The 144,179-nt window shown below is 43.8% G+C and overlaps 2 protein-coding genes and 1 pseudogene across 5 annotated transcripts; 1 reads left to right on the top strand and 2 right to left on the bottom strand.

Annotated features, from left to right (window-relative positions):
• Positions 1 to 978: 978 nt before the first annotated feature.
• LOC147440072 (elongation factor 1-alpha pseudogene) lies at positions 979 to 2,332 on the bottom strand (annotated as a pseudogene).
• A 21,744-nt stretch (positions 2,333 to 24,076) lies between these two features.
• LOC147440071 (uncharacterized) lies at positions 24,077 to 45,228 on the top strand. 2 transcript variants are annotated; one of them, XM_086484471.1, is made up of 5 exons: positions 24,077 to 24,231; positions 24,304 to 24,407; positions 30,405 to 30,459; positions 44,080 to 44,205; positions 44,998 to 45,228. In XM_086484471.1, exons 1-4 carry the CDS (start codon positions 24,161 to 24,163, stop codon positions 44,186 to 44,188), a joined length of 339 nt encoding a protein of 112 aa, XP_086340597.1. In that variant the 5' UTR covers positions 24,077 to 24,160; the 3' UTR covers positions 44,189 to 44,205; positions 44,998 to 45,228. The 2 variants fall into 2 exon arrangements, with proteins under 2 accessions (XP_086340597.1, XP_086340596.1); XM_086484470.1 differs by lacking the exon at positions 44,998 to 45,228 and having other exon boundaries at positions 44,080 to 44,882.
• Positions 45,229 to 75,379: 30,151 nt separating this feature from the next.
• LOC147440070 (Aldolase-type TIM barrel family protein) lies at positions 75,380 to 134,321 on the bottom strand. Of its 3 annotated transcripts, XM_086485747.1 has the most exons (12): positions 134,035 to 134,057; positions 133,456 to 133,593; positions 133,134 to 133,379; positions 107,703 to 107,981; positions 106,986 to 107,162; positions 106,816 to 106,890; positions 106,679 to 106,723; positions 106,421 to 106,585; positions 76,841 to 76,919; positions 76,247 to 76,329; positions 76,001 to 76,069; positions 75,380 to 75,922 (listed from the first exon to the last, which is right to left on the bottom strand). In XM_086485747.1, the coding sequence occupies exons 3-12, from the start codon at positions 133,284 to 133,286 to the stop codon at positions 75,809 to 75,811; spliced, it is 1,239 nt and encodes a 412-aa protein (XP_086341873.1). In that variant the 5' UTR covers positions 133,287 to 133,379; positions 133,456 to 133,593; positions 134,035 to 134,057; the 3' UTR covers positions 75,380 to 75,808. The 3 variants fall into 3 exon arrangements, with proteins under 3 accessions (XP_086341873.1, XP_086341872.1, XP_086341874.1); XM_086485746.1 differs by lacking the exon at positions 133,456 to 133,593 and having other exon boundaries at positions 134,035 to 134,321; XM_086485748.1 differs by lacking the exons at positions 133,134 to 133,379; positions 133,456 to 133,593 and having other exon boundaries at positions 134,035 to 134,321.
• Positions 134,322 to 144,179: the final 9,858 nt, after the last annotated feature.

Raw genomic sequence — 144,179 nt, 5'->3', positions numbered from 1 at the left:
TTATAATCCAATTTTGATGTGTTTTGGTCTTGTCAAGTGCTTGGTATACACAACAAAATCTGCAAAAGTGACTGTAACTCAAGCCAGCAAGCCCACAACCCAGGTGAAGACTCCAGAAGGTGAGTATACGCCCAGGTAAGAGGTTCCTATTGCTAGGAGTGTCAAAATACATCCCGTGAGCATAGAAAAGTGCAATACTGTCCTCCAGACAGTAAGCGCACTTACTATCTCCAGAGAGATACTGGGACCCTGCTTGAGCTAACACCTAAGTGATGTTGTTTTATATGCTTGATTGAGTCTTTTTGCCAAGTTGTGACTAATTTGGTGAGAGTAAGGTGCATTTTACAAGCCAGAAACTGCATTCCAGAGACAAAAATCAAGATTCCATACAAAAATCACCTACAGGAGGGCTAAAACTTGCTAGGACAACCCTAAACATTGCATTAAACATAAGGGAGTGGAAAAATCAAGCAAACTGCATCATTTTGTGAAACTTGCATTACCAAAGCTTGTAGTACTTGAAAGCAAACACTTGTGCAAAAGATTGTGCTATTTGAGCAAGAAGAAAGGGCTCAAGACACCAAAAATTTAATTTCAGTCAACAGTCCACAGAAAAAGGAGTCAAAAAGGGCCACGGGGTTGGTCAAGTGAGCTAACATTCACCATTTGTATTCAAAAGAAATTAATCAATATATAAATAGATTTAAAAATCTGGAAGCTCCTTTCTCCATGTGGCATAGGTTTCTAGTGGCTCCATCGTCTCACTTTTTTAATTGTAGGCATATCACATGCTATTTTTAATGAATGTTCCTCCTCTTGAATGCTTTGTTGTACGTGATATGAGGCATACTATTGCCATTGGAGTTATCAAGGCTATTGAGAAGAAGGATGCTTCAGGTGCAAATGTTACCAAATCTGTTGCTTCTGCTGCGAGGGTGCGGGAAGCTCTCTATTTCAACAATAGGCAAACGTTGCGATCTAGGAGAGAGGGTACTTAGAAAAAGTCTCCACAGACATTGGCTTGATAGGAATCATATCCACAAAACTAGCTTCACCGCTCTTATAAAACTTGGGCTCCTTCTCAAGATCCTTTCATGAGCGCTTATCAATCTTGGTAGTTATCTCATCAAAGTTCACAGCAATGTGAGATGTATGGCAATCAAGAATAGGGGCATAGCCATTGCCAATCTGTTTGGGGTGGTTCATAATAATAACTTGGGAGGTAAATTGGCAGGTTCCTTTGCAAGGTCATTCTTGGAGTCAAAAGCCACATAGCCACATTTGAGATCCTTGACTGCAACATTCTTGACATTGAAACCAACGCTATGTCTTGGTAGAGACTCAAGAAGGGCTTTATGATGCATTTCTACAGACTACACTTAAGTGGTGAGGCCAGCTGGAGTGAATGTAACAACCATTCCAAGCTTGATGACACCAACGGGTACAATTCCAATGTACCACCAATCTTGTAAACATCTTGAAGGGGCAGTCTGAAGTGGAATCTTGGAATGCACTAATTGCAAGATTTTTCCCACACAGAGGCTCTCTAGTCTGTTTTCAACAGATGCAACGCAAGGGTCTCTCTCCAAATGCAATCACCTACACATGCATCTTGAAGGCATGTGGATCTATGCAGATGCTGATATGGGCACAAAAATTCACAATTATATTGTCAGTCAGAGGTTATTGAAAAAAGTGTTGTACTTGGCATGTCTTGGTCAATATATATGCCAAATCTGGTGCGCTTGAGAAGGCATAAAAAGTGCATGAGGAGCTTCCTGTTCGGAATGTCGTCTCTTGGAATGCATTGATTGCGGAATGTGCGCAACAAGAGCATGTCTGGAAAGATCTAGGCCATTTTCAACGGATGCAAAGCAAGTGTATCTGTCCAAATTCAATCACCTATTCTTTTGTCTTGAAGGCTATGCTTACATCTTGAAGGCATGTGCCTCTACACATAGAGGGGCAGGGCCAGAAAGCTCTAGGTTGATTTCAGTAGATGCAAAGCAAGTGTATCTCTCCAAATTCAATCACCTATACTTTTGCCTTGAAGGCTATGCTTACATCTTGAAGGCATGTGGGTCTACGCACTTGCTCAAGGAGCTTCTTGTCCAGAGTGTGGACTCTTGGAATGCACTAATTGCTAGATTTTTTCCATGGTGCATTGTTGCCACTAATACTAAGAGGGCACATTGCTTGATGGGCTTCCTATCCTGACTTTCATTGGTTGGAATGTGTTGTTGGAGAAGGTTGTCGTTCGTGTTGGTGCTTTGCTCGGTATGCATGCCAAATGTGGTTCCCTAACAAAAGCACGAACGTTCTTGATGGGCATCTCTACGATGCCGTCTCTTGAAGTGCGTTAATTTTAGGATATGTCCAACGTGGCTATGGAAAGGAAAATCAAGGCTGTTTTACTAGATGTGAAGGGAAGGCCTTTCTCTAAATGCAACCACGATGCCATCATCTGATCATCCTCCAATTTCATCAGCTCTTTGAAAGCTTTGGCCTTACACAAGACCTTCACACGGATGAGAATCCACGATGAGATTGCAAGATATACCAATGAGAGTAGGCATAAAGTATATCACCAAGCTCATTCACAAAGCTTTAGCCGAGAATATCGTGTTGTTCAGGACAATCGACAAATGAATGTCGAAATAGAAAGTACGTAAAATACTTTGAATTCTTTACTTATTACTAAGAACTTAGTGAAACAAACCCACTAAAAATTGCACATTGTCATGAGAATGGCGCGTTCTCTCATATTATAAAAATTGGAGACGATCGTGCAAACTCCGCCATGCAAGGCGACTTGCATATTTTTTTTTTCAAACATGAAAGGGGGATAACATAAGTGAACATATTTCAAACGATCGTATCATCAATTTATATGAATTCTAACTCTTGTTATGGTTCTTTTGTGAGGTACACTAATCAAAATTGGGGCCTCATGATTGTAACGTTAAAAAATGGTACCAACCAAACAAGGTAAAAATTCACTATGGCCTCCATAAGGTAAAAATTCACTATGGCCTCCATAAGGGTGTGAGAAGAGTTTCATAATAAAGGCTTCTTTAAGAGAGGAAAGAATAAAAAGTGACGCTAGTATTTGAAAACACGTGGTATCAAGATTAAGTTTTCTTTGAACAAGTGTGACAACAATCAATCAATTAATTTACAATACATTACAAAAGCATAGAAAATAATGTTTGGCACAATCCACCCGAGCTTTGTGGGTTTTGAAAAAAAAAAAAAAAAGTGAAAATTCACTATGGCCTCCATAAGGCTATTGAGAAGAGTTTCATCATAATAAAAGTTTCTTTATGAGATGAAAGAATAGAAAGTGACACTAATATTTGAAAACATGGGGCATCACAATAAAAGATTACGCTTTTTACGACAAACAAGTGAAAGGGTCACAGTGGCTTTCTAAAATAAAAGAAAGTGATAAAGTCATTAGGTTGAGTTTAATTGGAATCAGTGTTCGGGAAAGGATTGCCTTAGCTTAGTCTTGAGCCGGTTGGAAATCGAGACTTGCCGGTTGCAAACCATGGTAAAGGCAAGAAAAACGGTGAAATATGTGAGAAAATAGTTCAAAAATCTTGCAAATTTTAAATTTATGCTAGTATTTCCGGTTCGCTCTTTTGTGACGAGAAAACTCGATTGACAACCACTTAATAAAAAAGACTTTCTCGAATATTGACTAGAATTAAATTATTAAGTGCAAGAAAAGTCAAGCCATGTGAAGCTATGAAATAAAAAGAACTCATCTATATATATATATATATATATATATATATATATATGTGTGACTCATCAATATATGTGTGTGTGTGTGTGCACGTGTATTTATAAAATTTACTAAAATTATGCAAGGTGAAGCTTCACTTTAACATTCTAAAACAATAAAATGCAAGAAAAGTCAAGACATATCAGGATGTGAAATGAAAGGTGAAATAAAAAGATTTATTTACTATTTTTATAACTTAAATAACATTTAAGGTAATACTCAATCATCATTGAAAACATTGAAACTATACCTAACCCAACTCTACTCTAAGTGTTACCATATACATGTGGTAGTGATGTGTGTGAACACGCTTAGGACCACCGGGACATTTTTTCCCTCTGTAGGAGGTTTTTTCCCCGTGCATTGTATATACGCCCATCAATCTAGGGCTATCTCTCTTTCCATTGCACATTAAATAAAACACTCTCTATTGTGTGCCTTGAGCTTCTTTTGTCTTTTCCAAGCTGTGTGTGTTTTCCTGCAACCCTAATTCCAACAATTTGTATTAGAGCAGGTTGCATCCTCCCTGGCTTAGTGGCCACCAGCTACAACACACGTCTGCTCACTTTCTGCGATGTCAGTGAGCTTTGGCGAGTGTTCGCAGGTCTTTTTTTTTTTTTTGGGCAAGCTCTTAGAGCTTAGTCTACTCAGATTTCTGATTTGGGCTCATTTCGGTCTCCATTTCCACTACATGTAGTACTGCACAGGCTATTTCATCATTTTGTATAGATTTTTTTTCAGTGATGTTTTTTGCATAACAAATCCCTCACAATCTTCTACGGTTTGTGCTATATAGCATGTGTTGTTCCTGCTTCATTTCTCCTCTTTTTGGGTAGTTTTCACATCAAGTGCAACATTTACCATGGTTGACAACAACACAGATATGTTCAAGATGTTTGTTGCTGAGGACAAATTGGATGGGAAAATTACCCTATGTGGGCTTACATGATGCAACATGTTCTTGTGTCAAAGGGCGTTAGGAATATTGTGCAAGGCATTGATGTACATCCTTGTTTTGAGGATGTAGGCGATGTTAAGGATATTGCAGGTCTTGCTGCAAGGATTGGTGCTGTTAGAGTTGTTTTGCCTACGACAGAACAAGCTCGTTAAGATGTAAAGGATGCACAAGCTCATGCGTCGATTGTGTTGTCTGTGAAGCGCACCATTACTCCTCACATTCGTTCAGCGAAATCTGCAAAACAGGCTTGGGATATTCTGGCTGGTCTTTATGCAAGCCGCAATGAGACAAAAATTACATTGCTGCGTAAAGAGCTGGAGTCGAAGATTATGCATGAGAAAGATAATATGGAAACTTTTCTTGCTAGTGCCAAGGATATCAATGAGCAGCTTATTTTTGCAGGTGAAGTCATTTCAGACAATTCCCTTCTGCAGACTGTTCTAATGCCTTGCTAGACTCTTACCAGACTTTTGCTAGTACTTGGAGACTTACGACCTAAGGAAATCCTGAAGTTATCAAATTTAATGCGTTGTGCACATTGTTGTTGCAAGAGTCACTTTTCAGAAAAAACAGGACTAGACAGCGTGCAGCTGAACAAGCTTTTTTGCTTCTCAAAGAAAGGATGGTAACAGCAATGCATCCACTTCTTATGGTTCTTCTGCGAGTGGAAAACCACCTGTTTCTAATGCTTCTACTCGCAGCAATTCGTCTGGAAATTTTGGTGATAAGGGCAAAAAGAAGATGCATTGCCATTATTGTAAAGCTAATGATCACTTGATCAAACAGTTTCCTAGGTTGAAGGCCAAAGAGGCAAAGAAGAAAGAGGGTGGTTCCACTGCAAATGTTGGTTCCACTACAAATGCAGCTATTGTTGAGTATTCTGTGAAAGGAGAATATGAAGTTGATGTTGATGCAGAATGGGTTTTTAGTGCAGTGTGCCTATAATCCTGATGTACATGATGCATGCAATGTCAGGCATTGGAGATTGACATGTGTGGTATTTTGATAGTGGTGCTACAAAGCACATTAACTCACATCGTGATTTGTTCACCTCTCTCGAGTTTGTCCCTCATGGAAATTCAGTCACTTGTGCGAACAATGCCTCTTATCCGGTTCAGGGAGTTGGAAAGATTGTGCTTATTGTTGCAAACGGAAGTTCTTTGACACTTGTTGATGCACCTGATGTACCTGGGATCAAGAAGAATCTTTTGTTTGTATCTGCACTTGCTAGACTTGGACTTGTAGTCAAATTTGTGGATGACAGATGTACAGTTCATGATTTCAGTTTGAAATTGTTGCATCTGGTCTTTTGTGTCATGGGCTGTATAAGCTCACTTTGTATGACAAGTGTGGACAAAATTTTACAAATCCGGTTGCAAATTCAAGGGCTGTTTCAGATGAAAAACTGTGGCATGCACGTTTTGGGCATCTGAATTTTGCCAGTTTGCTGCGTTTGCAGAAATATGATATGGTTGCTTCTTTGCCGCCTCTTGAAGCACCTATCAAACATGTTTATGAAGGTTGTATTTTGGGTAAAATGCAGCATGCTAAGTTTCCAAAGGATGGGTGAGTTCGTGTTACATGCAGATTGCAACTTGTGCATAGTGATGTTTGTGGGCCTATGCAAACTCTGTCCTTGGGAAATGACTTGTACTTCGTGACTTTCATTAATGACTACTCCAGGCATGCATGGGTACATCCGTTGAAAGCTAAGTCCGACGTGTTCATGTACTTCAAGCAATTTCTTGCTATGGCTGAAATGTCTCAAAATGTACTATGGACACCCTCCGTTCCGATCGGGGGGGGGGGGGGATATATGTCTCATGAATTTAATGCATTTTTGGCTAGTCATGGGATAAAACACCAATGTACAGTGCCATATACGCCTCAACAAAATGGTGTTTCTGAGAAGAAAAAAGGTCTCTTACGAAAATGGCAATATGTATGGTTAAGAGTCAAGCTTTACCACATTCGTTTTGGCTCGAAACTGTCATGTGTACCACTTATGTACTCAACAGGTCTCCTACGAAAGTGTTGCAGTCTATGACTCCATATGAAGCATGGCATGATAGAAAGCCATCTATTGAGCACATGCGTGTTTTTGGCTGTTTGGCTGTTTGGCTCATGGTTTAGTGCCACAAGCACAAAGCAAAAAATTGGATGATATGGCTGCCAAATGTAATTTTGTTGATTATAGTGTTGAAAGCAAAGGTTACAGGTTGTACCATCCGCACACATGTCAGCCTTTGCTGTCATGTACTAAAGACATTAATGTAAGCTCACAGGATATTTATGACACTTTGTTGCCTCTTTTCAATGGTGGAAGTACGAATGTAAATTCCAATGAGGCAAATGTATAGCCTATGGGGGTTTTTGAAAATGTTACAGATCAACCTACTATTGATGCAGATGTACATGATGTACTTGGTGAGAAAAGGACTGAAAATGAGCAGGCTAGAGGTATGCCAAAATGGTCGGTGCACACTTTGTGTGATAGTAAATTGGATGCACCTTTGTCGAGTCGTACTCGTTCAAGTTCTCGCCATGCCTCTTATGCATTAGATTGTTATGCTTTGGCTATGTCTAGCTTACATGATGTTGAGGAACCTCTGTTTTTTGATGAAGCACAGAATTCAAAAAGTTACCATGCAATTAGAATATGATGCACTTATATATAGAAAATGACATATTTGAGGAAGTTTATGTAATGTACCCTCGCAGTTTTGTCAAGAAAGGGCAAGAGGACAAAGTGTGCAGATGTAAGAAGGCTTGGTATGGGTTGAAGCAATTGTTGGAATTAGGGTTGCAAATAAATGCACGCAGCTTGGAGAAGACAAAGGAAGCTCAAGGCACACAATAGAGAGTGTCTTACTTAGTGTGCAATGGAAAGATAGATAGCCCTAGAGCGATGGCCGTATATCCAATGCACGAGGAAAAAAACTCCTAAAGAGGGAAGAAAATGCCCCGGCGGTCCTAGTGTGTTCACACACATCACTACACATGTATATGGTAACAAGTCCCCCCTGGAGTGATGTGGTGAACGAGAGTTGGCACATGAGTAAAGGAAAGTGCCATGCCCTGAGGACATGATCAGTCCACAAAGGGGAGTAAGCCCAAAGCTTTGCGGAAAGCTCTGAGCTTCTCACGAGAAAATTCCTTTGTGAAAAGATCTACAAGGTTGTCCTGTGTTGGCACATAAGCCAAGCTGATCTCTCTTGCTGAGAGCCTCTCTCTGACATAGTGGTAATGCACCTCATTGTGCTTTGTGCGAGCATGAAAAACTGGGTTCCTCGCAGCTGTCAATGCGCTCTGACTGTCAGTGTAGATAGTGTTGGCAGTGTCCTATCCAACACCCAAATCAGGACCATAAGGCATCTGAGCCATATACACTCAACCGTAGCTGTGAAGACTACCATGTACTCAGCCTCACAAGTCGAAGTGGCCACAGTAGGTTGCTTCTTGCTCAACCATGATATACATGAACTACCAAGCATGAAACAAAAACCACTTGTGGACACTCGCATGTCAAAACAACTAGCCCAATCTGAGTCCGAAAAAGCATGTAAGTCTGGCGGCAATGACCCCCCTTGGGATAAAACAAGCGAAGATGTAAAGTGCCACTTAGGTAGCAAAAATCCTCTTGACAGCCTACCAATGCTTAGACCCTGGGCTATGCATAAATTTGCTGACCTGTGAGACTGCAAACTGAATATTTGGCCTCATGTTGCATACATAAATGAGGCATCCAACAACAGTTTGGTAAAGAGTGACATCAGCAGGATCACCAGCGCATGAAGACTCAATTTCAAACATGTATCAATGGGAGTGTCAATAGGTTTGCAATCCTCAAGTCCAAACTTACATAGCAATGTCTCTATGTAACTTTTCTAACACAAGGCAATACCACCATCACACTGCTTAAACTGTATACCCAAGTAATGATGCAACAGTCCCAAATCTTTCATCTTGAAAAGTAGCATTCAAATCAGCCTTAAATTCAGCAATATGTCTCTCATTTGGCCCAGTGATCAACAAATATCTACATAAAGAACCATAATGAAAAGTACATCACCTTCACGCTTTACATACAATGTGCTTTCTGTTGGAATGTTACAAAAGCCTTGTTTGACCAAATGAGTGTCAGCTTTCTCATACCAAGCACGAGGAGATTGCTTCAACCCATACAAAGCCTTGTTACATTTGCACACTTTGTCCTCTTGTCCTTTCTTGACAAAACCACGAGGCTGCGTTACATAAACTTCCTCAAATATGTCACCATTCAAGAAAGCAGTAACAATGTCTGATTAATGTACATCCCAACCATAATAAGCTGCCAATGCACATAGAAAATGCACAGTGGTCATACGACAAGTGGGAGCAAAATTCTCTTCATAATCTATGCCTTTTTGTTGTGCATAACCCTTTGCAACAAGTCGAACCTTATGGCGATCGATCTAACCATCCGGCTCTTGTAAACCCACTTCGTACCAATGGCCTTTGTGCCATCAGGAGGCAAATCACATAAAGTCCATGTGTCATTTTCTATAAGTGCATCATATTCTGATTGCATGGCAGCCATCCAATCTTTTGAATTATGTGCTTCATCAAAAGACAGAGGCTCCTCAACATCATGTAAGCTAGACACAGCCAAAGCATAACAATCTGATGCATAAGAAGCATGGCGAGAGCCTGAACGAGTATGACTAGACAAAGGTGCATCCAAGTTACTGTCACGCAATGTATGCACCAGCCATTTTGGCATACCTCTAGCCTGCTCATTTTCAACCCTTTCCTCATCAAGTACATCATGTACATTTGCATCAGTAATAGGCTGATCTGTAACATTTTTAGAAACCCCCATAGGCTGTACATTTGCCTCATTGAAATTTACATTCAAACTTCCACCACTGAAAAGAGGCAACAAAGTGTCATAAAAATGTGAGCTTACATTATTGTCTCTAGTACATGACATCAAGGGCTGAACAGAATCTTTTACAAACACTACATCCTGTGAAACCAGAATACTCTTTGTTTGTTGATGATACAACCTGTAACCTTTGCTTTCAGTACTATAACCAACAAAAATACATTTGACAGCCTTATCATGCAATTTTTTGTCCGTGTTTGTGGCGCCAAAGCATATGCCAAACAACCAAAAACACACATGTGCTCAATAGAAGGCTTTCTATCATGCCATGCTTCATATGGAGTAATAGACTGCAAAGCTTTTGTAGGACACCTGTTTAGTACATAAGTGGCACACATGATGGCTTCAAGCCAAAAGGAATGCGGTAAAGCTTGAATTTTAACCATACATCATGCCATTTTTGTAAGTGACCTGTTTTTCCTCTCAGCAACACCATTTTGGTGAGGTGTATAAGGCACTGTACATTGGTGGTTTATCCCACGATTAGCCAGAAATGCATTAAATTCATGAGACATATACTCCCCCCCTCGATCGGAATGGAGGGTGCCCATAGTACATTTCAATACATTTTCAGCCATAGCAAGAGATTGTTTGAAGCACATAAAAACTTTGGACTTCGCTTTAAGCGGAAATACCCATGCATGCCTGGAGTAATCATCAATGAAAGTCACGAAGTAAAGGTAATTGCCCAAGGACGGAGTTTGCATGGGCCCACAAATGTCACTATGCACAAGCTGCAACTTGCATGTGGCCCTAACTGAACCATCCTTTGGAAACTTAGAACGCTGCATTTTACCCAAAATACAGCCTTCACAAACATGTTTGACTGGTGCTTCAAGAGACGAGTTTGCATGGGCCCACAAATGTCACTATGCACAAGCTGCAACCTGCATGTGGCCCTAACTAAATCATCCTTTGGAAACTTAGAACGCTGCATTTTACCCAAAATACTTTACAAACATGTTTGACAGGTGCTTCAAGAGGCGGCAAAGAAGCAACCATATCAAATTTCTGCAAATGCAGCAAACTGGCAAAATTCAGATGACCAAAACATGCATGCCAAAGTTTTGCATCTGAAATAGCCCTTGAATCTACAACTGCATTTGCAAAATTTTGTCCACACTTGTCATACAAAGTGAGCTTATACAGCCCACCGCACAAAAGCCGAGATGCAACAATTTCATCACCAAAATAGAGATTATAAACTGTACATCTGTCATCCACAAATTTGGCTACAAGTCCAAGTCTAGCAAGTGCAGATATAGACAAAAGATTCTTCTTGATCCCAGGTACATAAAGTGCATTAACAAGTGTGAAAGAACTGCCATTTGTAGCAGTACTCACAATCTTTCCAACTCCCTGAACTGGATAAGAGGCATTGTTTGCACACGTGACTGAATTCCCATGAGGGACAGACTCGATAGAGGTGAATAATTCACGATGTGAGGTAATATGCTTTGTAGCACCACTGTTGAAATACCACACATGTGAATCTGTAGCAAAAACTGACATGCATGCATCATGGACAACAGGATTGTAAGTGCACTCTCCACTCAAAGCCCATTCTGCATCAACATTAGCATTACAATCTCCTTTTACAGAAGACCCAACAATGATTGCATTTGTAGTGGAACCACCCTCTTTCTTCTTAGCCTCTTTGGCCTTCAACTTAGGACACTGGTTGATCAAGTGATCATTAGCTTTACAATAATAGCAATGCATCTTCTTTTTGACCTTATCACCAGAATTGCCAGACGAAGTGCTGCCAGCAGAAGCATTGGGAACAGAAGTTTTGCCACTCGCAGCAGAACCATAAGAAGTGGCTGCATTGCTGTTACCACCCTTTCTTTGAGAAGCAATAAAAGCCTGTTCAATTGCACGCTGTCTACTTCTGCTTTTTGTGGAAAGTGACTCTTGCAACAGCAATGTGCATAATGCATGAAACTTGACAACTTTAGGATTTCCTTGGGTCATAAGTCTCCAAGTACTAGCAAAAGTCTGGTAAGAATTTGGTAAGTCATCAAGAATAGTCTGCACAAGGAAACCATGTGAAATGACTTCACCTGCAGAAATAAGTTGCTCATTGATATCCTTGACACCAGTAAGAAAAGTGTCCATATCATCTTCCTTATGCATAATCTTCGACTCCAACTCTTTACGCAGCAAAGCAATTTTAGCCTCATTGCGGCTTGCATAAAGACCTGCTATAATATCCCAAGTCTGTTTTGCAGATTTTGCTGAACAAATGTGAGCAACAATGGTGCGCTTCACAGACAACGCAATCAAAGCATGAGCCTACGTATCCTTTACATCCCAACGAGCTTGTTCTGCCGTAGGCAAAACAACTCTATGAAGGGGATCAGGGAGCACCACAGACGGAGAGTGTGAGAGAGAGAAGGAGACACACACGATGTGGGTGGGGAGACTCCAAAGAGTGATCAGCCACCTATACACTTATGCTATGTATAAGGTATACAAGTCAGTGGGCGCCCAGACTCTGGGCGGCCGGGCAAGGCACAGACGCCTATACCCCAACAACCTCCCACTTAAAGGCGACTGTGCCTTTAAGCAAGAGAACCTAGTCTAAAGACTACAAAAGGCGAGAGAAAACCGCTCTCAACCGATGCCCACTAGCTGGCTGTGATCGTGTGCATCCGGCTGTCCTGCTCCCGTGTAAGTCCATACACCACCAGATGTACCGCACACATACTGCAAGTATATACGCAACACCTGCATATCTCCCTCGTGCACTATGCCATCATCAGTCAGCAGACGACTGACAACCCCAACTGCAAATTCTCCTACTGCAGCTGCGATATCTGGTCTCAAGATCAACATCTCATACATGAGACCACCAAATGCCGATGCAATGCTAGCGGGCCCTGCTAGCTCTACGGAGCATGCATCAACATATATATCCCTGGCAATAGGCATCTCTTACTGACAAGGCGCGTCACCCACATGCATCTCCTGATTGTCCTCAAAAGACGCATCAACTTGTCGTGCAACCTCAGAGCAAACCAGCTGCTCTAGGTGTCTGCTGGAAGACATATCCTGCACAACTATATCCCCATGCTCACTGTCGAGCATAGAAAGAAATGACTGCATAATCGCTGACATCTCAGTCTCCTCTGCAATCATCCACTGCAAACATGACCACTCAATCTGCTGTGACTCACTAGAGCTCTCATGCTCTAACTTCGTATGCATAGACTCTTGCACAACGTCCTCCTGTCGTGACTCACTAGAGCAAGACCGCTCTACCTGTCTATCCTGCATAGAAGTATCTCGCACAACTGACTCTCTGCTTTGCTCAGTCACTAGCAAAGCATGCATGTCTGACTCTGCCACCTCTTTGTGTGACTGATCAAGTCGTGCCCCTACTGTGTGCACAACGAGCTCACTACTCTGCACTCCATGCAAAGTACCCTGCAACCCATAAGCAAAAGAGACTCGCCTGCTCTCTCGCTCTCTACCTGGCTGCATGATCACAGAGACAACACCGTCTCTCTCGTGATCCACATGCAATGGGTAACCTCTACCACTCCTGGCACCTCTGGCAATCACTAGCGAACCCAAATGCATCACAAAAGATTGCTTAAGCAGCGATACCCGACATCCACTATCCCGTAACTGTCTGACTGAGATCAAATCCCGTCTCAGATCTGGCACATAACGCACATGACGCAGGGTAAATATCATACCACTGGGCAAGGACAAACATACGTCTCCTGCACCCTCAATGTCATACACAACACCATCAACCATGTGCACACAACCAAGTCTCCCACTAGAAAACGTGCTAAACCACTCACGATGCGACGTGACATGGAAAGTAGCATCTGAATCTAGTAACCAATGTGAATACAATGTGCAATCCGATATGCAATCCGTAGACATAAGATCGTCTGAAGACAAGCTAGATGTAAATGTGACATCGCCGTCACAAGCATACTCAGTAACCACCGTACTGATCTCACTAGCATCTGTCATGCCCAAATCTGCATCACGCATCTGTCGCCTCCGTTGTCTCAAACGCCTGAAACATCGACGCCTAATGTGCCCTCTATGTCCACAATGCCAACATGTCAAGTCTCTATGCCGTCGAGACTTGCGTGTGGGACCAATCTCTCCCATGGACATAGAAGTGGGACTAGACTCCCCTGTAGACATGGATGTCGCGTACATAGCATGTAAAATCTGCCATAAAGCATGAGAAGGCGATTGTGACTTTAAGCAAGAGAACCTAGTCTAAAGACTACAAAAGGCGAGAGAAAACCGCTCTCAATCGATGCCCACTGGCTGGCTGTGATCGTGTGCATCCGGCTGTTCTGCTCCCGTGTAAGTCCATACACGACCAGACGTACCGCACACGTACTGCAAGTATGCACGCAATACCTGCATATCTCCCTCATGCACTATGCCATTAAACAGACTCAACCAGATGCAAATGAATCATAGACATTGCTAACTCATCAAGATCTTGCCAATCATCATCACGCATAGACTTGGGCTTCGCCGATAAACCACACAAGGGTTTATCCTGCCCCAAATCCGCCAATGCAACAAGCATATGCTCCTTCCAAGCAACAAAATCTGCACCATCAAACTGTGTCAGAGCATAACGCTGGAAGTCAAATGAAAAATCAGCCATAATGCTCGCAAAAGAGCAACCAACAATGAGTAGCAAATGTCAACCAAATCAGCCCTAAACTGGCTCGAATCGCATCAACAAAAGTTTGCAAATATGGCTGTAAAATATGGCTGCAAATCAGCCCCAAAATTCAGCTGCATAAACAAGTCACAAACGTGTCCCAGATCAGCCTACAACTAAGCCATACATGGACACCTGCAAAGAGGAAACAATGGCTGAAATTCAGCACCCAAATAAGACCTCAAACCTACCTGTAAACTTGTAAACCTGTAGCTGAAACCTGCTGAAAAACCTCAAGCCATTAGTGCTCGAATCCGGCTACCTAGCTCGTAGCCACACAAGAATACATCACAACATTCTCTTGTGAGTGTGTCAAGATAACTGTACGCCTGTCAAACCGTGAGCTAATCACCAAGCCCACACTGTGCGGTATCGATGCATACACACGCACAAATCTCCCACCTGCAGAGAACACCGCACGCAAATGCTGAGTGCAACCCGCAATCTCTACCTAGATCGCATAAATGATGTGCATAAAAATCCTGGGAAAATTTCGCCAGAGTTTCGTCAGTAAAACGGCCACAAAACCAGTAACCAAACTGACTGCACGCTCAAAACCATGAGCAACCAAAGCGCATGAAACCGCACTCCAAATGCATGCACCAATTTCCACACTTTGCATACATTATTGCAAACACCTGCAAATCTAGTACACAAATATCTGTTCTACCTGTGACTGCCAAAAAACATGCTCAAGGCATACATTGCCGAGCTCAAAATGCAATCACATTAGTCTCCCTGAGCATCAAACCACATAAGGCATACATTGTATCCTCCCACCTGTGAGGAAACTTGCAGCAAATATCACTATCACATCTGAGAGCAAACCATGTGTGGAATCCTCGACACACAATAAACAACTGCTACTGCAGAAAATTCAGCATTCAGAATTTTAAAATTCTGATATGACGAGCGCGTCCGAAGCGTGCCAAAACCCCAAGGTAGACTCCTGGATCACATGTATCCGAGTCCGGGTGTGAAAGCTATGCCAAAAAACCTCCGTTTTGACCCAAAAACGTAGCATAAACTGCCAAAAGAGGGTTGAAAAATGCAGCTCCTCAACCGTAGCTCGAATGAAGTTTTTGATGGCTCGAATGGCTTCGAAAGGTGGGTAAAACGCTAGGACACCTGATGGAAGCACTCTCGAAAAGCTGAATTTTCCGATGCCGAAGTCGAAACCCTGTTTGCACTCTTGAAAGTGCGCGCGCGCGGACGCGATTTCGGGAATGAAACTGGCTCTCCGCTGTTGTCGTGACTGTGCACACACGCGCTCCCTCCGCACCTACGCTCTGATACCAATTGAAGGGGATCGGGGAGCACCACAGACGGAGAGTGTGAGAGAGAGAAGGAGACACACACGATGCGGGTGGGGAGACTCCAAAGAGTGAGCAGCCCCCTATACACTTATGCTATGTATAAGGTATACAAGTCAGTGGGCGCCCAGACTCTGGGCGGCCGAGCAAGGCACAGACGCCTATACCCCAACACTCTAATCGCGTACATCCTCGGAACCAGGACATACATCAATGCCCTGCACAATATTCCAGACGCCCTTTGACACAAGAACATGTTGCATCATGTAAGCCCAGATAGGGTAATTGTCCCCATCCAACCTGTCCTCAGTAGCAAATATCTTGAACACATCTATGTTGTTTCCAGCCATAGTAAATGATGCACCTGATGTAAAAACTACCTGAAAAGAGGAGAAACGGAGCGGGAACAACACGTGCTATATAGCACAAACCATAGAAGACTGTAAGGCACCTATTATGCAGAAAATGACACTAGCAGAAATTCTGCACAAAATGATGAAATTGCCTGTGCAGACCTGCCTGTAGTGGAAATGGAGGCCGAAATGAGCCCGGATCAAAAATCTAAGTAGATTAAGCTCTACCAGCTCACTCGAAATATTCATCGACCTGCGAACGCTCACCAAACATCACTAAAATCGGAGAAAGTGAGCAGGCGCGTGCTGGAGCAGCTGGCGACTAAGCCCGGGAGGATGCAACCTGCTCTGATACCAATTGTTCGAATTAGGGTTACAGAGAAACACACACAGCTTGGAGAAGACGAAGGAAGCTCAAGGACACAATAGAAAGTGTGTTACTTGGTGTGCAATGGAAAGATAGATAGCCCTAGAGTGATTGGCGTATATCCAATGCACGGGGGAAAAAACCTTTTAAAGGAGAAAAAAATGCCCCGGCGGTCCTAGTGTGTTAAACACATCACTACCACATGTATATGGTAATAGCAATATCTTCGTGCTTAGTATAAGAAAGATGACACTCATTTGGTCAAACGAGGCTTTCGTAACAGTGCAACAGAAATCACATTGTATATCAAGCGTGAGGGCGATGTACTTCTCATTGTTGTTCTTTATGTGGATGATTTGCTGATCACTAGTCTCAATGAGGCACATATTGCTAAATTTAAGGCTGATTTGAATGCTACTTTCAAGATGAATGATTTGGGACTGCTGCATCATTACTTGGGCATACAGTTTAAGCAGTGTGATGGTGGTATTGCCTTGTGTCAGAAAAGTTATATAGAGATATTGTTATGTAAGTTTGGACTTGAGGATTGCAAACCTATTGCAACTCCCATGGAAACATGTTTGAAGTTAAGTCTACATGATGATGGTGATCCTGCTGATGTCACTCTTTTCCAAACTGCTGTTGGCTTCCTCATTTATGTATGCAACATGCAACCGCATATTCAGTTTACAGTCTCACAAGTCAACATATTTATGCATAGCCCAGGGTCTAAGCATTGGCAGGTTGTCAAGAGGTTTTTTCGCTACTTGAGTGGCACTTCACATCTTGGCTTGTTTTAACCCAAGGGGGGATCATTGCCACCAAACTTACATGCTTTTTCAGACTCAGATTGGGCTGGTTGTTTTGACACCCGAGTGTCGACAAGTTGTTTTTGTTTCATGCTTGGTAGTTCATGTATATCAAGGTTGAGCAAGAAGCAACTATTGTGGCCACTTCGAGTTGTGAGGCTGAGTATAGGGCAGTCCTCACAGCTACGGTTGGGTGTGTATGGCTCAGACACCTTATGATTGATTTGGATGTTGGACAGAATGTTGGGGTATAAAGCCCAATGTGGTCGCCCAGGTAAGTGGGCGGGCCGCCAGGTATGTACACACATTCTTTTGTAAAAACCTAATAAGAACTCACTATGCTCTACACATTACAGTAGAGCGAGTTCACCATATCGTCGTGCACTTCTTCTCGCACTCTCTCTCGCGTCGCACTTCCGCTCGTACTCCTTCAACTGGTATCAGAGCTCAGATCGAGGCTCAGGGCAGCACTGTAGGAGGCTAGAGTCACCAGCTCAGATTGGAGTGAAATTCAACAGAATTTCATTCTGAGGTCATCTTGGCCACCGTTCGGCTTCGACAAAGGTCTGCGCAGGCCATTTTCGACTACGTGGTCTCGACGGGTGCAGATCCGACTCTGCAAATTTGGGGTTTTCGGCCTATGACTGCAGGTGCTGAGGATATCGACACTCCCAAAGTGTTGATTTGTGGCTGTCTACACATCGAAGGACGGCTCACAGTTCTTGGAGGCATGTCACATACGACACGGGCGCATCTACACACAGACTGTAGGCGACATCCACTAGTTCATCAGGTAGCTTGTGTTTGCTGCTTGATATTCCAGATTTCATCCTGACATTGCAGGTACTTCCACATGGGATGTATTGTCAGAGATGATGTATGTTTGTTGAGGGTTTGCTGGCTGTGAGTCACGCAGCAAACAACCGCCGCAGCGGTTACATCATATAGTGGGAAATTTGTGGATGTATGACTTTGTGGGAAGTCTATGTACTGTCAAATTTACTGCAGCCTTTGTTGAGGGTCGAGTGAGGTTTTATTGAGCTGGGGGATTCTCGAATGTTGAGATCCTTTCGGTGATACAGGTCTTGGAGCGATCCCTCGAGCACCCTTAGATAGGCAGCTAGGATGTATTGACTGTGAGTTAGACAGTTGGGATTGCATCTTTGCTTTACTGCCGTTGAGGCATTGTCACAGTCTATGCTTACAGGACAGTGACAGGACAGTGAGAGACAGTACAGGTGCAGGACAGGTTTACCCGCAGCTTACAGTGTCAGAGAGACAGTGTTTTTTGAGCTGTTTTTTGGTCTGTTTTTAGTACACCATAGCCATTTTACAAAGGAGACTCTGCCAAAATTTCTGCAGAATCTAAAGCTTTCTTGGTTCATTTGACAGGTTGATATTGGTTCAGAGGTCAGTTTACAGGGGAAACTCTGTCGAATTTTTCCCAAGAAAGTAAACTACTGTGAAGCGTAGCTATGGCTGGATCACAGGACACTGCTCTTTACAATATCAAGAAGCTGGATGGAACCAATTTCCCATTGTGGAAGAAGCAGATTTGGCACGTGTTGGTACAAAAGAAGCAGATGAAACCTATAAAGCTCAAGGGGATAAAACCACAAGATATGGACGAAGATGAATGGAGCGAAATGGATGAATTGGCACTTTCTACCATTATGCTGACTTTGGCAAAAAGTGTTTACTTCAATGTAGCAGACGAGATGTCGGCTTATCAAGCATGGTTAAAGCTGAGTGATCTTTATGAGAAGCAGAGTGCAGCTTCACAGGTATACTGGCTTAAGAAGCTTGTTGACTTGAAGATGAAAGAAGGGACACCTATGTCCAATCATCTGAATGAATTCAACATAATCTATAGTCAGTTGTCAGCTCAAGGTGTCAAGTTTGATGAACCTGTTAGAGCTATATTCCTGTTGATCACATTGCCGGAAAGTTGGGACACTTTTCGCATAGCTTTGAGTAATTTTGCACCTCCAGATGGTTTGAACATAGCAGGTGTAGAAAGAAGTCTGCTTACTGAAGAAACCAATACAAAGACAATGGACAAAGGCAAAGGAACAGCCGTAGTTGTCAGGGGAAGGACCAAAGAAAAGTACAAAGGTGGAAAGAGGAATCGGTCTCGTAGCAAGTCCCGCAGTGCTAAAGGCAAGAGTGACATAGAATGCTACCATTGTGGCAAGAAGGGTCACATGAAAAGAGACTGCAGAGAATGGAAAGCAGAAAAAGACAAAGAGAAAGCTGAAGACCATGGTGAGAAGAACAAGTCCTCAATGAAGATTCAAGAAATAAATGTGACAAACACTGTTGCAGAGGATGACAGTCTAGTGGCAGGAGACGTCTACTTCTTGAAGAATACAATGGACTCAGCTCTTCTTACAGCATCTGATGGAAATGCACTGAGTGACTGGATTATAGACTCAGGGGCATCACTTCATGTGTCTCCAAACAAGGAGTGGTTTACCTCTTATGTGACCACTAAAGATCATGTTCGGCTAGGCAATGGGCAGACATGTGAGATCTTAGGTGTTGGAGATGTTCAATTGAAGTTTCAGAATGGCTCTTCTTTTACGCTGAAGAATGTGAGACATGTTCCCGCAATTACAAAGAGCTTGATCAGCACAGGTTTACTTGATGATGCTGGCTACGTCACCACTTTTGGACAGAACATGTGAAAGATATCCAAGGGTTCTATGACAGTAGCACATGGAGTAAAGTCTGGAGGACTTTACATGATTTATGTATCAAATGTCTCTAAAAATGTAATCAATGTAACCGAGCAGCAGAACGTTTCTTTGTGGCATAGCCGGTTAGGACATATGTCCAAGAAGGGAATGGAAATCTTGTCTCGTTCTGGTTATTTGCCTGGCTTTTCATTTAATGATTTTGAATTCTGTGAACATTGTCTATATGGTAAGCAAACACAACAGCCACATAAGCATAGAAGCAGTAGAAGAGATAACCTATCTCTAGGGGGAGCTTCTTACTTTATGACATTTATAGATGATTACTCGAGGAAAGTATGGGTTTACTTTCTCAAGCACAAGGATGAAGCGTTTAGTGTTTTCAAAACGTTTGTGACACTTGTGGAGAATTAGAGTGGCAAGAAGCTTAAATGCTTACGCACTGACAATGGTGGAGAGTATGTTTCAAAGGCCTTTCAGGACTTTTGTGAGTCAAAAGGTATAAAACGTGAACTTACTGCTCCTTACAATCCTCCTCAAAATGGTGTTGCTGAGAGGATGAATAGGACCATACAAGAGAAGGTCAGAAGTATGTTGTCTAATGCACAGTTGCCTAATGGGTTTTGGGCTGAAGCTGTATCAACAGCTGTTCATCTTGTAAATAGATCTCCTAGCAAGGTTTTGTAGAAGGATTCAGTGCCAGAGATGGTATGGTCAGGCAAAATGCCCTCATACAAGCATCTCAGAGTCTTTGGCTGTGAGGCATATACTCACGTTGCAAAGGAATTTAGGAACAAACTTGAGCCAAAGAGTAGAAAGTGCATCTTTCTAGGCTATGGTAATTCTGGTGAGATGGGGTACAGACTTTGGGATCCCGAATCCAGAAAGGTTGTCCGCAGCAATGATGTTCACTTTAATGAATCCAAATATCATTCTAAACCAGAGAGGGTTGAGGAGATTAGAAGAGTTGTCTTCCAAGAAGATGGACCTGCACGTGCAAGACAAAATGTCAGGGCTCAAGAGGAGCAAGGACAGGATAGAGTGGAACCACAGGTTGTGGCTGAGCCTGAGCCACCTATTGTGTGTAGAGCTGGACGTGTCACGCGACCTCCTGATAGGTTTGTTCCATCTATGAATTATGTCATGTTGACTGATTGCAATGAGCCTTCATGTTACAAGGAAGCAGTGCAAATGAAGGACTCCGGGAATTGGCAATTGGCCATGCAGTCAGAGATGACAGCTCTGCATAAAAACCAGACATGGAAGCTAGTTAAATTACCACGGGGCAAAAAGGCTCTACCCTGTAAATGGGTTTACAGGTATAATATCACCGCTCATGATAGTCAGCCAAAGTACAAAGCAAGGCTTGTTCCCAAGGGCTTTAAGCAAGAACAAGGCATTGACTTTGATGAAGTCTTCTCTCCGGTGGTCAAGATGACTACATTGAGATGCTTTCTTGCATTGGTTGCCATATTAGATTTGGTGTTGCACCAAATGGATGTCAAGACAGCGTTCTTGCATGGTGATTTAGATGTGGAAATTTACATGCAGCAGCCAGAAGGGTTTGTTGAGAAAGGCAAGGAAGATTGGGTATGCCAGTTGTTAAAGAGTCTTTATGGCTTAAAACAATCACCGAGGGCATGGTACCATAAATTCCACAAGTTTATGCTTTCTCAAGGCTACAAACGTAGTGAGTTCGATCACTGTCTATATACAAAGAAGGCTAAGGATGGTAGTTGGTTGATCCTTATTTTGTATGTGGATGACATGTTGATTGCTGGCAAGCACTTGGAAGAAATTTCAGCTTTGAAGTCAAAGATGGCAAAATCGTTTGACATGAAAGACATGGGTGAGGCAAGTCATATACTTGGTATGCGCATTGAGAGAGACAGATCAAAGAAGTTGATTTTGTTATCTCAAACAGAGTATATTGACAAGGTTTTGCAACGTTTCAATATGGAGAAGGGAAAGGCACTGAGTGTTCCATTGCCACCATATGTGAAACTTAGAAAACAAGATTGTCCTGTGTCTGAGGAAGAACAGGCTGAAATGGATAAGATTCCTTATGCGTCTGTAGTGGGTAGTTTGATGTATGCAATGATTGCTACTCGCCCAGACATTGCATTTGCAGTGGGAGTAGTAAGTCCATACATGTCAAACCAAGGCAAGAAACATTGGGAGGCAGTGAAAGGAATATTGAGATACCTGAAAGCTACAAAGAGTATGCGTATATGCTATGGGAGTCAGGAGCTAAGTGTAAAGGGTTTTACAGACTCAGATTATGCAGGTGACTTAGACAACCGAAGGTCTACGTCAGGGTATGTCTTTACATTGGCTGGTGGAGCAGTATCATGGCGTTCTAGATTACAAGATTGTGTTACTCAGTCTACTACAGAGGCTGAATATGTTGCATCATTAGAGGCATGCAAAGAATCAATTTGGCTTAATCGACTAGTAACAGATTTGGGAATCAAAGAAGAGATGCCTGTGTTATATTGTGATAGTCAAAGTGCTATACAATTGGCTCGCAATCCAGTTTATCACTCAAAGACAAAGCATGTGGATGTGAAGTATCATTTCATCAGGGAAATGCTCGAGGATAAGCAACTTCAGCTTGTCAAAGTTCACACCACAGAAAATCCTGCTGATCTACTTACAAAAGGACTTCCCTCAGAGAGCTTTGCGCATTTTCGCAAGCAGTTAGGTGTAGGGTAGTACATCACTTCTCTACATCTCTTGTATATTAGCTTGTATAGTAGCTTCTCTCACACTTAAAGTACCACATTGGACTTTAAGTGGGAGGTTGTTGGGGTATAAAGCCCAATGTGGTCGCCCAGGTAAGTGGGCGGGCCGCCAGGTATGTACACATATTCTTTTGTAAAAACCTAATAAGAACTCACTATGCTCTACACATTACAGTAGAGCGAGTTCACGAGTTCACCATATCGTCGTGCTCTTCTTCTCGCACTCTCTCTCGCGTCGCACTTCCGCTCGTACTCCTTCACAGGACACTGTCAACACTATCTACACTGACAGTCAAAGCGCATTGGCAATTGCGAGGAACCCAGTTTTTCAGGTCGCACAAAGCACATTGAGGTACATTACCACTATGTTAGGGAGAGGCTTTCAGGAGGAGTGTGATCAACTTGGCTTATGTGCCAACACAGGACAACCTTGTAGATATTTTCACAAAGGCATTGTCCTGTGAGAAGTTCGAATCTTTCCGCAAAGCTTTAGACTTACTCCCCTTTGTGGATTGATGATGTTCTCAGGGCATGGCACTTCCCTTTACTCATGTGTCAACTCTTGTTCACCGCATCACTCCAGGGGGGATTTGTTACCATATACATGTGGTAGTGATTTGTGTGAACACACTTAGGATCGCCGCGGCATTTTTTCCCTCTTTAAGAGGTTTTCCCCCCGTGCATTGTATATACGCCCATCGCTCTAGGGCTATCTATCTTTCCATTGCCCACTAAATAAAACGCTCTCTATTGTGTGCCTTGAGCTTCCTTCGTCTTCTCCAAGCTGTGTGTGTTTTCCTGCAGCCCTAATTCCAACACTAAGGCTTCTTTTAGAAAGCCAAAAAGTGTGACTATTTAATTTACAATAGATTACAAAAGCATAGAAAATAATGTTTGACACAATACTCAATGCCCTTTTTTAAAGAGAGGTACACAAATGTCAACACTCTCTCATAAGCGCTAAAAAAACCTTAAAAATAAAGTTTATTATCATTAACTTGCCATATGACATTAATCGGCAAGCTTTTTCCAACGGTCCTGATTTGCACCCAAAAATCCACCCTTTACTAAGAACTACTTATGTAGTCCAAAAACAAGATAACAAGCGCTCTCTCATTCTCTTCTCCAAGGATATATTCTCTTGTTGAATCTTAAAATGAAACAACCAGACTTACACAAATGACAAGAATGCATACACTAGAGTGAGATTGAGTCAAATAATTAACACAATCTAAAAGCCAAGGACAAATTTAAACATATCAAAATTGGGACATGTAGATCCTAGCCTACTAAACATAGGCCCATGTAGATCTTAGCATACTAAAACATAGGACCATGTCATCTTGAGGTAACAGATTTATGCTTCTTGTTTTCTGGCACTCATTTCAATTCAAATTTGAATACAAATGAAGCACTCTAGTTATTACAACGGCACCGTATTCAAACTACAGTATATATTATACAGCCGGGGGGGTTTCGATGCTTAGACATGGGCATGGACAAGGAGACCGCGATTACGCCTAGGGCCTCTCATACCAGAACCGCCCGAGCTGCTCCAGAGTAAGCTGATTTCTGTTTTTAGAGAGAGAGAGAGAGAGAGAGAGAGAGAGAGAGAGAGAGAGAGCCCTTCAGGAGTGACGAGGCTCAAGAGATTGCGGCCAAGTACAGACGGTATGAGAAAGAATACCTACGCAGGATCAACCACAAGTACTTCTCAGGATTAATGCTTTCGGGAGGTATGCTCTCTCACAGTGACTGCCAAAAATTATAACGTTTTTCATGTACAAATCAAAGCATTAGAAATTTTGTATCAAGATTTGACGTGACAATACTGCTATCAAATTCCTAGCACCAGAAGATAAAGCAATTACTAGTTAATGGTTGCCAGAAACATCTCTCATGATATATTCGGTGTAAATGAACGCAGTTCAAGGTTTTGCACTCGGTAAATCTTTCTCCCGGATTGCCCAATAGAGTTTAGATTTCCCTTGAACCAAACACAAATAATATTGATTACAATGGCATAAATACAACAAGGCAAAGTGTTTGTTTCCATTGATGAGGATATCCACAAGAAGATTTTGTTTGAGTGTCACAATGTTCAAAGTGTGGGACACCTTGGCATACACTTTACTTTGGCCTTAGTAAGCTGGTATTTCCATTGGCCGCACACATGAAAGCTTTTGTTGAGAAGTATGTGTGAGAATGTGCGCAGTGTTATGTCAATAAGGTTGGACGTCAAAGGCGTGCTAGACTCTTACATCCTCTGCAAATGCGCAATAATAAATGGAGTAGCATTTCTATGGATTGCCTCGGACTCAACGTGGTCATGATGCCTTTTGGGTTGTTGTTGACCGAGTCACAAAACTAGCGTGTTTAATTCCTACTCGCATGACCGTAAAGAGCCAAGAGTTAGCTCAGCTCTTTGTGGAGCATTTATATTAGTTGTATGGTTTGTTCGAAGAAATTGTTAGTGACCGTGATCCTAAGGTAACTGGCAATTTTTGGCAAACGGTATTCCACAAATTTAAACCCGCTTGGGGATCATCCTGAAACCGACGCGGATAAATCGAACACACTAATCAAACCATGGAGGATATGCTACATGCATATGTCTCCCACCGTCAATCTGATTGGAAATGTTATCTTTCACAAATTGAATTCGCTTATAATAGTACTAAGCACTCGGCTATAGGTTATAGTCCATTCATGCTTATGTACGGTTATGAGCTGAAACCATTGATCGCTACTAGACTCAAGGGAGTTAATATGCAATCCGTAGCGGATTTCTTGCACATGGAAAAAATGCTCATGATAGCTAAGGAAAGCATAAAGACCGCCCAAGATCATGCTACCTTTTATGCTAACCAACATCGATAGCCTCGTGATCTCCAAGAGAAGATGTGGGTGTATCTTAAGGTACCGAAGGATTCTGAAGCGATCCATACTGGTCAATGCTTAAAATTTTTCTCACAATATTGTGGGCCATTCCAAATTATCAAGAAGATAGTGATGTCTCCTACAAACTGCACCTACCCTCCAACATTATTGTCTATCTCGTGTTCCACGTTAGCTGCTTGAAGGAGCGGTTGGGAAAGGATGAACAAGTTGTTCCTTTGGAGGCGATCCCGAATTTGGAGGATATTACTCGCTACATTCCACTTGAACCCAAGTTAATTCTTGATGAGAGGGTCTTGAAAGGGTTCTTACCCAGAGTATTTGATGTGGAAGTGTCGATCTACGTTGAGTGCTACTTGAGATTTAGTATGATCGTTGAGGAGTCGTATTCTCAGTTTTATAATCAAGGATATTGCTAAGGACAACAATTAAAAATAAGGGGGGAAGTGTTGGGTCCCTAGACATTAGGATGGGATGTGCGGCCAAGTGTGAACATGACCCTATGGTTAGGGTGGTTCAAAAGTCCTATAAATAGGGTCCTAGGTACATTTGTGAGCCATCTTGTGTGATCGCCACACTTGGACTCTAGTCTTACCCACACACCCGTATCTATATAGGCTTGGTGGTATGGGACACCGACCCTTGTGGTAGAGGCTAGCTCGTTAGGTGCAAGCTCCCAGGCTTGGGGGATCAGGGTGACCTCTATGGCCTGGAGGTGGGTCTGATGTCCGCTCTCTATGCTCGTTTATGCATGAGTATGGCATATGTCATGTCATGTGTTCACGATGGATTTGTTGGCTAGGGACTAACATATCCGATCGGTGGGTGATTATCATATGCAATGTCCTTCCCTTGCACAGAATGTTTGGACTAGACCTTACAGAGTTGGGGGACTTCTCTTTGCCTTCTCGACGATCCTCTCAAAGGGTCGCCTCAACACAACCCAATAGAGGTTCCTTTTTTATCTTACTTCGTAGGGAGAGTGGGATGCTTTTAAATAAGACCAACACATAGAAAGAAGCTCAATATGTGCTTTGTGTGCCGCACCACAAGTAGCATCCGACTGTAATTACGTGCCTGACACAGAGGAGCTTGGCCCACAAAGTTGCTCAAGCACGAATTGCTTATGTTTGCCCTTGCTGCTCATGTTTGCCTTTCATTAGAAAAAACGCTTCAGTCTTTTGAATTAACATCAGTGCTTCTTTGTTAGGTGCAGCGGAATGATTGTTTGCGCTTTGCTCAAGATGAGTGCTCCGAACTGTGCTCAAGGTTCCTTTTAGTTCTTATGGAAGGGAGAGCCTTCCGTTCTTAATGGAAAGTGCTATGATCACAACAAAGTGAATGGACACCGTGCGTGCAAGTGAATGAGACCGAGAGATAGAGAGAGAAGAGAGATACGACACCAGAGACGACGTAAAACCCTCCTCCGAAGGCCCCACTCTCGTTGGCGAGAATGTTTTACTTATTGATTGCACAAAGTGGTACAATGATGATGCAATGGACTGATGCAACCTGGGACTATGTCGGTGACGACGACGGGGATGACGACGACGACTTTAGGGCTGAAATCTGTGGTCTTCTATCTGCTGAAAATCGGGGCTGTTTCGGTGTCTGAAAATGACTGTTTTGGCTGCGTTTGCTGAAAATGGGGGTCTTCTGCAACCAACTAGGGCTGAATCTGCTGCTGTGTTTAATGCTGGAAACGCTGCCTCTTCTGCTACAGATTGGCTGAAAATACAAAACGTTGGCAGATCTGGGTGTTGCTAGCAAAAACGCTAGGCTGTCTGGAAAACTTGGCGATGATGCAAGGCTGAAAAACGGCAGGGATCTGGGGGGTGTTGATGGTATGCAAAAACGCCAGGGCTAGGTGTTGTTGGGGAACAAAACGCTAGGGCTGAGTATCTGTGGCGATCAAGCAAATTTGGAAACGCCAAGTGAGGGAATGTCCGGCGATGAAGGAAAACCAAAAACGCTGGGGGTACTACTGGGGTTCTGCTGAGAAGGTGCCTGTTGAGCATGTGCTCCTACTGCCTCTTCTGCCAGAAAGTGCTAACTTTGGTTTGCTTATATATTTTCTTACCCAAATTGCCCTATCTACTTTTGTTGGAAAGTCACTTAAATTAATAAGTGAAAAATGTCAAAAATAGGTAAAATAGGCTAAATGCATTGGAAAAATCCCCTAACTGATTCTAATGGATTTTGATGGGAATGCTTATGATCATGCTGTGTGCAACCAAAGGATATGCATCTAATCTAAGTGACTGGGCATGCACGGTCTACAAATAGACTCACAAAAGTGCCAGATCACTTCTAATCTAGACTGACTGGACTGACTGAACCCTGATCATGCTGTAGCTTGTCCATGGACACATAGGGTTGGATGTGTCACGTGACATGCTTTACGTTGCAAACCAAAAAACCGAGGTGTTGATCCTCTTCGCATATAATAGTGTTGCCTCGGTGATAAAAATAGCCAGCTTTGCTGTACTAAAGTTGTTGCTTTTCTTATTAATTTATAGCGTTGCCAATTTTCATTGGCTCAAGTCTTCGTGCTATTAGCATTTGCTTAATCGACAGCAAATTAGTTCTGATCTTTTGCAATGCTTTGTCTACTTATAGAGCCACACACTGGGTCGACTTGATTTAGTTTTTCCATCTCCACGAATACCATCGCAATTATGATATGACCTACATACAGTACTTCTTTTTGGTGAGACAAATAGTTAATGTAATCAAGATGTCATCGAGAAATACAACAGTAAATTTATTCCCAAAAAAGAAGGGTCTCAAGAGATCATTCATCATTTGTTAAAAAGAAGCTTGAGTAAAACCTTAAGTGAGATTATAAATCAAACAGATATTGGCTGTAAATCTTTTCAAGAAATTCAACAATGACAACCAACAACATCACCACGAATTGTTTCATACCAAAATGTGGTGTTTCAACATGAAACGCTTCGCCCTCTTGGAAAGAAGATACAAAACACTAGACTGAAAGATCAATATATACAAAAAAGGGTTAATTAAAGATGAAATTATTAAATTACTAATGTTTCACCTAAAGGTCTTAGATGATGTGTTTCACCCGATTCAGGTCTCACGGTGGTGCTGGTGTTTAGGAAAAAGGTAATCTATTGAAAAGTAGCAAGATATCAGGAAAACAAAATGATAAGGGTCAAAACTCATAGCGTATCCTCTTTAGTATACTTTGTGGGGAGGTGAACTCATAGGTTAACTGATAGAAGTTTTAAACTCACATTATATAAGAGTGAGGGGGTGAAGCTGTTCTCTTTGAGCTATTTTTCTCTTGGATTTTATAAGCTTATCTTAGGAATGGCTGACCGTCTATTGCCACTTTGATGGCATGAATGACTACTTATGACAGAGACATACAAAGGGGGCAGATTGTTTAGAAGCAGATCTTTGAAATCAATCATGATTTCTTAAACAAGGGTAGTCTCTTTAGCTACATTATTTGACCTAGGAACAAGAGCTAGTTTAACCATGAATGTGGAAAACACCAATACAAAATCATGTGAAGATATGATGTCTTTGATTCAAAAGCTGAAACAACTCGAAGTGAAAATTCAATATCTACCCCAGGCCTAGGATAACATGTTCTCATGTCAAGGCGGATGATATAGAAATCTAGGCTCTCTTTGTAGTGAACAAGCTCGAGCTTGAGGTTTAGAACCATGTGATTCCACACGTCAAGTTGTTATTGCCTCGCTAGCCATGTACTCATGATCATTGTGCTGCATTGGCAAATGGTTTATTTGAATTTTGGACCAATTTTGCATCAACAAACTCGTGAAACTTTTGTTAGGCCATGTTGTGACCATTGATCGTCTTGCGAAATTGTGGAAGATCATGCTTACCAATTACTTTGGTACTAAAATGTGAATTCATGAACAAACTCAGTACCAAATGCATATTCACATGGCCCAAAGAGCTAGTTGTGCATTTGACAGTGGCACTAGATTCGTCTAATGCAAAAAAATTTAAGGAGACAAAAATCAAGCTGGGAGAATTCATGATCTTACTCTTTGGCGACGAAAAGGTGATTAGGAATGTGTTAGCTCTTCTCTCTAAATGATGAATGTAATGTTTATATTTTAACAAGTCAAGGTCAGATAGACAGTGAATATTGCATGTTGCCAATTTAGTTTTCACTTATTAATATTCTTCTCCTTATGGTGTCATTCTAATCTAAAATATTCTCTTGTTTTAGTTTGTATTTTTGTTTTTTTTTGGTTTATGTTTATCTTTTTTTCATTGTTGCTTTAGTTTGTTGAAGTATGTGTAACATTGGGAAAGTTCAAATAGTGCTGCCCTTACAAATGTATGCCAATATTTATGCATAGCAATTCTCAATAGTAATAAATCTAGTCATCTTTTTGCTTATTGTATGTCCATTGTTATGCATTTGATAAAGATATTTTATTTGTTTAGGTATCAAAAATTAATGTTGTGTTCTCTTAATTTTTATAACTGTCTATTAGCTCCCATTTTGTAAGTCTGGATCTTGCTTTACTTACAAAGATATAGAAATGTTTTGCATGATAATATCCATTGGCTTGAAGCTCACCAATGAGTTGAACATATGTCCATTACTATGCAACTTTAGAGACATTGAAAATTGACCATTGTCTTTTATTTTACTTTCCAACTTGTCATGTTCTTCTTAAGGAAATAACTAGGCCTATTGTCTTGCTTTGAGTTGCTTATGTGGAAAGAGTTCATTTGTGGGAAACGTATTTGTAACAAATATAACTTAGTTTTTGTTATTTCATCGATATTAAGCTGGCATGCTTATTAAAATTTGGTTGATGCAGATTCGGTGTTTGAAACTAGTGTTACAGTTGATGGTTTCGCCTTTAAAGAGAGCAAGTAGGTTCTTTTTCCATTTGAAGAATATAATCAGTCTTAGCTTTGAAGAGACTGAAGCAATTAGGTAGGTTGTGAATGTTTTTCTGGTGACAAGCTTAGGTGGTTCTGTGTGTATCCGTGATGGAAGCAGCATCTTGCTAAATTTGACTGTGGGTAAATCAGTAAGTGTTTTTGAAATTTGTTTGTTAGTTTTGTAGAGGAAGCTGCAAGATCATAAATATTGTTTGGTAGCTTTGCTTGGAGGGAGGTGGACTGTAGACCTAAGACCAAGCGTTTTCTTCTAGGCTTCATGTAGGTTGATGAACAATGAGTGCTTACTACTGTCCATGAGCCACTCATAGTGGATGGGAACTGATGAGGGGAGGGTTAGGCGAGGAAATGAAAAGGGTTTATCGAAGAAGGGGAGGTTTGTAGGAGTAGGGCTCTGCTTATCTTTGACCTTTAGGTCCACATAGATTTATGCTTGTGGAAAATTCATATGCTGACCATGTATGCTCCGTGGGTGAGAAATGTGAGGGGATGCCTCTTGTATATGGTTGTTACACACTTGTCATTTTTTGTTTACTCCTTTTATTAAGGGAGAGATGCTAGATGCTCTCACGGACATTGATCCTGCTCCAAACCGCACTGACGATAGTCTCATTGGCCAGTTTTTCTTGGAGTACTGGGATGTATTGCAAGAGCCTGTGTTGCGTGGATCCATGCTTTATAGACATGCTTTGTTCTGGATCATTTTATTTTGGAGTCAGGACAATATTTTCACTGTCTACTAGGCAGTGGAGTGGGCCACACGGTCAGGAGAGCCTATTGCTATTCTCCTCTTGCTTTTGAGAAGTTATAAAACCGGGTCGATTGGGGATTCCTTGAGGGGATTGCGCAACAGATGATTGTTGGTGTGGCTGCCTGTATTGATCTGTTGCTAGTGTTGTAAGGTGCAGCGGAATGAATGTTTGAACTTTGCTCAAGATGAGTGCTCCGAACTGTGCTCAAGGTTCCTTTTGTTCTTTTGTAAGGGAGAGCCTTCCGTTCCTTTAGTGAGAGAGTGCAATGGACACAAACAAAGTGAATGGACACTGTGCGTGAAAGTGTATGAGACTGAGAGATAGAGAGAGAAGAGAATACGACACCAGACATGTGTAAAACCCTCCTCCAAAGGCCCCACTCTCTATGGCGAGAGGGGTCTACTTATGATTGCACAAATCTCTACAATGCTTGGACTTGTCGACAATGTCAACGACGATGAGGACGACGACGAGACGGCTGAAATCTGAAAACGCTAAGGGCTGAAATCTGCAAATCTTTATCTGTTGAATTCTGACTCTATGTCGGTGACAATGTCGATGACGACGATGCGACGACGACGCGCTGAAAATGTAGATGCTGAAATCTGCGTTTTCCGGGCTGAAACTGTAAACCTTGCGGAAATTGACCGTGTGGCGAGGAACTGCTGTAGGAAGGTGAGGTTTGCGAGGTTCGGGACTTGATCTGCGATGTCTAAAGGCTGAAAACTGAAAACGTTGATGCTTCTTGGTGTTCCATCGCGGTGAATCTGCAAAACGCTGAAGTGTGGTGCTGATGCAAAAACGCTAGGGCTGAGTTCTACTGCTAGGGAAAATCCACTAACGCTAGGGCTGATGTCTTCTTGGTGATGAAGCTTGCTGATGAAAACGCTAGGGCTAGGGTGTCTTGCTTGGAGGAGAAAACGCCACCAAGAGGGTTCTTGTTGAGAAGTTGCCTGTTGAGCTTGTGCTCTTGCTGCCTCTTCTGCCAATTAGTGCTAGCCTAGGTTTGCTTATATGCAAACTTACTCAATTTGCCCTACCTACTTTCCAACAAAAGTCACTTAAAAATAATAAGTGAAAAATGTCAAAAATAGGGAAAATAGGCTAAATGCACTAGAAAATTCCCCTGAAGGATTTGGATGGATTCTGATGGGAATGCTTATGATCATGCTGCGTGCAACCAGAGGATATGCAAAGGGAAAATAGGCTAAATGCACTAGAAAATTCCCCTGAAGGATTTGGATGGATTTTGATGGGAATGCTTATGATCATGCTGTGTGCAACCAGAGGATATGCATCTACACTAAGTGCCTGGGCATGCACGGTTTGCGAACAGACTCACAAAAGTGCCATAACACTTCTAGTCTAGACTGACTGGACTGAACCGAACCCTAGAACACTTCTAATCTAGACTGACTGGATTGAACTGAACCTTGATCATGCTGTAGCTTGGCAACAGACACATATGGTTGGATGTGTCACGTGACATCCTCTCCTTTTCAAAGTGAGGTACTGGTATCAAACTGTATGGCGTCGAGGGAGATCGCCAATAGCATCCGGAATCTTGGAAGGGACTCTTTGACGGTCCACTCTGATGTGTGGGTCGTGCAGTACTTGAACTTCATAAAGGTCTGCAACGCTTGCTTCTCTGGGCCGCGCCGAAAGCGACAGTCTTCTGTGGCTCCTTCGATGCTTCAACTTCGTCTAGAGTCATGCTTCTTCCTTCTTCAAGAATCTCCATGGCTGAAAATTCTTGAAACCATTTCCAACACAAAACCATGAACATACCTATTCCATGTAAAGTGAGTGGAAAAAATCTTGTCTTCCTCAAAGACTGTGTATGCAATGTAGATGAACAAAGAGACGGATTGCCAAGCCATTCATCACACACACGCAAACAATGAGATCGAATCTTGTCTTACTGATCTAAATCAATCAACTATGGCAATTCACAACAGAAATGCTCATGCTTGGTGCTCATACTTTCATGTGCTCTTTCTAATATACTGTCATGCCAAGGAAGAGACATGGAATGTGTCTTCCGTGAATGCATACTTTTCAGCTTTTCATGAACAATCCGCATACATTCGTGCTCATTCATGAGTGAAACGTGCTCAACGTACAATATGTCATGCCTAGGAAAAGGAATCACATAAAGACGCTGATTAAAATACAGGAAACGATCACGAATGAAACATTCGAACAATGTGTGCTGACTAATCATGCGAACACATAATACTTCCTGTGAGGGTTCTTTGGACCTAGGCTTGAGAGCCAAGATCGGTTCTTCTTGAAGGGGTTCTTTGGACCTAGGCTTGAGAGCCAAGATCGATCCTTCGTGATTGATCGAATCTGCAACGAGGTTAGCTTCGCTAGAAAAAGCATCAACTAACACATCATCCTTATGAACAATCACAGCATCTTTATGCAAATCATCATGCTTGTGAGAAATCACATCTTGATCATGCAAATCATCATGGTTATCATTGTCATCCAAATCATCATGCTCATCATTATCATTCAAATCATCATGCAAATCTTGTGTGTCGTGCTTGGGAGAAGAAGGGAGTGAGAGAGGCTCCTTTTCCTGATTCTATGCAAAGTACACCTGCACTTGAGAAAAAAGTCGCCACAACTCTTCCATGTGTTTCCTCGTGAACTTAAGAACCAAAGACCACAAGAACCCACAAGAACCCAAGACTTCAGTGGATGGTCATCACTCGAAGCGGAATGGATACTTCGCTTGGAGGTGATGAGCATGAGAGAGGCGAAGAAGAACCAGGAGATTTTTCCGACTCTCCCCCTTTCCCATCTACGCCAAGGATTGCACTAACTCCTATGGAGGAGTTGGAGCAATTGTTTATGGAAAGAGAGTTAGAACGCGAAGCAAGAAAAGCAGAAAAAAAGGCCTCCGAAGAACGAAGGGCAGCCATAGATCGTGAATACAAAGAAGGAATGGCAGCCATAGAGCGTGAGCACGAGCAAGCACGCTTGGAAGCCAAAGAAAGACTAGCAAAATTTGATCGCGAGAACAACGAAAGACAAGCAGAATATGATCGCGAGAACAAAGCAAGACAAGAGAAGCGCGACCAACTTGGGTTCTTGGGTTCTTGGGGGTCTTGAGTTCTTGAGATTCTTGAGGGTCTTGAGGTTCTTCGTTCGCTTTCAAGCTGTGTTAGAGAAGGATCTTCTCTTCACCCGAGTTCTGCTCTTTTCCGCGGGCGCACCCCTTGGCGGCCTTGCGCTCACACCAAGGTTGCTTTTTCCCACCTCACGTCGATTGGCCGACCGCTAAGTGCACGGTCCGCTCTTAATGAATGAAAAGAGACACAAGAGGAGGTTGGACAAGCCCTTCTTTCCTGGGATTCCTGTCACTCTTTAAAAACACGATTAGGAATCGATACGCCCAAGCGCACTTGGGTTCGTGCGATCGCAACGAGCAAAAAAATTTCTTGTGATTCTTGTGGTTCTTTCCTTGAGTGATACAGAACACTGCCAAAGCTCTGATACCAATGTAAGGTGCAGCGGAATGAATGTTTGAACTTTGCTCAAGATGAGTGCTCCGAACTGTGCTTAAGGTTCCTTTTGTTCTTTTGGAAGGGAGAGCCTTCCGTTCCTTTAGTGAGAGAGTGCAATGGACACAAACAAAGTGAATGGACACTCTGCGTGAAAGTGTATGAGACTGAGAGATAGAGAGAGAAGAGAATACGACACCAGACACGTGTAAAACCCTCCTCCGAAGGCCCCACTCTCTATGGTGAGAGTGGTCTACTTATGATTGCACAAATCTCTACAATGCTTGGATTTGTCGACGATGTCGACGACGACGAGACGGCTGAAATCTGAAAACGCTAAGGGCTGAAATTTGCAAACCTTTATCTGCTGAATTCTGAATCTATGTCGGTGACGATGTCGATGACGACGATGCGACGACGACGCGCTGATGATGCAGATGCTGAAATCTGCATTTTTTCGGGCTGAAACTGTAAACCTTGCGGAAACTGATCGTGCGGTGAGGAACTGTTGCAGGAAGGTGAGATCTGCGAGGTTCGGTACTTGATCTGCGATGTCTAAAGGCTGAAAACTGAAAACGTTGATGCTTCTTGGTGTTCCGTCGTGGTGAATCTGCAAAACACTGAAGTGTGATGCTGATGCAAAAACGCTAGGGCTGAGTTCTACTGCTGGGGAAAATCCACTAACGCTAGGGCTGATGTCTTCTTAGGGATGAAGCTTGCTGATGAAAACCTAGGGCTAGGGTGTCTTGCTTGGAGGAGAAAACGCCACCAAGAGGGTTTTTGTTGAGAAGTTGCCTGTTGAGCTTGTGCTCCTGCTGCCTCTTCTGCCAATTAGTGCTAGCTTAGGTTTGCTTATATACAAACTTACTCAATTTGCCCTACCTACTTTCCAACAAAAGTCACTTAAAAATAATAAGTGAAAAATGTCAAAAATAGGAAAAATAGGCTAAATGCACTAGAAAATTCCCCTGAAGGATTCTGATGGATTCTGATGGGAATGCTTATGATCATGCTGTGTGCAACCAGAGGATATGCATCTACACTAAGTGCCTGGGCATGCATGGTCTGCGAACAGACTCACAAAAGTGCCAGAACACTACTAATCTAGACTGACTAAACTGAACTGAACCCTGATAATGCTGCAGCTTGTCCACGGACACATAGGGTTGGATGTGTCACGTGACAAGTGTAGTTGCCATTGAAGGTTTTGTTTTATGGCATTTTGCACTATCTTGATGTGTGCAACAGGGCTGCCCATTGCTTCCTACTTGTTCTTGTTTTTTTATTGGCAATTTTTACCTTCTTGCGGGGTCAAATTCTGCAGGCCCGTGGGTTAAAGATGCCTCTGCCTTTGGGTGTGGAGCGGGATTTGTTGAATTAGGAGAATGCAGATGATACCTCTCATAGTCGTCGGCATGGACATACAGATGTGTGGTGAGACATGGAGAGGCCACTTGTATCCATGATCTCGCTAAGGCCTCGGTCTCCCGTGGGATCATCCGAGTAGAGCTGGCTGCCCCTCCTCTGGTGGTGGAGGCTCTTAGGAGATCAGTGGCGTTCATGCACAGCTTATGGGAGCTCTTACGAGATCAGTGGAGGCTCTTATGAGGTCATTGGCATTCATACACAGCTTTTGGGAGCTCTTACGAGATCAGTGATGGTTCTTATGAGATCAGTGGCATTCATACACAGCTTATGGGAGCTCCCACGAGATTGTTATGCCCAGCTGGCTCTAGAGCATAGTCCAAGGGAATGGCCATTTCGGCGTCTGTTCCCATTTCTCATTCTGACCCTCGTTCCCTCTAATAATGGTGTGTATATTGTCACAAGGAATGGAAATTTATGCTGTTCGTGTTCCCCGTTCCCGTTCCCATTTTGTGTTCCCTTATGACTATGCTCTAGAGTCCTCATGGCACTTGACAACACAAGGAGATACATCATATGTTTGTGTGCATAGATGGCAGCTTGGTACGTGGTTTCTCTGTGCACAAGCTCCCCCCCTTTCAGTATTCTTTAGATGCACCCCCTCTCTCTCTCTCTCTCTCTCTCACGGAGGGAGGTCACTAAACTAATACGATAGGATTTGTTTTAGTTGGATACCTCAGAGTTACCCGGAACGCGGAACGGGAACGGCGACGGGCCTCCCTGCGGAACGGGGGAACGGGAATGGGCCCGGAACGGGAACGGCGCGGAACGGCAGGCTAAAAAAACACCCAAATATTTTTTTTTTTAGCGTTATGTGGTTGAATACAAGTAGTATTAGAGTCCTTTGACTCTAATACCCACAAAAAACACGATTCGAAGACCATTTAACCTTATTATGACTTGATTGGGATGTGAGGCGCCCAGAGTACATAGCCAGATGAACAACATAGCCAGATGAACAACAATGAGCAAACACAATGCCCATAGTACATACACAATGCTCTCAAATAATTGCAAGAGTAGTAGTCAGAGATAACACTTTGGAATTAATTATGGCTAACATAGTAACAAGCCTCAAGGGCCGCCAGCGGCCAAGGTGCTACAAAAAAACCAAAGGGGGGCAAAGTTCAAACCAGACTTCAGTGACCACAATACCAAAAGACTGAAGGTGACAAATACCATAAAGATGCTAGTAGCTACAAATGGCAAAGAGGGCAAGGCTCAAGCAGCCATACAAAAAGGTGGATAAATGGCAAAGACTCAAGACTCAAGAGCCACTAGCCTGAGAGGCCTCCCAATCCGTAGTAGCCGGCTGTAAATCATGCACATCCTCCCATTCCTCATCATCGAGGTCTAGGTCCGGCTCGATCTCAGCCACAGATGAAGTACCTGGTGTTGGTGGATGTGCATCTCCACTCGCCTGAGAAGCCTCTTGCTCCATCTCCCACTGTGTAAAAGGGTCTGTCTGTTTGTCTGTACTCTTGCAAAGCATTTTCAAATTTGCGCTGACGAAGACAAGATCATTAGCCTTCTCCACTCCAAGCCGATTCCTCTTCTTGGAAGCAATGTGGCTAAAGGTACTCCACAATTGCTCCAAGCATGAGGTACTAACTGACTGGCTGAGAATACGGATCGCCAATCTCTGAAGCTCAGGGCCATCATAGCCATAGTCCTCCCACCAAAGCATTGAACCTATTTTCCTGCGATCAATCTGAGCATCTGGACTGCCAAATGACCCTCGCATCTCTCTGTACTGTCTCAGCTGATCTCTGACAATGCGTCGCCCATCTCTGTCTAGAACCATCTTGTTTAAGATCTCTGTAAATTGGTTCATGACTTCCCTATCTGTCTCTTGCCCTGCACCTTGGAACTCTGGATCCACCATGTACGCTGCCCCGTGTAAAGGAGAGGCATATGAATTCCACCTCGAGCTGCAAAGCGCATGGATCTCCTCATATCGCTCTGCGTTCGGCTCAAGCTGTGCAAGCTGCTCAATCATGCGGTCCATTGCCTCATAAATCTTGTCAATGCAAGGATCCATGCCATCCAGAACTCGAAGCAAATGAACCACCGGTTTTACCTGTGCATCTAGACTCTTGAGCTCCTTCCAGAACTCAAGATCCTCTGCCTTATCCTTGCACAAAATCCTTGCAACTGTCTTTGCATAGGGGGAGGTGGTGAACTCATCACTGATGAAGACCATTTCGGACCGCATTTTGACATTCAGACAGCCTGCGTACAAGAAGAAAGTTGAATGCGAAGCGGGTATCTGAATACTTTAGAAGCACTTTGCCGCCCGACCTCTTGAGGTACTCACTCCGAACCAAGTTGTGATTGTTGATGAAAGTAACCATCTTCACTGCATCAGCAATGACTGGAGCAATCCAGTCTAGCTTGCCGATGTCTTTCAGAAGGTTGTTCAAGCAGTGTGCCATGCAAAAGCACACTGTCACATGCGGATAGTGGCCCTCTATGATAGCTGTTGCTGCCCTGTTTGATGCCTCCCCATCTGTGACAAAGGCCACCACGTGTTGCTCACCGATGGTTTCTATGGCCGCTGTCCACTCTGCAGAGAGGACATCGGCGGACTTGCCACTCTCAGTGGCATCATGAGAGTGCACAAAGTACATCTCTCCACTGGAGTATGCGACGAGACCATGGATAGATCTCTTCCTTGTATCGCTCCACCCGTCAGCAATGAGGGAAACGCCATGTTTTGCCCAAAGACGCTGAATGTTGAGGGTTGCTTGCTCCACGATAGCCTTCTCTCGATCGAGCAAGGTGGTTCGGAGAGCCTCTGAAGATGGCGGCACATAGCCGGTGCCATACTCTCCTATCTGTTGCACCATGACTTTCCAATACTCCGACCTATTTCGATCAAACATAGAAGAGGTTAGTATCAAAAAAGTGGAAACGACGATAACGGAAGAAATGAGAGAGAAGATTGATGAATCATAAAACAATGTACATACCTCGCTGCGACAAATGGGATATGGTCGTGATAGGAGAATCGGGCCACGGCCGCATCCACTCTTCTTCTTCTTTGGGCAAGTGGTAAGGGTCTTTTGACGAAGGACCTTTTGAAAGATGCACCGGACATGAATCAATATTTGCGTCTGGCTTTATGGTTGAATAGAGAGCCCTGAGAGAGAGAAATCAAGAAAGTATGTGCCAAAAAATAGCCTGAATATTTTTATATTTTAGAGGAAACCCAAGTAACTCCTCATACTACAGTCATAAACGTAGAGCTCATTACCTCATTTGTGTTATTCTAAGAAAGAAATATTGCATGAGATAAGTAAGGCCCCTTGACATGTCCATGTGTCAATGAACTAGACTTTTTCTCTTAATCACGGGCAACATAGCTGTCCAAAATGGAGAAGGAAATGGGAGAGCCATCTATTGCAACGGGGCAGGAAACTTTGATAACCAATCTACCAAACTTCAAGCTTCCTCTCCTTCTTAATGTATGTAGCCATGATAAACATATTTTCTAGCACCATAGAGAGAGATAAAAGAGTCCAAATGTAACCTCATCTCAACATTCCCTACTATAAAAGAAGCATTCTGCAATTTTTTTTAAAAACACATGGCACATGCAATTCCTAGCATTGTGAGGTATAGATAGCTAGAGAGAGAGAGAGAGAGAGAGAGAGAGAGAGAGAGAGAGAGGGAGAGTGGTCAAGAAAATTTGTGACAAAAACTAACCCCAAAATTTTCTATTTCGAAGGAAACCCAAGTGATTCCTCATATTAAAGTGGAAAACGTAGAGCTCCTTACCTCATTTACGTTATTCTGAGAAATATTGCATGAGACAAGCAAGACCCATTGAAACTCTTTCTCTTAGCATAGTAGTCAAAAATGGAGAGGGAGCTAGGAGAGCCAATCTATTGCAACGGGGCAAGAAACTCTGATAACCAATCTACCAAACTTTAAGATTCCTCTTCTTCTTCATGCAGGTAGCCATGATAGGCACGTTTGGTAGCACAATAGGAAGACCCCATTATGGGGCAGGTTTTGAATGTCATACGGGCAATGCTAATAGACTTGTCGATGAGTCTTGATACCTAAGCATACTATTTCAATGTGAATTGGGAGAACCAACCTACAATATTTGGAGAAGAAATTGGAAAAGCCAGTCTACCACATTGGGTGAGAAAACCAACAAAACCACTCTTACCACACTTGGGTGGTTCAACCTTTCTCTCCTTCTTCATGCAAGAACCCATGAAAAATCTGTTCTTGATGTCATAGAGAGAACCAATGATAGGAGATGCTAAATAACCTTCAAGAAGTCTCACAACTGAGTCTTCAACTCCAATGGTGTCATTTCATATTCAATTTATCCTATGACGTCTATTAAATTTAATATATCTTACTGATAGAAGAAGTGGGAGGATGCATGAAACGAAAAGCAATAGAAAGGATCTATCAAACAAGCCTTGAACTCATGCGCACTCTTTATTCCGTCCTTGGGTATAATACTCGAATTAATATGATGTGTTGAGGGTATTATATGTTTGCATTTGGAAGTTAGTATAGATAAGGAACTTCCCTACCTTAAGTACACTACTTTAATTAATACTATGATGTATTGAGGATATTTTATGCTTGCATTTGGGAGTAACTAAAATGATAAAACTTATGCACTCATTATGAATTTAGTGTTTTCTCTATTGCTTGACAGAAGCATTTATGAGGACAAGGGACACATGCCTTTGTCTTCCTGAATCTACAAGTCATTCCTCTCATGTGCGTGCACGCCGAAAGGTTGCACGAAATTATCGATTCTGGGGTTGTTCAAGTGTGCGTTTTTCTTTTTCCCAGGGCTGGCTTCTCCCATCCTTTGGCAGGTTGCTGTGCTGAAATTTTCAGGCACCTCTCTTTGTTGGCCCCTTTTGCTGAAACTCTTCACTGGCTGTTTTATACGTAAGGCCAGCAAGGCATTTAAGCTATACATGAAACTCAATTTTAATGATTTAAAGTGGTTGGCCAGCCCCTCTACATTTTTAACCTCATGTGAACTCACGCTTTCAAGAGAAACTCTTTAAATCCAACTCACGTAACACAAAATGAGCACGCAATGTAGACTAGCTAGCGTTGTCACTCTTTGCACACGGTTCTCACTCTTCACACTGTTCTCAGCCAAATCTCTACTCGCGTTGACTCTCTTCCCCTTTCTTGCGTGCAGTGCTACCCAAGCCAATGGAGGACGAAGAGTTCTGGATACCCATTGTGTATCTCTTATATATAGATGAGATTCCTCGTTGAAATCTTGCCTGAGAATTCCCCTATGCATGAAGTGATCATGATTCTAGATTTTCCTACTTAGAGCCGAAAGTGATAATTATCCCAGGACCCAGATCCTTCTACTCTAGAGTTGGTACGTGTTCCAGAGCTGATACCTGTGCTAGAATCACTTGCTCCTGAAGTATAAGCTCTTGCTCCGCTCCTGAAATATTAGTTCTTGAGCTTATTTCGAGAAACAATTACTTTCTCTGAGTAATCAGCATGGCTCACTTGGAGCAGTTGCAGACGCAAACCTCTTCATTGACTTCCCATCCTGCTTCTCGGACGACTCATGCTAGGTCTCTACTATCTTCTTCTGAAGCTTTTGTGGATGAACACGAAGAACCGGACCCAACTATTGAAGTAGACAATCGTGAACTTCAACTTCTCTTTAAAATTTTTAATACTGCACAAAAGAAGAAATTGGATGTTAAACTGCTCGAGCCTTACAATGGTCGATGCGCGACAAGTGCATGATGGATCAGGTTCAAAATGGAAGTCTACTTGTTCAATACAGATTGAGTAGAGAGCAAAATGGTTGCACTTGCTAGTTCTCTGTTGAAAGACACAATATTTCTTTGGTGGCAATGATGGGTTGCTGGTGGCAATTACACACCTTGGGAGAAATTCTGGCACGCTATTCGCAAAGAGTTCGAACCTACTAATGCGGATTTTCATGCTTGGTTCTCTCTCCCCGTCTGAGCCAGACTGGTTCCTTGGCCATGTATATCACAGAGTTTCAGAAATTAACTTTGGAGATAGAGAATCTTAGCCCCTTTGACAAACTACATAGTTTCATAGATGGGGGCTCGAGCCAACCCTGAAGGACGATGCTCACAAGTATAACCCTACCACCTTGGATGTTGAATAGCCTATGTGGAACGTCTTGGCGATAATCGCCACCTTACAAGGAATTTTATTCATGGTGACCAATCTTCAAACAACACTCGCTTTTCACAACACTATCATAGAGAACGCTATAGCCAAAGTCAGTAGTAACAACCTCAATTCAGGCAGCAAGCAATGGTGCCTTACTCAACTTTAAGGTTTTACTCTCAGATCGACATTCTCAAGACAGATCTCCTTTAAATGTTCCACTTGATCGTGGTAAAGAACGTGATTTCCCTCAAAATCGACGTTCCAATACTCAACAAGGCTCTTCGTCAAATACTTCTTCGACTTTAAAAAAAGGATGGATTATGTACAATTTTCGGTGGTGAGTATAGATAGTATAGGTGTCCAAAGAGACCAAATGTGTCTAATTTAAGAAGAAATTCCAACGCAGAAACAACGACATTCCAATACTCAACATAACTCTTCGTCAAATACTTCTTTGACTTAAAAAAAAGAATGGATTATGTAAAATTTTTGGTGGTGAGTATAGATGGTATGAGTGTCCAAAAAGACCAAATGTGTCTAATTTAAGAAGAACTTCCAACGCAGAAACTTCATCAAATTCCAAGCTTCTGCTGAGGATAAAGGAAAATCTCTAGTCAATACAATTTGTGTCGAGATTGAGACTGGCCGATTTGAGGCATCTCAATGGAGGCAGGGTTGAGCGAACTATGTCATAGAGAGCCAAAGATAGAGCTCCATTGTATATGCCACTGTAAAACATTCTATGAGATACGTGGACGCTTTCACAACCTCTCTAGAGAGGGTTTCAGGGCCTCTATATACAGTTATGAGATATCAGGATCAAAGATATCTTGGAATCTTATTTTTTTGGAAATTCAGTGACATTGAGCAGGGTTTCTAGGAGAGAGCGGCTCATAGACTGGGAGACACACTCAGAGACATATGGCAGTGTTCTTTGATCCAGAAATTGAGTAGAGATGAGAGCAGTCAGAGAGGAGGGACAAAGGGGATATCACGAGCAGAGGTATATTGAGTGATCGATAAGCAGAACTGAGGAGATCAAGCTTCAAGGAGGCCAAGGATGAGGGGATGCTCCCATCGCCGGAGGAGGTTGCAGCAGAGGATCAGATCTATATTGGCGAGACATGGGATATGCCTTGTGCAGATTCTCGAGGACATCAACACGAATCATATGTTCCGACTGATGCGAGCCATCTCTGGATTCTGGTACACACATGAAGGGAGAGTGTGCACATAACATCGTGTAACCTCCAAAGCAATTTCATGCAGTGTGAGTGCTCTTCAAGTCATCTTTCTTTTGTGCACCGCTCATTGGGTCAGCTTCTCATCTGCGATGCACACTTGCAATATGATAAGATTCACAGGTGTCTGAGGGCTACGGAGATGGTAAAAGAAAGTTTTATGAGTTTTGCATAAAAAGGAGTAACTTTTCTCACATGTTATGGGCCCTACCAGGAATATCCTTACATGTGCATGGAACTTTATGGTGTATGCACAAGGACAAATGGAAACTTGGCTCAAGAGAGGCTTGGTGCCTGAATTAGTAAAGTCGTCATCGAGGGAAGGATTTAATGCGTTTTCTTGATCTAAGGGTTGCTGTAATTTCGTTGTAATTGGTTATTATTCCACCCCCTTTATATAGAACAACTAGGAGCGTAGGCTTTTACGTCATAAGATCTGTATTGTCTATTCTTGTGATGGATTTTATCTTATTTCGCTTGGGCATTTAGGACTGCACCACTCAAGAAGTTTGTGGAGGGGCCAAGCGTTTCTGAAGATAATGGAAGAGCTGACACTGTGCCAGCGCCATCTAGGAAGAACAGCACCAAAAAGAACTGATCTCGAACTTTGGATTGGTAAATGCTCCATCCTTACCTAATGCCTTGAGCATTGTCCCCTTAAAGATTAGGCTGCCTCCTTTACTATAAACCATCATATTACGCCTTATAGTCTGTGTTGTTCCCTCAGCATACACCAGATGTGTTGTGCTTGGGTAGATCCCATAAGGGGCCTTCCACTACTTCTAGCTAAGCTACTTTACAAGCTGCAGTAAAGTCTGAGAATGCATTTGAGGAAAACTAATGGTAGTGCGGGTGTCTTAAGGATCTGAAGTTCATTATGTAGTCTCTTATAATTCCCTAAGGGGGAAAAGTAGAGCAAAAAAGGTCACCACATGAAGTATACCTTGTTAAAGCTCCTCCACTTCATATCAACTCGCATGTTATGCCTTAGGCTTATTCAAAGAATTATGAAGCTATATCATTTGGGAGGTGTAAAGAAAAAGCAGAAAAGCATATTGAGAAAATATGGTATAATGCTTGCTTTTATTTAGGCATGTCATTGCTTGCCAATTGACTACATATATACAAAAAGCAGTCTAGAGTATACCATAAGGTCAGCACAAACATCATATATTATTGTTGCAGGCTACAATGTGTAACAAGTTTGAAAGTTGGTGGTGCCACTTGGCATTTTTGTGTGATGGGTTGTTTGCCCTTGCTTTGATGTTGTTGCCTTTAATGCTGTTTGCTCTGGTCTTTGATTATACGTGGGAGCAAATTGCTTGATTCACATGTTGCATTGGCTTTTGTTCTAATGGATTAGGTTTTTCTAATATGTTGCATATGGCTTTTGTTCTAATGGATTAGGTTTTTCTAATAGGCGAAGAGCATACATGGTGTATATTGCTAATTGTAGATCCTTGAAAGCCATTAACCCTTGTTTATTGTGTCCATCGTGTATGCCAACACAAGGTTTTTTAAAACTAGAAAAGTTCCATTGATCATCGTGATCGTGTACTTAAGACATGGCCATTTGCGAAATGTTGAGAAAGTTGAAACTGACAATCATTGGTTCAGATCCTACAAGGTTTTCTTACACAATCAAAATGAAATAAGTGCACATCTACTATCTTCTTCTTTTCTTCAAATTCATCGTGGTAATTTCTTTCAAATCCATTAGTAAATTCATGAAATGATTTTAATGCCTAAACTTCGAAACGGACGAATACTTGTCGTATACATATTGATTAGTTCATCAATTTGTTCTTACTAAATTCGAATAAGGCTAATCTATGGGGTTTGGTTTCACCTACTTGGTTGAATTGTATTAAACCTAGAATAAGGTCCATCTGAAATTTGACCTAATTTTCGAAACTAGTTTTAAACAACTTGTAGTGTTAATAATTAGCCGGTACCAAAGTATGGATAAGTGAGGACTTAACCCCCGCCCAACTCAAAGTCAAGAAGCAAGAACTCTCCATGTATGCTTCTAGCAAGAGGTCCAGCCATGTATGTTTTGTCAATCCCATAGGACGTACATACATGGTCATATTTGACCTCCGAGGACATTAAAGAAATCTCTCTCTCTCTCTCTCTCTCTCTCTCTCTCTCTCTCACACACACACACACACACACACACACACACACACACACACATGCGGATAAAACTAGAGGCTCGTTTTCAATTTCTTACCCTTGCAGCCATGTTAACTTAACAAGCTTTGTAGTAGTCTGGTTTATTTTTGTTCAACTATCAAAGCTTTTATGAAATAAAAGAAACCATCCAAATCCCTTGCCCCCTCCCTTCTCTTTCTTTGAGAGTCATTTTTTCTTGCTATCAAGGTGGATACAAACAACTTTAGAGCAAGGTTATGCATCTCTACCACATAGTGGCAAGGTATATCGGGCACATTGATGTATCTGTTAGGAAAATAAGACGTAGCTAAATAGATTTTTGAGTAGATTACTTAATGGAGAGAGAGATTTCACACACAAGAGATTATAGAGTAGAGAGAGAGAGAGAGAGAGAGAGAGAGAGAGAGAGAGTACACCCGATATACGTGGTTCACCCAATGTGAGCTACGTCCACGAGAAAGCAGCCACTCAATAGCTTTAGCACTTCAAAAGAAGAAATAGTTTACAAAGGGATTAAACCTTTGATAGAGCTTCCGCCTTGCTTCACTCTCACCACCTCACATTCACCTTGTTGCATCAACTTCACACTATGAAATGTGTGTAGAAATGGCCTCCTTTTATAGGTCAAAAGGGTTGCCCTCTCTTATGAAAGACAGCCATGTGTAGCCGCCCTTGTGCGAATAAGTCCAAATCGGACCCTCCAATCCGCTCATGTGTGGTTGCCCTTGAGAAGACAAGTCCGCTTTTGAATTCGGCTACCGGTCACCGGTCATTGACTTCCGACCACCGGCCATCGACCAACCGACCGGTTGTTTTCCGACCACTTTCCGGCTACCGTCCGGCCATAATATTCCGACGAAAAAAAGTCTCGGGGGCTTCCGTCCCCGAGGCCTCTAAAGTTGCCCCTGATTTTTGTCCGTGAAAATTTTGGTTTCCGGTGAGTGATTTTCCTTCACCTATGATGGCTTCTCCTCATAATGGGGGCCTTACAAATGTGCACTTTTGCCACAGAAAATTACAAGGGTAAATCAAGCTCCATACTTAACAATCTCCCACTAGGAGACTGATCTCCAAACCAAACTTGTGACTGCTTTCCATTCTGGCTTCTTATCTTGGAATGCCGATTGAAGATGAGCAAAAGCTCAACTTCTCCTTGTTGACCACCTTTGTAAACATGTCTGCAGGATTTTCACTTGTATGCACCTTTCCTAGCTTTAGTTGTCCCTCTTCCAAAAGAGTGCGTATGAAGTGATATCTCATCTCAATGTGCTTTGTCCTTGAATGAAAGGCTGAGTTCTTCGCAAGATGGATAGCGCTTTGGCTATCACTGTACAAAACACAATTGTCTTGTTTGAATCCAAGCTCTTCTAAGAATCTGTGAAGCCATAGAATTTCTTTGCTTGCCTCCGTCATTGCTACATACTCTGCTTCTGTGGTAGAAAGTGAAACCACTTTCTGCAGCTTTGAAGCCCAGCTTACTGCTGTGCCTCCAACCGTGAACACATAGCCAGTAGTGCTCCTTCGAGTATCTTTGTCACCTGCCATATCTGCATCAGCATACCCTTCTAGAAAAATATCAGTTCTTCCAAAATACAAAGCGTTTGTTGTTGTCCCTTTTAGATACCTAAGTATCCACTTCACAGCTTGCCAATGCTCTTTACCTGGGTTGTCCATGAACCTACTCACAACTCCCACTGCATGTGCAATGTCTGGCCTTGTCCAGACCATAGCATACATTAGAGAACCTATCGCTGCAGCATATGGAACTTTAGACATATAGGCTATCTCCTCTTGTGTCTTTGGACACATATCCTTCGTTAGTTTAAAATGACCAGCCAAAGGTGTAGAAACTGGTTTTGCATTTTGCATTGCAAAACTTTCTAATACCTTCTTTATGTAATCTTCTTGAGATAGCTTTATTGTCTTCTTCGTCCTGTCCCTTGATATTTTCATACCAAGTATCCTCTTTGCACCACCTAAATCTTTCATTGAAAAAGATTTGGACAGCTCCTCTTTTAGGTCTTTGATGTCTTGCATGTTAGCACTTGCAATCAACATGTCATCAACATACAACATTAGGATGATGAATTTTCCATCTCTCAAATTTTTCGTGTAGACGCAGTGATCCGAGTTGCATCTTGTGAATCCATGATCCAACATCCATCGATCAAACTTCAAGTACCATTGTCTTGTTAATTGCTTTAAACCATACAAGCTCTTCTTTAATCTGCAAACCATTTTCTCCTTACCTTTTACTTCATACCCCTTTGGTTGAAGTATGTAGATTTCTTCCTCTAAGTCATCGTGAGAGAATGCCGTATTTACATCCATTTGCTTGAGATTTAGATCATGAGCAGCCACAAGGCTTAAGACAAGCCTAAATGAGTTCATTTTTACAACAAGAGAAAATATTTCATTGAAGTCAATACCTTTCTTTTGAGAAAAACCTTTTACCACAAGCATAGACTTGTATCTTTTCTTCCCACCTTCTTCTTCCTTTAGCTTGTACACCCATTTGTTTTGAAGTGCCCGCTTACCTTTAGGCAACTCAACCAACTCCCATGTTTGGTTGCGATGTAGTGAGTTCATCTCCACTTGCATGCTCTTCGTCCATTCTTCTTTGGATTCATGTTGCATAGCTTCTTCATATAATTCCGGCTCTCCAGAATCTGAGATCAAGAGATGGTTGAAGGAAGGAACAACCTCTGGAGGTCTACTTGCTCTTGTAGATCTTCGGGGAATAGGTTGAGGCTCCTCATTTGGTTGACGTTGTTGCACATTGTCACCGTTTGCAGTCCTTGAGTCTTCACCGTCCTCAAGCTCCATGTACTCATCACCTGTTTCTTTTGTTTGTTTTCTTTCCAAGTAATCTTTGTATATATTTTGTTCGTTAAAAATTACATCCCTACTCCTTAAGATTTTACCATCTTCAGGATTCAATAGGCGATACCCAAAGTCTCCTTCTCCATAGCCAATGAAGAAACACTTTTTGGACTTTGCATCTAACTTTGATCTTAGGCTTCTATCTATGTGCATGAAAGCCTCACACCCAAACACTTTGAGAAATACATAATTCACCGGTTTACCTGTCCATGCCTCTTCTGGAACTCCCCCATCCAATGCCGTTGAGGGTGACCGATTGATTAAGTACACAGACGTACTTACAGCTTCCGCCCAAAGCTCAAGCGGTAGGCTTGCATGTAGCCGCATGCTTCGTGCTCGTTCTATGATTGTCCTGTTCATCCTTTCCGAAATCCCATTTTGTTGAGGTGTCCTTGGGGTTGTCCTTTGCCCCCGAACGCCATTGCTAGCACAAAAGCTTTCAAAAGCTTGGCTGCAATATTCGCCTCCATTGTCAGATCTGAGGCATTTAACCTTGGTACCTGTTTCATTCTCCACAAAGGCTTTCCACCTTTGAAATATGGAAAATACATCGGATTTATTCTTCATGACATAAACCCATGTTTTTCTAGTCGCATCGTCTATGAATGTTACATAGTATAATGAGCCACCAAGTGATGGTGTACTTGCAGGACCCCAAACATCAGAATGAACCAACTCAAGTTTTTTATTTTTTCTTTCATTTCCTGATTTTTGAAATTTTACCCTCTTTTGTTTACCATAAACACAATTTTCACAGAACTCTAAGTCCACTTCTTTCAAACCTGGTAGAAGCTTCTTTGTTTGAAGGATTTGCATATCTTTAGCACTCATATGCCCAAGTCGGTAGTGCCACACCGCACTGTCAACTTCTGTAGTTGCTGCACAAGCTGAAGGTTGCGTGCTAACAGTACACAAGTAAAGTGTACCGACTTTTTCACCCTTGGCAACCACCAAAGATCCCTTTGAGATCTTCCACCGTTTGTTTTCGAATGCAATGTTGTGACCTTCATCGTCCAATTGTCTTGTAGAGATCAAATTTTTGCGAAGAGAAGGAACATGCCTAACATCTTTAAGCTTTCATTCATTTCCGTTAGCAGTTTTGACAGAAACTGTACCTTTGCCGACAATCTCACAAGCTTCATCATCTCCCAAGTATACATACCCAAAATTACCTTTGGTGTAGTCTTGGAAATGTTGCTTGTGTGGTGTCGCATGGAATGAAGCCCCGGAATTTACTATCCAGGAATTAGACACATTGTCTAATGAGAGAATTAGAGCATCTTGCTCTACTTTACCTGCCACATTGGCCTCCGATCTTGGCTTGTTGTCTTGAGACTCTGTCTTCTTCTTCTTCTTGGACCAGCAATCCTTCTTGACGTGGCCCTTCTTGCCTCAGTTCCAACATTCAAGAACTGACTTTGTGCGTGACTTGCTCCGCCTTGAGTGATCACGACCCTTTTGGTTTTTGAACCTCTCCTGAAGCCTTCCTCTTGTTTCCACTGATAGTGCAGCACTTGATGATTCTCCTGTGCTTCTCCTTCGCATTTCCTCGCTTAGGAGAACACCCACAACATCATCAAACTTAAGAGTATGTGTGTCAGAGATAGAATTACTTACAGCCATCACAAGGCTGTCCCAACTATCCGGTAGAGATGATCGTATAAGGAGAGCTCGCACTTCGTCATCGAAATTGATTTTCACTGATCGAAGTTGACTTATGTTTGTGTTAAAGTCATTTAGGTGTTCTGCAACTGAACCATTCTCTGCCATCTTTAGATTGAACAAGCGCTTCATAAGAAATACCTTATTGGATGCCGATGGTTTCTCGTAGAAGTCGTCAAGTGACTTCATCAAGTCCTCCGTGGTCTTCATCTTCGAAACATTGAAGGCCACCGTTGACGCCAAGCTTAACCGGATTGTTCCCAGTGCCTTTCGATCAAGGACAATCCATGCTTCATCTGCCATTGTTGCGGGCTTCTTCGCAAGACCGCCTAGTGGCAAATAGAGGTCCTTCTGGTAGAGATAGTCTTCAATCTGCATCTTCCAATGTTGGTAGTTTTTCCCGTTGAACTTCTCAATCTTGAGCTTCCCTTACTCCGCCATAACTCCCACTCAATTCAAGGAATCCTTTCCTTGAGATAATTTAGCTACGAGCAAACCTTGCTCTGATACCAGTTGTTAGGAAAATAAGACGTAGCTAAATAGATTTTTGAGTAGATTACTTAATGGAGAGAGATAGATTTCACACACAAGAGATTATAGAGTAGAGAGAGAGAGAGAGAGAGAGAGAGAGAGAGAGAGTACACACGATATACGTGGTTCACCCAATGTGGGCTACGTCCACGGGAAAGTAGCCACTCAATGGCTTTAGCACTTCAAAAGAAGAAATAGTTTACAAAGGGATTAAACCCTTGATAGAGCTCCCGCCTTGCTTCACTCTCACCACCTCACACTCACCTTGTTGCATTAACTTCACACTATGAAATGTGTGTAGAAATGGCCTCCTTTTATAGGCCAAAAGGGCTGCCCTCTCTTATGAGAGACAGCCATGTGTAGCCGCCCTTGTGCGAATAATTCCAAATCGGACCCTCCAATCCGCCTATGTGTGGCTGTCCTTGAGAAGACAAGTCCGCTTTTGAATTTGGCCACCGGCCGTCGGCCATTGACTTCCGACCACCGGCCATCGGCCATTGACTACCGGCCACCGGTCAACCGACCGGTTGTTTTCCGACCACTTTCCGGCTGCCGTCCGGCCATAATATCCTAGCGAAAAGGAATATTCCGGCGAGTAAAAGTCTCGGGGGCCTCCGCCCCCGAGGCCTCTAAAGTTGCCCCTGATTCTTGTCCGTGAAAATTTTGGTTTCCGGTGAGTCATTTTCCTTCACGCACGATGGCTTCTCCTCATAATGGGGGCCTTACAAATGTGCGCTTTTACCACAGAAAATTACAAGGGTAAATCAGGCTCCATACTTAACAGTATCGTGTACCAACATCCACATACATCAATCTTTGCAAGTATACCTAATAGTGATAAGTGTAGGTTGCCTTATGTACTATGCAGAGGTCGTACTTGCCTTAACAAGTAGAGTTCATGAGTAAGAGGCAATTAACTTTAGGATAACCCAACATCCAACATCCACATTCATCAATTTCTGCGAGTATGCTTAATAGTTGTAAGGATAGGCCTTGTGTACTATGCAAAGGTCATACTTCGTACTTTTGTTATCCGCAATTTAGGGCTCAACAATTTTTAATTCTGAAGTAGGCTACCCTTCTTTGCCCACCTCCACAACATTCTATCCTAGCAATGTTGTGTCTTTACTTTGTTTAAACATAAGCCTTCTGTTTTTGACACGAGGAATTTCTTATATTTGCAATACACATGTTTCTATTTGCTTCCCCTTCAAGTGTGGTTTTCATCATTCCAACTTTACTTCTCGGAATGTGCTTCTTGATCACCCCTATTCACTTCGAATATGCCTTGACTATACTTTTCACACTTTCTATCTTCTTTGTTGCAACTTTAGCATGGGATTGATTTCCTTGTTCCATGTGATTCAAGCTCTTTCACTTCCTCTTGTACTTCCAAATATATATCTACTATTTTGGGTTATGATATTGTGTCCCGCTCTCTTTTACATGTTGCAAACTCTTCCTACATTCTTTGTTCAAAGCATCTTTGTCCCTACTTTTTTGTTTCTTTAGCTTTCTAAGTTTGAAGCCAACAAGTGTCTTGTTCATTTTCTTTTGAATCATTGTCTTCAATATGTTCGCCTGTGTTTTATAAAGAGCTAGTTTTTTTGCTTTTACTATTGCATATATATTGGCTTGCAAGACATGGCATACACTTATGAGCGTATAGATCCTCAAAAAGTTTCTATTTCCATGTGCTAATTCATTGTTGTTCAAGTCCACCCTAGTCATTGTATGTGCTATACATCAAATTATCTTTGATTCTAATCTTGTAGAAAAACCAAGAGAAATAATGTTTTTCCTTACTCTTCTCCAAAATGCATGTTTGTGTTCCTTAGAATATTTGTCAAGATGTTACATGGACATTCCAACTCTTCAACAGATACAAGCTTGTCCTAAAGTTAATTGGCTCTTGCTCATGGACTCTTACTTGTAAGCTTTCCTAGGTAAGAGTGTTGGGGAAAATCAAGGGAAGTTATTAATTCTTTGGAGACATAGAAAAAGAATAAAGCCTCTAGATCATGTAGATTTTTTATTAGATCATAGGTCTTGATGTCAAGATCTTTAGAGTTGGGATATCAGGTAGATAGTTTGGCCTAGTGCTTGCTTATATAATTTTTACCTACTCATTTAATTTTAGGTTGACAAAATGCATGTGAGCATGCATGCTTGACATGTACATGTCTCCTTAGTTTCCACCGTGACTTTATTGAGGCAAATTCATACGTATACACTAATGCAATACGAGATCTGTTGATAAGAATGGACTTTCACACTTCAATAGATGATCCCACAAACACTTGCAAAGGTATTTCATGCTTTGAAAATGGTTCGATTTTTTTTCGTTGCTACCTTTGTATCATTGGAATTTATCGTCCCATACAATGATTGGTATGTAATGCATGTAAAGAAACATTAGCATGCTAGAAACCCGATGTGGCACTTGGTACACACACATGAGAGCATGTAAAGAAACATTAGCATGGTTGAAACCTGATGTGGCACTTGGTACACACACATGAGATTTACAAGGAAGAACAAGCAAAATTATTTGGCCAAATTGGAGCCAGGATGTATCATTTATTTTTAGAACAAGAGAATACGAGGGCACAAAGAATGTTTTACAAGAGCTAGGAAGTGACACATGTTGTCACTCTTGGTGTTTGGCATAAATATGAAATAGGCTATATGGATATGAAAGAATGGGAGAGCACACAAGACCATGACTATTTGGTTGCATGGAAATATTCACATGCTTGTAGGGCACTCACACTAGAACTAGCTCACAAATTTAGTGGGATAGTATATGAGGGATTTCTAGCTAGTGTTGGCATCAATGGCTATGGTGGATAAGGCATTGTACCATTGATGATAGAGACATAATTAAAGTAAATAGAGAAACTAATCACATACTAATTATTAAATAATGAAAGCATAAACTTGACACAAACACACTTGATTATTGAGAGATTATTGATTGTATACAAAAGCTCAATTTATAGCCTTGAGCTAAGCATCTTTGCACACACTAAGCTAGCTTGGACTTCTAACTAGGCTTTCCACATATATTTTTCACATGGTTCGTCAACACACCACAATCCTACATGGAGAGGTGACAAAAGCTTGCATCCTGACAACCCTCTCCTATGAGGGTTTTGTTGCACCTCACTCACATAAGCCTCCCCTCAAAACACACTAGGGTGAGGCACACAAGACATAAGTCTCTCGTTGGACAAATGTATGCAGAGCGACTCACAATTTTTACACACACACACACACACACACACACACACACACACACACACACACACACACACACACAAGGTAAGATACACAAATTGAGTGTCTGCACATCATTTTGAGAGGACTTACCTCCATGGCACATTGTAGCCTTGAGGACAGTGAACCTCTCACAAATTTTTGACTTTTCAAATGTTTTTTTTTTAAATTTTGATCTTGGGCCATCAATTTTGTGTTCTGATGTGGAAAATGTAAAGAATGAGGATGCAAGAGAGCTACACAAGACAAGCACAAAGCACACAGAGATGGAAAGCTTCTTCTTCTTCTTCACAGAAAAAAGAGTACAAAATGACTAAATGCTAAAGCTGAAAAGTAGCACATATGTACATGCGGTCATTGAGTGTGAACTCGCTAGAAGCGTACTAGGCTGGCACTATAAGTGTAGTCCAGCTGTAGAATCACTTGCAGAGATCCTCCGTGTCGGTCACCGAACGCGCCAGTGAGTAAATGCCGTAAGCGGCCAAGACCCGTAGTGGATGCCAGCTCAAGGTGTAGAGCTCGACATCTCAACACTCCCCCTCGAGCTCTGCATGTCGCAGAGTCCAAGCATAGTCCGGAAACGTCGAAGCTTCTCAGCTCCGAGGGCCTTGGTAAAGATATCCGCTATCTGCTCCTCTGTGCTGACGTAGACCAAGTCGATGTCGCCCGCCAACACTCGCTCTCGAACGTAGTGGTAATGGACCTCTATGTATTTGGTCCTGGCATGGAACACTGGGTTCCTAGCCAACTGCATGCTGCTGAGGTTGTCACAATGGATGAAAATCTGCTGGTCCACCTGCACTCCCAAGTCCTCAAGTAATGTGCGTAGCCAAGCTACCTCGCACGCCGCAACTGCTGCACCTCTGTACTCGGCCTCTGTGCTCGATAAAGCAACCGTAGGCTGCTTTTTGCTGCTCCAAGTAACAGCAGCACTCCCAAAAGAGAACATGAAGCCACTCGTAGATCTCCTATCAACAATGCTACCTGCCCAATCTGCATCTGTATACCCATACAATGCTAATGGTGCATCTGCTGCATAGAACAATGCGTAGTCAAGAGTACCTTGCACATACCTAAGTGTGCGTCGTACTCCATCCAAATGTGGCTTCCTCGGAAGTTGCATGAACTGACTCTCCAAGCCTACTGTGTAGCTCAAGTCTGGCCTCGTGATAGTCAAGTAGATTAGACTACCCACAATCTTCCTGTACATGTTGACATCCTCAACAACATCACCCTTCTCTGCACTCAGCTTTGCATTCACATCCAAGGGAATAGAAATTGGCTTACAATCAGCCATACCATACTTTGACAACATGTCCAAAGCATACTGTCTCTGTGATAGCCATACACCCTCTGGAGTCCTGATCACCTCAATGCCAAGAAAGTAGCGCAACTCGCCTAAATCTTTCATTTCAAACTCCTGTTTGAGAAGACCCTTCACATGGTCAATCTCCATAGCATTGTCACCAACAATAATAAGGTCATCTACATATATGGTAATGACCACAATCCCCACATCACTCTCACGTACATAGAGTGAATGATCAGCATGAGCTCTCCTAAAACCAATACTGACAAGATACTTGGCAATCCTGTCATACCATGCTCTAGAGCCCTGCTTCAAACCATACAAAGCTTTGAGAAGTCTGCATACATAATCTGGGTAACCTGGATCGACATAACGAGGTGGCTGATCCATATACACTTCCTCTTGCAACTCACCATTCAAGAAGGCATTCTTTACATCCATTTGATGCATAATCCATCCTCTAGATGCAGCCACTGCTATGACAGCTCTCACTGTCGTCATCTTTGCCACTGGAGCAAAGGTCTCCTCATAGTCTATGCCATACGTCTGTGCATAACCCTTTGCGACCAGCCTTGCCTTGTGACGCTCAATGTTACCATCAGCCTTATGCTTGGTTTTATACACCCATTTACAGCCAATAGCTTTCTTGCCACTTGGCAATGGCACCAACTCCCATGTGTCATTTGCTTCCAATGCAGCCATCTCTTCATTCATTGCATCATCCCAATGCACATTTCCAACTGCATCCTCAAAACATGTGGGCTCCACATCCTGTATCACCTTAGCCATGTAGGCTTGGTGATGCGCTAGATACCCATCATAAGTCAATTTCTGAACTGGATTTCTGACTCTATTAGATCTGCGCGGTCTTGGGTCACTCCTTTGCCCTCTAGCATCTTCTTGTACTTTCCTTACACCAGGTGTTCTGACAGCCGGAATTCCAAATTCCTCATCAAGACTTTGTTCAGAACCATCTGAATCCATGTCTACATGTGAAAAACCTGATGATGCATCAACCATAAAGGGAGGTTCATCAACCTTTTTCTTTCCTTTTCGTGATACATTCCCTGTACCTGTTGGTGGAGTAACCTGCGTACGTAGTCTACCATTCCATGGTTTCTCAACAGAGCCACGAGAAGAGGACTCTTGTGGTCCACTCAAAACCTGTGACTGTGGCCTCACCTTTTGTACAACCACATCATCTTTTACATCAGCCCCAATAGTGCCATGTGCATTACTGTACCAGTTGCTCATCTCATCAAAGACTACATCTCTGCTCACTCGTAATTCTCGTGTAGTAGGATTGTAGCACCTGTACCCCTTTTGTTCAAGGGAATATCCCACAAGAATACATTTCTCTGCTTTAGGATCCAATTTCCTACGCAACTCATCTGGTACATACACGTAAGCTATGCAGCCAAACACTTTCAAGTGTGCCAAATCAGGCTTTGTACCTATAAACTTTTCCTCAGGTGTTACATCATGCACCGCAGCTGTAGGTGTCCTGTTCATAATGTACACAGCTGTATTTACAGCTTCAACCCAGAAATGATGAGGCATGTTCTTCTCATTCATCAATGCACGTGCAACCTCTGCAATGTGCCTGTTTTTCCTTTCTGCGACCCCATTCTGCTGTGGAGTATATCTGCATGTAAACTGACTGTGTATACCATGCATTCGCAGAAAATCTGAAAAATCATTGGAGAAGTACTCTCCCCCTCCATCTGACCTCAATGTCTTGATTTGCATATCTGTCTCCTTCTCAATCATGACTTTGAAGTCTTGAAAGTGACCAAACACTTCACTTTTGTTACGCATGAAGTAGACCCATACTTTCCTTGTATGGTCATCAATGAAAGAGACATAATACCTGCAACCATGTATACTTGCAGTATCGGTTGGACCCCAAACATCTGTGTGCACCACCTCAAGTGGCTTTTTACATACATTGTGCTCATGTGGAAATGAGCCCTTTGACTGTTTTTCAAACTGGCATGCTGCACACACTTTATGCATACCATCCACCTTGAATTTGGGCATGCTGCGCAATCTCTGCTCATTGACATGGCCAATGCGTTTGTGCCAAATGTCAACATCAGCCACAACACCTGTGCCCTGTGCAAATAATGCAGCTTTTACCTCAGGCATGTCTACATTCAGCGTAAACATTCTGCCCACACATTTGCCCTTTGTGATCAGCTTACAGCCATTCTGGAAATCTTCTACATAACAGCCATTTGGATTGAAGCGAACCTGCAAACCCTGCTCAACCATTTGTCCAACAGAAATAATATTCTTTGTAATGTTTGGGACATGAAGTACATCTGCTAAGTACTTTGATTTCCCACTCTTCGTATTTAGAGGTATGTCCCCTACATGAGCAATGGGGTGAGCTGTGTCATCTCCTGTCTGCACATAGCCTGACACATCTGGTTTGCGCATATCTCTAAACCACTCTCCACGAGACGTCATGTGATTAGAGGCACCTGAATCCACATACCAAACATCATCTTGGGTGGAATTTTCTGCAGTCATTGTATTCATTACATGTTGCATAACAAACATGCGCTCGTTTTTGCTGTCATCTGCATCTCTGCTAGTAGATGCATAGTTGCCCTGTTCTCTCTTTCTACTTGCTTTTCCCTTTGGACAGTCACGTGACATGTGACCTCTTTCACCACAAGTCCAACATTCTCTACTATCTGGAGTATGTTGCTGCCTGCTTGATCCTGCACCACGACCTCTTTGACTCCCCCTGCCTTGAGACTGGTTTCCCCTGCCACTTGTATTGTTTTGATTTGATTGACCTTCCAGAAATTGGCCCCTGCAACCCCTTGGGCCTCGACCACGACCTCTACCTCTACCTCTGTTGGAGTTAGAATAGAAGGCCTGTTTAGAATTATTTCTGCCATGAGAAGAAGATGTGTCAAGGTTCTTCTCCTCAAGAATAAGCATAGAAATCAAATCTTGGAACACGGGGATGTCGTCTCTTGTATTCATGGAAGACCTAAAATGTACATACTCATCTCCTAAACCATCCAAACATGCACGGACAATGTCATCGTCTTCCACTGAGACTTTAATAGATCCAAGAGCCTCAATGACACTCTTGATCTTCAAAGCATAATCATTGATGGAGAGGTTGTTCCTCTTAACCTGATTTAGCTCCGACTTTAGTTGAAGCTTCCTGGCCTTGGTGTTCACCTCGAACACTCTGCCTATGTTTTTCCATGCAATGGCGGGGGTTTCAGCATCCTGTAGATAGCCCATCATGCCATCTGTGATGCTCATAGAAAGCCAATACATCACTTTGCTCTGGCCTTGTTGCCAGTCCCTCAAAGCTTTCCTTTGTTCTGCTGTAGCATTTGCCTCGGGAATCTTTGGTTCCTTTTCATTGTCTCCTTCTACATAGTCCCAATAACCTTTTCCTTTTAGGAAATTTGTTATTCTGAACTTCCATGCAGGGTAGTTATTTTTCTCAAGCTTCTCAGTAACAATATGACTGAAACCGTCAGACATCTTGAAGCACTAAGACAAAATAGCTGCAATCTGCAAAAACCTGCAAATCTGCTGAACCTGCTATCGTGGTTCCTGTAACGCTTTCTACACTCAACGAGTGTCCACAATCAAGCGTACATACAACCACTGTACTTGTACAGTAAATCTCTGTATACTGCACTTTGGAGATCTGTTCAGAAACTTGTGCTGCTCTTGCTCTCTTAGCCTCTCTTGCCTGCACCAGGCTCTGATACCATGTAAAGAATGAGGATGCAAGAGAGCTACACAAGACAAGCACAAAGCACACAGAGATGGAAAGCTTCTTCTTCTTCTTCACAGAAAAAAGAGTACAAAATGACTAAGTGCTAAAGCTGAAAAGTAGCACATATGTACATGCGGTCACTGAGTGTGAACTCGCTAGAAGCGTACTAGGCTGGCACTATAAGTGTAGTCCAGCTGTAGAATCACTGGCAGAGATCCTCCGTGTCGGTTACCTAACGCGCCAGTGAGTAAATGCCGTAAGCGGCCAAGACCCGTAGTGGATGCCAGCTCAAGGTGTAGAGCTCGACATCTCAACAGAAAATGTTATTGTAACTTCTTAGAAGATGATAAAATTTTGTATACAAATCTTTCATGTGGCTTCCAAATAGCACGTGGTGCTCAAAGCAATTCAGGGGAAGACTCTATTTAAGGACTTTTCTTGGAAAAGACTTTCGATGTTTAAAGACTCAAAATGTGTGAAAGACTACTTGATCCTATATTGGTTCTTAGCCAAAAGACTAGTGAGCCAAGGTCTCAAGGTTGATCCATGGGATACTTTTAGGAGATTATTGGCTTTTATTTTCGGAGCTTAAGGAGAAATTTCCCTTGGTTGAATGAAATTTCTTTTTATTTCAAAAAATAGAAAATAAAATTTCCACAAGTGGGGCGGTGGCGTTATGTAGAGTGGGTAGTTTAAAGTTGCTGAAGTGGTGTTTGATGAAGATTACAATGTATGAGAACAGGTGGTGGACCCTGATAGTAACATGGTGGTAGAGGTAATGTGTGAAAGATTACTTGATCCCGTATTGCTTCTTAGCCAAAAGACTAGTGAGCCAAGGTCTCAAGGTTTTTCCATGGGATACTTTTAGGAGATCATTGACTTCGCTTTTAGGAGCTTGGTGGGAAATTTCCCTTGGTTGAATGAAATTTCTTTTTGTTTCAAAAAATAGAAATTAACATTTCCACAAGTGGGGCGGTGGCGTTATGTAGAGTGGGTTGTTTAAAGTTGTTGAAGTGGTGTCTGATGAAGATTGCAACATAACAGAACGGGTGGTGGACCCCGACAGTAACTGTGTGCGTTTGTCGCACGTGTCAATGCAAGGAACTTGCCAATACACTGTGTGGGAGCCACAAATGGCTCCAAGCACGCAACTAGCCTAAAGTAAGCTCAAAGATGGCGATGATGTGTCACTCACCGCTCTACGCTTGCTGTTGTGGAGGATTCCTTGCCGCGAAGAAGAAGGAGCGGCCGCTGTGTCGCGCTCAACCGCTTCACCGTCGTCGTGGCGTCGTGGCAATGCTCAATCACGCACGAACACACTCTCTCTCTCTGTGTCTCTCTCTCTCTCTCTCTCTCTCTCACACACACACACACACACACACACACACACACAAGGAGATGAAGAAGAAGAAGATGGAGATGGAGCAAGAGCATTCTTCAATTGCACAAATAAGAGAATGAGGTTTTTTAGGTTTAGATTGACTTTTATATGAGCTGGCCCGTTCACATTTGGGCGCCCACACTTAGCCAATCTTACACAAACGTTATGCGTTCCAGTTTTAGAGTGCACCTCTCATCGGCGATGACTCTTAACCATTTCTATTGGACCGACAAGCCCAGTACCTGACTCTACCAAGTAAATAATACAACGTCTATCGTAGGTGATAGGGTGTCCGTGAGCGGTGAGGGTTAACATGCCCCCATTCCTGATGTAGATTCCGTCCTCAGAAGCTATTGAGTTGAAGCTCATTCATCGAGGTGGAAGAGCCTTTGAGATGAGTGCCCTTAGCCTTCTTTAGTCACTGCAAGATAAAACAAAATTTGCACAGTAATTGCATTCTTATATACAATTAAAAATCATATGCAGTTGTAGGAAGACAATTTGATCGGTAACAGAAATTTAAACCATTTCTCAGCAATAAACATTAAATTGCAATATAATCAAACGCATAAACAATTGTAAAGGAAAAAAATTAAACAATTATGAGGTCGCTAATTTAACGGTCGAAAGGTAGTAAAGATCGACTATTAATACCATGGACAAGCTTCTCAATTTTCTTTGGTCAATAAAGTTGTTTAATCACGAGAGCCAAGTATTTCATGTCCAAGGGCTGACTAGAGGCTATACCTAGAAGACCTTGTACTTAAGCTATGATAAAAGAAATTTCTCATGAAATCATCGCATTACTTATTTCCTTTTCTTTGACCCCCCAAAGTCTTTTCACAGTGATTCAATCTTGATGTGCGTGCTTATTTTGTATGCCTTGGGAGTTTTGCTTTTCAAGGAAAAGCGCCCACACTGGGAACCTCTAGGGCTCTAGTACCATAGGCGATACATGTGAGTGGAGTACCAAATCAAGTTGAGGTTTCTCTTCCAGCTTAAGATTTTACATTGTGGTACTTTGATTTTTATTATTTGTTCGTTTTTAGCATTTTAATTTTGTAACTTTGGGGGGTCATATAACACTGTTACCCTCCCCAGGCTCATCACACTAGTAAACTCCCTTTATAATACTTAAGCTAAAGGTCAATAGGGACTAAGCCCACTAGAAAGCCCTAGTACATTTTACACAATGCTGCCTAAATCGGATTAAGAACCTAAGTAACCATAGATTATTAGGAAGGCATTCCCCATGGTATTAAGAGAAGATCTCTAACACCTAGCTTGGTCAAACTAGCTTAGTCAGACTGCTTGATTTTTAAACCTAGACAAGTGATTATGACAAAAAACTACATTGAATTTAATGTTTGATACTAAGCAAATGCACTAAATATTATGCTACCAATCACAATCAAAGCAGACATGGATGCAAAAAAGATAAGGGACGCTGCTAATGGACAAGAAACACCTGTTTGTGTTGATGATGGCTCTTGATTTGAAGAGTGAGCGAGAGAAAGATCCCATGAAGGTCCAAATCCTAACAACAACAACACGTTCCTGTATACACTAGGAAACACAAATAATACCTCTAGGAGGCACATCAGTGGGAAGAAAGAACTTTGCTGATTACTAAACTTTAAAACAGAAACACTCCTATCGTACTAATCCTACCTACCCTCCATCACTTGAGTGATGAGGATCAAAGGTGTTTAATGACATAGGTCTCTGTTTCAGTGTACTGAATGTGAATGTGTAGGTCTGGTCAATGTTTTGACTTTTATTGTGCATACTCGTTTGCTAATTGCTTTTGCTTTTAACTATTTTTCTTTTTTTGGGAGTATTAAGGCTTTATATATACATTCCCTAAGATTGGTGATTGAGAGGTCAGGGAAAGAAGAGTAAGAGGGAAATAATTCAATAGGCTGACATGAACAAAGATTTCCCCCCTTCCTAGGGGTAGGTCATACTGTTTGAAATGTGCTCATCACCCTTTGAAACCAATTGTTCCAGTTGGTAATAGGTGAGGATTTTTGCCAGTAGTTTTCTATTACCTTAGGTGCATCATCGAGTTGCAAGGGTGGTAAGGTACTCTCCTAGAATCGAACTTGAAGTGGTTCATCAGGTGATTCTTGAACACTAGGGGGTGTGGATTCCTTTGTAGCTCCATGGAGGTCCACTATTGTAGGTGGAGGTTGTGGAGAAGCTTTTACCTCTATGGATGCATTACATGAGGAGCTAGAAGCTTCATGGGACTCCCCCCTTCCTGAGCTAGGTGGAACAAATCGTTCTTTCTTTGGTACCCAAACTAGCTTTGGAGCGAGTGTGTAGCATACTGTGATTTGTTTCTTTCCACGATCGTTTATCTCATGTTCGAGCTACAGGATTGGGCTCACATGGGTCAGGTTACAGGTAAGAACACACACCCAGATTTGATCATTTCCTTGATAGTAGCCTTGAGCTTCCAATAGTCGTTTAGGAATCCACCGCCACATTTTCTTACTTTTATAGGAGCGAGTGGGACGTCTGTTACCCGGCTCCTGTCTTTGAGCACTAGCTATGGTCGCTAAAGAAGCTTTAGGGACCCACTTGTATGTTTTCTTCATTATATTAGTATGACTCTTGTCAGAACTTAACAATAGACCCATTGGCCATCTTTACTACTATGGTTGTGGTCGCAAGGTGAGGTCTTCCCATAGTTTCCTAGCAACTTTTAGTCACAATGCTAACCCCAACGCCACCATCAAGGATTCCCTTCACAATTAATCCCTTGGTAGTGATTGGTATGGTTGCATTGGATTCATCTCCCTCAAAGTATTGTCCCAACTTGTTAACTGGTATTTCTACAACAAGGTTCTCATCTAAGTTGGGTTGTGGATCTAAGTGTTCTTCCTCTATTGGCATCCCCCTAGCTCCATCAATCTTTGCAAATTGTGGTAGCCCGACCTTCAGTTCTCCATTGAGGAAAGCTCGAAGAGCTAAGAATAGCTCAGGGTCTCCATATAGTTTGGACAAGATGGTGGTTCTAACCTCTGAAGCCATGAAATCCATCAATTTAGCAATATTTAACGGCACCTTTTGGGCTTCAGTCCCTTGACGTGGGAAAGATGGGATCTCTATTTCTTCGATAGGTTCAGGTAGTCCCTCCGTAAACATTCTTTCCATCAAGAAGTGAGTACGTCCACTTTCCCATGACTTTGTCACTTTCTTCTTGGATGACACTAGGTATGGCTAAGGGTCTATGGACTTGGTGAGATTGTTGTTGCGTAGGGAACACTGTGTATGTAATCTGGATCTGCCTAGGTGCTGGCTCTAGATCCCTTTGGGTATCTTCTACCAAACTCCTTAATTGTTTGACTCGCTCGATCTCCTCTATAGGGCTTGGGTAAGTTCCTATCTTCTTTTTGGATCCTAGCCATTGTGGCTCACGACGATCTTCCTTGTTGGTTTCTTTCCTAGTGGTCGTTTTGGTCTCCATGGTCTCACTTGAATCAGAATCCTCTTCAGCATCGTTCATATATACGGGTTCGTCACCAGTCCCTATGTTGGTCTTTGAACTAGGGTCTGACTGTGCTGTTTTTTGCGATCTCTTCTTCTTCTTCTGAGATAGGGCAATTGATGCCGTGTCTCTTTCTTCAAGAATATAATTTTTTTTTTGGAGCATCGATCGTGTGAGTACGTTTACTGGTACCACAGGTGTACTTTGTTATGGCTCCTTGGTAACCTTAATCAAGTTTAATGGTGTGATCTTTGGCGCATTTGGATTATTTGGACATTGGGCAATCAAATGATCTATGCCACATCGATTACACATGAGTATTGACATTGTAGATGTGCTCGCTTGATTGGTTTGCATTAGTGTGGCGTTCTTTTGTAGCCTAATAGGACACTAGGCCACACGATGTGGACCTCCACACTCATAGCATTGAAGAGGTGGTCTCTTAGCAGTGTAATTGATATTTTGGTCTCTTGCAGCAAGAGCAGCTACTTGATAAACATGTTTGACTTGTCCCCAATAGTCCTCCATGTAGTATTGTCGACTTTCTTCAAGCGCATCAATCCCATAGGCAATATTAGGGTCTACATCTTCCTCACAACCTTCCAAACAAGCAATGGATGACTTACAACCCACTTGATTCACAGAAGTGATTCTCGAATGTAGTGGTTGCGGTCCTAGCACTGGAGGGGGTAAGGGTGTTGTTTGAACAACATTTTGGGCCCTAGGGACCATGTGTTGTGATATTTGTTCAAGAGGTGGAGCCGGCATCAATGCAGGAACTCGAGGTGTGTCTGTCCATGCTAAGGTTGGTCTACTGGCCATCGCGCGCTTAAATACTACACAATCCTTAGCTTGATGTCTCTAAGACTCTCTTGAATAGCCTTGGTGAGATATGCTAAAGTCATCTCATATATCTTTGGCTCCTTAGCAATAGGCTTTAGGGTCATTGACTGATGCCCCGATGCTTGCGAGCTAGTAGATTTAGGCTCAACAGACACTCTTTCTCCTTGAATCATTACATCACCTTCCATTTGGATCGCATTGGTGGTGACTGCTTCCCAAGTGGTGATACCTCTAATGACTAGGCCATTGTAGATATCCTCATGTCATAATCCCCTAATGAATCTATCGAGAAATTGGTTATTGTTGAAGCGCTCATTTGGATTACGACGAGAATTCAAATGCTTTAAGCGACTAATAAAGTCTCTCACCGACTCTCCTTCTTTTCGTTGGGCTTTTTGGAGCTGAGAGGCTACACCCCAAAGCACTCCCTCTCGTATGTATTCTTTCAAGAACAATCTCCTAAGAGTAGGGTAAATCGTTTTTTCTTCCACCCTTAGGGTTCTATACCAATCCCCTGCCTTCCCACTTAAGGTTAGGCTTAAAGCATTACTCTTATGCAGGTCATTGTGTTCTCCTAGAGAATCGCATATTTGTTCAAACACTTCGATATGATTTCTCACATCCCCGTCTCCAATAAATTTTTGTGTGAGCTTGGCTATTTGTACCACCTTACTTCTAGGCTCTCTATCAAGCGTGTTACACATATTCTCAACAATAGATCGACATGGGCAAATGTTGCCATGTCACCTAAGTGAGCATGCACCGTGGGTGAAGGCGCTCCAGAGACTACATGTGGAGTAGGTATTGGCATTGGGCTTGGCACATAGAAAGCCCTTGGGTTCCACGTTGGGTATGATGTTGTGCCATGTGGCAGTCCAAAGTTCATATGTGTGGCCCTAGGCATAACGGACGTCGGATGTGACATGCTAATGCTAGCCGGTATAGTCCCATGGAAATAAGAACTTGGGTGTTGTGGTTGTGGAGCATAGGTTGGTGAAACAATGGGAGGGGTAGGGACTACATAAGTATGAGGACCCATGGGTGTATACGATTGGTACACACTTGTAGGTACTGTTGCACGCATTGAGCTACCATGCAGCAGTGCTTTACTAACAAATGAGGTCCATGGCGTGGGGTAGGCATGGTAGCCATGGTGTCATCAAGGGAAAGATGAGATAGACTTGGAAAGGTAAAGCTATCACTTGTGGGCTCAGATTGCACTGAGACCCCTGGCGAAACAACATATGGAGGATCCATCGGACTTACCGAGGGAGTCTCCATTTGCAATAAGGTAGGTTGTTTAGCCTTTCTTGTATCCAAGAATCTCATGAGACCCGTTGAAGGCACGTTGATCCCCTTGTTGTGTCTCTCTAACTCAATGACCCTATGGATGACCTCACAAACTCTTTGTTGTTAATCCTCCACACTAGTAGCACCCATTGTGGATTGTAAGATATCTAACCAACCCATGTGATAGGTGTGACCTGTGTATAGGTCGGTTAGAGTTTCCGTTTGTAGTTCGTACTCCTAGTTCTCATTTAAGAACGCTCCATCTAAGCTTGAGGTGCTAGGGGTGTTCTTTGAGCTAGATGCAATGTTGCTCTCTATGGGTTTGCCCTTAGTGGTTGCTAAGTCAGACGCACTCAATTGCTCTCCTAGCAAGGGTATTGACATAGGGGCTTTCGCTTTTAACTCCCTTCGTTGCTCCGCCTTGCGCAAGCTCTCGATTTCCTTTTCCCTAGCCGCAATGATACATCGCTCAACCTCTTGCACTTTGGAAAGGCTTCTATCATCGGGTAATATAACCTCGGAGGGGAATAGCTCTGAAGAGTCAGGGGGTGCAGTGAATGAAGTATTCACGTGCACACTCTCTAAGGGCATACGATCTACATTAGTCATGAATGGTGGAATTACTTCCCCACCCCCCTCATTTACATCGTTAGCTCCATGTTCAGAGCAAGTGGCTCTACTAAAGGTTTCCTTTAAGCCGGCTAAGCACGCTCGACCCGAACCATGGACCCATGGCATGCATGTCTTTGCTTGAGCTATCAGGATTAGGCATTGGGTAAATCTCTATGACGTCGTAGTTAGAGGAAGAGTCACTAGCCGCTATGTTTGGGTCTTGGTTTGTACTACCTTGGATCCCCGCGGAGGGCCCGGAACCTAAGGTAGGTGGATATTGAGAACTCACGTAAGTCGATATTCTCTCTAGTTGCTCCGTCTCTAGCACACGACCAAAGCGCAGATGCATGTGCCTTTGGCACCCTACAAGCGTCGGCGAATAACCTCAAAGGTTAACCGCTTACTTTTTTAGGCGTTTTGTACCCCGTTTTCACTTTTTTTTTTTTTGGATGTTTTTTAATGGTCGGTTTTTGAATTAGAGCGTATGATAGCTCAAAACGAGCGTATCGCTCAAGGGTTCGTAGTGTGCTTTACAACACAACGTTCGGTTATCGGAAGCTCCGTTGGTTCTCAAAACTGTCGATTTTATCTACATGTGAGACTAAAATACGTAATTTTAAAGGGGGACTGAGGCCTGAGCCTGAGCGTGAGCTCGGCTTGGTTTTGGGCTTGGGTCTGGGAGATATTACCGATCCTGGTCCGACCTTTAATTTTTTTAATTTTTTTTAAATTTTTTTTTAAATTATTACTATTATTATTATTATTTTTTGGATAAGGTCGTCGCGGCCGCGCTGTGCGTGCGAGTACACACACACCTAATCTACCTACTTACAACTAATACACCTACTATTACACACTGACATACTACTACAGCAACTCACTAACTAGCAGAACTACTTACTGTACTTTACATAGAACTAATATTATGGATCTACAACCTTAATACTAACACCTTATCACAGAGAAAAAACACACTACCTTATTAACAAGAAAACACAGTACCTTTCAATTCCTTCTTAACAAAATAATACACAGCAGCAAAACAAACTCCTTCTTCTCAACACACACACCTTCCTTCTCTACCTTTCCTACAATTGAAATTGCACCACAAGGAAACACAGAGTGCTACTCGAGCTTAGTGTAAGGCATTTCCTTGGCAACGGCGCCAAAAATGTGCACGTCTATTGCACGTGTCAATGCAAGGAACTTGCCAATACACTGTGTGCGAGCCACAAATGGCTCCAAGCACGTAACTAGCCTAAACTAGTAAGCTCAAAGATGGCGATGGTGTGTCACTCACTGCTCTACGCTTGTTGTCGTGGAGGATTCCTCGCCGCAAAGAAGAAGGAGCCGCCACTGCGCCGCACTCAACCACTTCGCCCGTCACCGCCGTGGCGTCGTCGTAATGTTTAATCGCACATACTCTCTCTCTCTCTCTCTCACGCATACACACACACACAAGGAGATGATGAAGAAGAAGATGGTGATGGAGCAAGAGCACTCTTCAATTGCACAAATGAGAGAATGAGGTTTTTTAGGTTTAGATTGACTTTTATATGAGCTCGCCCGTTCACATTTGGGCGCCCACACTTAGCCAATCTTACCCAAACGTTATACGTTCCAGTTTTATAGTGCGTCTCTCATCGACGATCACTCTTAACCATTCCTATTGGACCGACAAGCCCGATACCTGACTCTACCAAGTAAATAATATAACGTCTGTCGTAGGTGATAGGGTGTCCGTGAGCCATGAGGGTTAACAGTAACATGGTGGTAGAGGTAAGAGATTTCAATAGGGATAATGTAGGAGGATTGCAATAGATTGAAAATAGCGGGTATCAAATAATAATGGCCGCAATGATGGGGTTGCTGGTTCAGTGGGTGTAGGGAGACAAGGCAATTTGGGGCACTTGATTGCCTTTGGTTAGCAATTGGAGGTGCACCAGTGTGAACAACATGTCACATGGAGAGTGGTGAGTCAAGAGTTGAGTTGGCACGTGTGTTGAGTTGGCCCAAACACAGCAGGTCCGAGTAGTAGGGAGCTTGCTCACACTCATAAGGCATACATTGAAGGCAGTAGACAAATCGTTCAGCTTGAGACCGTGCATAGTGAGGATTGGGAGAACAAGTGGCGCTTTAGAAAGTGGGACATCTAAAATTGGTGGTGCTCATGATGCGATACACACCAACAAGGTTTTCAAGCATAGGGCTTGAAAAAATCTTTTGAGTTCACTTGAAGCATATCATGAATGGTACAATGGATTTTCCACCATACCCATTGACACCAAAAATTTGTATTAGAGACATAACTGAAGTAAACAAAAAAATGATTACGCAGTAATTACTCAATGCAATAGAAGCATAAACTTGACACAAGCACACTTGACTATTGAGTGTATACACAAGCTCAATTTTTAGTTTTAAATTGAACATCTTTACACACATAGTGGGTGACCCCATCACAAGTAAGCCAACTAACACTACTGATTGAAGTTTCCATACATGAGACACACATGGTCTTCATATGGTATCACATGGCTTGTTGACACATCACAATCTTGAGTGGAGAGATTGTTCCTACAAGAGATGCAACAAACACTTGCATCCCAACATCTAGGTGGTGTGACCATAGGGTTGTATTGATATTTAAGAGTGGAGATCTGCTAGTTTTGAGAAACTTTTGGACCATGCAATGATCAATCATACATGAAGAGAATTTTTGGAATACTCAGATGAGCACCTAGGTGAGTTCGTGTAGGGGACGTCAATGAGACCCCCTTAATTCCATGGCACAAGGATGCACACTATTAGAGTCACGTTCTTTAACTCTCACTTTAACCCTAAAACCTTCCTTGCAATTCTAAGAGTATATGTAAAACTCCAACAAGAATCACCCCTATTCAAGATATTACTTTGAGTCAAGGCAACCAAGGCATTTTCCGTTGCTCCATTATTCGAATTTTTAAAAGTAACGATGTCATAATTGTTGGTAATAAATTAGACCTCAATATTATAGGATTCATTTTACTCACACAATTTGTAAATTTTCAGAGGTTTCATTGAACTACATGCATGGACATGATGCCATCCGTTTCATCTAAACCTACCTTAGACACGCACATGAAACATTTTACTTCTTGTATTGAAGTGTGTGTTGTCCAACCATCCTTTACAAGAACCATTTTGTGAATATTGAGATAAAGCACAACTATACACATGTAGCAAAAGTAGCAAGGTAGCGCTGATAAGTAGGAGCCCCCTACACTATCTCGAAAGAGTAAATCAAAGGTGTTGGAAAATCTCCAAGATTTTGTAGCCCTGGAAAGCAACCTGAGAGTGTAAGGCTGAAGCAAGACAATATTGAGAGGGAGTGTGTTTATGTACTATATGCTCATGGGCAAACGGGTTACATATAGTCGATTTTGAGCTCTAACATCTTTACAAGCTACAGATACAAGAATTCACACTTATTAGAGTTTGTAGGTAGTTTTTTTGTGGGATGTATTTTGAGCATTGTGTTTGCTCCCTAATTGTGTATATGGTTATACACTATATGCTTTGTTGAGCTGTTTATCCCCGGTTTGAACTCACTTGGTTTGGAGACGCTTTTGTGCTTGTAGATCTCTTATTGGTGCTTGTTCATGCATAGATTTGAGTTGTAGATACATTGTACATCATATGTAGAGCTATTTTATGCATATGCAATGATTATGTCTACATGACATAGTGGTCGAGTTTGTCTCCCACTTGGATGCTCTTGCGGATTGTGAATTTTTGACATCTATATAGTAGATATGTGCGATGTTTCACTGTTTGTAGAGATACTTGTGAGAGATGATGGTCTTGCAATTTTCAATACATGCATTGTTGGCATTGTGGTCCACAGGGTACATTAGGCATCGTTTTTGATGTATGAGGGAGGCAGCAACAATGATGGCTATAGAGGTGGCTCAATATGCAAGTGACGGTGATGTCACGTTTACTTCTAGTATTCCTCTTGCTTACATGTCTTTGAGAGGTGGCACTTTGTTGGTTGCTAGATGAGGGTGAAATTTTCCACGTCATACCACATCATAAGTGGTTTAACACTTCTCTAGTGGGAGTTTTGGTCATGTGCACTTGGTCGATGGTTCAAAGTTTGACATTGCAAGATTAGGAGATGCATGTTTTTCATTACCCAGTGGTGCATCATACATACTTCGTCATGTGCATTATGTTCCTCATATGAGATAGAGTTTAATCTCAGTGAGACAGTTAGCAGAGAGTTGATGTTGCATACTACTTAATGAGTAGTCTTTCTAGATGCATTGTGGAGTCTCTACTGATTGTGAGGGGAGCTCAGAGTATCTTGATCTACCATATGCATGTATCTAAGATACAAAATATTTCGGTCTCGATTTGGTTGCATACGTGTCGGTGAGAGACGAAATGAGTCTTTCATGGATCTCCAGGTTACTCTGCACAATGTGTTTGTTGCTACGGAGTTAGCTCGGCCATGCTCTGGTAAGACATAATAGGTTTTACCCTCTTATGAAAAACACCTCTTACTATGGAGATGGATGATATGGAGTTTTTTTATATGCTCCTGCTAGAGGCTGACATGGTTATGTCACGACACGTGGTTCCAATCCCTATGGATGAGGGGGAGGTGGTCCTCTAGGAGTCAGACTGAACACATCCATATATGATGAATCCTGATGGTTATGATGCATTTGATGCAGATCGTGCTAAGGTGGCTAGGATAGCCAGGGTTGTAGAGATTTTGTCGGTCTTCAAAAGTCTCACGTACGACCTTTTAGTGTCAAAATTAAAGATAAAAGCTACAATGAGAGTGTTTGTAGTTGGAGTTGTCAATCGAGCGATGATTGACACTAGCATGATACATCATAGTACACGGGAGCATGCATGTACTTTAAGAGATCCAGTGGGCATAGGTTGAGAGTATATTCTCCTATCTTGTATATTCTACTAGGTCTTATAGTAGTTTCACTTATTGGCACATTTACTTTTAAGTGGGTGGTTGTTGGGGTTAAAGGCGGACGTGCCTTTGCCTTGGACCACGGACTGGTAGCCGGCGGTCGTTCACTAACCTTATTCTTTTGATATACATGGAAAATTAAGGAGAACTCTCTCCCCCCCCTTTTGAGAGATAGCTCCACCCCCACTTTTGTGTCGTCTCTCTTCTTCCCTTTGCACTCTGTATATGCACGGATCATGCACTACACTTACAGTCTTAAACATTGAGTGCATAATTAAGTTATAGTTAGAGTCTACTCTAATTTTTAATATCGATAAATGACTCACTACATTTTTTGCCAGAATCTCTATCATGATGGCCCCTTATTTTGCCAGCTCCCTCATTAGCAGTTTCACATTACTGTTATACATAGTTGTTTCTTCATGTTGTATTTTCTTCTCTTGTTATATACAACATTTTATCATTTTGAGTAATGAAGAAGAAGAAGTAGCTTTTAGCTTCCACTTTCATTGTGTTCTCTTTTAGTTGTGTGCATGTGTGCTCACAAGAGCTCAAGCTCTCTCCTTCTCTATCTCTTTACATGGTCTCAGAGTCTAGTTGTGAGTTTGGAGTTGTGAGCAACAAGAAGAGCAATGGAAGAAGTAGTTGAGGATAAGGGTTTCTCCATTGTCCCCCCTCGTATTTTGTTTTATACACCCATCCCCGATATATTTTAAGAGGCACTTGGAATGATCTTCAACTTGGATAATTTCTATGGGAGATTGTGTATTTCAAGACTGTATTTTGCAGCAAAATTTTTGTTTTGAGCATTTTGACCTCTATCTTGGAGTTAGGGTATGTTCCCATGCAATAATACTAATGCTTGAGTTCTTGCAAATCTCTTACTTTGGCGTTGCATTAAGCCTGATTGGTGTTACATAATGTGAAACATTGTATTTTGTGTGTGTACCCATATTGTTATCACATGCTGTGAGAGATATATGCAGTGCACTATAGGTTTTGTACATAATTTTGATTCTTTTTGCATGCATGTCTAATAATGATGGAATCAACACAATTCTTAGTGAGAAGTTGGAAAAGAACAACTTTCATGCTCAAAAATTTTTAGAATGACTAATTTCTTGATAGGTACATCTTATTGGGACTATGCTCGAGGTGAACAAGAAGATGCACTACCATTGCCTGATGAGAATTCTACTACCTAATAGGTGTAGCCCTTAAAGATTGGAACTATGAAGCACGAAAGGTCATATATTACTTGTTGGTGGTGTGAAGGATACCATATAAAGGATTCTAATTCCCCCAAGGAGGCTTGGAACAATTAGGTCTCACTAGATGGAACAACAACAAGGCAAGGAAGCTACATTTGAAGACAAAACTTAATATTGTGCTATAAAAAGGGCATGTTTGTGAATCACTATGTCTTTAAGATAAGGTGATTCTCTTGCATGTATTGGTGTTATTTTTATGATCATAACAAGGTGGAAGCCTCCTTGCATGGCCTAGGACTAGCATACAAGCATATCAATGCATCTATTTATACGCAAGAAAACATTTCTAGTCTTATAGATCTTGTATCTATGCTAATTGTGGAAGAAAGAATATCGACAAAGAATCATCTTCACAAGGCACAATCAATTTTGAATGGGTTCTACAATAGAAAATGTAGAGGCAAAGGACAAGGTGTAGGTAAAGGAGGTAGCCATGGTCATGCAAACCTCGATCAAGGAAATCTGTAAATGTACAAGAATAACAAGTATAGATGGCAGAGGAAAGGGGGGAACGAAAGATATGGTGGAATTTTTTACAAAAATAATGTCAATAATAATGGTAGGTGATGGTGGGGCAAGAGTACTTTGAGCATGACCGTCCATAGAGAAGGCAACAAAACAATTATGTAGCTACTAGCAAGAATGCACATGAGCCAAAGAGGTAATTTGTTGTGTAGCATATGATGAAAACCATGTATGCAAATGTATCTCAATGTGGTCATGATGTATGGTATGTACATTCAAGTGTATTAAATCACATAAACAACCATGGTGCATGGTTTACAAACTTGTAAACTTTGGAGAATCCTAGATATGTTGAGCATGAGGGTGATACAATGCATCGTATTGCGCATAGAAGTAATGTTCCATTTTCCTTGACAGATAGCAAAATGAAGTACCTAATAGGTTTACTGCATGTGTCCCATATTACAAAGAACCCCGTGTCTATTGGGTGAGTAGGGTTTGCATATCAGATTCCACTTGAATAGTCCATATATAGAGTAATACACACAAAATGGAAGACTCACTACACAAGGAAAAAAGGTGGGCAAAATGTTTACTCTTGATTTGAATATTCTTGAGATGAAGGATCGTGTTTGCACGAGGGTAAAGAGTTTTTGCAGGCAATGACATGGTAGACATATTGGGCACACGAATAAGCAAAGGCCAAAAGCTGTGCAAAGCCAAGAGCCACTATCAAAGATGGCTAAATGCATAAGGTTTGAAAGTTTAATTATTTTGGGAAACAAAAAAAGGCGTCTATTCCTCATAACATGCATTCAAGTAAAAATTTGTTCAAGCTAGTGCATCTTATGTATGGAATCTTGTGCACAATGATTTAAGTCTTATCATTGATGACCATACAAGGAAAGTATGGATGCACTTCATGAAGGAGAAAAGTGAGGTGTTTGCTCACTTTCAAAATTTCAAAGTTACAGATAAGTTAAGTTAGATAGAGGGAAAGAGTGCTTGCGAAATGATTCTAGTAGTTTTCTCAAAAAGCATGGAATTCAAAGGTGATTTCTGATCACATTCTTTATAGAAAAATGGTGTTATTGAGCCAACATATTTTAAAAGTTTTCAATTATAAACGAAAATATGTCTCATTATTGAGTTAACTCTTCATGTTTGTCTATATTATGAACAAAGGCAAGATGTTATATATAACGGGACACTAAAGGAGAAGGTTACTAGTACAAAACTTAAGTTGGCACACATCAGAATGCAGTTTTTGCTTGTGCATGTACCCAACAAGTTGCAAACTAAATTGGGTATGAAGCTGCGGAATGTGTCTCTATTGCCTATTACCTTGAACACAAGGTACAAATATTGCAACCCTGTCATGCATCGAGTGAAGATGAGGAGAGATGTTGTCCGTTGCATTCTTTGGGGCTGCTTTATTTGCTGTGATGGGCTCATACATCCCAATTTTGTTGGATTTGGAGGATACACAAAAGTCACACAGAGTTGCACGATACCCCAAGTGACATGCGTTTTGCTAATTTTACTTACTCAAATTTTCTAGTTAAACATGATTTAGACCTACTCAGGCAACATAAAAGAAAGCATGTAGACTGGTTTGAAGTATTTTGTTCCTTTATTTTACAACTTACAATGCAACAAGACTTGAAACTTCAATTCTGCAAGATATTTTGTTTACAATAATTTCCATACTTTAAAAACGATTTAGATTCATATGGGCAGTATAAAATAGAGATCATTGCATAGTGTTCCAAACATAATAGGCATAGGAGTGAGTGTGGTTGAGCTTGCAATGATTTCTTGGTGGCAACTCTCAAAAGCCTCCAATATATGATGTACTAAGAATACAATGCATTCATCATCGTCTGGCATTACAGACTAAAAATCCGCATTACAATTCAATGTACTAAGAATTCAATGCATACATCATCTTCTGGCAGAGAGAGACTAAAAATCGGCATTACATCCATACATCATGCTCGCAGGAAGATTACTGGTGAGAACATGTGCATTATGTTTTTGCCAAAGATTACTGGTGGGAACATGTGTTTGAAAGCACATACATGCTGCCAATTTTAGAAGCCACCCTCCTTAAAAAAACTTTGCCTGGGGCAGCTTAGGCTACAGGAACAACAGAAAGCTGCCCCGCAGGAGCACTACATTTGCACCATGTTGGAAATGACCCTTTTTGGTATCATGATAATACAACCTTGTAAGTCTCAGAGTTCCAAGTGTACTATGTATAGAGCATAAAAAACCCCCACATCAAACAGCCACCTGCAATTCTCCTTGCCTTGACAAGGAAATGTCCTTTCCAAAAAGACCTGCAATTCCGGCTGCTGGATCATCTTGTTTTACCAGCGACTCACCCACCAACACCTGCATTATGCAAAAAAATTGCAATTATACAAAGTAAATACTCTCTCATAAAAGGCATATACAAAGCTTTTCACATACTGCTTTGACTCCTGCATTTTGAAGTAGAGCAATGTCCTCTGGAGTAAAAAGCCCCGACTCTCCAACCACCTAGATAATGAATCAGATTAGACCATATAACCATGGAAGTTTCCATACACTGTACGATGCCCATATCGTACAAATACGACGTATTCTATTCCTGTATTATACCACCTTATGATACAACACACCGTACGATATAACAGTTGAAGACTACTAGCAATTACAAGAAACAGTTGAACTCACCAAAATATTTCTTTCAAGAACCGTGTGTCCTCTCTCCCCTTTCAGCAACTCCACAGTATTGTTAATGTCTACTTGGAAAGTCTCTGCAACCCACATAAAGAGGACAGAATCAAAATCAACTCGGAGGTAAGAGCCAAAAAGCCTGATTTACTCTTTATGCTTCCTACATAATTTTAAATGTTTCTTTTCACTTTAGTTCAAGTTTGACAACACATGAGAAGAGAAATGCATACTGCAAGTCTCTTTCCCATCAAGTGAAACACTTCCATTCACTAAAGCTTCCCAAAATAAATCTATAAATGCTTCAGTCACACGTTTCACACTCTCTGTCATCAGCCTAAGACATTTCCTGGTAAAGAAATTTAATATTTCCTTTTGTATCTGTAAGAGTGCAACTCTCTCATTAGAGAATTACTGCTGAGTTCCTTCAAAGGTCGCCAACCTCAAGAACACTGGCCCTCAACACTGTCAGTCTGTCAATTTTCTGTTTTTGTCATCATCTAGGATAATTGACCTGCTATTGTTATGCATGCTGCAACGGTCATTAAATACTGCCACAAAGTCCAATTATTTGGTTGAGTGCACACCACATACCTAGATCACGATTGTTTATTCCAATCAAATCAATGCCATCAATGCCCAACACACGATTAAGCTCTCGAGCATTGTGAACCTGTTACACAAGTAAAACAATTGCATGCTAAGATGTAATATTCACACCATAAAATAACAATACTTGGCAGAAAGGCTCTTCAGAAAGATGAGCAAGCAACAGCTAAAATAACCTAGCTGGCAAAGAAAAGTGTGCGGCCTTCTGTAGCAACTGAATCATGGATCGTTTTCGAAATTCCAATCAATACAACAGATGTCCAAATGGAGCAGACATGGACACAACTAGAAATAAAGTTTCCCTTCATTCAACACTGTACCTAAGTCAGAGCACAGCTTATCAAAACATCCTGCAACCTGTTCGACTATGCCCATAAGTATCTGTACTAAGGATGCAGCTGTTTTGTGGCTGTGCCTGGCTAGTGTGAGGCAGTTTTCTCATGTCGGGACATTCCAGCCATGTTTAGCTCAGGGTTTTGGCTTGGTTCCATGCCATGTAGGCTCCTCTTGCCTTAGAGTATTATTGCCCAGCTGTCCCTCCACTTTCCCAAGGCCCTATGGGCCTGTAGATTCTGTTTTTGGCATTTCCCCTATTTATTGGGGACTTTCCTAGTCGTGGAGCTTGAGGGTCGGGTTGGGCAAGTTGTGTTTGGCCCTATATAGGGAGAAAGGGGGGGGGGGGGGGGGGGCGGCGGGGTGTGGGGTTTCACCTCTTAGGCATGCAGATTACCCCAAGAGGGGGCCGCCCTCCCTTGGGTGCCCCAAAGGGATGGCACTTGGAGGCCAGCAGGCACAACACAGGAGGGGAGGGCAGCCTAGCGTTTTCACGCAGCCTCCTCCTCCAGCGTTTTTGGGCAGCCAGCCATGAGCGAAGGTTGGGGAGATGTGCAGCAGTGAGGCACACGTTGGTCCTTCCACATCTGCTGTAGTCAGTTCTTCATGCACCTAGAGCAGCAATCCTAGATCCGCAGAGCATGTCGAGGAGATCCAGAGTTGCTCTCCTCGTGCTTGCTCAGTGGTTTCCCGGTTGTTGCCAAAGTTCTCATGTGCAAGAGCACTTGGCAGTGTCAGTAGCAGTCGTAGTTGTGTGTACCTTGGGTCTATCCATTGGGGCAATGTGGAATGGGGGAAGAGAACCTCATAGATCTATGCCGGACCACCCTTGGTCACTTGTATGAGCAGCTTGGTATCGGGATGGGGAGCCTCTCTCTCTCTCTCTCTCTCTCCCCCCGGTTGTTGCCAAAGTTCTCATGTGCAAGAGCACTTGGCAATGTCAGTAGCAGTCGTAGTTGTGTGTACCCAGGGTCTATCCATTGGGGCAATGTGGAATGGGGGAAGAGAACCTCATAGATCTATGCCGGACCACCCTTGGTCACTTCTATGAGCAGCTTGGTATCAGGATGGGGAGCCTCTCTCTCTCTCTCTCTCTCTCTCTCTCTCTCTCTCTCTCTCTACGGAGGACTACACAGCATCGACGGAGGCTGCATCAGAGGATTCGGATCACTTTGACCCGACATGCACGACGCCTGGTCAGACTACTGACCATCGAGGAGATTGATGAGATTTGGCCAGCGAACCGATGCTGGATCTCTTGTGATCTAGCTATCCCAGCTAGCTGCTTAGTTCACACCTAGCAGTTTAGGATTCCATAGTATTTTATTTTGTCATTTGTCATTTCATTTTTGTCATCTTGTTACTCTGACTTTGTATCAGATCCACCACATTGTAACTTTCTGGTCTCATAGGCCACTTTGGCCTTTTGAAGACGTTAATAAAACATTTCATTTCATTCTCTCTCTCTCTCTCTCTCTCTCTCTCTCTCTCTCTCTCTCTCTCTCTCTCTCATCTGCAGCCCCGCGCCCTGCTCGCTGCCCCCCCGCTGCCCGCTGCCCCCCGCGCCCTGCTTGCGCGCCGCTGTGCCCACCTGCAGCCCTGCTGTGCCCGCTGTACCCGCCTGCTCCTGCCCACGCGCCGCTTTGCTTGCCTGCATCCCCGCGAGCTGCTGAGCCCCTGCAACCCATGCGCTGCCGCCTCCCCTCGCGCTGCCTCTGCAAGCCCACCCCCCCCTCCCCACATGCTACACGTAGGATGTCCCTCCCCCTTCCTCTACGCGTAGGGTTCCCCCCCAATTTTTTAACGCGTAGGATGTCCCCCCCCTTCCTCTACGCGTAGGAAGTAAAATAAAATAAAATAAAAATAAAATAAAAAAAACCCCCGGCCCCCCTCCCCCATTCTCTTTTCCATACTTTACCCCCCCTCCCCCCCCCCTCTCTCTCCCTCTCTCCCGTCTGTAACTATCGCCGCCCCTCCCTGGCCATACCGCCTCACGCTCCCCCACTCGCCGCGCCCGCCGCTAGTGTGGGTGCACACGTACATCTAGTGACTCCCTTGCGGACGACTCCCCCACTCACCCAGCTGCCGCGCCCGCTGCTAGTGTGGGTGCACACGTACATCTAACCCCCTTGCGGGGACGGCGATCAAGCATGAGGAAGATGAACGATAAAGCCGACCCCCTAGAGGATGCAAAGAGGAAATGACGGAGATCATTACCAAGATGAACCGCAATCTCTGGGGTACAATAAACGTGCTCGAAGGACGCGTGCTAATCTAAGAGAGCAAGATAAGCACGCTGGAAGACAGAGTGACGACCCAAGAGGAAGAGATCACGTCACTCAAGAAAGATCTCGCCAAAGCACGATCAAGAAACACACTGGAAGAGGGCGAACCGCAACCCTCTGTAATCGAAGAAATCAACACGATCAAGGAGCAAGTACGGGCCATCAAAGAGGGAGAAGAGCAGCACAAAGAAATGACGACTTCTTGGGTGGATGTTCTTACCAAAACTCAACAGAAGGCGGACGAAGCCGAGAAATGGATCAAGGTGGCCAAGAAAGGGAAAGGCAAGGAGATAATGCCCACGTCCACACCCAACAACATCATTAATCAGACACTAGAGGAGGAGCAGAGGAGAAGAGTGCGCGCTTTACATGTGAGAATTTGCGGTCTTAAAGACAAAGGCAATGTGGACGAAGAAGTAAAAGAACTCACAGCCTTGATGGGGATTCATGAGCCGACGCACACAAGGGCATGGAGAGTGGGCAACATAAAGAAAAATGGAGTGGGCAACATAAAGAAAAATGGAAGCAGTGGAGAAACCTCAAAAGAAAGAGCACTCATCCTCCGTTTTCCCTCCATGGAAGCGAAGAAGTCCTTCTTGAAGAAAAGACCAACTCTTAAAGAGACGGGCATCTTTCTCGGGGATGATCTCACCCTCTCGCAGATCGCTCATATGCAGGAAGTAATGCCGGAGATTAGAGCGGCAAGGGGAAAAGGCAAGATCGCTTTTTACCGAGACGGAAAAGTGGTAATACTAGAGCGACGCTCCACATGACGGGACGACACTCAAAGTAGCTGCCTGGAGCTGCAATGGATCTATGCGTCTTGATGTGGGAGCTTTTGAGGATAGCTTTACTGGAAGAGACATCATCTTTTACTCTGAGACACACCAGGCCCCTGCGCAATCCATGCCTCACATCAATGGATACAGGTGGGAGACAGCCTACAGACAGGAGACACGCTCAGAGCACAAAGGGCGGGGCTCGGGGGGAGTGGCAGTGTTATTTAGAGAGGATCTACAGCCACTGATACACATAGCCCGCAAGGACAAGCAGGCTAGGTACATGTGGGTGAGACTGAAAGCAGAGACAGGCAGATACCTCTATCTAGCTATTTGCTACTTTCCCCCGAGTACATCAGTTTATGCATCACCCAGAGGACAGTCCCCTTTCTCTATTTTGGATGATGACATATGGGAGTTCTCTAGAGATGGTGACATTATCATCCTAGGGGACTTCAATGCTAGGACTGCCCATCACCAGGCAGTGTTTTATGATACTTCAGAGGAGATGCTAAGAGAGCTAGATGTTGCAGAGACGGGCCTTTCCAGACTATCACACGATGTGGAATATACTGAGTATGGGCGACACCTGATAGACATGGGCACTGCACATGGATTGGCCATCTTGAACGGCCTACAGAGATTTCCTGCTGCGGGAGGTTTTACATGCTTCCCACACAGACATGGAGCCAGCACTGTGGACTATGTCATGGCACAGCCGAATCTCATCTCTAGTATCCAGGATCTCACAGTTGGGCCCAGACCGGTCGGGGTAGCAGTAGATCCTGCTCTGGTGTCGATGACCATCTCTTTCCAGTTCAGTGTAGCACACAGGCCACGGGTAGCAATCCCTACTCGCTACACATTCACACGGGAGACGGATTCTGTATACATGGACGGGATCTACAGACGCCTATGCACTGAGGACCCGGGGCGACCTCTGGAGGAGCTAACTAATATACTGACACAGACATTACATGAGGCAGCAACAGAGGCATACCCACACACCCAGCCTGAGCAGAGCCGCCGATCAGGGAGCAGCTGGTACGATGAGGAGTGCCGCCAGACTAGAGCCAGACTTCAGAGGGAGGTGCTTTTGGGGGACGTCACTCACAGACAGTCACAGATTGACTTCCGATGCCTGGTGCGGCGGAAGAAGAGGGCTTTTTTGGCTCGACTCGAACAAGACCTATATCAGCTATTCTTGAGTCAAGACTCACGTGAGGCGTGGCAGCTCTTTCATGAGCAGTCTCCCCCCCCCCCCCCCCCCTGCTATTTCCTCCACAGAGACCTGGGGTCAGTACGCATCATCTTTGTACACAGTACCTGGACAGCCGCCCCTCCCCAACCCCCCCGACCCATGCCCCCACACATGTGCTTTTTTCACCGCTGAGATGGTGAAGAAAGCTATTGACAAGATGAGGACTGGGAGGGCATATGATCATGATGGTTTAAGTCGCTGAGCATTTCATGCATGCCAAAGACCTACTAGCAGAGCTTCTAGCAGTTATGTTTAACCGTGCCATGTGTGAGGGCCTACCGGACACTTGGAGCCTATCTACGATCGTACCTATCTTCAAGACAGGAGACCCCATGGAGCCTGGGAATTATCGCACTATTATGATTGGGCACACTCTTGGCACGGTTGTATGAATCCATTCTTGAGCAACAGCTGAGTAGATGGGCAGAGAAGAAAGGAATGCGTGCAACTGGGTAGGCAGGGTTCAGGAGAGGCTTCTCTACTCTTGACCATATCTTGACACTCAGGGCCATCATCGAGGAAGGCAGATCTCATGGGAGACGGATCTATTGTAGCTTTGTGGACTTCCGCAAAGCTTTTGACACAGTACCCAGAGCCAGATTGATGCGCAGATTACAGGAAATGGGAGTACCCACAAAGCTCATTTGGGGGATCATGGCATTGTACAGATCAGTAGTAGGGCATGTACGCACCCCGGAGGGACTTTCTACACCGGTTCACTCCACTATTGGGGTGAAGCAGGGCTGCCCGCTCTCTCCTACTCTTTTCGGTATGTATGTGGATGAGGTTTCTGACTACATTGACAGCGATGGGGATAAAGGTGCACAGCTGGCAGGGACATGGATTCCACTTTTGTTATATGCTGACGATATTGTGTTGATCTCTGAATCCCCAGAGGGAATGCAACGTCAATTGGATGCTTTGTATACGTTTGCCCACGAAAGTGGCTTGTCAGTCAACCTTGGTAAAACCAAGGTTATGGTGTTTAATACCACCCCACAGTGGATCAGGAGGTCAACACCTACATTCACATACGGCCAGGAGACTGTGGAGTACACACACGCTTACACTTACCTTGGAGTGGTTTTTAGTGGACCCACATTCTCACTCAGAAGAGCAGCAGAGACCAGACTGACTAGAGCCCACGCACCATTGGGTAGATTGGAGAGGATGTGTTCGCAGGTTCAGTTTCAGGAGCCCCAGACGAAGCTTTGGCTCTTTGACACCTTGGTGGCTTCAGCATTGCTCTATGGGGCTGAGATATGGGGACCTTCATTGGATCACCACGGGAGGCCGGGCTGCACAGATGGATGGGGGAACATGGAGAAACCTCTCATCTCTATGATCTCGCGGCTCATTAGAGCCAAGGCATCAGTACCACGGGCCATTATCCGAGCAGAGCTAGCGGCCCCCCCATTGGTGGTGGAGGCGCTCACCAGATCAGTCTCCTTCATAAACCGCACATGGGAACTTCCCAGAGACAGATATGCTCGCATAGCACTTGAGTCCTCTCGACAGTTAGCCATACAAGGAGATACAACATGCTGGTATGGGGAGATGACATCATGGTTTCAGGCGCATGGGTTCAGCATAGAGGCTGCCACCATTCCAGTACTCATTGGATGCACCATCTCTCAATCTTACATAGTCGGAGATCACCAAGCTCATCCGCCAAGACCTGACCCAGCTAGACACCAGGAGGACATGGATACAACCAGCACAAGAATTGGGCACGAAGATGGCTTTCTACAGAGACCACCTTCTCCAGCTCACGGAAGATGGTTTTGTGACGAGACCAAGGTACATGGATACCCACTTGTCTCATGGGATAGGATGTGCTATTGGCCAACTACGCACATCGTCTCACCAGCTACTGATTGAAACTTGGAGATACAGCAGAGTACCGGCAGAGGCCAGGACATGCCCCTTGTGTGACGTGGAACCTGAGACAGAGCTGCATTATACATGCCGCTGCCCCGTCTACTACGAGATACGAGGCCGCTTCCATTGCTTGTTCAGAGAGGGTTTTGGACCACTCTCAAGAATAATGGGATACGAAGATCAGAGATGCCTGGGTTTGTTCTTGCTCGAGTTGCGTAGACACAGAGAGAGCCTGCTGAATGGCGAGGCTAGCCAGTCTCAAAGACTTCTTCAGAGCAGACACGGGACAGCCACAAGAGCCACTCCCACAGCACAACTCCCCCTCATCTCACACCAGAGGCGCACTGATCGACCGAGCGATTGAACTAGGGAAATCCAGGCGCCCACGACTGCGAAAGACTACACAACATCGACGAAGGCTACGACAAAAGATTCGGAGCACACTGGCCAGGCATGCACGACGCCCGGTCAGACTACTAACCATGGAGGAAATTGATGAGATTCGCCAATGACCGATGCTAGATCTTTTGTGATTCAGTTATCCCAACAAGCCGCCCATTTTGGCTTAGTTTTTTGCTTAGATCACATTGACCAATCTAAGATCCCATAGAATATATCTTTGTTTTGTACTGTTGTTAGGTTATTTTGTTACTCTGACTTTGTCTCAGATCCACCACCTTGTAACTTTCTGGTCTCATAGGTCATTATGGAATTTTGAAGACGTTAATAAAACATTTCATTTCATTTCATTTCTCTCTCTCTGCGTGTGTGTCACAAACAAATGACGTGGCATGACCACCCTACGGACAGACAATACGGATGCTGAAGTGGCAGAGACTCTACAAATCCCGAACTTCGCACTGACTGCTGACATGGCAGATTGTACGGAATCCCGGAATTTGCGCTGATTGATGACGTGGCAGACTGTACGGATTTTCGCAAATTGCACTGACTGCTTTTGGCAGTTTTTGGGACCAGTTGCTTTTGGGACAATTTGCTTTTGAGTTAGAAGCTTATTCATGTAGCTGCTTTTGAGGCCAAGGGCCTTTAAAAAGAACGTAAGGCCCTGATGCAGAGTCTGAGAGCAGAGGGCCCGCGGGTGTTGTACTTTGCTCAAGGGAAGGGGCGCCAGCTTTTGGGGCCAATACCTCTGGGCACAGAACTACGCTGGGCCGTGTCGACTCTATTTTTAAAATTTGTGAAATACTTTAAGTGATTCTCTCGTGTGTCGTGTCGTATTCCCGACTTGGGGTGCCCAAGTCTCTGACAGTGGTATCAGAGCACGGCCGAGTTCTCTTCTACCGGGAAATCCGATCCTCTTACCGCGACACACATGGATTCAAATGACGAATCTCGCAAGATTTAGACGAACCCTCCTAACTCTTCGGAAACGGGAGGCAACACGAGAAATTTAAATGGATTAGGGCCACCTCGGCCTACGGGAATATCAATTGATGGAGATACAACGTCAACAACAGGTTGATGATTGTGCAAAGCACATGCTTCAGTTTGCAAAGGATCCCCAATACGCCAAATTTTTGACTCGACACCCGATTGATGAGGTGCATTCCCATTGGCAAAAAGCCATCGATTCCCCGATAAAGTCAGCCCTAAAGAAACACCCTGTCCCACGGATGTTTACTGAAGATTAACTCGAGGACGTTGTCGAAAGACGAGCCAACCAACTGTTTGGGGGCAAAGAGGAGGCAACTGAAGAAATGCAACAAGGGAACTGACTTCCCTGGTTACTTGGGCCGAAAATCCTCTTTTGTGAATGCAAGAAAACAGAAGAAGCATGCATGTTCCGAAGGGTTTTCCAGTTGGTCGTCATCTTCTTCTGACAGCTCGGACAGCTCATCCTCTTCTAACTCGAGTGATGAGGACAGAAAGGGAAAGAAACGAGGAAAGGACCATACGTTTTACTAAAAAAAAGAAGAACTTTCACAGAGCCAATCAATATGATTTTCTCGAAGACAAGGGCAAAAAGACCAAGGAATTCAAGAGGGTGGACAAGGTATAAAGTTTGAATACTTTTCACGGTTTTGACATGCTCCCAAAGCTTTAGCCTTTATCCAACAATTTGATATAGCCTTTTTTGGAGGCCTCTATACAGAGCACTCCAAGATTAGACAGGCAGCATCCTTTTTGAAAGGCAATGCACGGACATGGTGGTCTACTCTTTTGTTATGAAAAGAAGCATCGACAAAGTGGCTAAAGTTTAAGAGACTCTTTATTTCTTCATGGCTCACTCAAGAATACGAACGGGACGTGATTATCGACAGGAATCATCTTCGGATGGTCAAGGCAGAACCCTTGGATACTTAATGTGAGAGATTTTGGGATGTTTTCTTACCTGCTTCATCCTTTAAGAACATCAGTTTCAAGCAACAAATCGAGCGGTTTTGTTGTGGGCTTCCCAAAGAGATCCGAGACTACTGCCTTGAGCAAAAGTCCGAGTCCGTATAACAATTGATGGGACATGCTAAGCGGGGATTTGCTATGCATTCGGATAACTTGACTTGTTCACCAGATGAACCTTCAACAAGTCAAAACAGAAGTAGACGTGTCACGTGCACATCTAACCCTATGTGCATGTGGACAAGCTACTTCATAACAAGGGTTCAGTTAGCCTAGCTTAGGAAGTGTTCTGGCACTTTTGTGAGTCTGTTCGCAGACCGTGCATGCCCAGGCACTTAGAGTAGATGCATATCCTCTGGTTGCACACAGCATGATCATCAGCATTACCATCTATTTTAGCCATTTTTCACTTATTTTTTTTGAGTGACCTTTGTTGGGAACTGGGTAGGGCAAAATAGCAGAGCTTGTATAAAAGAAAACCTAGTGCTAGGTAGAAGAGGAAGGAGAGCACAGGCACCAAGTGCAGCAGGCTCTCTGGAGAGCTTCTCAAGCAAGAACCCCCCCAAAGAACCCTGGCATTTTCAGCCCTTGAACCCTAGCGTTTTCAGCCTTGAAGCGCTAGCATTTTCAGCCCTTAAACCTCAGCGTTTTCAGCCTAGCAAATCAGCGTTTTTCAGCAATGCAAACCAGCGATTCAAAGCCAGCAGTTCAGCGTTTTTGCACCTGCAGAATTCAGCGTTTTTGAATTTGCAGCAGCAGAATTCAGCGTTTTCAGCAGTAAAATCAGCAATAGATCCAGCGATTTTCAGAGATAAAGGACAGCACGAAGATAGCAAATTCAGCCAGCCGTCGTCTTCACCGCTCTCGTCGTCGCCGTCGTCTCCAAACTTAGATCCACATTGCATCATAGCCTCACGAACTTGCATCAGCAGATTGTACAAAATTTGTGCAATCAATAGCATAGACCTCTCTCGCCATCGAGAGAGGGGCCCTTGGAGGAGGGTTTGACAACTTGTTTGGTGTCGTATTCTTCTCTCTCTATCTCTCAGTCTCAGCACCTTCATTCACAGTGTTTATCTACTTTGTTTGTGATCACTTGCACTCTCTCATTAAAGGAACGGAAGGCTCTCCCTTCCGTAAGTAAAAGGGACCTTGAGCACAGTTTGGAGCAGTCATCTTGAGCAAAGTTCAACATTCACTTCCGCTGCACCTTACATTGGTATAGAGCTTTGGCAGTGTTCTGTATCACTCAAGGAAAAAACCACAAGAATTTTTTTTTGCTTGTTGCGGTCGCACGTAACCCAAGTCTTCTTGGGTGTGTCGATTCCTAATCATGTTTTTGAAGAGTGACAGAAAACCCAAGAAAGAAGGGCTTGTCCAGCCTCCCCTTGCTCTCTTCTCACTAATTGCGAGCGGACCGTGCACTTAGCGGCCGGCCAATCAACGTGAGGTGGGAAAAAGCAACCTTGGTGTGAGCGCAAGGCCGCCAAGGGGTGTTGTTGCCTCTTCTGCCAGAAAGTGCTAACTTGGGTTTGCTTATATATTAACTTAGCAAAATTGCCCTACCTACTTTTGTTGGAAAGTCACTTAAAAATAATAAGTGAAAATAACCAAAAATAGGAAAATAGGCTAAATGCGCTGGAAAATTCCCCTACTGAATCTGATAGATCCTGAAGGGAATACTAATGATCATGCTGTGTGCAACCGGAGGATATGCATCTATACTAAGTGACTGGGCATGCACGGTCTACGAATAGACTCACAAAAGTGCCAGATCACTGCTAATCTAAACTGACTTGACTGACGGGAACCCTGCTGTGGTGTAGCTTGTCCACGGACACATAGGGTTGGGATGTGTCACGTGACATCCCCTCCTTTTCAAAGTGAGGTACTGGTACCGAACTGTATGGCGTCGAGGGAGATCGCCAACAGCATCCGAAATCCTAGAAGGGACTCTTCGCCGGCCCACTCTGATGTGTGGGTCGTGTGGTACTTGAACTTCATAAAGGTCTGCAACGCTTGCTTCTTTGGGCCGCGCCGAAAGCAACACAAAGTCTTCTGTGGCTCCTTTGATGCTTCAACTTCGTCTAGAGACCTGCTTCTTTCGTCTTCAAGAATCTCCATGGCTGAAAATCCTTGAAACCAACTCCAACACAAAACCATGAACATACCCATTCCATGTAAAGTGAAGGAAAAAAATCTTGTCTTTGCTAAAGACTGTGTATGCAATGTAGATGAACATAGAGACGGAGTGACAACCCGTTTATCAAACACATGCAAACAATGAGGTCGAATCTTTTCTGTTTGATCGAAATCAATCAACTGTGGCAAATCACAATGGAAATGCCCATGCTTGGTGCTCATACTATCATGTGCTCTTTCGGAAACTGTGTCATGCCAAGGAAGAGACATGGAATGTGACTTCCTTACATACAAACTTTTCAGCTTTTATGAACAATCCGTATACATTCGTGCTCATCCATGAGAGAAACGTGCTCAACATACAATATGTCATGCCTAGTAAAAGGGATCACATAACGATGCTGACTAAAATACAGGAAACCATCACGAATGAAACACTCGAACAATGCGTGCGTATCAATCATGCGAACACATAATACTTCCTGTGAGGGTTCTTTGGACCAAGGCTCGAGAGCCAAGATCGCTTCTTCGGGATCTATCGAATCTTCTTGTGGGGGATCTGTGGACCTCGACTCGAAAGCCAAGATCGATTCTTTGTGATTGATCGAATCTACAACGAGGTTAGCTTCGCTAGAAAAAGCATCAACTAATACATCATCCTTGTGAACAATCACATCTTCTTCATGCAACTCATCATGCTTGTGAGAAATCACATCTTGATCATGCAAATCATCATGCTTGTCTTTGTCATCCAAATCATCATGCAAATCATTACCCTTCAAATCATCATGCTTCTCATAATCATGCAAATCCTGTGTGTCATGCTGTGGAGAAAAAGAGATTGAGAGAATCTCCTTTTCCTGAATCCTTTCAACCTTGTCCTGTATATTAGCAATGAGAAATGGAGAAGGAGTAGTGTCCACTCCATGAAAGACAGTAGGAGAATCACTATCGGCATTGAGAGTTATAGTGTTAGCCGAAAATTTTATGAGAGCATCATTATCACGAAACCATCGAATGCCAAAAATCATATCACATCCTGAGAGAGGAGAAACAACAAATCTTCTAGTGAAGGCAGTCTGTTGAATTGCAAACAACACATCAAGGCACTCCTCCGTGATGAGAGCGTCCATACCGGGACGAAAGCTAGAGACCTTGATAGGAGATCTCGGACTAACTGCGAGGCGGGCTCTCTCAACAAGAGAGGAACTGATCACATCATGCATACTACCTAGGTCAAACAATATGACAAAACGGTGCCCCAACATACGACCTACAATTCCTTGTGCTACCTTTTCATATGGAGTAAGCTTAGGTTTAGCAGTTGTGTTAGCCTTACCCTTAGATTCGTTGGAAGAATTCTTTGATGAGAGACTGTTGGAAGATTGGTTAGAAGAGTTAACATTCTTACCATTCTTACCGTTCTGAGGGTTCTGAGAAGTCTGCGAGGTACTTGTGGAAGTCTTGTTCTCCTTAGGCTTTCCCTTGTTGTGCTTCATCTCTTGGGCGAGAGCGATTGCTACCGCCTTGTTGAGATCCGCGGGGTCAAAGACTTCAACATCAAACTTGATGTATTCGTCCAACCCAAAGAGAAAAGCCTCTTTGCGCTCATCATCCGATTTTCGTAATTGGGTACCTAGCTGCAAAACACGATTAGAAAAAGACATAACCGGCATACCATTTTGCTTGAGAGCGCGCCAATCGTCCTTCAAGCGTGCGAGGTACTGAGGTGGCATAAACCACACATTGAGCTTGTCTTGGAAATCAGCCCAACTAAAAGAGGGGTGTGAAATCGTCGGCTGCCTCTAGGTGCGCGGCTAGCTTTGCCTCTTGCCATGCGTGGTACCAATTGATGGCATCACCGGCAAGGTATATAGCTGCCATCAAAACTTTGCTATTTCCTGTTTTCTTAGTTGTCGCAAAATAAGCATTAAATTGATGCAACCAAGAATGAATTACCGTAGCATCCATCTTACCGTCATACTTACTGAAAGTCAACTTTTCTGTGACTAGATGATTGGAATCCGCGTCGTGGCTTGTGCCACTTGACGAACTCCCACGATCTTTGGGTGGTTCGGTCTTCGAGGCTAGGACTTGGGCAATAAATTCTTAATTGCGAATCTCCCTTTGAGATTCTCGCTCGGCGTCCCTTTCTGCTTTGCGCTCATTTCGTTTATCGCGCTCGCGTTCTAGAGCAAGTCGATTTTCTTCTTGTTGTGCGGCAAGTTTTCTGTTTCTTTCATCGCGCTCACGTTCCTGAGCAAGGCGACTTGCTTCTTGTCTATCCATCATGGCCATCCTCTGCTTGACCATTGCCTCCATAGGGTTTGGTGCACTTGGTGGCGTAGATGGCGAAAGGGGAGGGTTGAAGAAATCATCTCTGGGTGGGGACGAGTCTTCGTCGCCTCTCTCATGCTCATCACCTGTATGCGAAGTATCCATTCCGCGTCGGGTGACGACCATGCACTATGATCTTGGGGTCTTAAGCTCGCGAGGAACTTGGGTTCTTGAGGTCCTTGATTCGTGAGAATCTTGGATTCTTGAGGATCTTGAGGTTCTTGAGGTGTTCTTTCGTTTGCAAATCGCGTTGGAGAAGGATCTTCTCTTCACCCGAGTTCTACTCCTTTCTGCGGGCGCACCCCTTGGCGGCCTTGCGCTCACACCAAGGTTGCTTTTTCCCACCTACCATCGATTGGCCGGCCGCTAAGTGCATGGTCCGCTCTCAATGAGTGAAAAGAGACACAATGGGAGGCTGGACAAGCCTTTCTTTCTTGGAATTCCTGTCACTTTTCAACAAAACACGATTAGGAATCGCCACGCCCAAGTAAACTTGGGTTCGTGCGACCGCCACAAGCAAAAAAAATTCTTGTGGTTCTTTCCTTGAGTAATGCAAAACACTTCCAAAGCTCAGATACCAATGTAAGGTGCAGCGGAATGAATGTTGTATTTTCTCAAGATTAGTGATCTTTATTTGCTCAAGGTTCCTTTTAGTTCTTAGGGAAGGAGAGAGCCTTCCGTCTTTATGGAGAGTGATATGATCACGAACAAAGTGAGTGGATATTGTGCGTGCAAGTGAATGAGACTGAGAGAAGGAGAGAGAAGAGATACGACACCCAAGAGGTTGTAAAACCCTCCTACGAAGGCCCCACTCTCGTCGGCGAGAGCGGTCTACTTTGATTGCACAAAGGTGTACAATGCGTATGCAATGGACTGATGCAATGGGACTATGCCGCCGCCGCCGACGACGACGACGACTTAGGCTGAAAACTGTGATCTTCTATATGCTGAATTTCATGGTTGATTCTAGGGCTGAAAATGACTGTTTATGGCTGTCCTTGAGGGCTGAAAATGATGGCTTTGTCGGGGTTCTTGCTGAAGATGAAAACGCTGATGTGCTGGTACCATAAGGCTGCGTTTTAGGCTACTGTTGCATGCTGAAAACGCTGGATCAGCAGGTCAATTCAAAGTTGAAAAACGCTGGAATGGACAGTAGGACCTAGCGTTAGTAGTTTCTGAAAAACGTTGAGATGAAGGGGAAAAACGCCAGGCTTACAACTTGATGGCGATGCTTTTGCTGTGGGAGGAAAACGCCCAAAAGAGGGAGATGCTGGCGATGGAAATCTACTGGGAATGGGAACTTGCCCGGCGAGGATGGGATCCAAAAACGCTGGGGGTGTTGAGGGGTATTGCTGAGAAGTTGCTTGTTGAGCGGGAAGCTCCTGCTGCCTCTTCTGCCAGAAAGTGCTAACTTGGGTTTGCTTATATATTAACTTAGCAAAATTGCCCTACCACTTTTGTTGGAAAGTCACTTAAAAATAATAAGTGAAAATAACCAAAAATAGGAAAATAGGCTAAATGCACTGGAAAATTCCCCTGACTGAATCGGATGGATCTTGAAGGGAATACTGATGATCATGCTGTGTGCAACCGGAGGATATGCATCTATACTAAGTGACTGGGCATGCACGGTCTACGAATAGACTCACAAAAGTGCCAGATCACTGGTAATCTAAACTGACTTGACTGACGGGAACCCTGCTGTGGTGTAGCTTGTCCACGGACACATAGGGTTGGGATGTGTCACGTGACATTACAGGTGCATGCCTATGTCCTCGGACGTTGGCTTCAGCAGGGGGGAGCTGTCGAATGGTGGCTATGGTCGGTTGGTTCGTCCAACGAGTGTCTGTAGGCGGTCCGTGTAGCCGGGAGATCCTCTCTGTGTGTTTGTTTCAGTCTCACAACCGAGTTCTCGTCACATTTCTCGGAGCGGTTGTGGGACAGCACGCAGCCGTGGAGAGTTACTATGTTTCAGTGGCTAGTAGCGCACAAGGCTACAACTGTTGAAAGTTAGTTGGTACACAGTGGCTTCTCGGTAGCATGTGTAGCATGTGGCCATCCTTTGGAGACTCAGCGTCATTGTTTGTGGGACTGCCCCATGGCACAACAGTTTTGGCTTCGGGTTATCCAACTGATGTCAGCCCTCTCCACAGCCCAACATTACACTTGGGTGCTGCAACCTAGTCCACTCTCACAAGCCTTGCGCTCCACTTTGAGCTGGCTTCCACCAGCAGGATGATAGTGTTCCAAGAGGGTCGACCTACACTTCAATTTGCCACAGAGCCTATCCCCCTGGAGTAGTGCAGTGATAGAGAGTGGTGCTGGGAGCTCATCTACAGCCTAACAATCTGGTTCATCTGGCGGGCCCGCTGCTTTCGCATCTTCGAGGCTCGCCCTGTTCCATCGGTAGAGACTGTTCGTGACATTTGGCTGGAGCTGATTCAAACACTCAGTGGTCAGTTTGAGAGACTTCAAGGCAGTTCTGACCGTATGTGGGAGCACCGAGAGGCTTTCTTGCGACGTTGGTGCTATAACGGGGACGAGCACCACATGCCAACGCAAAAGAACAGATTGAACAACTTTAAGCAACTGAACTGAAAGAGATGCACGACACACGAGACGGGGAGTGGCGGAGTTCCACTCCAAGAGAGCACTGGCCCCAAACCTTGGTGCCCCTCTCGGTATTTCTTTATATTGCTTGAACTCAATACAATGCCGGTACTCTATCCTCTGCACCTTCACCGGAAGAGTGCTAGAATATGAGCCCTCTGCACATATTTAAAGGCCCATGGCCTATGAAAAGCAATTACATGAAAAGCATCAAACTCTAAAAGCATTTGGCCCCAAAAGTTGACGCTAAAAGCTGCCAACGCATTTCACGGAATCCGTACAATCTGTTAGCGCAAAATCCGAGACTGTCCGTACAGTCTGCCGTGTCATCATGCTAGCGCAAAATCTAGGTCTTCCGTACAACTACCATGTCATCACGTTTTTTATGCAATTCTTTTGTGTATGTGAGAGAGTGGGTCTTGCTTTGTTTTAATGTCTTTAGGTCACTTGGGCCCCATCGGATGGGGTCCCATAAGTTGGTGGGAACTCCTCTTTAAAAATAGGCTACTCGGCAAGACTTTGCAAGTTGGTGAAACTTCTTGTGCCTGCTTCTGCTTCTTCTACTGCTTCTGATTCTTCTAGGGTTTAGGCCCCTCGGCCGGGATCTATAGATTGGCTCTGTTCTTCAGTGGCTTGACACGTCAGCAGTTTGTGACATCCCCCTTCTTGAAAGAAAGTAATTGTCCATGATTACAGCATATCTGCAAAATAACTCAAGTTAGCTTAAAAATTTCAGAGGGTCATTCTGAGGGACATTCTGAGGGACAATCAGTTTTCTCATTCCAAATCGAAGCTCTTGATATCCCGGGTCGGGTTCCCTCAAAAATCTCATCCAATAAGAAGTATATTCTGATTCCAGATTGGAGCTCTTGATATTCTGGAGTAGTAAAAATAGCCATCACACCCAGACCTCGCTAACCTCTAACGGGTGTCTTAATGTACTAAAATTACATACCCAGGCAATCTCATCCAATTAGAAATAATCAATGGTTGGCACATCACCATTGAACACAAATGCTTACATATGCATGTTACAAGACATAGAACATATAACCGCCAATGAACACTCCCCTCGCAAATAACCATCTTGGTCCGAGCCATGACTTGTTCAATGACTCCCTCATCACTCCTCCCGCAAATAACCTAAAAAGGTCCGTGCCATGAGATATAGAGGCCTTTTACAACCGAACGCCCCCTAGACCGTAGCCTGCGTCGTTTGGAGGTGCTGAGAGTAACCACTGCTTAGACTTCTTAATACTCCCCTCGTAAATAACCATAAGGGTCTGGGCCATGAGTAAAAACAACACTTTTCAAACATTCAATACTTCCCCCGCAAATAACCACAAGGGTTCGGGTCATGAGTATGTGCAAGCATTCTCAAACATCAATTCTCTTCAGTACTCCTCTCGGAGTAAATCACATATCATTGAAACTAGTATTAAAACCAGAGTCAAACAATGCAAATCGGCACCAAGAAAAGTTCAAAACAGATACCATCCATTTCAAACAAATTCCAAACAGGATCACCAAACAAGTTATTAAAAAAATTCAGAAAACTTGAAAAAAGCATTCTCGACATTAGTCTAGCTCGAAAAGACAATTGGCTTTCCATTCTGAAACCTCCATCAAAATTAGGGTGTGAGGATTCTAGGTACTAATCCTTTATTAAGTACTTAAACTCATGATTAAGACTTAAGAAACTTGAACTGAACTCAGAAGCAAGACTCAGAAGACTCTGTGTTTGATTGATTGAATGATTGACTGCTTGAAACTGAGTACAATAGGCTCCTTATATAGGAGACGAAGAGACACAAATGAAAAGACGTGTCTCCTGGTGAAGAGACATGACTTTAGACATAAAGACACATACTTTCCGTGAAGAGCTGCAACCATTGGGCGAAGAGTCAAACCCGTAGAGCGAAGGGGTGTGACCCAATCGTCGAAGGAGTGTGGCGTTTAGCAAAGAGGCACGTTTCTTGAGCGAAAATTCGTGACCATCCAAGCGTAGGGGATCCTTTCGGCGAAGAGCTGCAACCATTGGGCGAAGAGTTGCACCCGTAGAGCGAAGGGGTGTGACCAGTCATCGAAGGAGTGTGGCTTTTGGCGAAGAGGCATGTTTCTTGAGCGAAGGGTCGTGACCATCCAAGCGTAGGGGTTCTGCTTGGCATGGCACTTCGCATAACTGCATCAATGAGTAAGTATATAATGTAACTTAGTCACAAACGTGACATTCCCTCCCTCTTTAAATAAAACCCAGGGTAGTTGTAGAAACTCCGGGAGAAGGAAATGCATTGTTGTAGTGCTTCTGCATCCAAAGCTCTTTCTGTTAAGTCCCACGTCATGGCATTGTTATTGACGATGACTATTTTCCCAAACTGAAAACTGATCATATCTGCAACTTGATAAGTGCCTTTGTCACAGTCTTTTGTAACTTTGAGCTTTGTCCAATAAAAGATTGAATCTGTATCTGCTTCGAGTGAAATTATTGGTAAACTGACTTGAGTTTTCTGTTGAGTGATGACCACTAATTGAAAATCTGTAAGGTATTCCATTGGTTTGTGTGGAACAGTAAAATCCTCCTAAATGGATGTCGTAGACTAAGATAGAGTAGTATTTGAAGGTATATCCATCTGTAAAGATTTATCTGTGGAACAAGTTGTGTCCAAAGATTCATTTGCAGCGACTAAAGTCGTGCTGCAAGAGTCTGTATCTGCTTTATCCTTTGCATCGTTGAAGGCAAAGAATGGAGTCTTCAAGTTTGAAAAATTATCATTTACCATAGCATATGGTATCTGTTTAGAGACAAAGACTGTATTCTGCAAGGGCGGTGACGAGGCGAATTTTCCTGCCTGGATCACGGCTATAGAAGGGGTCATGTGCTTGTTGGTTGTCACATAAGAACTGCAATCTTTTGAATCTTCAACTGTTTCAGCGGGTATTAAAGCTTCCAATTGAGAAGGGAGAGGTTGAGGGAGCTGTTTCCTCTTAGACCGCTGAAGGATCCTCTTGCACAAGGAAAGGATCAATAAATCTTCAACTTTACCACCATCAGATAAGTAAGACTTAAATGTAGGGCATGGCTCGCGAGGGGGAACTTGTCTAGCATCACGGCATTCACGACCAAGTACTCGACTAGGGTCGGATATATGTGCCACTAAGTAAGCCCATCTTGATATCGCTGATGATTTGAATAAGAAGTTGGTTGCTTAGAACTGTAGCATTTCCAAGAATATTCATGCTGAAACTTTTGCTGCTCGCACGAAGGTACTTTGCGTCTAGTTGTCTCTGAGAAACCATGCTTTGGATGAGAAAATTTTGGTTCCCAAGGCTTATGTTTGAGTGGTTCTTGCTGGTCGACCATTGAAGCGTCGGAAGAAGATGCATGTATTGTTCGAGAAGTTGTTGGTTGACTCCGAAGGAGGTTTGCATTTGCATTTGATCCAAGCGAGTGTGAATCGATGCGAGGCTTGTTGAAATTGCTGCAATCTCCTTTTTGAAAATTGCTATTGAGCACGTGAGCCCAAGCTTCGGGTAAGAGATGCACGTCATCTTTCTGCAAGGCAATGTTTGCTTCGGGAGCGGGTGAGGTTAAGTACGCCGGCTCGTATCCATCAAGAAAGCCCACCTTTGTTCTCCTTCCATACAACTGCGGGAAGAGGGGGAGAGGGTAGCGGCAAGGGTGAGAGGCTCACAACCTTCGGGTCCCGGGAAAAAATTTTGCTATGATACCACTGTGAGGATTCTAGGTACTAATCCTTTATTAAGTACTTAAACTCATGGTTAAGACTTAAGACACTTGAATTGAACTCAGAAGCAAGATTCAGAAGACTTTGTATTTGATTGATTGAATGATTGACTGCTTGAAACTGAGTACAATAGGCTCCTTATATAGGAGACGAAGAGACACAAATGAAAAGACATTGTCTCCTGGTGAAGAGACATGACTTTAGACGTAAAGACACATCCTTTCGGCGAGGAGCTACAACCATTGGGCGACGAGTCGCACCCCTAGAGCGAAGGGGTGTGACCAGTCGTCGAAGGAGTGTGACTTTTGGCGAAGAGGCACGTTTCTTGAGCGAAGGGTCTTGACCATCCAAGCGTAGGGGTTCTGCTTGGCATGGCACTTCGCATATCTGCATCAATGAGTAAGTATGTAATGTAACTAAGTCACAAACGTGACATAGGGTTACATTTCTTTCATAAGGTTGTAGTCGATCACAACATGGTCCATAAACTTTTGAAGAGTTGAAACAGGCCTCAACAGACAGTGTTTCTGTGGCGATGATGGTAGCCCCAAGATATAGCAATCGCACGGGGTCTCCAAGGATATCGATTCGAGAAGACACCTCTCCTAAGAGATGTCGAGAAATTTCAAGTTGTAATCTGTTAGGGTTTCCATGGCAAGCACTTCAAGATACCCCACTCTACCAAAAGTTGCACTCTTAAGAAAGATGTCAAAAAGCATGTAACTTCAGGCAAAAAAATAATCTTGAAAGCTTGCCAAGTCCTTGGAGTGTGCGGCTTGGTAGCTATAGACATCCACCACTTTCTCGCACTGTCTCTAAGAAAAAAAACGGAGGCTCGAAATATCTTTGATCCTTCTCTTGCAAGTGATATTTATGGCTTATGCCCTGTAAGACAGTGATGAAGACGGGAGTGCGCTCGATGCGCGATGGAGAAGGGTGGGAGTGACGATTAAGTCCGGGGTCAAGACACGAAGATTCTTTAATAAAATTCCATATGAAACTTCGAAGTGCCATCTTGCTATGTCTGCTCTTTGGTAGGACCGTTATGCTTTCAGAAAAGCACACACCTTGATACCAGTGCAATGGGGACGAGCACCACGTGCCAATGGAAAAGAACAGACTCAACAACCTTAAGCACTTCAAATAACAACTTAACTGAAAGAGATGCATGATACAAGAGACGGGGGGTGGCGGAGTTCCACCCCAAAAGAGCACAAGCTCCAAACCTTGGTGCCCCTTTCGGTATTTCTTTATATTGCTTGAACTCAACACAATGCCGGTACTCTATCCTCTGCACCTTCACCCAAAAGCGTCTCAGAGTATGAGCCCTCTACACATATTTAAAGGCCCTTCGCCTATGAAAAGCAGTTATATGAAAAGCATCAAACTCTAAAAGCATCTGGCCCCAAAAGCTGATGCCAAAAGCTGCCAGCACGTTTCACGGAAATCCGTACAACTTGTCAGTGCCTGTCCGTATAGTCTACCACGTCATCATGCTAGTGCAAAATCCGCATCTTTCGTACAACTGCCATTTCATCACGTTTTTACGCAATTCTTTTGTGTGTGTGCGAGTGGGTCCTGCTTTGTTTTAATATCTTTAGGTCACTTCACAAGACTGAAATCATCTAGCTTAACAATCACTCCAAGTTGTACTCGGTCCAGACCGGAGCCACTTGGAGGCTTGATGATCCTTACAAACAATTAAATCTCTATCATTCAAAAAATGTTTCTCAGATTGTAGAAAATGAATGACAGCTAGAGATTCCTTTTCATGCCATGACTAAATTGTGTGACTGTGTATTGAGAGAGACTATTGAGCTGCTTGCTTTATCCTCCTTCAAAACATGAGAGTGAGAGATTTAATGACAAAGACCGAATATTCTTCTCACAATGAATAACCACGAGGAGAGGCACCTTTGAGAGAGAGAGAGAGAAATGTTATATATATTAATTAACGTCTTCAAAAGTCCAAAGTGACCTATGAGACCAGAAAGTTACAATGTGGTGGATCTGATACAAAGTCAGAGTAACAAGATGACAAAATGACAAAATAAAATACTATGGAATCCTAAACTGCTAGGTGTGAACTAAGCAGCTAAACAGCTAACTGGGATAGCTAGATCACAGGAGATCCAGCATCGGTCGCTGGCGGATCTCATCAATCTCCTCCATGGTCAGTAGTCTGACCGGGCGTCGTGCATGTTGAGCCAAAGTGATCCGAATCCTTTGATGCAGCCTCCGTCGATGCTGTGTAGTCCTCCGCAGTCGTGGGCGTCTGGATCTCCCCAGCTCATTCGCTCGGTCGATGAGTATGCCTCTGGTGTAAAGCGACGAGCTCTGTTGTGGTAGTAACTCCTCCGGGTGTCCAGTGGCAGCTCTAAAGAAGTCTGTGATCTGTCTCTGAGACTGGCTAGCCTCTCCTCTCATCGGGCTCTCTCTGTGTCTGCGCAGCTCGAGCAAAAACAAACCCAAGCATCTCTGATCCTCGTACCACATGACTCTAGAGAATGGTCCAAAGCCCTCTCTGAACAAGCAATGGAAGCGGCCTCGTATCTCGTAGTAGACGGGGCAATGGCATGTGTAGTGCAACTCTGTCTCAGGCTCGATGTCACACAGGGGGCATGTCCTGGCCTTTGCTGGTACTCCACTGTATCTCCCAGTCTCGATCCGCAGCTGGTGTGAAGATGTCGTATCTGGCCAATAGCACATCGTATCCCATGAGACAAGTGGGTGTCCATGTATTTGGGCCTCGTTACAAAACCATCCTCCGTAAGCTGGAGGAGATGCTCTCTCTAGAAAGCCATCTTTGTGCCCAGCTCATGTGCTGGCTGTATCCATGTCCTCTTGGTGTCTAGCTGAGACAAGTCCTGGCGAATGAGCCTGGTGATCTCGGATTGTGTAAGAGTCAGAGAGGGCGCATCTAGTGAGTACTGAAAGGGAGGCAATCTGTCTATGCTGAACCCATGCGCTTGAAACCATGATGTCATCTCCCCATACCAGCATGCCGTATCTCCCTGCATGGCTAACTGTCGAGAGGACTCAAGTGCAAGGCGTGCATATCTGTCTCTGGAAAGTTCCCACATGCGGTGTATGAAGGAGAGAGATCTGGTGAGCGCCTCAACCACTAGTGGGGGGGCAGCTAGCTCTGCTCGTACAATAGCACGTGATAGTGAAGCCTTGGCCGCGAGATCATAGAGACCAGAGGCTTCTCCATGTCCCCTCATCCATCACTGCGGCCTGTCCTCCCATGATGATCCAGTGAAGGTCCCCAAATCTTAGCTCCATAAAGCAATGCAGAAGCCACCAAAGTGTCAAAGAGCCAGAGCTTCGTCCGAGGCTCCTGAAACTGAACCTGTGAACACATCCTTTCCAATCTACCCAATGCTGCATGGGCTCTTGTCAATCTAGTCTCTGCTGCCCTCCTCAATGAAAATGCTGGCCCACTAAAAACCACTCCAAGGTAAGTGTAAGCATCTGTATACTCCACCTTCTCCTGGCCGTATGTGAATGCGGGCACTGACCTCCTGATCCACTGTGGGGTGGTATTAAATACCATGACCTTGGTTTTACCAAGGTTGACGGACAAACCACTTTCCTGGGCAAACCTATGCAAAGCATCCAAGTGACGTTGCATCCCCTCCGGAGAGTTGGAGATCAACACAATATCATCAGCATATAACAATAGCGTAATCCATGTCCCTGCCAGCTGTGCACCCTCTATCACCATCTCTGTCAATGTAGTCAGAAACCTCATCCAAATACGTACCAAATAGAGTAGGAGAGAGAGGGCAGCCCTGCTTCACCCCAATAGTGGAGTAAACCGGTGTGGATAGACCCTCTGGGGTGCGTACATGCCCCACTACTAACCTGTAGAGAGAGAGAGAGAGAGAGAGAGAGAGAGAGAGAGAGAGAGAGAGAGAGAGAGAGAGAGAGAGAGAGTTTTCTTTTGAATTAACTCGTGGATCAAACTCACGAAACCACTTTATGCCAAAAATCATATCACATCCAGAAAGAGGAGGAACAACAAACTTGAGACGAAAACCTATGTTTTGAATTGAGACTGTCATATTAGGACATTTTTATGCGTGAGTGAGGAGTGCATGCCAGGAGCAAATCCTGATATCACATGCATACTGCCAGAATCAAACAAGATCACAATACGTTGACATTCACCCGACCATAACACCTCATGGAGACTCATCTAGATGATCATTATAAACTTGGGGCACTTTAGTTTTCTTGTTTATAACACTAACAGAAGATGTGGGTTCTGTGGGTTCTGTGGGTTCTTTTGTGGGTTCTTTGCGTGCTTTCTTAGAACAATCTCTTTTCATGTGACCTTGAGCGTGACACTAAAAAGATCTTCCTTCCTTTCCATACTCGGTTCCTTCTTCAAGACTTAACCAACCTCCTACTATTCCTTGAGCGGATTTTTGATTAGGTGTCAACTTAGGGGGTTCTTGAGTTTTAGCCTTTCCTTTATTATCACTATTAGGTGAAGAGTTATGTGCTCTAGTTGTAGTGGAAGAGTGAGAAAACGAAGAATTACCGTTGTTCTCACCATTGTTCGTACCATTCTGTTGGTTTTGAGGGGGTACATGACTTGTTCTCCTTAGGCTTACCTTTGTTGTGCTTCAATTCTTGCTAGAGAGCGATATGGAGGACGTCATTGTAGTCAGTGGGTCGGAAGACTTTCACGTCGTATCTAATGTACTCGTCCAAACCAAAGAGGAAAGCCTCCTTGTGATCATCACGCCGAGTTGTGCAATTGAACACCAATCTGCAAAATACGATTAGAAAAAGGTATAACAGGAATTCCATTTGGCTTAAGGCCCCTCCATTCCTTTTTCAACCGATCGCCGTACTACGGTGGCACAAAACAAGCCTTGAGCTTGTCGTGGGAGTTGACCCAACTGAAAGACACTGGTATGTCATCTGTGGCATGCTCAAGATGCTCAGCCAACTGTACCTCTTGCCAGGCTTGATACCAATTAGCAACAGATACATGGCAACAATCAAAGCAAGCATTGAATTGATGCAACCAAGAATAAATCACAGAAGCATCCATCTTACCATCATACTTACTGAAAGTCGACTTCTCAGTGACTGGATTGTTGGAGTCGTTCTCTCTACCTAGGCTAAGTGATGACTCGCCAGTCTCCTTCAATGGTTCGCTAGCACTTGGAGGACCAACTCTTGCATGCGTTGGTCTCGCTGCGCCTCACGCTGTAGCTCCATAGCTGCACTCTTTTCTTCAATTGCTATGTGTTGAGCTTTGCGTGCTTGCTCACGCTATAGCTCCCTAGCTGCCCTCCTTTCTACTTGTTGTAGCATCATCTCCACCATGGACTTCATCAAAGTCTCCATCGACTTTGGTGCAATACATGGCATAGGTGGGGATGGATGAGGATATGGAAACAATCCTCCTCGTGGGACTTCTTCTCCAATTCGACTCTCATCACCTTCACACAAAGTATCCATTCCGCTTCTGGTGATGACCATGCACAAAGTACTTGGGTACTTGGGATATTTGGGTACCTGGGGTGCTTGGGGTTCTTGGTACTTAATACGGCTTGCAATCTGCATTTATGAAGGCTTGCATTGAGAGGTGCTTCGTATGCAGTTTTACCTAGGCTTGGTACTAATGGGGACACTCCCCAATGCCTACACCTAGTAGACACGGATTGTGCTCTTGTGCAATTAGAGGATATGCAGCTACTCTAAAGTGCTTGGACATGTCCAGTGCACAGGCTCACAAGGATGCAAGAACACTTCCTAGGCTGTCCTAAACCCTGGAAACAGGAGTTAGCTTGTCCACATGCACATAAGGTTAGATGTGCATGTGACACGGTCCCAGTTTCTCCTAGGGACAAGTGTTAGGGAGTGAGGGCTGTTTGTGGTTGTGCCCGGCCAATGTGAGGCAATTTTCTCATGTTGGGACATTCCAACCATGTTTCGCTCAAGATTTTGGCTTGGTTCCATGGCCATGTAGGCTCCTCTTGCCTTAGGTTATTTTTCCTTAGCTATCCCTCCACTTTTCCAAGGCCCTATGAGCCTATAGATCCTGTTTCTAGCTATTTATTGAGAATTTTCCTAGTCGTGGAGCTTGAGGGCTGGGTCAGGCAAGTTGTGTTTGGTCCTATATGGGGAGCGCGATGGGGAGGGGGGGGGTCGTGTTTCACCTCTTACGCATGCAGATTACCCCAGGAGGGGGCCGCCCTCCCTTGGTTGGGTACCCCAAGGGGATGGCACTTGGAGGCCAGCAGGCAGCACATAGGAGGGGGAGGGCAGCCTAGCGTTTTTGGGCAGCCAGCCATGAGCGGAGGTTGGGGAGATGTGCAGCCGGAGGGGCAGCTAGTCAAGCACACGATGGTCCTTCCACATCCATTGGAGTCACTTCTCCATGAACCCGGAGCAATAGTCCTAGATCCGATGATCCTCAGGGCATACCTTCCTATGGCAGGAGGAGATCTAGACTTGCTGGTTTCCCAGTTGTTGCCAGAGGTCTCATGTGCGGGAGCAATTGGCAGTGTCGGTAGCAGTTGCAACTGTGTGTACCTCGGGTCTATCCATTGGGGCATGTCAAATCTATGCCGGACCACCCTTGGTCTTGTATGAGTAGCTTGTTATCAACACAGAGAGCCTTCCCATCTCTCTCTCTCTCTCTCTCTCTCTCTCTCTCTCTCTCTCACAGATATCCTCTCTTTCTACCTCAGTGATCTCTCTTTTTTAGAGGTGCCTTGTTCATGTATGTGGCATTGCAAGTGTTCTAGATCAGAGTCGAGGTGTCCACTGGATCCCGAGCCAGTTCTTGTCTTCATTGCATCTTCCGCTACCTACTTTGACATGTCCAAGTCTCTCAGCCTGTGAATGATAAAATAGGACTTTGTTTGCTCCCAAATAATGCTTGTCCCTTCCACACACGGCAAAAGCATAGTTACCTGGAACGGGAATCCGGAACGCGGAACGGGGAACGGCAACGGGCATGAAGTGCCATTCCCTGTTACGGATACTCACGTCTAAAACACGGAACGTGGATTCGGAACAGGAAGTTGGAACGGGAAGGGGAACGGAGACCTGAAAATGGCCATTCCCTGTTCCTATGGGCAGAAGATGTAGGCTCGCACCATAAGGGGACGGAGGAAATCTCCATTGTGCTCCGCCCGAGTAAATAGCCATGACAAATGGCAGCTTGGCAATTGGCCATAAACTCTCGTGACGCTGGGCAGGTTGGAGACGCCGAAAGAAGTGGAACCCGACAAAGAGGCAGGAGGGAAATTGGGAACTACAATAGGAAGGCTGAAGAGGTGTAAGGTGGGTGGGTGTGTGTGTGTGTGTTTTAGGGGGGGGTTGGTGTCACCAGCGTGTGACTACTATCTATCCTTTTTGTTGATTTCTTTCTTATTATTTATTTACTTTCACTTTTTGGAAACACCCCTCGGGAAATCTAACTGCCCTGCATTGCATAGCTAGTGTGGAACTGTCTAGAGGGAGTCCAGGCCTGAGGGCAAGAGAGCACTAAGGTTGGACAAGGACTATGGTTAGCCAAAGTGGGGTCATTGACTAGCCAAAGTGGAATCCTTTGCTACAGAGGCTACATTTCAGTTCTGGGTGTGGCTGCAGTGTACAAAGGGGGTCAGATGACCTAGAAAGATACAATGGCAGCATCTCCTAAAATTTAGGGAACTACTATTTTGGGACCTGAAAATGTGTTTGCGTCATCACCTCCGGAATCACAAGGGAAATATTTTCTTACTCTGCCATGAAGTCAACTGGGCAACCGGTTGGGAGATTTTTAGGCGGCAACCCCGAAACGGGAAATAGGCTGTAAATGTGTCAAGTGGCACATTTCTGTGCACTTTTCTCATGCATGAAGAACTGGCGCTGAATTTGAAGGGAGGAGGAGCTCATTTGCAGATTTTGTCACAAGTTAAGAGCTATGGAGTGCTTGCTTTCTCTCCTATGTACAGTGCGGTGCCAGGAGTGATGCCCTGCACGCTACGCACTGCCCTCTCTCTCCCCTATGGCAGTATGTTATGCCCCTCTAGTGGGCTTTTCAATTGACCAATGTACAGTTGTGTAGGTTCATGCGCGGTTGCCGAGGCAAGAGCCTCTTGCACAGGTACTGGATTAGCTAGCGGCTAATCCCCCGCAGGTACAGGTGAATTCGGAGAGGTTTCACGCCAGAAATCTCGTCCGAATCAAAGGGCAAGTAGCCCTTCAGGTGCGGGAGCTCGAGGACTTGCTACGGATGCGACCGGCACGCAAAACGGAGCCCGAAACAGAAAATTACAACCTGCTGTGTATTTTTGCAGGTTTAGGATTTTGGCCCTAAACGGTCCCTAATACCCCCAGGAGGTTTGGGGACGCGAGGGGACCGCTGTATAGGTGATCTGGCGCATTTTCGGGGCTGAAAACAGAGAATTCAGCGTGCTGCAGATTCTCGCCAGGTTTTGCAAAGTGCCCGTATGTGTCGGGAAAGTCATTCAATGCGTGGGAATACTGACTGTGAAGGGTCCTAGTACAGTTATGCTGCCGAAATCGGGCCGGAACAGTTGAAATTCAGCCAAGCTTGTGCGGGCAACTTGTAGGGAACCACAGCGTTTATTCCCTCTTTTAAACAATAAAGAAATACCGAAAGGGGCGCCTAAGTTAGGGGCCAATCTGGTGTCGGTCTACTCATACAGGTGCAATCTAGCAGTCTGTATCCCTCTCCCCTTTGTTGTGTCTTGAAAGTACAGGTAAAGTGGGCGACGAATTAAATGGGTGAAAGCAAATAAGGTTTTAGTCTAAAGTCTACCGCCCTTTTTGAAGTTAACAGGCCGGTTTCAGTTGGGAGGGGTTGTTTGGGGAGAACGGGGATCAGCATCCATGGTGAAGGTAGAAGAAGGGTCAAGCACTGGGTGGGATGGGGCAGTGTCACCTCAGGCTCGGTGCTGGGTGGAGGCTCTTGATGGAGAAGGATGGGAGACCAGATAGCTGAGGCCTGGGAGGCGACAGGGAGATTAGGCTGTGGTTGTCAAAGGGCCGGTGGTGTATTGATGTCAACGAAAGGTATTGCATTGTGGAGCCTGCTGCCAACCATCAAAAGTGCCCTGAGGGGATGAATGGGCCCTGGAGCACCTAGAGAGGTTGTCTACACCACGAGCCAAATGGCCAAAGCATGACATGTAAGGCACTAATCCTGTCATCCGGTAACCACCATAGTCTGAGAGTATACTCAGCCCTGCTACTCTAGGTCTAGGCATTTAGGAAAAGTGCCCCTTGCTGTGCATACCTAGACAAGTGGGGTACCGATGCTTGGAACAAGAGATCCCAGAATCATCAGACCCCAGGGTGCCGAGGTCAAGGCCAATGAGGCCTATACAACTGGATTGCCTGTTTTGTCCTATAGGTCGACTTCTCTCTCAAGGGTGCCGAGCAACATTCAGTAAGAAAGGGCAATCAGATATCACTCTCAACATAAACAACACTTCTGCTCGCCGTTTTCTGAAAGTGCTGAAAGTATTAGCACCGGGATTTCTAATTTTGTTTTACATTCTTTCAATAAGCACTTGATGTAAGCCATTTTGAGTATTGAGCTATTGAACATTACACAAAAGCAACACATTAAAGAAGAGGGGGCATTGGGGAACAAGGAGATTTGTGCAGGACTTACTTTAAGTTGGCCCATTTCCCAACCACTAGAGAAAGCATTAACACCAAAATCCATTCTATTCTGTTTTTCTTTTTTTTCAATAATCATTTGAAGCAAACAATTTGGAGTCTTAAGCTATCGACCACTACCAAAAGCAGCTCACAGACAAACAGATAAAAGAACAGCAACCACACACCTCCACAAGTGCAGCAATGCCCAGTTTTTTGCATATTTTCGACATATATCTAAGGTCCTGATCTGGTAATACTGCTGCAATCAAAAGAACAGCATCTGCACCATGCAACCTTGCAAAATAAAGCTGCCAAGCGTCAATGATGAACTCCTTGCATAGGAGTGGGCACTGCACAATTGAAATTGTTTCTGTTAGGCTCAGGCACACAACATGCTTATCTGTACAAAAAACTTGACAAGTTAAATAGCAAAGCTCAAGCACCTGAACTCCTGCATTCCGAACTCTCTTCAAGTACTCAAAATCTCCCTATAATTGGGGGAAAAGAAAACAAAACAAAATTCTTACAACCTAAGCACAAAATAGTGCAGCTTTATTCAAGTAGAATTACATCTACTGACCTGAAAATACTTGTGATCTGTCAATACACTAATACATGCAGCACCACCATCTTCATAAGCTTGGGCAATACGCACCTATATATATATAAAATGGATGTGGATTCACAGAAACTATACTCTCCCCTTTCAGAGAAAGGAAAACACAACCTTCAAGGGGAATTGCGCCTTACTGGATCGAAATTGGGTTGGATTACCCCTCTACTTGGAGAAGCCTTCTTCACTTCTGCAATGAGAGCTGGAACATTTGTCTCAGCAGCCCGTCTTCGTAAAGCTCCTATAAAATCTCTTGAAGGGGGTGCATTTGGAAGAGCCTGTAGGATCGACAACAAGGGATGTCTTTCTTTCATCTGGAATGAAAATAGTATCCTTTACTCAGAGAGACTGGAAAACAAAATTACTGAACCCCAAGTAAAAATAGAAAGTCTAGTTCCAGCGTAGTTACAATAAGCCTGTGCAAAGTAGTCACTGCCTTCAACATGTTTACAAGGGTGAATGCTATGCTCATCACACAACAAAAAAACAGTGAACTATTGATGTCAATTGATGCATAATGCTATGACGTGATTTTCCATGGTATGCATCCAAAGGATAGTCTGTTGAAAGTATAAATACCCCAAAACTTAAGAATATATAAATGTCACAAGCCTCGTCTACCAAATCCCCTCATTGCTCCCTGGGACACCATTAAGTTAGCCTAAGGTACTAAAACTGTACAGAATACAGTGCCTTAACCTGCAACCACCCGTATTTTGGATTGCTATATGTAAAAGCTGAAAGGGGTAACAGAATGTATTAACATTATTCATTGCTACATCTTCCACCGTGCACATAACACCTAAATCCTTGAAATAATGGTATCAAAAAGTAAAAATAAAATGAAAACATGCCTGTGCTACTTCAACATCCTTGTTCCAAATTATTTCTTCCAGCTTATTTCGAGGTGTGTTTCCTTCATTCTGTATTCTGAACTCAAATGGACCTACATGATGTTGAGGAGGACCTGTAGGCGGTCTTCTGCGGATCGTGATACCTTGATTGCTTACCATTTCCTCCTCTTTCTTTCTCTCCTGCCAATCCTTCCACTCAGGAGGGGGTTTAAACAAAGCGTTGTCAGATGATGAGATCAGAATGTCCTGGGACGTGGACCCTTCCTCTCTACTTTCGCTCTGCATTGAACCAAAAAATTATATATAGACATATGACATCTGGGACTCTAAGACGAGCAAAAACAGAATTGTTCCATTGAGAACAGGTTTGACTTAAGAGTCAAAGCATTGACAAAGAGAGTCAGAAAACTTTGAGCTCTTTCTTTAATCTTCACTGTATAAAGTATCAGAAATAGATATTGAATAGCATCCCACCGACCACATTTCTTAGCATAGTCGCAACTCGAAAAAGTGGTAGAAATGAGAACAGGGAACAACGATGTTTGGGAGTTGTCTAGTTCTGTCAAATCACACATAAACAGATAATACCCAAACTAAACTTAAGGAATCTAACAAAATATCTCACAAAGATCAAATATCCACCACAATCAGTTAAAACTCAAATTTCACTGACATCAGGAATCCGGATTCCTCGACACTCATGTTGTCCACCTTAAATTTCATTATGAAGACAAAACACCGTACCAATATGATTCATCACATAAAATGTAAGGATGCTGCAAAAGTCTCAGCATGGATGAATATTGAATTAGAGAATCATAATGAAAGTGGTAGCAATAAATATGTATATGTAACCAACGACTCCCAAAACTACTAACATAAGAATTTGTGCTCACACATAAAGTTGTTCAGTAGAATACTGCCAACCTGTCACTATCTGTATAATTTCGGAGAGATATTAGTGACTTTATTCCCATCGAGGTAACTTGTGACGAAAGAGTGGAGTGGCTCCCCTTTTGTGCAATCCGCACCGTACCAGATTCAGATTGTTGATTCATCTGTAAATATCGGAATAGTTGGTGCTAAGCCAAAAGCCTCAAGGTAAAGCTCTAGTATTTGAGGAGAATCTGCTAAGTCCTCCTAATCCATCCACTTTGCATCAAGAGTCGGATACTTCTTGAACTTGACTAAATATTAGCGGACCAATTGACCTTTCACTTTCCTTGTGTGCCACGACTTGTTCTGGAAGGAGAATCTCTTTCATCTCTTCCACTTTTGGTTGTTTGTTTGGCTCCATGTCCTCTGGTACTTCACCTTTGAAAGATCGAAATAGAGTGACATCGAATGCATTGTGGATTTCCAAGTATCTGGCAACTTCACTTGAAAGGATACATCGTAAATCTTTTGGCGTATTTGGAAGGCCCCATAATATCGCATAGTAAGCTTCACGAACAGCCTGTCCTTGCCCTTCCTCTTTCGTAGGCATGCTTTCTCAAATTGAAGTAGCACCCAATGATCCTCCTTCACCTTCAAGTCGCATCGATGCTTGCCTGCTGCCTTCTTATGCAATGCTTGAGACTTTTGCAAAGCCTCCCTTACCTTGGCAAATTTAGTGTCGAGATCCTGTGTGTACTGATCTGCTTTAAAAAACTTGTCCTTGGTGCTCAAAATCGGTGGAACCTTTTTGATGCCCTCAACAATCTTAAATGGCACCTTCCCGGTAGACGTGTGAACAATGTTATTGTAAGCAAACTCCACCAAAGGCAAATACTTCTCCCATTGAGTCTTGTGATCAAAGGTATAGCACTTCAACAAGTCCAAACCACTGAGTTGGCTATCTCCAATTGCCCATCTGTCTATGGATGAAATGAGGACGAGAATTTAAGTTGCGTGCCTATATTCTCCCACACTGTTCTCCAGAACAAGCTCGTAAATCTGGGGTTTCTATCTAACACTAAAGATATAGGCATGCCATGTAATCTGAAGATCTGTGAGACAAAACAGTTTGGCCTTAGAGAAATCTGATATGGCTTGCTCACCAGGTGGAAATCTTTTTCTTTTAATTTTTTCAACACATGTTCTCCCATCAGCTTTAAATGTCTTCTTTACCGAGATGAATTGAGCTTGCTTGTTGGATTTATTAATGGCGGTCCGAATACCATCATGCCCACTCTGAGTCTTTGGAAGATTGAAGATAAAATCCATTGCTATACTCTCCCAAGATCAATCTGGAATAGATAAAGGATGTAGGAGTCCTGCCATTGTATGCCTGTCAAACTTGACCTTTTGGCACACCAAACAAGTGTGTACAAACTCATCCACGTTCTTCTTGAGCTGAGACCAGTAGAAATACTTTTCGATCCCTTTCAAGGTACTCTTGATGCCTCAACAAAAGATGGATTATGGCACTCCGTCAACACCTTTTCTATCAAATCCCATGTTATACACAACATGGCTTATCTCATTAATTAACCTTTCTTGATAGTATAACCTGCAATTGTCTTCCCAGTGTATACCCAATCAAAGATGTCCGCAAAATCAAGATCTGCAACACACTAATCAAGCATATCTTCAAAGTTCTCGTGATGTATCGCCAAGATGGAAATTGGAACGGGGAATGCGTAATGGCAACATGCATGAATTGCCATTCCCTATTTCGGATACTCACATTCCCAGTGGTGAAAGATGGTCAGATGACCAATGAGAGTCCAATGGAAGCATCTCCTAAAATTTAGGCAACTGCTATTTTGGGCCATGAAATTTTTTCGCATCATTAGCTCCGGAATGACAAGAGGAACATTTCATTACTCTGCCACTAAGTCAACTGAGCAACCAGTTGAGATATTTTTAGACCAGAAGGTCCAAAGCGGGGAATTAATGCATGAGTGCCACTTGGCACATTTTTGGGCATTTTCCAACTTAAGAAAGAGAGAAGCATTAAAACAAAACGTGGGCTACATTTTTCAGCCATATGGTGGATTGTTGCGGGTACCAAAGCTACTGTGTGCTTGCCCACCCCTATGTACAATCAAGTGCAAGAACTGAAGCCTTGCACTACATTCACTGCTCTCTCTCTCCCCTCCGTGCAGTTATGTGATGCCCCACAAGAGGGCTCTTCATTTGACCTATGTACAGTTGTGTGGGTTCATGCACGATTACCGAGGTAAGAGCCTCTTGCACAAGCACTGGATTAGCTAGTTGCTTATTCACCGCAGGTACAGGTGAATTCGGAGAGGTTTCACGTGAGAAATCTCGTCCGATTCAAAGGGCAAGTAGCCCTACAAGTGCGGAAGCTCGAGGACTTGCTACGGATGCGACCGGCTCGCAAAACGGAGCCCAAAACAGGGAAATACAGCCTGCTGTGTATTTTTGCAGGTTTAGGGTTTCGGCCCTAAACGGTCTCTAATACCCCCAATCGGTCCAAGGACGCGAGGGGGCCGTTCTACAGGTGATTTGGCGCATTTTCAGGGCAAAAATCAGAGAATTCAGCGTGCTGCAGATTCTCGCCAGGTTTTGCAAAGTGTCTGCGTCAGGAAAGTCATCTATTGCGTACTGCTTGTGAAGCGTCCTAGTACAGTCATGCTACCGAAATTGGGCCAGAACAGGTCATTTTCAGCCTGGATTATACGGGACAGCTCTTAGGAGATCACAGGTTTTATTCCCTCTTTGAATACAATAAAGAAATACTGAAAGGGGCGCCAATCTTTGGGGCCAACAGGTGTTGCGTCTGCTTGGTAGCGCTCTAGCTTCCAAGCCATGTGTGTTTGAAGTATCAATTCCCGTTACAAGTTTTCTTTTGCAAAGTTTCTCTGTGTCCTAAAGTCTAAAGTAAAGTTTCGGGTGAAAGCCTACGTCTACCGCCCTACGGACCGGTTTCAATGTCTCTCATAGGCAGTGTGATTGGGAACGGTTCCTTCCACAATTAGAGTTTTCCTACAATAGTAGCAAGCATTATTCTACTGGATTTAGCCCGTTCATGCTGATGTATGGATTTGAGCCTAAATCCCCTATTGCTATTGGCTTAGAGAAAGTCAAAGATCGCCAAGCTCGTGATTTCTTGTATGATATGCAAGAAATGCTCGGATTGGCTAAGGATAGTATAAGGACGGCTCGTGATCGAGTCACTACTTATGCTAATCAAAAGAGATCACCAAGGAATCTAGAGGTGGGACAATGGGTCTATCTGAAGATACCCAAGGATTCCAAGACCATGCAAACTGGAAAGCATTATAAGCTTTTAGCTAGATTTTGTGGTCCATTCTTATGTTGCCTATAAACTAGCTCTTCCGTCGGATGTTAGTGTACATCCACTGTTTCATGCCAACGTTGTTATGCCTATCGAGGAAAATGTGTGGCAAGATATGCAAACTGAGTATATTCCTCGAGAACTAAAGACTGTTTTAGATCATCGTACCCGTCATTCACGACAAAAAGCTTATGATGAGTACCTAATTAAATGGAAGGGTCAATCTGAAAGGTTTGCTACTTGGGAATCGGTTAGAGCTTTGAAAGCTCAGTATCCCCACTTCATTGATGAGGACATCAATGGTTCTTAAGGGGGGAAGTATGTTTATGTCCCGCTTACAAGAGAGGGGATCTAGCCTAGACGCCGTCGGGATGGGCATCCAGTGTGCGGGCAGACGTAATGTGAACCTGGCCAGCGTGGCCGGCCATTATAATAAAAGGGAGGCCAAGGCCTCATTTCTAGTTATCGACCCCCACTGGCAGAGTGCCAATGGTTAGCCCATGAGGCTAGTAGTGCGTGAGGTCACCTTGAGGAGGTGAGGCCAGGTGGTATGGACGCTCGGTCTTACAAGTGCACACCTACGTCCTCGGACGTTGGCTCCAACACGGGGGAGCTGCTGGATGGTGTCTATGGTTGGGTGGTTTGTCCGACGTGTGTCTGTAAGCGGTTCGTGTAGCCGGGAGATCCTCTCCGCATGTTTGTTTCAGGCCTCCTGCAGCTCCTCTGGCTGTAATGGCCGCTCGAGCCGTTGTCGCATCTCCTCAGTGACTAGACAGGGCATCTGTTCCCACACCGGTTGCATGCCTCTCGACGCTCTGACTGCGGCTCAGCTGATAGCAACTCTCTGTAAAAGTCAGTAGCAATTGCACGCATATCCTAGGGTTCAGTCGCAATGAACCTATAAGGCCCCCTCAACTACCTAACACTAGTGTGTGCGTGGCGAGGACCCACAATCTCAAAAAGGTCCAGTGACTCTGTCCCCAACCTGTGTCCTTCTGGGATGCATGTCAATGAAAGGCAAAATCATGACGCCGCTCCTCTATGGTGATCAGCTCCTACCGAGCCTGTTGCAGCTGCCCCTCTATCCAGGGGCTATCCGGATGACGCTCCTGCATCCGCTGTAAGGACGCAATGCCCCGTTGGAGTCACCTCTCCTTCTCCTGGTCACAGCCAATCGGGCTGCAGACTCCTGAAGAAAGAAGCGGCTAAGCTCCTTCAGGCCATTGGCCCTCTAGTAGCCAGGTCCCCCTGCATGGCCAAGCTATCTGTCCACAGTGTCACAACTTGCTCTCTGAGCTCTGTATCCAACAGAATCCTCTATGGGATGCGAAGCATGACACTCCCACTCTGTCTGTCTGCCACTGTGAGAATCACTGGTGCATCCAACTGAGTCATCCAGGTCATAAATGTGATCACTAGCATAGAAAGATCTATCCTGGATAGATTCACGCTTCCCACTCTACGATCTGACCATGAGAAGGAAAGGCTCTTTGAGGGCCGTGCAAAGCCTGCATGTTGTCATACATCTGTAATCCTCAAAGTCATACATAGGCGCTCCCAAGCAGCCAACTCTGTCCCATAGATAGTAACATGACTGCCTCCAATCCTGTCCGAGGGGTCCTCCAACAAGAAGCGACCACAACTCAGCCCGTGCACTCGCCTAGTTGGGCACATAGATATTCAAGAAGCCTTCTAGGCTGCCCTTAACCTGTATGGTGACCCACTGGGCCCTGCCTGGCATCACAATGCCTCTGCCCACAATGGCATGCTGCCATGAATCCACAATGGTCATACATACTCCTCCCTTGATATCACCAGGCCCAAAGGCAGCTGACCAAAAGGTCTCATAGCAGCCACGCAAAATCTGTCCACAACGCCGAATACGGCTCTCACAAAGATGGTGCTCCTGTCGCATGAGAATATCAATGGGACCACCCACTAAGCATTGCTACAACTCCTGTCTCAGTCGACCCCGCTGGCGAACAAACTGAGGTCCTCCAAGGCCCTGTATGCTCCATGAGACTATCCTCATGGGATCAATGGGAGAAAACTGATGTTGTCGCTGCAGCCAGGCGCGCTATCTTCGAGGCTGGTTTGGATGGGGAGTAATCCGCATCCGAACGACCTTGAAATAAGTGCGTCTGCAACTCATGTCAAACCCATGATCAAGAGGCTCGTGCAGTCCTCTGGGCCACATCCTCTACCCAAGAATCCTCATGGGTATATACGTAACATGGAGGTAACTGTGCATCTGCAAAGAAGTGAACCACAATGTGCCTGCACCCTGTGGCATCTGGGAAGGTCACTCTGAAATTGGCCAGAGGCTACAAAGTTTGTACCAGATCTGTGGCCCCAAGTTCCTCTGTGTGGTGAGAGAACTTCATAGGCTGAGTCTGAAGCCAACCAAGCATCGAGTCCAAAGTCCAATCTGGTCATGACCACGCAGTGGAAAAGAGTATCCCACTGCAGAATCCACAGCGTCTGTACCACGTGCCACCAGGAACAGAACATGTACTAAAAAACAGGCTGCCTCTAGGTCGGCATGGGGGTCGCCCAGAAAGCGGGTAAAATCGTAACTGAAGAGGTCCCAACGTCTACTGATGTCGAAGCTAGAGACGCCCACTGGAACACCTGCAAAGGCCGAGGTCTCCACCAGAAGCGGAGGACGGAGAAAGGGTTGGCTCTCCCAAGCTAGCCGACTCGAAGCGAAGGTGCTACCCAAGGAGCGGCAGGCAGCATGAGAGCGCACAGACCCAGCAGCAAGAGGAGGAGAGGAGTGAGGATGCAGTGGAGGGGAGGGAGCGAGAGGAGACTGCAGGGAGAGATGGAGTGGTATCTGAAGGGGAGTCGGAAGGAGGCTGAGGCACTGATGGAAAGGGGGGGGGGGGGGGGGGGGGGGGGGGGGAGATAAGTGAGTCTGTAACTCTCTTGTACACACGAAGATTTGAAACCGCTTGAGCACTACGCAATAGGAAAAGTTGGTGTACTATCGTGCGAACATAAAGCTCGTGCATAGTTTTCATGCTTTGGGCCCTGGGGTCACCCAAGCAGTTAAGTCTTAAAAGAATCAAGATCATTGCTAGTAGCTGCACGATTAGGAGACTCAAGTTTGTAGTTAATGCAATTGAAGAAGTGCACCAAGGGGATTGACTACCCTGTTCTTCTTCCTCTTCTTCCGACAGTTCTTCTAGGCTCTTCCTCTTCCAACTCGAGCGAGGAGGACAAAAAGGGCAAGAAGCGAAGCAAGAAACAAAGTTTTGGAAAGAACAAGAAAAAGGCAAAGAAGATCAGATTTTGACCAGTTTCTAACACTTCTACGAATGAGTCATCCTCTAACAGTTTGGAAACCGACGATCACATCTTTTATGCAAAGAAGAAACACTTTTACAAAGCCAACCAGTATGATTTCCTAAAAGACAAAGGAATTTAAAGAGGGTGGACAGTCAGTGAAATTTGAATCCTTTTCTAGATTCCGAGATGCTCCGAAGGCTTTGGCTTTCATGTAGCAATTGATATAGCCTTCTCTGGAAGACACTACTTAGAGCACTCCAAGATCAAGAGGGCAGCATCGTTTTTGAAGGGAAATGCACAAACATGGTGGTCCACTCTTCTTCTGAGAAAAAAAGCCTCGACCAAGTGGTTGAAGTTCAAACGGCTCTATATTTTTTCTTGGTTGACCCACGAGTACGAACGAGATGTGAGAACCGCTTGGAACCATCTTCGGATGACCAAGGGTGACACTTTGGACGCATAGTGTGAAAGGCTTTTGGATTCTTTTCTACAGACTTCTTCGTTTAAGAAGGTTCACTTTCAAAGAACAAATTGAGCACTGTTGTTTTGCGGACTCCATGAAAGATCCGAGATTACTGCCTTGAGCAAAAGTCCGAGTCCATACAACAACTGACAGGACATGCAAAGAGGGGATTCTCGATACATTCGGGTAACTTGACCTACCCCACTGACGAAGTTTTGACACAAAGGACCGAACAAACCTCGACAAACGACAATAGAAAGAAGAAGAACCCCCAGAAAAAGAAAAAAGCACGACCCCGCGATTGACTGCGGAACAGAGAGCAGTGTTGCGGGTAACAAGGGCACATCTCCACAAAGTGCCCCAAAAAGGCACGACGACGACAAACTGAAGTAAGGCCTAACAGTTCTAGAGCAGCGCATGGGGCAAAGTCAAAGATCAGGAAGCCCTCATTTTCTTTGATAGAGGAGCCAAGGCCAACTTCATTTCACCTAAATTAGCGGCTCGACTCAAGATTACGCCCGACAGGATGGGGCCACCGATGGAGGCAGTTCTAGCGGCACCCGGATGAGATGTAGCCATTACACCTATCATTGGAAAACTTTGTTTGCATTGTCAGGGGTATTTAGGGCACAAGGACATTTACATCATGCCTTTGGAAGGGTGTGACGTCCTCCTAGGAATCCCTTGGTACCACAAGAACAACGCCGTGGTCGACTATCGGGCCAAGAAAGCGACTTTGACCAATGAGAAGGGCAAAAAAGTTGTACTTGATGTAAAATTGAAGGGCGAGTCCGTCCCTATTGTATCGGCTTCGGCCATTTCAAAATTAATCACATCCCGTCTTTTTGTTTACTCAATCTATTTGAAAGGATTGAATGATGAACAACGAACAAACATGTCTGAGTTGGACAAAGAACGAAAGAATTTTTGCACACATGCTGTCATGCTGACTGTTTCTCAAAAGGCCTACCAGGCAAGTTACCTCCATCTCGTCCTAAGGACGACACGATTGATTTGATCCCTGGAACCACACCACCGAACCGGCCACCTTATTGTGTTAGCCGAGCCCAAAATGAAGAAATCATGAACCAAGTGAAAGACCTTCTTGAAAAGGGTCTCATCCAGCCTAGTACTTCACCTTACTGTTCTCCGGTTTTACTAGTAATAAAGAAAGAAGGATCTTGAAGAATCTGCATTGACTATAGAGCTCTCAATAAAATCACCATCAAGAATAGATTCCCGATTCCAAGGATCGATGATATTCTTGACAGACTTCAGAGATCCTCTTGTTTCAGCAAAATTGATTTGAAAAGCGGATATCATCAAATCAGAATCGCTCCAGGAGATGTCTACAAGAAAGCCTTTCGGACAAGCTTTGGTTTATACCATTTCTTGGTGATGCCCTTTGGACTTACAAATGCTCCAGCAACTTTCAACCGAATGATGGATAGGATTTTCCGAGAGCATCGATCTTTTGTATGCACTTTCTTTGATGACATTATAGTTTTCTCCAAGAATGAACCAGAGCACCGACACCATCTAACTACAGGTCTTTCAGGCATTGCACGATCATAGATTGGTTATTAAAGCCAAAAAGAGCGAGTTTTCTTACCGGAGATACATTTCTTGGGACACATTGTCTAGGCAGCAGGAGTCCAGATGGACCCGGCCAAAATTGAGACTATCCGCGATTGGCCTGACTTAAAGAATGTTCATGAAGTTCGAAGCTTTTTAAGCTTGTGCTCTTACTACCAGCGGTTCATTCGGAAGTTTGCAAAGATAGCTTCGCCTTTGCACTTATTGACTCAGAAAGGAGTCCCTTTCTCGTGGCGACTGACAGAGGTGACTGCTTTTCAGACACTTAAGGAAAAATTGACTACTTGACCAATGTTGGCTTTGCCAGATTTGCAAAAGCCATTTGAAGTTTATTGTGACGCTTGTGGTCGTAATCTGGGAGCGGTCTTTATGCAAGAAGGCCATGTGATTGCTTATGAAAGTAGAATGTTTTCAAGGCCAAAATTGGTAGCCCAGATTTATGAAAAAGAGTTATTGGTAGAGATCCATGCTACTCAGAGCCGATTTCACAGTTTTTACAGATCATAAGAGTCTGCACTACTTCTTGTCACAGAAGCAACTTTCGGAAAAGCAGATGCAGTCTTGGCTATTTCCGTGATCCATCATAGAAGCTTCGAGGATATGGTTGACCAGTACGCCACAGATCTAGACTTACCAATGTTTTCACTCGGATACAAAATGGGGAGACAGTTCCAAGATATTCCATACGGGATGGCTATTATCAATGCTACAATCATGAATGCTAGTCTCGTTGATGCACCCTAACTCAACAATGAGTATCAGAGCTTATGGTTTGATTAGCATTCTCTAATCGTTTTCTCCTAATTGCACATCTCTTTTTTTTTTTTTTTTTTGGAAAAAGTCAGGGTTGTATATTACTGAGTACAATATAATCCCCAGCGGATGCCAAAATAGCCTATCACGTGGGGTGTACAAGCTGAATGTAAGGGGAGCCACTATAGTGACAACTCGACTAGAACAATCTCATGGTGGTCGGTGTGAAGAGTGGAGGAGAAACCACCGAGGAGGGGCATAATGCCACGTAATCTGGCCACCTGTAAGTGTGAAGAAGAGTGGGGATCGTGCCCAACGCCGAAGGAAGGCAAATCGGCGAGCCTCGGCTGCTCGAGATATACCTGAGGAAGAATCCCACTGCCAAATCAGGGTGTGAATGATGTCCAGCCAAATGGCAATGAGGGTATCCTGAAGGAGCTGTGGAGCCGCACTTAGAATGTGGAGACAACGAGCTCTCCAAACATTCCATAGTGTAATACTAGTGATGACTGAAAAAACTTCATCACGTGTCTGAGAATCCCCCTGCCAAGCAATCTGTGGTAGCATAGCCAAAGTCCCTCGCCGATAGCGAGCTGAGGTGAGCATAAAGGCTGGATCTGTGTCTGAGCCCTCGTAGAAAAGATGTGGGCCGGGCATTGGCATCAACCATGAGACAGATCCCCAAGTAAGAAATCCATGCTGAACACCTGCTCTGCTAAGAAGAAAGCAAACTGCAAGCCACACTACATGGGAAGCTGAGCATGACCAAAGACAATGTGCAGGTGACTCAAGTAGTCGCAAAGGACAGCGAGTACATAACGGATCATGACCTATAGTAGCTAGCCAAGTCCCAACTGGAAGTCCCGCATGTGCAATCATCCACATGAAAAAAGAAATACGACGAGCCGCATGTAAATCCCAGATGGCGGACCAAAACTGCTGCAGACAGGCATGGGAGAGGCCTGAATGTAACCAGAAACGCATACGAGTGGGCTGCTCTGGCTGCTGTCTCATCAATGCTGATAGTGTACTCAAAGAAGGATACAGGTGCACCGGTGGGGTCAGAGTGAGGCCAATGCCACTCGCCTGGGTCCCAATAAAGTTGAGATAGGGCACGACCCTCCCACACCGAAAGCCTCCAAAGTGCAGCATCAACGGAAGCGAAACAGGGGTCAACACAACGACGCTTCCCGCGCGAGCCAACTACTCTGATGGCCTCCCATCGAGCTCCGGGAAGGGCAAGGTGCGGAGAGGTGGCATCATATGTCAATCTAGCATGAATCCCCTGAGACTGGTCAGTATCAACTGTGAATAGCATGGTGTCTAAACGAGCTAATAAGAGAGTGCTATGAGCAAAGAGGCCTTCCCAGCCACAATGGGGAGGCATCTGAACCGTGCCTCTCATGACTGCATCCCAGAGTTACCGGGGAACGCCCCCTAGCCTCCGTTCCGGCGTTCCGGGGGGCAGTTCCCTTCCCGAACGTTCCGAAACGTCCCGGAACATCTGACGTTTTGGGTGGCTAGTGCAAACCGGAACGGCCGTTCCGGAACGTTCCGGAATGCCCCTCGAACGGCCAACGGCTACAAACAAATTTGGCAAAAATTGAAAAAATTGAAGTAAATGTTTGGGCTTCTGTTTGAAGTGTGCAAGGCCTCAAGGACTCATAAAATGCACCCCCCTCCCCCTTTCTCTCCACAAGCTAATCCTCAAGGCTCAAGCTCTCTCCCTCTCACACTCTCAAGATCTCTCTCTCTCAAGACTCACTCTCTCAAGGCTCAAGGCTTCAAGCCTTCAAGCTCTCTTCCTCTCCCTCCCACTCTCTCAAATCTCTCCCTCTCCCTCTCACTCTCTCGAGTCTCTCCCTCTTCACTCTCTCTCTCTCTCTCGCTCTCTCTCTCTCTCTCTCTCTCTCTCTCATCATCTAGTCATAGCAAGGTTGAATGGTCTTCAAAACGAGTTTTTTGTGAGTATTTAGAGTCAAAGCACTCTAATACTCCTTGTATTTAAACACAAGGAGCTAAAAAATGCACTATTTGGGTGTTTTTTATACCTCCCGTTCCGCGCCGTTCCCGTTCCGGACCCCTAGCCGTTCCCCCGTTCCGTGGGGATCCCGTCGCCGTTCCCGTTCCGCGTTCCGGGTAACTATGCTGCATCCCACTGTGAAGGAACAACGGAATCAATCTCAAGCAGTCTGTCTGGCACCCCGCGACCAATGTCATAATGTTCTGCCACAAAATCAGCATCCAGCATACATGTCTCATGAAACAACCGCGTAGAGGCAGCATGGCCAGTGTCCCAGGCAGCCCAATCAATGTGAGTCCTCTTTCCAAGTTGACGGGGTGGATCAACCGAAGAATCAAGAACTGCAGCATTCCAAATGAGAGGCTGGCGCTCAATCTTCTCACGACATGAGGGAGGCGAGCGTATGATAGCCCGTCGCATGGAAACCCAATTCTGAAGGAGCGATCGGATGAAGGGTGAGAGGGAGGCGGTGGACAAGGGGGCATCAGTAAAGAGAAAACGATACCCTGTATGCCAAGTATGACCATCTCTAGTGCCGAGTCGTGGAGTCACTGCGCAAAGAGCGGCCTGAAGAAGCATCTTCCAAGGTTCTTGTCCGGGAAAAAGACCCCGAACAATAAGCTTGGTAAGAAGGGCGCTGCTCTGTAACTTTGGATCAATAATGCCAAGGCCTCCCTCTGACCTAGGACAAATAATCGTGGACCAGCGAACTCGAGCACGGGTATCAGTAGTCCCATCTGTGCCACTCCATAAAAAGTTCCGCACTAAGCGGCGGAGCGAAGCTATCACACCAGAATGTAACATCCAACAAGAAGCCGTATACCATACTGTAGCAAGAATGACTTGGTTGGCGACCAATGCACGGCCAGCCAACGACAGATGACGTGAAGACCAATGGCATAGCTTCCTACAAATAGACTGTAGTACGGGTGCAAACTGCTGCTGTGAGGTAACATCGAATCCAACCTGAAAGCCCAAATATCTGCATGTCTGACCCGGTCGCAACCATGTGAAACCATCAGCTACCCCCCAAGTAGGTATGTCATCACTGCCAACCAGTAACCCAAAGGATTTATGCCAGTTAATGCGAGCGCCACTGGCAATGCAAAAAACCTCTAGGGCCTCCCGCATGGCATCAAGAGCAGCTAGCAAATAGCGTAACATGAGCATAGTGTCATGAGCGAACTCCTGATCGATAAGGTCTGGAACTCTAGGTACTGGCATGGTCAAGCCACAAAATTCATGACTCTGAGCACGAAGAAAGTCAGACATAGTCTCTCCTACAAACAGATACAGATATGCTGCTAGAGGACATCCCTGACGGACAGATCAAGAAAGCTCAAAACTGCGACTGACACGGCCACCAATAGTAATAGCACTGTTGGCAGTCCTGAAGAGAGCGAAAATGCCTGAGATCCATCTAGAAGGGAAACCCATCCTGGCTAAAGTTCCTTCAAGAAAGTCCCACTCAACACAATCATATGCTTTCTCGAAGTCAAGGATGAAAAAAGCGAGAGGCTCAGAAGATGATCTGGCCCACTCTACTGCCTCATAAAAAGTGAAGATATTATCCAGGATGCATCGATCCATGACAAAGCTTGTCTGAGAAGTATGAATAATATCTCGTAAGAACGGCCGCAAGCGATGGCTGATCATTAACGCTAATATCTTATAGACCGAAGGGAGTAGGGTAATAGGTCTCCACTGTCGCAGCTGAGTGGTGTCACCCCCCTTCGGAATAAGAGATATGAGACCTGAACAAAGATCCGGATGCATATATCCTGATGCAAAGATGTCCTAACAACCGCGAAGCAGTGGTATATGCAATACATCCCAATATGTCAAAAAGAAAGCTCTAGTGAGGCCATCCTCTCCTAGACAGGAGGATGGATCAAGACTCTCTATAGCAGCATGGAGCTCTGCAAGTGTGAAGGGTGCCAACAAGATCTCTGCCATAGTGTCTGTACAACGGTGTCGCGTGTGATGCCAGATCTGCTCACGGGCAAGTAAAACCTCAGTAGTGCATACATCAGCAATGAACAATGTCTCAAAATAATCTGCAGACATATCAAGTATAACATCAGGATGCGTATGTAGTGTCCCCTGAACATCGCACAAAGTCCGAAGGGTGGTGCCAAGAGGGCGCTCTTTATGCGCAACGAAGAAGTCTTTATTCATTCGATCAGCTTTAGCTATCCAATGAGATACTGAAGCATGGTGAGTGAACTCAGACCTAGCATCCTGTACGCGACAAATCTCCTCTGTGAGCTCTATCTGTCTAGCAGCGAGGTATGCATCCTGAGGCCACTCCTCAAGCAAGCGCTGAGTGGAACCAAGAGGGATGTGAAGATCAGACTCCCGTACTCTCAACTAACGATGAATAATAGCGGTCTGATCACGGCAGTAAATACTAGATTGAGTAATGCAATGAGCAATAAACTCTCCAGGGGGTCCACAATAAGAAGCATCCGTGGACCATAAGTCACAAATCTGTTGCTGCAATACTGGGGTGGTGAGAACACTGTCAGGGATGCGGCAGCCTCGTCTCTGTGCAGAGGATCTAGTAAAGGAGATAAACAATGAGATGGGTAAATGATCTGAGAGGCTGGTCCCTCTCCACATAGTAGTGAATCCGCCTAGAGCTGTTGCCCAAGGGCCAATGTAAAAACGATCAAGTCGCTCTAATTGAAACCGGCCCGTAGGGCGGTAGGCGTTGGCTTTCACCCGAAATTCTTTACTTTAGACACAAACACAGAGCACTTTGCAAAGAGAACCTGCCGACGGGAATTAACACTTGAATACACACAGCTCGAAAGCTAGAATGCTCTGAGCAGACACCGACAACCTGTAGGCCCCGAAATTGGCGCCCCTTTTGGTATTTCTTTATTCTTTAGGAGGGTAAATTACAAGGTAAGGTCCTGGGAATCCTTCACGTGTATCCACTTAGATACCATTTGATTTGGCCAAATTTCGGTAACATAACAGCCCCAAAACTTGCGCGAAACCAATTCCCCTGCTAGAACTCACTTGCACTGGCGTATACCCTCTGATTCCTGCCCAAAAACAGTAAATTCAGCACGCTGTATTTACTGGTTTTTGCCCTGTTTTCAGCCCCAAACAATCGCCTTACTGTCCTCTGCCAGTCGGGCACGATTCCCAAGTGTCCTGACGTCCGTATGGCTGAAAAACAGTCAAATTACAGCGCATACACAGAGCTGATTTTGCACCTGTATGGTGAGGTTATGACCCTCACCAGTGCCTGCTTTGGAGTAGCAGCTAGCTACCCCTGTTCCTGCTCAAGGAGGCTCTTGCCTCAGCACGAAAGCATGAACCCACACAGCTGTACATCAGTCAAATGAGGAGCCCTCTTGTGGGGCATCACATAACTGCACGTAGGGGAGAGAGAGAGCAGTGTGTAGTGTGCACGGCATCACTCCTAGAACCACACTGTACATGAGAGGGAAAGGAAGCACTCCATAGCTCTTAACCTGTGACAGATTACATAATGAGGCCTTCCCAACTTAAAAATTCAGCACCCATTTTTTCTGGAAGAGGCAAGTGCATGAAAATGTGACACTTGGCGCATTTACAAGCATTTTCCTGTTTCGGGTTCGCCGCTTAAAAATATCCCAACCGACGCGTCAGTTGACTTCGCGGCAGAGTTATAAAGTGTTCCCCTAGTCATACCGGAGGTAATGACGCGAACACATTTCACCGCCCAAAATAGCAGTTCCCTAAATTTTAGGAGATGCTTCCGTTGGGCTCCCACTGGTCTTCTGACCATCTATCCTCATTGGGACCGCATCCAAAAGTGCAATGTGGCTCAACTTTCGGATACTTTTTGTTGGTAGTCCCACCTTGACTTTACGCCTTAATTGAGTTCATTTCCTAGTATTCACCAACTTACTAAGTGCGACGGGGGAACCTATATGATCTTGCTCTGAGCCTAGACATCCTCTTACTATACGAATTCCAGTGCCGACCACTTCCCGTCTGCGGGTGAATCTACCGTTCACATTGGCCATACAATGTCCAACCGTTTTCTACTTCAAAAAGAGGGTCTCAAAACAAATAAAATAAACCCCATTGGAAAGAAACCAACAACCAAGGTTAGCAGTAGCCACATCCTTGTGACATGGTTAATAATTGCCACGTCCTCGTGACATACCCCCCTCTTGAAATCGCAAACGTCCTCGATTGCATACCATAAATACACGCCATTGATGATCTTGTGCTATTAACACTCTTTTATCATTGCATGTATCCGCAAGAAAGGTCGTAACATACATAGATACAAATGACTTAATGAGACCTTCATACTTTTGCCATTTCCATCTATGGCACTGAATTGATATGTACATTTGATGTACTAGCTCTATCATTACCCCTCTTTTGCACACGTTGGGTTGGGACATAAGTAGGCTGTAACCCAAAGGCTTCAAGGTAAAGCTGCAATACATTTGGTGACTCTGACAGTTCATGCTCTTCCATCCACTTTGCATCCATAGGTGGATAGTTCTTGAACTTCACCAAACAGCATCTTGCAACTTGTCCTTCAACTTTTCTGTCCTTATGTGCCAAAACTTGCTCAGATACCAGGATCTCATCAAGTTCCTCAACTTCTGGTTGATCCTCATCTGGCATATCTTCTGGCACATCACCCACGAAGGGTCTTAGAAGACTCACGTGAAACGGATTATGAATCTTCCATGCATCAGGCAATTTCAGCCTGTAAGCCACATCGTTGATCTTGTCAAGCACTTGAAAAGGCCCATAGTAACGCATGCTGAGCTTAGGAAACGGCCGTTCCTTGCCCTTCATCTTCTTTAACCTTGCCTTTTCAAACCTTAACAGAACCCAATCACCAGGTGATAGTAGCAATTCACGACGGTGACGATCAGCAGTCTTTTTCTGCTTTGCCTGAGTCTTCTCCAAGGCAACTTTAATCTTCTTATACATCTCATCCATGGTCTCAACATATCGATCTGCCTCAAAGATCTTGTCCTTTGTATGCAAAATGGGAGGAACCTTTTTGCCACCTTCAACAATTTCAAAAGGTGCTTTGCCAGTAGACGAATGCACCGTATTATTGTACGCATACTCAAGCATAGGCAAATACTGTTCCCACTTGCCCTTATTATCTGACACATAGCATTTCAGCAGATCTAAGACAGTAGAATTAGTCTCTTCTGACTGTCCATCAGTTTGTGGATGAAACGAAGACGAAAACTTGAGCGTAGTGCCCATGTTCTCAAACAATCCTCTCCAGAATAAACTGGTCATGTGAGGATCACGATCACTGATAATCGATTGTGGCATACCATGCTACTTAAACACATTGTACATGAACAAGCGCGCCATCTGATCAGATTTTATCTTCTTCCTGACAGGGATAAAATGGGCCTGCTTGCTGAACCTGCAGATAATGCTCCATATACCATCATTCCCTATTGGCGTCCTTGGAAGATCAAAGATAAAGTCCATTGCAATGCTTCCCCATGGCTTATCCCGAATCGGCAGTGGTTGTAACAACCCTGGTGCCTTTTGCCTGTCAAACTTGACCTTTTGGCAAACTATGCATGCTCGCACAAAGGCATCCACATCTCTCCTCAAGGTAGGCCAATAGAAGAATGTCTCTACCGCTTTAACTGTCGCATCAATGCCACGATGCCCTGCATACGGTGGGACATGAGTCTCTTCCATGACCTTATGTCGCAGTGGCCTAGTGACACAAAGTTTGCCATGCATCATCATAAAACCATCTCTGAGGAGGTAGTGCTCGTGATGTTGCCCCTCTTGTAACTGTTCAAAGATCCTTGCAAAATCTTCATCAGCAGTATATTGTTCCTTCATGCCATCTAACTCATGATGATATGGAATTGACACAGCTGAAATTTGTGGCTTTCTTGATAACGCATCAGCCACAACATTCTTCTTGCCTTCCACATGCATAATCTGGAAGTGGAACATGGAAAGAATGTTTGCCCATCGCATATGCTTTTCGGATAACTTTGACTGTGTCAAGAAGTATCGCAAGGTCTAATGATCTGTTTGGACAACAAAATCAGCATCTAAGAGGTAGTGCTTCCAGCTAGAAAGCGCATGAATCACGGCCAAGAGTTCTTTCTCATAGACTTGCATAGTCCTCTCTGGCCCTTGCAAAATTCGGCTTTCATAAGCTACTACCCGTCCATCTTGCATTAGCACTGCTCCGATGCTACTGCCACACGCGTCACACTGGACCACAAATGACTTCCTAAGATCTGGCAAAACAATAACTGGATCTGAAGTCAACTTTTCCTTTAAGAGACTAAAAGCTGAAATCTCTTTTTGGGTCCATCTGAAGGTGACCTCTTTCTTTTGCAATGCGTGAAGAGGCGATGCTATCTCTGCAAAATTTCTGATAAATCTTCTATAGTAGGAACACAATCCCAAGAAGCTTCTGACATCGTGCACAGTCTTCAAGTCTGGCCATGTCTTGATAGCTTCGACCTTTGCGGGATCCATTCTAACACCATCCTTTGAGACTATGAGGCCCAGAAAGTGGATCTCTTCGAGGAAGAATTCACTTTTCTTAGGATTGACAAGTAACCTGTGACTGCGCAACTCTTCGAACACAATGGTCAAGTGACGCCTATGCTCCTCTTCATTCTTCGAATACACTATCATGTCATCGAAGAATGTTCCAACAAACTATTGATGCGAGCGGAAAATCCGGTCCATCATTCTGTTGAACGTGGTAGGAGCATTTGTTAGCCCAAACGGCATCACTAGAAACTCATAAAGACCAAATGTCGTTCTAAACGCAGTCTTGTGCACATCCTCTGGCCTTATACGAATCTGATGGTACCCACTCTTAAGGTCTATCCTACTGAAAATTGCAGCACCCTCTAAACGATCGAGAATATCATCAATTCTAGGAATAGGGAACCTATTCTTGATGGTATTCTTATTCAACGCACGGTAATCAATACACATGCGCCATGAGCCATCCTTCTTCTGCACTAGGAACACTGGGGAGCAAAAGAGTGAAGAACTAGGCTGAATCAACCCCTTCTCTAATAACTCCTCAACCTGGCCCATAATCTCTTTCTGCTGCGCCGCACTAACCCTGTAGGGAGGTCTATTTGGTGGGCTACACCCTGGCAACAAATCTATCCGATGGTCCTCAGGCCTCTCTGGCGGCAATTGCGACGGTAATGAATCAGAAAAACAGTCACTAAACTTTTGCAAAAATGCTGACCTTTCTTTATCTAACACAGATAAATTTGACTGATCACTATCTGAGACATCACGTGCAAAAATCAAGTACACAGAAAGATGATTCTTTATTACAAAAGTGATAGCAGAAGCAGATACAATAGGGATTGACTCTCCTTTAAGCTTTACATCCAAGATGTGAGTTTTGCCCCTATGTTGTACAATGATCTTTTTGTTGTAGGCATCCAAGACTCCATGCACTCGGAACATCCACGAGATCCCCAACAAGGCGTCACAACCTTCCAGCGGCATGATGTAAAACTCTTCAGTGTCCACAGACGATTGAATATGCAGACGCAGTCTTCCAATGATGGGAGTAACACACTCTGAGTGGCCAGGACATGCCAACCCTGCCTCTGCTGTGTACCCCATCTCTTCAGCTCTGATGCACAGCTTCATAGCTAACTCTAGTGAGATAAAGTTGGCTTTGGCACCTGGATCAAAGAAGATGAGTGCCGTATGATCCCTAACTTTACCCCATGCCCTGCATAACTCACTGGCATCTGTGCTGGGCCTGTCACCCACCATGTCTGGCACTAAACCTACCGTGGGTTTTGGCTTCTTGCCTTTCTGGTCTTCTTTATCCTCTAAGTCAGCTGGCCTTTTCCTTTGTGGACAATTGATAGAAAAGTGACCAGGCTGCTCGCATATAAAGCATTTGTTCTCAGCCATTAGGACCTTCTTTTCCTCGAGCGACTTGCGCACAAAAGGCTTCCTTTTCTGTTTCTTTGCCTGCGCTCCAGAAGTCCCGGCTGAATCCTTGTCTTTGGTGGCCTTTTCTGACCCCTGTGACGCATCAGGAGCCGTTTTCACAAAGGGCTTCTTCGCTGAATTTTTCTTTTGTTGCCCTCCTTTGTCACTGCTCGGAAATCCACTGTCCTCTCCTTTCAACAAGGCGAGACCAGTGTTCGCAACTTCCATAAGCTAAGTAAGGGTAGCCACTCTGTTCTTTGTACAGTAATCGCGAAGCCCTTTAGGCAGCCCACAACAGTACTTCTCTATCTGCTCTGTCAATGGCACAAATCTGTAGGAGGTCACTGAGAGTAACGCTTTACAAAACCTCCTATTGTACTCCAGCAAGCTCTTACACGAAGCTGAAGTAAGCTGGTGTCAATCTGTCATGACGTCGGCTTCAAATTCATTTGACAGCCAAGCAGATGCAAACATTTGCTTGAAGTAAACCCAAGTGGCGGGTGCCTGTCCTTGCATTAACAATGTCGTCCACCATGTAAGCGCATTGTCCTTTAAGAAAGTGGCAACTTTCTTGACCTTTGAGCCCTCTGTAAAATTCCCTCCCGCATAAGCTGTATCAAACTGCTGGAGGAAAGTGAGGGCCTTTGTCTTATCCTCGAAACCACTGAAGGTACTGAACTTTACTGCTGCACCACCTTCTTTGTAAGCCTTCGGCTTCTCTAGTGCCCCCAAATTGTCATACGGAATGGTCTGCAACATGGGCATTGTACTAGGCATGATCGGCACGTGTTGGCCATTCACATTTTGCGTCAGAGGTGCGATATCTGGCTGCTGTCCAAAAAAACCAGCCATGCGTGGCACCCCAAACTGGCCGTGGTTGCTCTGAAAACCCTGCTGCATGCCGATACTACCATACATGGGGTTTGGCATGATGCCTTGCATACCCCCGAACATTGTTCCTGGCATGTACGGCTGACTTCCAGGCGCATAACCAGCCATACTTTGGAACACTGATCCACCCCCGAAATACACAGGATGTACCGTGGGTGGTGGAAAAACTGAGTGCATAGCTTGGTATCTAGCTCCCTGTCCATTCAAGACAGCATGCTGGCTCTAAAAGGTGGCGGGCTGAACTGGCATAACCTGTGGAATAGGCGTTCTAGCCACCTGTTCAAGCACGGGAGGAACCTGCTTTGGAGCCCCCGACTCCGCAACATGCGAGTGTTCCCTTTCATCCTGCGCCACATGAAGTACCTGGGCTTGAGCATCAACAAGCTCCGTACGCGGCGTAGGTTGCCTATTTTGTTGTTGCACTAGTGGCGCTTGCAAGAATTCCATAAACCTCGGATTCTGCACCAGCTGCGAAAAGACATTCACCGCGGCAACTAACTGAGTCTTAAACGTATCATCCTCAAGTTGCCCTGTCATAAAGCCCTGTACTACTGGAGGGACATTCACGTTGACAGGAGGTACAGACTGACGTGGCCGTGAGCTCTCGCCAATCTCAAAAACCATAGGGATCTCCTGCCTGTCCTTTGAAGAGGAACCCTCCTCCATAATTCCCTTCCCCTTGTCGGCCATAGTGTAATCCCCGCGTTCCTACACTCTGTCTTTATCCCAAAACAATCCAGGCTCACTCTTTAAGGAAAAAGTGATTGATATCCCGACAATGGAACCATGAAACCGGCCCGTAGGGCGGTAGGCGTTGGCTTTCACCCGAAATTCTTTACTTTAGACACACAGAGAGCACTTTGCAAAGAGAACCTGCCGACGGGAATTAACACTTGAATACACACAGCTCGAAAGCTAGAATGCTCCGAGCAGACACCGACAACCTGTAGGCCCCGAAATTGGCGCCCCTTTCGGTATTTCTTTATTCTTTAGGAGGGTAAATTACAAGGTAAGGTCCTCGGAATCCTTCACGTGTATCCACTTAGATACCATTTGATGGCAAAATTTCGGTAACATAACAGCCCCAAAACTTGCGCGAAACCAATTCCCCTGCTAGAACTCACTTGCACTGGCGTATACCCTCTGATTCCTGCCCAAAAACAGTAAATTCAGCACGCTGTATTTACTAGTTTTTGCCCTGTTTTCAGCCCCAAACAGTCCCCTTACTGTCCTCTGCCAGTGGGGCACGATTCCCAAGTGTCCTGGCGTCCGTATGGCTGAAAAACAGTCAAATTACAGCGCATACACAGCGATGATTTTGCCCCTGTATGGTGAGGTTATGACCCTCACCAGTGCCTGCTTTGGAGTAGCAGCTAGCTACCCCTGTTCCTGCTCAAGGAGGCTCTTGCCTCAGCACGAAAGCATGAACCCACACAGCTGTACATCAGTCAAATGAGGAGCCCTCTTGTGGGGCATCACATAACTACACGTAGGGGGGAGAGAGAGCAATGTGTAGTGTGCAGGGCATCACTCCTAGCACCACACTGTACATAAGAGGGAAAGGAAGCACTCCATAGCTCTTAACCTGTGACAGATTGCATAAGGAGGCCTTCCCAGCTTAAAAATTCAGCGCCCATTTTTTCTGGAAGAGGCAAGTGCATGAAAATGTGACACTTGGCGCATTTACAAGCATTTTCCCGTTTCGGGTTCGCCGCTTAAAAATATCCCAACCGACGCGTCAGTTGACTTCGCGGCAGAGTTATAAAGTGTTCCCCTAGTCATACTGGAGGTAATGACGCGAACACATTTCACGGCCCAAAATAGCAGTTCCCTAAATTTTAGGAGATGCTTCCGTTGGGCTCCCACTGGTCTTCTGACCATCTATCCTCATTGGGACCGCATCCAAAAGTGCAATGTGGCCCAACTGTCCGATACTTTTTGTTGATAGTCCCACCTTGACGTTACGCCTTAATTGAGTTCACTTCCTAGTATCCACCAACTTACTAAGTGCGACGGGGGAACCTATATGATCTTGCTCTGACCCTAGACATCCTCTTACCATACGAATTCCAGTGCCGACCACTTCCCGTCTGCAGGTGAATCTACCGTTCACATTGGCCATACAATGTCCGACCGTTTGTACTTCAAAAAGAGGGTCTCAAAACAAATAAAATAAACCCCATTGGAAAGAAACCAACAGCCAAGGTTAGCAGTAGCCACATCCTTGTGACATGGTTAATAACAGCCACATCCTTGTGACATGGTTAATAACTGCCACGTCCTCGTGACACTAATAATCTCCCCTGCTGTCTCTGAAACCCCCAAGAGTAATGAAGTGTAGCAGGGTGGTGACCAAAAGAGGGTATGTGCGAGGTGAACACCTTGAATAGCTAGAAGAAATCGATCCCAAGCTGGGCTACTCATCGGGAGAGATGGATGATAGAACTGGAGGTGTGATGGCTCGCCAATCAGAGTCGCTCTCAACGTTGGTGAAGTCACCTCCAACAACCCAAGAGTCTACAGCAGGTAGAACAGCAGCCAAAGAGGACCAAAATGTAGCCCTCTCCCGAGGAGTAGTGGGTGCATAGACTGACATAAAACCAATGATAGATTCCCGAATCCGAATAGAAACATAAACTGCTCTGCGAGCGACAAGGGTGCCATGCTGCTGAACTGAGGCCAAGTAACGTGGTCCCACTGAGATGCATACACCGCAACTCTGTCGACGAAGGCCCAGAGCAGGCTCCCAAAAAGTGCGGGCGCCCGAGGGCATGAGATTGCCAAAGGGAGTGGCAATCTTATGCTCCTGTACTAGCAATATATCCACAGTGCCCACTACATGAGCGTGTAAATCTCTGCCAAGTAAAAGCTTACGGGAACCTTTTACCCGAGAAGTCTGTAAACCATTAGCATTCCAAGAAACTACATGTAAATCCATAGAGTGCATGAAAGAGTATGAATAGCATCTGACTAACTGCGCATCTTCTTGGAGGCAGCTGGGCCATCCAAGGGGTGAGCTTCAGGTGGTAGGAAAGCTACCCGCAAGCCCTCTCTAAGATAGGGTGTCTCATTGCACAACTGCGTACCTCAGCTTGTTTACATTGCATTATCGATGCTGCAGCTTTGACACCCCAAATGCGCATAGACATAGGAAGCACCACATTTGAGGATACATGAATGACCATAGGCAATGAATAGCAAGCATCACTCCACTCCATAGCACCAATACATGAAGGGTAGTGAGGAGACAAAACATCAGGAGCGGAAGTAGACAACCATAAATGAAGCTGAGCCATAGTCTCTAATTAGTACTCTAATTATTGTCTAATCTGTCAAGTTTGGACACGTTCATGGCCATTCCATAGAGCCACTACCGTTCTTGACAGACTTGTATTGCATTCACTTAGTGTGCTTCCATCTCCAGATTCCTTTCTAATAAGCTCTCTAATTGAGCATCATTAATTAGGATCACTCACATTGTCTTAAAGCGCTCTTTGCAAGCTTTCGATGCCAGTGTCCCGTGACTTGGTAGTGAGAGTGGCAACTTGTAGGCAAAATATGGGTGAGCCCCAGCCTCCTTTTGGCGTCATCTTGGAGGACAGTTCGGTCTGTGTTGGACAGCTTGGTCCTAAGAGACTCGTGTTCGAGGGGAGGTGTCTTTAGTCTTCGTGGCACCATAGTCCATCAAGTCATTATAACCTGGGTGGTATGGGCTTTATGGCAGTTGTACTCTTTGTAGTTGGTCACTCATCAAGTCCAAAGTCCATGGACAAACGAATAACATTATCAAAAGACAAAAAAAATGAGCTTACAACCACAACTTTTCATACGAAAAAGCCTAGGGATAAGCAATAGGAAAAAGTACACCTCAAACCCTCCACACATCATACAGCACCATAAAATCATACATCATACATCATACATCACCCTAAAATCAAGGCAAAACATGTTACATCATACAGCATACAGCACCCTAAAATCAAGGCAAGGCATGTTACACACGACATTAAGCCAAAAAAGATCATTGACCACTACTCAGTCGTGTAAATTTTGGGTGTTGCATACAACAACTAAGTAGAAAAGTGGACACCCTTGATTTGGGGATGGCGATGCTTTCCTCCAAGGTTGCCTAGGGCATTACTTGTTCAACATGCGGACATCAGCCAAAGTCTGGAAAAACTACCATATGCATATAGAAAAACGAAAGTGCTATACCTCAGCCTGATAATCAACCTTCTCTGCAGGTACCTCAGCTTCTCCTACCTCTCCTGCAGTAGCTTCACATCTAAACGAAGGTGATGCATATAATAGCGACCTTGCAGAGTCTTCAGTAAAAATGTGTCTAGCATGATAAAGGGATTGCCCCATAAGGACTGTCTTAGGAATCCTTGTCTCGCATCGCCTCAAAGCCTTGCTTGTTTGGAGCCCTTGCGCTGCTTGATAGACAGAAGAATTCGTTGTCTGCAATCAGTAAGATAAAAGTTATTGTAGCAACTACTTATATACAACTGAATGTAGGACCAGCCCACTTGCTCACCGCTTCTCTCACTCTTCTCTAACCCTGGGATGTCATCTACCATGCTCGAATGGGCATGTTGGTATATGGAAAGTTTGGAACTTATAAGAACAGGCACACCTAGCTACTCGATCCATGTCACATTTATCTGTAAAATAACTGCCAGAATCGTGCACAAGTAAATGAACTCAATAGATAAAGAAAGGTTGGCAGCTCAAGGGGCTGAAGTCAACAAGCAAAGTACACTCCCTGCTTGCATATGCTTGGTGGCTGTGGGCAAAAATTTGCCAGTGAATCCTCAAATTCCAAGTCTCTAGTGGAGAATTCTCAAACAGACGTCGCATTGGCGATCGCTACCATTTTCAATATCCTAATTTGTTATTACTACAAAAACGTGCAGAATTCAAAATGTTTGAACCTCATTCCACATGTCCTTGATCACTGTCCACAACAGGGCTACACCAAGTATAAAGTAGCTCTGCAGATTAATGCACAATCAACTGCTTGATCGCAATTGAAGTCCCCTGATGATTTACAACAAGACTGCAAATACAAAATGAGAGAATTTTTCTCTCACGCACACAAGAGCACAAGGACAACCTTCTCGGAGACGGAGACCGCAATCCTGGTGAGGCCCACAGCAGCCATGGCGGAGCCAATAAAGGGCTTGGGCTTAGAAGGCAGGTCTCGCTCAAGACACAAACGCTGCTTTGCTTTGACGCTGGAATTTTGTTGCCTGTTAAATGGTGCAACTGAGATAATGCACACGTTTTTGGATGCAGTCCATGTTTTTCTTTTTGCCTGCAGCTTAGTATGTGTACTGGTTCGTTCTCACTTTTATTGCAAAGAATCTTTTCAGATGCCTCATCTGAGAGATCTTTTCTGGATTTGCTTGCCGCCTCATCTGGCAGTAGCGCACAGGCAACACAAAAAGCTCCTCTCACATTCGAACTCGGGTCCACATGAGTAAAGGGCACTGTACTAACCAACTCATCTTGTTGATTTAGCTATCTGAAAACCATCCTTTTAAAATTCATTAAAATAACTCTTGCAACCCCTCCCAACCTTGCGTCTACCTGCGAATGTCCTCATGCACCAACTACCTTCCTCGACCTGCAGTGGTTGGCCCTCTGCATCTCTTTCGCCCTCTAGGTGCACGCGTCATGATCAGCAGAAAGAGGGGCAAGGTCAACTGGCGAAGGAAGGAAACAAAAAATTTTCACGCATCTCGTTAGATTCGACTTTTACTTTCTTTTTCCAAAATCGTAGGGACATACTCAGGGAGCAAAGTTGCAAATCATGCTTGGTTGGCATTCTTGTAATTAGTTCGAGGAGATAAAAAGAGTGATGAGATGTCATAAAATTCATGTTATTAATACATGGTTAATTTTTCATATGGATTAAAACTTCGTTGGACATTCACATCTTTATCATTATATAATTGAAGGAATGTTAATGCATTCCACGTGGACAGAAAAAAATACTCGCATACAAAGATTTATGAAAGGCATGAAGTTCAATTGGTCATATTAGACATAGGTTTTCAATAAAGAGAGTTATGTTTTTAGGGTCTTGTCTCACGAAATGTGTATCGATGGAGGGTGAGCTCGCAATATTGTATATATTGATGGATACTTTTTCTAAGATATGTTTTATGTGTAGATTTCTAATGACCCGTTCAAAAATGCAGTTCTTCATTAATGGTTTGAAGCAATGAGCCTTGTTCTGCATACTTGAAGAGTATGTCTGTCATGGTCTACCATTATTCTATTGCAAACATATGTGAGTCCTAATGACATTAGTCCTTTTCTTAGCACATGACGGACTACACTATTTATGTGTTCTATGTTGTCCTCATTCCATCATAAGTTATTTGCAATGGTTGTATCCTATTTTTTGTTTTGCGTGTGATATAAGATAGCATGTTTTTTTGTTTACAATTCTATGGAATCATATAATGGATATATATTATCCTCATACCTATTTAACATGTCTATTGGAGTTGATCATTAAAGACTTATGGATCAAGCTAAAGCTTGTTTGTAAAGATCTTGTTATGATGCCATCTACTTTTTGAATTTGTTGGTGCTTAACATGTCTATTGGAGTTGATCATTAAAGACGTATGGATCAAGCTATTTAATATAACGGATATATATTATTTCTATACCTATATAATATGTATATTGGAATTTATCATTAAAGACGCATGGATGAAGCTAAGCTTGTTTGTAAAGATCTTGTCATGATGCCATCTACTTTTTTGATTCGTTAGTGTTGGCATGTTTTCATTGGACTCCTTTTTGAAGTAGTTCAAATCTCACTGGCTTCTTTGTTTGACAACTCTGTGAGATCATTGACATGGACATGTTGTACGGATTATATAGGATTTCAATTGTATAAGGGTTAGTATTTGACTCTTTTCGGATTCATTGATTCGCATTAGTTGCATCCAAGTGTTTTTCAATGTTCTTGATAGTCTCTTTAATGTGACTAGCCCTTGAATGTGTTTAGTAATATAACAATGTTTTATGATGAAAATTAACAACTATATTATTTGGTGTTTGATGCTTCACATGAGGTATATGTATGTGGACTAAAATATGTTATATCTCAATGCTGATTAAAATGTGGATTGTAGTGCCACTTGCCCCTAGTTGATTTTTTTTGTTTTAGTGTAATCCTTTTGCCAATACATGGAGTGACAGCCTTAATACAACTTCTTTGTCTAATGTCTTTTTTTGTGTCATCAATGGTATATGTGGCAACGTTTGATGCACGTATCGTTGGATCAACATTTTCAGACATCATGCAACTTTGGTGCAAATTGCAATGGCATCAAGCTCATCAACTTTTGAGCTTGTAGCCAATATTGGCATGTTGTTGTTCATTGCTTCTACATTGTGTAATTTCTCTAGGGTAATTTTGTTGGAGTGATGCACATCCGATCTCTACGTACTTATTGTCATTGCTCAACACATGCATCCAAAGTGGCCTCACTTTATTTTTTTATGGTTTTCTTCCACAAATGATGGTAAAAAATTTCATTATCGATATATCTATAGTGTGCCATATCTAGTATGACATTTGGTAAGTTTGCACATTCAATGGATGCAGCTTCTATTGTGGAATGTATAACAAATTTTGGTTGCATGTTTACATACATATTGGAACCAGGAAAAATGATGGCTTTGTTAAGGATTGATTAATGTGCCACTAGTTATTTTGACAATATGATATATGGTACTATGAAGAGTCATTCATCTAAGCATTGAGATTTCATTAGATTGATTGTCATGACATCCTCTTTACATGTCCATGACTCCATGTATCTCTTATCTAGCTCATGAATGGACAAAGAATATTGTTGATTTCTTGTGGGTATCATAAGTTGCTAATGGATTGTTGCCCCTATGCTACTTACTCTTCTTGTAGTTTCTCCAGTTAAGGAGGCAAGTATAGCATTCTTATCAAGTATTTTTTCCCTTTTTTAGTGTATTTGTTACATTATACAAGCCATTGCCATTCGTTGTCAAAAGTACTAGGCATCTGTTTGTTTGTGTGTGATGTGCCAATCACATTCGTCAACTCTTTCATACAGTTATATGCTTTCAATCTATTTTGATTTGCACTCGAGTCACACTCAGGCGAGCTTGTCATTATTTTATTTGGTATTCTCAATGCAGCCTTTTAAATGATGATATTAGAGGAGTTAGTCAATTTGGTTAGATGTGAGACTGAGGGAACTGTCGCGAAGGATTCTCTGCCTTACCACCCATAATATAGGCCCTTGGCCAAGCATACTTAGAATCCCCTGTCCACACCAAGCAGTTGGCCCTTGGTCTAGGTCCGTGACCCCCCTTGGGTTTGCCCTTGGCATTACATTACTCCCCCCTTGGAGAAGCGTTTTCGTCCTAAAAAACAAAAGTGGTGATATCTTTATAAGAGCGTTAATGTTTTCCACAGTGGCATCCTTCATGGATCCAGTTTTTTGTTGGACCGAAACACGATTCTCCAGGAGGTTCAATGTGCTATAGATAAAATCGAAGATCTACTGAAGTTGAATTGTATTCACAATTGGATCGTTTTTAGACCTGAAAATCCATAATCTTGGGTTTTTGTGAACATACGTGTTGTCTAAAATACTTGCTTCATATAGACACCTTGGTAGAGATAAGAATTTACAAGTTTAAGACTTTCAAAAACTCAACTTGATCATAGTGCTAAAATAACACCCAAAAAATCAATAATGGCAAGACGCTTACTTGTCCATTAGAATGATGGGTACTCAAGTAGATAGAATTGTTCGATCTTGAAAGCAATCACTGATTGATTACACACAGATGTCTCTTAGCCCTTCGAAAACAGATGGCTCTTAGCCCTTCTTGTTACCATATCGACAAAGAAAGATTTTAGTAAAATCATGCTTAATTTCACCTTTCTCGCAGAGAATTAGGAAAGAGAGAGAGAATGATGGACTGAGGAATATCCCTTATGGTATGGGTGTATGCCCCTGATCGATGCTTCTGTGCAAACGATATCTAGGTCGTAGCTTATCCTATAAGCATAGAGCAGTGTGCTTGTACAACACTCTCGTAGAAAGAGGTAACGTAAGTCAGGTCTTGACCCACCTACCTTGTATGTGGTCGTGATTGTACCAGGATGCCTTAAGTATGGCACTTTGCCTGTGAATAAACATAAATAAGAAATGTTTTAAGAAAACACTAACTTACCTCGTCCTTGATAGAGTAGGTTCCGTTATTGTGGAAGTGTATCCATCATACTAGTAGGCCATGCATACATATAAAAAAAAGAATAATAAGCCCTTGGCTTCAAAGACAGACTCAACCATGTGAACACCTGGTATACGTTGTCAAGATAATGGGAGGTGAGCCGAGTCAGCACCGGGCTACTTTCTGTGGGAAATAAGAGAGACAAGATGCATGACACAAAGCAAAAGACTCTGACGACACCTCAAAGTGCTTAAAATTGACAACTTGAATGCTTTATGGTGCTAATGATTAGCCAAAGTGGAATTCGATTACGATTGTTTGCCGTTAACGGTGTTGATAGAGTAAAGAGAGTTTTAATGCTCCCAAATTTGACCAAGACTGAAAATCTTTCACTTATGCCTGCCATTAGAGCTTTTTGAAGATAATTAGGAAGGAAGTATATGGCAAAAATTCCTTGCTTGATGCCCTTGTAGCATTAATGCCTTCCTTTGCCGATTCTCTCCCAAAAAAAAGTTCGAGAGAGACCAAGATCTCTCGACTGCTCTTCACTTCTCCTTGCCCGTTCTCCCTTTCAAAGGCGAGAGCAAGCTCCCGTTCCTTCCTCTCTTTTCACTTGTTGATTCTCTCTCGTGTCCCAAAGCTAGAGAGAGAGAGAGAGAGAGAGAGAGAGAGAGAGAAAGAGAGCTTGCATCCTTTGCTTGCCTCAATCTCTTGAGCTTCAACGCCTTGAGTCAAGAGAGCCTACGAGCCCTTCTTCTTCGAGCTCTTTCCTTCTTCTCCTACCCTTCGAATCGACACGTTCCTTTCTTTCCTTCTTCTTACACGCTCTTTATCCCCCTCTTTTAAATGCTCCACTTTTCCTAAGCAATGACGGTGTCATCATTGCTATGGGAAACAAATTGATGATGTGGCAGCCTCAGCATGAGATTTGCACAAAAATTGGCACCGTTGATGCCAAATAGGGTCGTCATGTCCTTCTCTTCCACTTTCGCTTCACGATCATTGTCGTTTGAGGCTCGAGCTGGCTGGCGGGGGCATTTTTCTCCTTCTCTGCGCCTCTGTTTGCTTCCGCCATGCCATCTCCTCTATTATTTTCCCCCATCCACACACATTGTGTGTGTTGTTTTTCAAAGGGGCGGTCATCGATATGGTGGGCGGACGGCCCTTGTAGTGTACCAAATTTAGTTTACATGTCCACCAAGGTAGTGCCACATGCATTCAAGATGCAAGTATAGGTGATTGCATTTGGCAAAAGATCTTCCCTTTGCATTCAGTTAAAAGCACCAAAGCTTCTTTCACATAGCTTGGTCGGGCATATCCTGCAATCAATGTGTTCTGATAAACAACTTCTTGAATTGAAAGCTCATCAAGAACTTTCATGTGCTTTTGTAACGGCACCACATTTGGTTTGCAGGTCAATCAAAGCATTACCAATCATTATTGAGTACCACACATTTGGCATACACCTCAGCCAAAGCATTACTGATCATCATCACCGTAGCTTATATATCAACCAAAGTACTGTTGCCAAGCTCAATTACTGTGCCAACCAAGCACTGCATGAGATGACATTCCACACGAGATGCTCATTGACCACCTATTGCCTTATTAAGTGCACCATATTCCAGAACCTGGTCAATACCCAAAAACGCCCAGTTGGCACACTCGCTCCGGTGACCAAACTGGTATAGAATCGACCCCGATGAAACTTAAACTGCTAATAGCTTGGAAACCAGAGCTCCGATTTCCAATCTGAAAAGACCAACGTGCTCCACAAGACGAGCACTTCAGGCCCATACATTCACTTCATCCCTGATCCCTCATCTGTAGTTGCCCAATTTGTTATGATCTGCTATCAATCCTGACTTCAAACTATCATATCTTCCTCACCGTAGCTCTTACTAACAAGCTGTAAATACATGCCTATAGAGCACCTTGAGCTTTTCTAATCCATAAACGTCCATTTTTAATCACCTCAGACATACCCACTTTTAGCATCAAAAACATAGGTTATGGCCCTTTAAGCCACATCTAGCACATCAAACCTTGCCCGTTATGAAGCCCTGGTCACTGCTCAATAAACATATAGGCTTTAAAGAAGCTTAAATTACATTCCTTTGCTCTTTTTCCCATCATGAAAGCGGAGCGGCATGACATCCACCCCCTCTGAACCTACACATCTTGCGGCATGTGCCAACCGTCTTCTTTATTAATTTGGATCCTCAAAAGCTTCATCAGACACATCCTTTGATGCATACATATCATCATCATCCCTTGATTGTTGATCTATGATTTGATGCTCCAAATTGAACTCACCTTTCCGTTTCTTGAACAGTTTGATACTTTTCCCTGTAATAGGCACTCTAAGATTAGTGCCATCAAGCTCACATAATTTATATGTTGCATTGTCATAAACATGAAGTACAACATACATTCCAAACCAATGTTTGACCATCTTTCGCATAGCAGAGTATTGGTTTTCCAACCTACTATCATAAATGAGTACCCAATCTCCATCTTTGATAGCATATGGTCGTAGTCTATGCTTCTCGTCAAATGCTGCTTTATTCTTCAACCTTGCCTCCTTGAGCTTTTCTTTGGCCTGCTCAATACCTTCTTGACGCCTCCCAAGTTGGCAAATACGTAAAGCAAGCAAATCTTCTGTAGACATACCCACTTCCCATGGCATTATAGTCCAAGACATAACTGCCTCCTTTGTGTGCATAATGGGTTTTTGTCCATGAATCAATTCAAATGGCGTATAACATGTAACGAGACTATGCATAGTGAGATCAACCCACAAAGAAAAAGGTAGCAGCTTAGGCCAATCACCAATATGTCCTCCTCGTGCCTTTGCTAAAGCCTTAACAATAGTCATATGAGCTATAGAGTTAATAGCACCCTATGGTAGAGTGCACATCCTTACCAATCCGAGAGGTGTATGCATGGTAGTAAGATCCCCGCTCTCCAAAGCAAGCTAAAATTGATCATATCTTGAGTAAAGATCACCCATAGAGCAGATAGATCTACCTGCAAAGTCTTCAACAAACTCATCCACAATTGGACATGTACCTACATTGCGGATTGATACCTTATTGACTGGTTGCATGTCCTGAATGAACCTTAGGGTACCATTCTTCTTTGAAACAGTAAACCACTGATTAGAGTATGGTACGCATGATGGTTCCAAAATGTCCATCCTTATCTTCTCATTTAACAAATCGATGAGCTTTGGCAAGTGAGCTTTGGGTACAAGAATAGGGCGTGAACTCCATGGCATATGAGGAACAGTAAATATAACCATCGGAGAAACAACATTTGGATATGCACATATAATCTCATTAGGCCCAAAAGCAAAGGCTTTACCATGATTTTGAAGCATCTCTTGAAAGCATTTGATCTCCTCTTTAGTAAGGAAATCCTCCTCCCCAATCTTTAGCTGCTTCAATGTCTCTTCAGTGGATTTATATCCAATGTTCTTCGGATCTCTCAATAGCAGCTGCCAAGAAGCTTTCTCTATCACTCCATCACTTCCTTTTGGCAAAGGTGTAGCCACTCGCCTCACCTTCTTTGCAACAAATTTATATTTTGTCTCCACTTGAACTTCAACTTCTTCACCCAAATCCTCCTTTGTATGTGTAAGTCTTCATATATATCCAGTTCTTCATACATGTCCATTGAATGCACTTTAACAATGTCAGTTCCACTTTATAACCTATATTGCATGATCCCTCTAGCTCTGACATAGTATCCACATAAGAGCTAGATTTCAAGAATCTTCAAAGATTCTTGAAATCACATCATCCGGTTCAAGCACATCACATCCCTGCAATTCACTTTGAATACTTGAAACATATTGTTTTTCCCATTTAGGTGGCTCATTAAACTTCTTGTATGACATCGAACCCTCAGATGTTAATCCCAAAAACCCCAAAGAGAAAGTCTCTCTTTGCAAGAACTTTCTCTTCTCCGTACCACCATAGTCCCGCTCTATAGTGGCACCCCGAGAAAATCCTGTGAGAAACCTGTGTTCTTTGAACTCTTTGAGTATCTTTGGAAATGGATGATCACGTAGGCTATCTTTATTTCTGGCATGATCAACCGTACACACAATCAAAATTGAACAGCCCTTTTACTATCCCTGCTCCGGATCCTTGCATAGGCTGAGACATCATCTAACACCTTTGTTTCCATGCGCACAACCATAATGTAGGGTTGTCCCAATATGAGTGGATAGGATGAATGCTCATGCATAAAAAAGTTTTGTGCATTGCAAACATCCCCAATAATTACCTTAACGTTTGCACATGCACAATAATGATCCCCTGAAAGCATATTGGCAGCTCGAATCCACCTACCATGATCAACATCAATAGGCCATTTCCCTTTTTGGTGTAAGCTCTTTGCCATAAGATTGATTTTTGGCCCTAGTCCAAAAGTTCTAAGACTGGCTCTTCAACATCCCTAAGCTTCACAATGGTTTTTGTCGTTGCTCTGGCACAATGAGTCCTAGAAAAGCGACTCTTAGGCACAATTTCCTCATCTCCATCTTCATTAAAATGAACATGACTTATCTCAGGTATAATTGGATTTGAAACCACCACAGCCTTTGAATTTTCATCTTCAAATGCCTCTACATAAGCATCCAAACTTGACTCAATGTGATGAATCACTTGGCTCATAACTGCATTCGATTCTTGCTCACTTGGTATCTGTCATTTCCTTTTTATAATGTCAATAATATCCTCATGAAACTCATGCTTGGCAATTCCCAAGATGTCACCCAACGTGAGCTCCACTTTGCTATTGAGAATGCGCTCTTCAAAAACTTTCTTTAAATATGTAGCCAACACAATGTCAGATTTCAGCTTATAAGAAGGTCCCTTGGGATTACCTTGCTTCTTATCTTTTGAGGCCTCTTCCATAACCACTTCAAGAGAAGGTTTGGGAGCAGGCCCCTCATCTTGCTCACTGCTAGATCTGGTTGTTCTTTTTGATGTTCCTGCAGAGTAACTTCATTTCTTTTGTGCTTCTCCTCTACTATGACTTCATTTGTTTTAGACTTGGCAATAAATGCATGTACGAAAAGAGAATCCATTGGGTCAGCCCCCATCCCGTAGTTTCTCGAATGTAATTCCCAACCCTGCATAATTTTCCATGAGTCACCTTGCCTGCTTCCGCGTTCTTCAAAGCATAAGGCCACAAATCACCTTTAGTTCTTGCACCTTCATCACATTTGCATTATTGCATACCTGCAACCCATATGTAGCTGCTTCTACCATAGCAACATTATGTTGTATTTCATCCATTAACTTCTTCATAGCACCCCTTCCAAAATTCAAGCGGAGCGGCCCACCTGTTGCCCTGAGATGAATCTTCTCGTCTTTCTAAAAGACCACATTTTTCTTGTAAGCTTTATTAAAATCATCACAGTCTTTGCGTTCATGGTCTTTACTATCACACCACATGCATTGGTCATCCTCCTTGCCTGGAGGACGTTGCCTTGGCTCTGAAGTGGAACCCTTTAAGCTTACCCCTTCAAAGCATAATTGCTTTCAAATTCAAATTTAATTCTTGTATATCTTTGTTTAGCTCATAAAGAACCGTCTCTTCTAATTTCTCTTTCCCAGAGGCTGACTTCTCCTTAATTTCCTCATATGTTGTCTCCATGGGATTGACTCAGCTTATCCACCCTCATCTGCCTCTTTACAATCATGTTGACTGCTTCAGAAACCAGTTTCCAATCAGATGTTAAGCCCAATTCACTTGTTGAATCCTCAAGTAATTGCACCAAGCTCTTTTGAAGTCGTGGATCAGCAGCTTGGACAAATAGCTCTACCCATTTTGGTTTCAATGACCGCTGCTCTCCTATAAATAATTGCTCAAATTTCTTTTCAAATTCTTGTAGCAGTTCTTGTGCAAATAAGTCTTTGTTTTTCTGCTGGATCCACTTCATAAAACTTTGCTTAGTTACCCTTTGAGAATATTCAAGTAAATACTCCTCCTGTAATTC

Source organism: Adiantum capillus-veneris, chromosome 16 (genome assembly GCF_014529385.1).
Source record: "Adiantum capillus-veneris isolate H3 chromosome 16, ASM1452938v2, whole genome shotgun sequence".
NCBI lineage: Eukaryota > Viridiplantae > Streptophyta > Polypodiopsida > Polypodiales > Pteridaceae > Adiantum > Adiantum capillus-veneris.
This window is presented reverse-complemented; position numbering and strand designations above follow the sequence as displayed.

What these genes read in the sequence shown, in the direction of transcription:
- LOC147440071 (XM_086484471.1), top strand. Translation starts at nt 24,161, where the DNA reads ATGGGCATGGACAAGGAGACCGCGATTACGCCTAGGGCCTCTCATACC. An exon ending in ACCGCCCGAGCTGCTCCAGA is followed by an intron (nt 24,232 to 24,303) that starts GTAAGCTGATTT and finishes AGAGCCCTTCAG; the next exon opens with GAGTGACGAGGCTCAAGAGA. An exon ending in TTCGCCTTTAAAGAGAGCAA is followed by an intron (nt 30,460 to 44,079) that starts GTAGGTTCTTTT and finishes TTGGGCATTTAG; the next exon opens with GACTGCACCACTCAAGAAGT.
- LOC147440070 (XM_086485746.1), bottom strand. Translation starts at nt 134,082, where the DNA reads ATGGCTGCTGTGGGCCTCACCAGGATTGCGGTCTCCGTCTCCGAGAAG. An exon ending in CAGATCACAAGTATTTTCAG is followed by an intron (nt 106,724 to 106,815) that starts GTCAGTAGATGT and finishes CCCCAATTATAG; the next exon opens with GGAGATTTTGAGTACTTGAA. An exon ending in TTCTTGAAAGAAATATTTTG is followed by an intron (nt 76,070 to 76,246) that starts GTGAGTTCAACT and finishes TTCATTATCTAG; the next exon opens with GTGGTTGGAGAGTCGGGGCT.